The following is a 144,179-nucleotide window of genomic DNA, read 5'->3' as shown; positions in this document are numbered from 1 at the left end:
CCAGCCACGTTTCATCTTCAATGCCCTTGCTGATGGAAGGAGGTTTGCACTCAAAATCTCACGACACATGGCCCCATTCATTCTTTCATGTACCCGGATCAGTCATCCTGGCCCCTTTGCAGAGAAACAGCCCCAAGGCATGATGTTTCCACCACCATGCTTTACAGTAGGTATGGTGTTTGATGGATGCAACTCAGTATTCTTTTTCCTCCAAACACGACAAGTTGTGTTTCTACCAAACAGTTCCAGTTTGGTTTCATCAGACCATAGGACATTCTCCCAAAACTCCTCTGGATCATCCAAATGCTCTCTAGCAAACTTCAGACTGGCCCGGACATGTACTGGCTTAAGCAGTGGGACACGTCTAGCACTGCAGGATCTGAGTCCATGGTGGCGTAGTGTGTTACTTATAGTAGGCCTTGTTACATTGGTCCCAGCTCTCTGCAGTTCATTCACTAGGTCCCCCCGCGTGGTTCTGGGATTTTTGCTCACCGTTCTTGTGATCATTCTGACCCCACAGGGTGGGATTTTGCGTGGAGCCCCAGATCGAGGGAGATTATCAGTGGTCTTGAATGTCTTCCATTTTCTAATTATTGCTCCCACTGTTGATTTCTTCACTCCAAGCTGGTTGGCTATTGCAGATTCAGTCTTCCCAGCCTGGTGCAGGGCTACAATTTTGTTTCTGGTGTCCTTTGACAGCTCTTTGGTCTTCACCATAGTGGAGTTTGGAGTCAGACTGTTTGAGGGTGTGCACAGGTGTCTTTTTATACTGATAACAAGTTTAAACAGGTGCCATTACTACAGGTAATGAGTGGAGGAAAGAGGAGACTCTTACAGAAGAAGTTACAGGTCTGTGAGAGCCAGAAATCTTGATTGTTTGTTTCTGACCAAATACTTATTTTCCACCATAATATGCAAATAAAATGATAAAAAAACAGACAATGTGATTTTCTGGATTTTTTTTTCTCAGTTTGTCTCCCATAGTTGAGGTCTACCTATGATGTAAATTACAGACGCCTCTCATCTTTTTAAGTGGTGGAACTTGCACTATTGCTGACTGACTACTTTTTTGCCCCACTGTAGTTTTCTTCACGCCTATGCAGGACTTTTGAACACCATTATATATATATATATATATATATATATATATATATATATATATATATATATATATATATATATATATATATAAGCTGCAGACCTCATCAAAACTCACTGCCTAATTCTAATTGAACTCCTTTTGAGACCTTTAAAGTGCAGAGAAGCAGTGAGCTTGTAAAAGCAAAAGGTGCAAAATGTTTAAACAGATCCAATAGCAAAAATAACTCTGAGCCCCAAGTACATGCAATCATGTAACACAACCCCCATCATTTGCCATTGGTCACAGTGTAGACATTAAGTACATTTCTTCACCTCACCAAACATTTGATATTTTTGGTGTAAAACATAATTATATTCTCGACTTTGATTTATTATTATATTATTAAATTAAAGACTTAGTCCTGTCGCCCGCAGCCCGATGGGATTATGTTACTATGAATTTTCTCCTAGATAATATCTCTAACATCGTTTTTACCATTGAGAGTTCCCTTAAATATAATCCATATCTGGTGTTTACATCCAGTCTTGAATCTTTCATTTTCCTTTGCATCCAGTCATCTTCAGATGTCAAGATTAGAACACGAGAATGTGTTTAAAGGGAACAAAACACCAGAAAATGACTTATTGTTTTAAATTAAGTTTTTATGTGAAATGTCTTTTTTAAGTTTTGATATTTTTTTGTTTTTCATATCATATGAAAAGAAAATGTTACAAACCTATCAATTTTCAAACTGGACAATAGGCATAATATTAGACTCCTACTAATCAATTATTGTGAATGGTGGATCCTGTGTTATCTACTGTATATAGAGGTGTTATCAGTCATTGTACAGGAGGGGGAGGTGAGCTGTGACATCACCTATTGTGAATGGTGGATCCTGTGTTATCTACTGTATATAGAGGTGTTATCAGTCATTGTACCGGAGGAGGAGGTGAGCTGTGACATCACGTATTGTGAATGGTGGATCCTGTGTTATCTACTGTATATAGAGGTGTTATCTGTCATTGTACAGGAGGAGGAGGTGAGCTGTGACATCACCTATTGTGAATGGTGGATCCTGTGTTATCTACTGTATATAGAGGTGTTATCTGTCATTGTACAGGAGGAGGAGGTGAGCTGTGATTACCTTTTGTGAATGGTGGATCCTGTGTTATCTACTGTATATAGAGGTGTTATCAGTAGTGTTGAGCGATACCGTCCGATACTTGAAAGTATCGGTATCGGAAAGTATCGGCCGATACCGGCAAAGTATCGGATCTAATCCGATACCGATACCCGATACCAATACAAGTCAATGGTACTCATGTATCGGACGGTATTCCTGATGGTTCCCAGGGTCTGAAGGAGAGGAAACTCTCCTTCAGGCCCTGGGAACCATATTAATGTGTAAAATAAAGAATTAAAATAAAAAATATTGCTATACTCACCTCTCCGACGCAGCCTGGACCTCACCGAGGGAACCGGCAGCGTTCTGTGCTTAAAATGCGCGCGTTTCCTTCCTTCCGTGACGTCACGGCTTGTGATTGGTTGCGTGCCGCCCATGTGGCCGCGACGCGACCAATCACAGCAAGCCGTGACGTAATTTCAGGTCCTGAATGCCTATTTCTGCATTCAGGACCTGAAATTACGTCACGGCTTGCTGTGATTGGTCGCGTCGCGGCCACATGGGCGGCACGCAACCAATCACAAGCCGTGATGTAATTTTAAAATGCGCGCGTGTCCTGCCTCCCGTGACGTCACGGCTTGTTATTGGTCGCGTCGCCCATGTGACCGCAACGCGACCAATCACAAGCCGGAACGTAATTTTAAAATCCTGAATGCCTAGAATTAGGCTTCCAGGACCTCAAAATTACGTCACGGCTTGCTGTTATTGGTCGCGTCGCGGCCACATGGGCAGCACGCGACCAATCAGAAGCCGTGACGTCGCGGGAGGCAGGAAACGCGCGCATTTTAAGCAAACAACGCTGCCGGTTCCCTCGGTGAGGTCCAGGCTGCGTCAGAGAGATGAGTATAGCAATATTTTTTATTTTAATTCTTTATTTTACACATTAATGTTGTATTTTACACATTAATGTTGTTTCGATACCGATACCCGATACCACAAAAGTATCGGATCTCGGTATCGGAATTCCGATACCCGCAAGTATCGGCCGATACCCGATACTTGCGGTATCGGAATGCTCAACACTAGTTATCAGTCATTGTACAGGAGTAGGTGAGCTGTGACATCACCTATTGTGAATGGTGTCTCCTGTGTTAGCTACTGTATATAGAGGGGTTATCAGTCATTGTACAGGAGGAGGAGGAGGTGAGCTGTGATTACCTTTTGTGAATGGTGGATCCTGTGTTATCTACTGTATATAGAGGTGTTATCAGTCATTGTACAGGAGGAGGAGGTGAGCTGTGACATCACCTATTGTGAATGGTGGATCCTGCATTTCTACTGTATATAGAGGTGTTATCAGTCATTGTACAGGAGGAAGAGGTGTGTTGTATTATCACCTATTATACATGGTGGATTCTGTGTTATCTACTGTATATAGAGGTGTGATATGCTATGTGGGTATCATTTTTGTGTATATTTATATTTTACTTATTTTCATGGTGTTCTCTATTAGGTTACGCTCTGTTGATCCCTCTGCTTGCCACCAGTTGTCACGGGTTCCTTCTCCGGTATCACACAATCAACAGAGCTGGAGAATAGTGAACAATCCCAAGACCTTTATTTAGGCAAAAGTACGAAAGGTCCATATACGATCCACCACACAAAGGATAAAATATTTCAGAACACGAATGCAGTTCAGTAACAGGATAAAAGTCCAACAATCCAGCACAGAGGATAACAGTCCATATCCCCTTCTTTCTCTCTCTCTGATATGCTCTTCACAATCATGGTTTCACACCGGATCTGATCTCTGTCTCACCTCCCTGATATTTACAATTCCCTCTCCTCATTCACAGGTTAGGGGGTGGGTCACAGGGGCTCATTGTTTCAACAACCTAGGTCAACATGTCATTAGCATATTAGCAAACAACATTATTCACTGACCCTGTGGAGAGATACAGAACTGTGGGGAGAATATCAGATGGCAAATAACAACTCATCTTACAAGAGAACACCATGAAAATAAGTAAAATATAAATATACACAAAAATGATATCCACATAGCATATCACACCATCACAAGAGGTGTTATCAGTCATTGTACAGGAGGAGGAGGTGAGCTGTGATATCACCTATTGTGAATGGTGTATCCTGTGTTATCTACTGTATATAGAGCTGTTATCATTCATTGTACAGGAGGAGGAGGTGAGCTTTGACATCACCTATTGTGAATGGTGGATCCTGTGTTATCTACTGTATATAGAGGTGTTATCAGTCATTGTACAGGAGGAGGAGGGGAGCTGTGATATCACCTATTGTGAATGGTGAATCCTGTGTTATCTACTGTATATAGAGGTGTTATCAGTCATTGTACAGGAGGAGGTGAGCTGTGACATCACCTATTGTGAATGGTGGATCCTGTGTTATCTGCTGTATATAGAGGTTTTATCAGTCATTGTACAGGAGGAGGAGGTGAGCTGTGACATCACCTATTGTGAATGGTGGATCATGTATTATCTACTGTATATAGAGGTGTTATCAGTCATTGTACAGGAGGAGGAGGTGAGCTTTGACATCACCTATTGTGAATGGTGGATCCTGTGTTATCTACTGTATATAGAGGTGTTATCAGTCATTGTACAGGAGGAGGAGGTGAGCTGTGACATCACCTATTGTGAATGGTGGATCCTGTATTATCTACTGTATATAGAGGTGTTATCAGTCATTGTACAGGAGGAGGAGGTGAGCTTTGACATCACCTATTGTGAATGGTGGATCCTGTGTTATCTACTGTATATAGAGGTGTTATCAGCCATTTTAGAGGTGAGCTGTGATATCACTTATTGTGAATGGCGATCTTGCGTTATCTCCTGTACATAGAGGTATTATTAGTCATTGTACAGGAGGAGGAGGTGTGAGCCATGAAATCCTCTATTAAGAATAATGAACCTCTTGAATTCCATATGTCCACTCGTTGCTTATAGTGAATGCATGAGAGGTCATATCGCTCTCCACTCTGGGGTCCCAAGAACTGAAAGACCTCTATGAAATGTATAAATCCTAACGTGGCATTAGGAGAGGGGTTATTCAGTGTCTTGTAACTGCTTTGATTGCTGTACTTAGAAGCCTCTCCTGATAGAACAGGGCTGTTCTCAGTATCTGGAGCGCTTTATGTGTTCCTGCTTGTGATATTTGCCTTGATTTTGGTATTTTTCTAAGATATCTGCATTAGCCCCCGGCATTGTTGTACCTGCTTTTTTCCATACACCTCTCTCTTCTGGCCTTTGAATCAAATGTTTTTCGCAACCTCTAAACGAGATTATTAAACGTGCTCCCCAGGTCTCGAGCAAAATCAATTCTTATTGATCCACTTCCTGAGTTTCCAGATGCCTCTGAACAGCAGCTGAAAGAATCCTCAGAAACCGTCCACACCAACCAATAAAAATATATCTGTACAACAAGAGAGAAGCCGGATGTGTGTGTGATCCGCGGTCCACAGAGGAACGCCGCACTGCACTCTGCAACTCAAGAACATCTGCAAAAGGGGCAAAACACAATGAAATGATTTTCCATTTGTTCTATTATGTCGGGTGCATGAGGCTGAAACCCAATCCGGTGATGTTCATGGAGTAGAATTGTCCAATTGCCCCAACTGCATTAAGACTTCAGTCCTGCCTGTGGATAAACCTTGTTGCGATATCAGCATTTGGGGAAAAAAAAGTTGCAAATGGCCTTGACATGGACGGATTTCATGAAAATTGTAATATGGCTTGAGATTTTTTTTCCCATAAAGGAACAAAGTTGTAGCATGATCATGGTAATCCTATGATTTGGGCATACAAATACTGATGTGAAATACTAACCAAATACTGAACTTGTGAACGTGGCCTTAACATGAATTGGTGTAACATGTCTCTTACTTGCCAATTTTTCCAAGACATTCCAAGAGGAAAAATTGAAGATCTCCCGGAAGAGTTGATAAACTGTTTGGGCAGGCCAGACGCCTTCTGCAACCTCTTAATAACAGGAACCCTGTCTGAGGCTTCCTTTGTGCCCAGACTCATACCCAAAGGCAGGAAATGGGTGTGTGGATAGAAGGAACGAGGTGGATACACAAAAAAATAAAATAAATTGGAGAATACCACAAGGCCAATTTAAAAAGTCACTAAGTAGTTAAGGAGTAGTTAAGGTTGAAATGTTTCTCCTATATTCAGACTATTATTCTGAATATTTTGCAATCTAGTTTTGTTAAAAGAGTTGCCTCATTTTATCAAACAGGCAAAATTGAAAAATGCTTGTAAAAAATTAGCAACTTTAAAAATGACCTTGTATTAAAAATCCTTTCCGTTCTCAATAACTTAGGAATTTTTAATTGTATTCCTTACAGCTTGTTGCTTATCGGCCACCACTTAGGTGGTCAGTTTCCTTGGCAAGGAGCGTGTGTTTTTAAGCCGTTTTCTATACAGCTGCTCTTAAGTTCTCTTGTGCTCCTCCGATGCTACAAAGAAAAAGCTGCCTCTGCTTGCAGCATCAGAAAGCACACAGGTCAAATCAGCGGCACCGACTATGCCGCTGACCTGACCTGTCAGTCTTCAGGAGCACACTGCCCCCCGACAAGCAGGAAGCAGGGAGGAAGAGGAGTAGTGCGCTCCTGAAGATAGGATCGTGGGAAAATCCCTTTATCCCAATAAAATTGTATTAATGAAGCTTTACTGTAAACAGACAGCAGAGGGCTTAAATTTTGGGACAAAAAGAGTGGTGTAATTATAGGGGTGCCAAGGTAGCACCAACCTGAGAAGCTTAGAGACGAAGGGCACTTAGGAAGATGCCAGGATTATAGATGGCACATGATAGGGACCTTTTTTTTTGCATTTGAGCCCCAAGTAACACCTCCGAGACCAACATATTGCAAATGTTTGTTTCTACGTTTTATCTTGCATGGTGCACAAAAGCATACGGCGCGGCCTGGCTATAACCGGAGCATTGCTGTAATGATGCCATACAGGTCACATTAGCGCTAAGTAGTTGATGCATTCAGCGGGAGAGCGGTGACAGGACTCAGGGGATCGCAGCTAATAAATATTCCCCCATTATTATTTCATGACTTCCGGGAACGTTCCGGCAGTGAATGCTATTGACAGCGGCTCTCCGGGGGCTGACACTCATGTTTGTAGTACATGCCGCCTTTTCATCCTCTGCTATCTTGTGATTATATTAAAGTGATTAATAAAATTATCATCACTAATAGTCACGATCTGACAACTATTTACCTATCGTGTGGCGGTATACAGACATTGAATACAGTATGGAGAGTGTATCCAGGCAATATGGACACTTATCGCACAAGTTATTAAGCCGGGTTATTCTAAGGCCATGTTCACATGGAGGTGTGTTTCAGGATCACTCTTGTTGTCACTGTTATTGGGCTCCTTTGTCTGACACTGTATATAAGGGGGCTCTTGTAGTCAGATAGTGGGCTCCTGTGCTTGGCAGTGTATATAAGGGGGCTCTTGTAGTCAGATATTGGGCTCTTGTGCCTGGCAGTGTATATAAGGGGGGCTCATGTAGTCAGATATTGGGCTCCTGTGCCTGGCAGTGTATATAAGGGGGGCTCATGTAGTCAGATATTGGGCTCCTGTGCCTGGCAGTGTATATAAGGGGGCTCTTGTAGTCAGATATTGGGCTCCTGTGCCTGGCAATGTATATAAGGGGGCTCATGTAGTCAGATATTGGGCTCCTGTGCCTGGCAGTGTATATAAGGGGGCTCTTGTAGTCAGATATTGGGCTCCTGTGTCTGACACTGTATATAAGGGGGCTCTTGTAGTCAGATATTGGGCTCCTGTGCCTGGCAGTGTATATAAGGGGGCTCTTGTAGTCAGATACTGGGCTCCTGTGCCTGGCAGTGTATATAAGGGGGCTCATGTAGTCAGATATTGGGCTCCTGTGCCTGGCAGTGTATATAAGGGGGCTCTTGTAGTCAGATATTGGGCTCCTGTGCCAGGCAATGTATATAACGGGGCTCATGTAGTCAGATACTGGGCTCCTGTGCCAGGCAGTGTATATAACGGGGCTCATGTAGTCAGATATTGGGCTCCTGTGCCTGGCAGTGTATATAAAGGGGCTCATGTAGTCAGATATTGGGCTCCTGTGCCAGGCAGTGTATATAAGGGGGGTTCATGTAGTCAGATATTGGGCTCCTGTGCCTGGCAGTGTATATAAGGGGGCTCTTGTAGTCAGATATTGGGCTCCTGTGCCAGGCAATGTATATAACGGGGCTCATGTAGTCAGATACTGGGCTCCTGTGCCAGGCAGTGTATATAACGGGGCTCATGTAGTCAGATATTGGGCTCCTGTGCCTGGCAGTGTATATAAAGGGGCTCATGTAGTCAGATATTGGGCTCCTGTGCCAGGCAGTGTATATAACGGGGCTCATGTAGTCAGATACTGGGCTCCTGTGCCTGGCAGTGTATATAAGGGGGCTCTTGTAGTCAGCAGATATTGGGCTCCTGTGCCTGGCAGTGTATATAAGGGGGCTCTTGTAGTCAGATATTGGGCTCCTGTGCCTGGCAGTGTATATAACGGGGCTCATGTAGTCAGATACTGGGCTCCTGTGCCTGGCAGTGTATATAAGGGGGCTCTTGTAGTCAGCAGATATTGGGCTCCTGTGCCTGGCAGTGTATATAAGGGGGCTCTTGTAGTCAGATATTGGGCTCCTGTGCCTGGCAGTGTATATAAGGGGGGCTCATGTAGTCAGATATTGGGCTCCTGTGCCTGGCAGTGTATATAAGGGGGGCTCATGTAGTCAGATATTGGGCTCCTGTGCCTGGCAGTGTATATAAGGGGGGCTCATGTAGTCAGATATTGGGCTCCTGTGCCTGGCAGTGTATATAAGGGGGGCTCATGTAGTCAGATATTGGGCTCCTGTGCCTGGCAGTGTATATAAGGGGGCTCTTGTAGTCAGATATTGGGCTCCTGTGCCTGGCAGTGTATATAACGGGGCTCATGTAGTTAGATATTGGGCTCCTGTGCCTGGCAGTGTATATAAGGGGGGCTCATGTAGTCAGATATTGGGCTCCTGTGCCTGGCAGTGTATATAAGGGGGCTCTTGTAGTTAGATATTGGGCTCCTGTGCCTGGCAGTGTATATAACGGGGCTCATGTAGTCAGATACTGGGCTCCTGTGCCTGGCAGTGTATATAAGGGGGCTCATGTAGTCAGATATTGGGCTCCTGTGCCTGGCAGTGTATATAAGGGGGCTCTTGTAGTTAGATATTGGGCTCCTGTGCCTGGCAGTGTATGTATGAGGTGCTCTTGCTGTCATTGTTATTGGGCTCCTGTGATTGACGCTACTTAAGGGATGCTGTTGTAGTCAATAATACGGAGTCTGTGTCTGGCACTGTATATGAGGAGCTCTTGCTGCCACTTTTATTGGCTTATGGATGGCACTGTATAAAGGGGCTCTCTAGTCACGTATTGGGCTTCTTTGCCTGATACTGTATGAGGGATGCTCCTGTAGTCACGGCTATGAAGCTTTTGTCTGGCACTGTATATATGGGCTGTTCTTGCTTTCACTGTTATGGTTTCCTGTTGCGCCCCCCAGCGACCTGCATGTATTTTTTCTCCTACAGCTAGACAATACATGTAGACTGTGGGAACCCCTTTATATACAAATATACAGCATAAGCAAAAACACAGCGCCACTCCTAGGATATATATGGCATTGCATCTTATCCCTATTTACTTTTGTTGAGAAGGAAGCATCAAATACAAGAGGGGACAATTAAAGGAATAAATGCAGCAGGGGGGCAAGGTTTCATCTAGATTAGTGCAAAGATGTTTTGCAAATAAACTCGATAAAGCCATTATGAGACCTTTGTGGCCTTTCTCCGTCAGCGCAGTTTCCATTTTTACCTTTATGACCCTTTCTTCTAAAGTTCAGGCCTCCCATTGCCGTTTTATTAGACATTCACATTTATTCGTTGCACGTAGTCGGCCGATTAACAGAGCACTGACTTCGCCCCCTCCCCAGGCCGGGCAGGCTTAAACATTGTGTGAACAGGTTCTTCCTAGACGGCAGCTACAGTCCGAGTGGATGATCCATTCCTTCCAGTTAACTGGCGTGAGCCCTCGCTATCAGCACTACATTAAAGGCGGTTTGCCACAATGGATTATTACCAGCCGTGTGAGCTTGGGTACTGCCTGAGCGCGGAGCGGTTCCAGCTTTGTCACAAGTAATTCATGCTTGCAGTTGTTAATCAGATTGGTGTTCATGGGACAGTAATTCCTTTCTCAAGAGATTATCCGTCTGATCGGCTGCAGCTTGCAGGGGGGGAGGCTCGGAGCGGAGAAAAGAGATTTGCTGTTTTCTAATTTCTTCTAACGTGTTGTTTACAGGGATGAGGATGCTCAAGAAGACAAGATAGACCCCCAAGAAATCCTCCCTTTCCAGACTATTTCCCAAAGGATGAAGGAGCTGCTAATATGTATGGCGGCTGGAATATAACGAATTACCTTACACAGAGCATTAGGGAGAGTGACATTTACTTAGCCATCATTTATCACAGGGAAATACAGTTTATCGCCTTTTCCCTCTCGGGAAGTTCTCGGTGGTATCTTTGCCATGTGCCAATGTGCGATTCAGTAACAAAAAAAAAGAAAGTGCTCATTGTTTGGGTATATAAATTAATGCCACTAAATTCTGGAGTAGATATTTACAAACATTGCATTGTGATGCTCCTCTGTTATTCCTCCTGGAAAGGTGTGAAGAAATTAAAGGGAAATTCATCTATTTCGCTCTCTCTGCATCAAAGACAGACTTTTTCGTTATAGAAACCGCTGACAAAACAGCTCGGAAAGAGTTCGGGCGCGGAGAGAAGCAAGTTGTTGGCTTCCTCCCCACCCAGTTCCGCTTGATTGACAGGTCTGCCTCTAAGCAAATAGGGAGAGCTGTAATTCATGCAGAAGCCGGTGGGAAGAAGCTGCACATTGATCTCTTCACCCCCTGTCAGGGCTTGCCTTTTATAAGGAGGAAGTATTTTTTCCTTTCCCCCATGACAGCACACCTGAGATGGGATCCGCCCAGTCAGGACAGGAACCCTACTTAAAATAAAAGGGTGGTACCTCTTCCTCGCTTCATTTGGGTTTCCTGTCCTGACAAGGACCCTTGTGCTGAAGATGGCGGTTCACTTTTTGTTTTCTGTTTTACTCACCCGGAACTGGAAGAACAGGCAGGGCACCTGTATGCCGGCCTTCAGGTGGTGCAAGCGCCATCCGCAGGTCCTGGGGGCTTGTTGTACGTGCAGGCGTGGGGCAGCACAGACAGGTGTCCAGCAACTCTCCCTCCTCTGGCGGCAGTCCATCGCTCCAGGTGGGAGCTCCACTTCCAGGTGGCGCAAGGCACGCTGGGAAAGGGCATGCCCGTGTGACCTGCCGGATCCAAGATGGCGACGCCCATGGTGAAAACACCAGCCGGTGGCGCAAAGTTTTTTCAAGCATCCCGGTGGGGTGGCGGAGTTGGGAGGGGCATGGAGCGGTACCGGAGGAGGCGGAGAGCGCAGTGGATCCCTCTTAAAAGGAAAGATGACCACAGAAGAGGCGCTCACATCTAGTACTCAATATGGAAGAGTGTATGGAGCAGCAGCAGCAGGAGCTCTTATCAAGTTCCAAGCCTGGTCGACAGAGAGGTTCAGGCACTGGGAGAAGCACCAGCTCAAGTGTCAGGAGTGGCGGTCGTCCTGACAAGAGGTCACAGGACTCCTCAATATCCAGGAGGGATATGGTTCATACCCCTGATTAGTCTCCAAATTCGGTACCCTTGATTGACAGCGGTGGTGAGTGATCTATGAGAATGTCACCCTGGTGTTAATGGGGGTCATTTTTCTCTGCTTAAATCAGGGGCTGAGGAAAGCTAGAGCCAAAACAAAGAATAAGGAGTGTGCCCTTTGTAAAAACCCCGCTGGCAGTTTAGTGGCAGAAGGATCTCTGCACTGACTGTATTCATAAAACAATAAGGGATGAGTCCCCTGACTTCACCACAAGCCTTAGGGCCATAATCAGGGCAGAGGTAAAAGGCTTCTTAAAGTCAGCCCTAAAAAAAGGGAACAAGAAGAGCCATAAAATGCTCACAGACTCTGAAGCCTCTCCTTCTGGTGGGGATTGTCTTAGAGATCCCCATCTCCCACATCCTCCTCTTCCCAATGCTCGGACTCCTCCTCGGACAGTGATATAGGAGGCCATCCATGTTTCCCAACCGAGGATATGGACAGATTGATTAAAGAAGGTCAGATCCACAATGGGCTTTAAAGAGGACAAAACACCTAGGTCCTTGGAGGATATTATGTTTGGGGTCTGGAGGAAAAGATGAAGCGTACCTTCCCCGTTAATACGAGAGTGAAGACACTTATAAAGAATGGAAGAGGCCAGAGAGGTCGGGTAGCTTACCTTCCTCGTCCAAAAGGAGGTACCCATTGGACAAAAAAAATTTCAAGAGCTGGGAAAAAAATCCCTAAAATTGATGGGGCCGTGGCTATGGTCCTCTAAAAAAAAAATGTCCCTGCCCTTAGAGGATTCTGGCATACTAAGAGACCCACTGGACAAAAAGGCAGATGGGTTCTTGGGGCACACCTGGGAGACAGTGGCAGGGGGCTTGAAACCAGAAATAGCTGGGACGTGCACTGCTCTCTCTCTCATGATCTGGCTGTAACAAATTAACAAACAACTGAGGGATAAATTTCCAGGGGAGGAGATCTTAGCCAACATGACTACGGTGCAGGGCGCAGCAGCCTTCTTAGCGGACTCCTCAGCGGACTCAGTAAGATTGGCAGCAGGCCCGTCGAACGCAGCAAGACGCACACTATGGCTAAAAGGGTGTCCGGTTGATTTGCCTTCAAAAAACGGACTCTGTTCCATCCCGTGTGATGGTCAATTCTTCTTTGGGCAGAAGTTAGAGGATATTTTGGAAAAAGCAGGGGATAGAAAGAAGGGGTTTCCCCATTTCCCAGCTAAAACCAGTAAACCTTTTCGGAGAAGGAAATTTAATAGAGGTCTTCCCCCAGGAGAAAGGAAGAGCTGGGACTTTAAGGACAGAAAGGGGTCTGGTTACATGTTCAGAGGGCCCTCCACGTCTTCACAAAAATCCCCCCAATGACGTGGTCAGAGGTAGGGGGAAGGCTCTATCTCCCCCAGAAATAGCTTAAGAATACATTTCATCCTTCCTCCCCGACAGACCTTTGTGTTAAGACCTCGCAGGAAGACTTAGGAGGAACAACTAACCTTGGAAACAGAGGTCTTGGGACTTGTACAGACACAGGTTCTACAGGAAGTCCCGAGGCAAGAGGGAGGTGATTTTATTCTCCCCTCTTTTTGAAACAAAAGCCGGATGGTTCTTGGAGAACCATTGTCAATCTGAGGAACCAAAACCAATGGGTAGAGAATTACTCCTTCAAGATGGAGTCGATAAACACAATGGTAAAAATGCTATTCCAGCACTGCTTCATGGTGGTGATAGACTTAAAGGATGTTTATTACCATATCCCAATCCATCGGGATCATCAAAAGTAACTGAGGGTAGTTCTATGTATCCAGAGACAGATCAGGCACTACCAATATGCAGCCCTTCCGTTCTGTCTGTCAAAAGGTCCAAGGGTTTTAGCAAAGGTAATGGGAGAGGTGATGTCTTACCTTCGTTCTCAGGACGTAGTTATCATCCCATACCTGGATGACTTCATCATAGTAGGGAAAACCACAGCTTCATGAGAAGCATGCCCATATAACAGTTATGAATAAATAACATGTAATCCAATAATATTAAAGGGCCATAACGGACAAATCTATGGGATAATCGCTACCTCAAGATAAATTACCATAGAAAAAATACGATCAAAAACACCCAACACAATTTATGATAAAAAATTATGCAAATACTTTATTAGATATAAATATGACACGATATACAATAAGGCCAGGGAGGGAAGTATGAAAAAACTCAGGTCACAATGTGCACCAGGAAACGGCCAGGGGTACATGCATGTGGACCATGTGAATAGAAATAATTAATATCTAGGTTCCAAAAAAGGACTCCTAAAAATAGCCATGGCAGGAAAAGAATACCCAATTAGGGAATACATCTAAACAATACAACAACACTGGCTGCTATTTAGGATTGAACATAATTACCTGCACAGGCACAAAATAAACCACGGTCCACCGCGTGTACCCACCCCAACGCGCGTTTCGGCGTGATGAGCCTTTCTCAAGGGGTAACAAGTAAGGGGAAGTGACGGACATAAAATAGAGAACAACCACCAATCGCTGCTCGGTGCATCAGCTGAATAGTGTAATGACAATCAATGTATATTGGAAAAGTGATGTCATAGGTGCGCACATGAGTCATGTAACCATAGCAATGGATCACGCTAGGCCGCGCCAACATGTGATCTTAACAAGGCAACGCCGCCCTTCACATAACTCCTCACATGGCCGCCAATGCTGAATCCCGTCCACCAATGATGACGCGTACATCACCGAGGCAACACAGGACGCTGAGCGGCGCCGGCGTCTGACACAATGGTACGAGTTGATACCGGCGGCAAAGTATACAAAATATATATATATATTGAATAGTAGTGTGGGCGCGATAAATTACATCTGAACTAGACTCATACAGATGGAACCATAGAACAACACATATAGGTACTGGAATGTCCTAATAACTATCACCATATAATCAATATGTATACATAATTAGAAATATACAACATTCATGTACAGTGTCATAATACAATAGACATATGGCGACAGCGTATGAATGGACACAATATTCGGAAATTATTCCAGATGTTCTGGCAGCCATATACACTCACCGGCCACTTTATTAGGTACACCTGTCCAACTTCTTGTTAACACTTAATTTCTAATCAGCCAATCACATGGCGGCAACTCAGTGCATTTAGGCATGTAGACATGGTCAAGACAATCTCCTGCAGTTCAAACCGAGCATCAGTATGGGGAAGAAAGGTGATTTGAGTGCCTTTGAACGTGGCATGGTTGTTGGTGCCAGAAGGGCTGGTCTGAGTATTTCAGAAACTGCTGATCTACTGGGATTTTCACACACAACCATCTCTAGGGTTTACAGAGAATGGTCCGAAAAAGAAAAAAAATCCAGTGAGCGGCAGTTCTGTGGGCGGAAATGCCTTGTTGATGCCAGAGGTCAGAGGAGAATGGGCAGACTGGTTCGAGCTGATAGAAAGGCAACAGTGACTCAAATCGCCACCCGTTACAACCAAGGTAGGCCTAAGAGCATCTCTGAACGCACAGTGCATCGAACTTTGAGGCAGATGGGCTACAGCAGCAGAAGACCACACCGGGTACCACTCCTTTCAGCTAAGAACAGGAAACTGAGGCTACAATTTGTACAGCTTGTGCAGCCGACAAATCTGCGGCAACTGTGTGATGCCATCATGTCAATATGGACCAAAATCTCTGAGGAATGCTTCCAGCACCTTGTTGAATCTATGCCACGAAGAATTGAGGCAGTTCTGAAGGCAAAAGGGGGTCCAACCCGTTACTAGCATGGTGTACCTAATAAAGTGGCCGGTGAGTGTATATATAGAAACGATCACCAATCCTTCCAGTAATGCACGGAGTGTCCAAAGAAATAGTTGCCGTGCAAAAACCGAGCAGAAGAGAGGTAGATGGTTACTAAATAAAATGAATAAAAAAGTTAAAAACAAAGAACACGCCTACATGTGCACATAGCCAGTGGAAACCATATAGAACATAATACAGTATAGGCCCGAAGAAAGAGGACTATCTCATAAAAACGGAACAAAGCTGATTGTTTCATTTAACCCTTTGGGCTGGACAGTGTCCAAAGCCCAGATCCACCTTGTCTCACAGCGTGCCAATTTCTGACTAAGGTTCCCCCCACGGATCCCAGGAATGATCATGTCAATTCCCCTGACCTTAAGGAGGGAATCGTCACAATCATGATAAAGTTTAAAATGACGTGGCAGAGTCCTGAGCGTGGCTACGTCATCATGGCCGGCCGCCACCTGAATCCCCAAAACATGTTCGCGCACCCGCACCTTCAGTTGGCGAGTGGTCATACCAACATAAAATTAATTGCAAGGACAGACAGCAAAATAAACCACATAACGTGAATTACACGAAATGTGTTTCCTAATATCATATGTCTTAGTACCTGCAGAATTGAAAAAGGTGCGAGTGCGCTCGACATTGGGGCAGGCGACGCACCGGCCACAAGGAGTGCAGCCACACACAGGACGACCCATATCCAAAAAAGTGGATTTAATTTCACCTTGGTAGTGGCTGTGTACAAGGTGGTCTCTCAAATTTCGTGAACGTCTAATCGTAATACTAGGAGTAGCGGGCAACAATTGATTTAAGACCGGATCGGTCTGAAGAATCGGCCATGCTTTTTGAAGACAACTCCTCATTCGTGAGAACTGAGCGTGATAGTTCGTGATAAATCTTATCTTTTGATTATACTTAGGGGTTTTATTCTTATAGAGCAAGGATTGCCTAGTGGTATGTCTCGCTCTATTATATGCTCTCTTGATGGAGCGTCCACTATAACCCCTTTCACGAAATGTCACGCTCAAATCCTGTGCTTTAGTTTTAAAATCATCATCATCGGAACAAAGTCTGTGAAGACGCAGGAATTGTCCGATCGGAATGGAGTTAATGAGGGGCTTTGGATGGGCAGAGGAGGCATGCAGCAACATGTTAGATGCAGTCTCTTTCCTAAAGATAGTAGTCTGTAGGGTGTCCCCAAGGTACCTCCATATCTTGACATCGAGGAAATCAATACTATCAGCATCATAATGATAAGTGATGTGGATATTCTTATCATTCAAATTGATCAGCTCCATGAATGTAGAAAGTTGTAGATGATTCCCCTGCCAGATCAGGAAAATGTCATCGATGTACCGTACCCAAAACGGGACACGGTCCATCGAAAGACCCCGATCTGACAGGGGGAGGTCAGATCATCTCGGGTTCAGGTAACTATCTCGAAAAAGTAAATCTATGGTTGGATTCCAAACTACAACCGTTTGTTGAAAGTCTCCCTTCATTTATGTTGGATACTGGGGAGTTCCTTAAGAGGGTGGATGGTCTGCATATTGGGCCAGAAACCATACTTGTAACAGGTGATGTTGAATCCCTGTATACAAACATCAAACATGAGGATGGTCTGGCCGCAACCAAATTTTTCTTGGATATGTCGAATCTACCTATGGGGATCGTCCACCTAATTATGGAACTCCTTCATTTTTCCCTCACACATAACTTTTTTATTTTCAAGGGGTCCTTCTTCCTGCAGCTCCAGGGCACTGCCATGGGTGCGGCGTTCGCCCCGGCCTATGCCAATTTGTTCCTGGGGCTGTGGGAGAGGGACCTCCCCCTGTCAGATCGGGGTCTTTCGATGGACCGTATCCCGTTTTGGGTACGGTACATCGATGACATTTTCCTGATCTGGCAGGGGAATCATCTACAACTTTCTACATTCATGGAGCTGATCAATTTGAATGATAAGAATATCCACATCACTTATCATTATGATGCTGATAGTATTGATTTCCTCGATGTCAAGATATGGAGGGACCTTGGGGACACCCTACAGACTACTATCTTTAGGAAAGAGACTGCATCTAACATGTTGCTGCATGCCTCCTCTGCCCATCCAAAGCCCCTCATTAACTCCATTCCGATCGGACAATTCCTGCGTCTTCGCAGACTTTGTTCCGATGATGATGATTTTAAAACTAAAGCACAGGATTTGAGCATGAGATTTCGTGAAAGGGGTTATAGTGGACGCTCCATCAAGAGAGCATATAATAGAGCGAGACATACCACTAGGCAATCCTTGCTCTATAAGAATAAAACCCCTAAGTATAATCAAAAGATAAGATTTATCACGAACTATCACGCTCAGTTCTCACGAATGAGGAGTTGTCTTCAAAAAGCATGGCCGATTCTTCAGACCGATCCGGTCTTAAATCAATTGTTGCCCGCTACTCCTAGTATTACGATTAGACGTTCACGAAATTTGAGAGACCACCTTGTACACAGCCACTACCAAGGTGAAATTAAATCCACTTTTTTGGATATGGGTCGTCCTGTGTGTGGCTGCACTCCTTGTGGCCGGTGCGTCGCCTGCCCCAATGTCGAGCGCACTCGCACCTTTTTCAATTCTGCAGGTACTAAGACATATGATATTAGGAAACACATTTCGTGTAATTCACGTTATGTGGTTTATTTTGCTGTCTGTCCTTGCAATTTAATTTATGTTGGTATGACCACTCGCCAACTGAAGGTGCGGGTGCGCGAACATGTTTTGGGGATTCAGGCGGCGGCCGGTCATGATGACGTAGCCACGCTCAGGACTCTACCACGTCATTTTAAACTTTATCATGATTGTGACGATTCCCTCCTTAAGGTCAGGGGAATTGACAGGATCATTCCTGGGATGCGTGGGGGGAACCTTAGTCAGAAATTGGCACGCTGTGAGACAAGGTGGATCTGGGCTTTGGACACTGTCCAGCCCAAAGGGTTAAATGAAACAATCAGCTTTGTCCCGTTTTTATGAGATAGTCCTCTTTCTTCGGGCCTATACTGTATTATGTTCTATATGGTTTCCACTGGCTATGTGCACATGTAGGCGTTTTCTTTGTTTTTAACTTTTTTATTCATTTTATTTAGTAACCATCTACCTCTCTTCTGTTCGGTTTTTGCACGGCAACTATTTCTTTGGACACTCCGTGCATTACTGGAAGGATTGGTCATCGTTTCTATATATATATGGCTGCCAGAACATCTGGATTCATTTCCGAATATTGTGTCCATTCATACGCTGTCGCCATATGTCTATTGTATTATGACACTGTACATGAATGTTGTATATTTCTAATTATGTATACATATTGATTATATGGTGATAGTTATTAGGACATTCCAGTACCTATATGTGTTGTTCTATGGTTCCATCTGTATGAGTCTAGTTCAGATGTAATTTATCGCGCCCACACTACTATTCAATATATACATATTTTTTGTATACTTTGCCGCCGGTATCAACTCTTACCATTGTGCCCTTCACCTAGACGCGTGCGCACCGCGGTGCTCGGTCCGCTGTCCGGCTTCCGGCGTCTTCCTTCGCTGAGGAGTGAGGGATTTTCCCTCCCTCCCGGCGTCAGACGCCGGCGCCGCTCAGCGTCCTGTGTTGCCTCGGTGATGTACGCGTCATCATTGGTGGACGGGATTCAGCATTGGCGGCCATGTGAGGAGTTATGTGAAGGGCGGCGTTGCCTTGTTAAGATCACATGTTGGCGCGGCCTAGCGTGATCCATTGCTATGGTTACATGACTCATGTGCGCACCTATGACATCACTTTTCCAATATACATTGATTGTCATTACACTATTCAGCTGATGCACCGAGCAGCGATTGGTGGTTGTTCTCTATTTTATGTCCGTCACTTCCCCTTACTTGTTACCCCTTGAGAAAGGCTCATCACGCCGAAACGCGCGTTGGGGTGGGTACACGCGGTGGACCGTGGTTTATTTTGTGCCTGTGCAGGTAATTATGTTCAATCCTAAATAGCAGCCAGTGTTGTTGTATTGTTTAGATGTATTCCCTAATTGGGTATTCTTTTCCTGCCATGGCTATTTTTCGGAGTCCTTTTTTGGAACCTAGATATTAATTATTTCTATTCACATGGTCCACATGCATGTACCCCTGGCCGTTTCCTGGTACACATTGTGACCTGAGTTTTTTCATACTTCCCTCCCTGGCCTTATTGTATATCGTGTCATATTTATATCTAATAAAGTATTTGCATAATTTTTTATCATAAATTGTGTTGGGTGTTTTTGATCGTATTTTTTCTATGGTAATTTATCATAGTAGGGAAGTCGGAAGGTCACTGTATAGATCAGGTGAAAGAAGTGACTAACTAACAGAGCTGGGATGGGTGGTGAACACTCTCAAATCAAAGTTAGTAGTGAAAAAAGTACAATTCTTCCTCGGGTTGGTACTGGACTCCGAACGCCAACTTTGCCTTCTGCCAGAGAGCAAAATTGTCAAGATAAGGGGTTTGGTTCTGTCAGCAAAACAGCAGCCCATAATGACAATGAGAAAGGCAATGTCACTGCTAGGCTCTCTAACATCTTTTATACCAGCAGTAAGCTGGGCCCAGTTTCACCTAAGGCAGCTACAGTGGGAGGTCCTGTCAGCGCAGAGGTCATTGAAAGGACATTTGGAAGGAAAAGTACATCTTTCCTTGATCATGTAAGAGATTCCCTAACCTAGTGGACTGTAAGAGAGCATTTGGCATTGGGAGTCCAGTGGCAAGACCAGTGGAAGATATGATCACGACCGATGCAACTGGTACAGGATGGGGAGCACATCGAAGGTCTCACGCAGTGCAGGGAACATAGTCTTCTCTAGAAAGAGATCAGGGTTCAAATATAAAGGAACTGTGGGCTGTGGAAAAAGCCTTGAGACATTTTCTTCCCATGCTTCGTGGCCGCCATACTCGAGTTATGTCGGACAATCGAGCAGTGGTGGCGTATGTCAACCGCCGGGGGGAAGGGGGGGGGGGCAAGATCCCGTACTCTTATTGAGGTAGCATCCGGTTTCAGCTAGCAGAACAACACCTGTTATCTCTCACGGCACTTCACATAAGGGACATCAAAAATACAAAGGCAGACTTCCTGAGTCACAGGAAATTGAGACAGGGGGAATGGTCCCTGAATCCACAAGTGTTCCAGCAGATAGTACGGGCCTGGGGCAAACCAAATATAGACCTATTTGCCACCTTACACAACAGAAAGGTCAGGAATTTCTGCTCTCTAAATCCATCAGAAAATCCGTTTAAGGTAGATGCCCTGCACATACCCTGTAAATTTACTCTGGCCTACGTGTTTCCCCCTATAGCAATGATTCCAACAGTAGTGAGGAAGATCAGACAGGATCAAGCAGGGTGATCCTCATTGCTCCATTTTGGCCGAGGAGGCCGTGGTTCTCCCTTCTAAGGCGGATGTCGGTTTCAGATCCATGGATTTTGCCAGAGATTCCAGACCTACTTACCCAGGGACCAGTATGAAAGGCTTCCATCTGACAGCATGGAATTTGAGAGGGTGTTACTGAGTCACTGGGGGCCTATTTTAGAATTTCTACAGAAAGGATTACAACTTGGGTTAACAACTGGTACACTCAAGGATTAGGTTTTGGCCTTGGGGCCTTATATAATTGCAACCTAGCATCCAATAGGTGGGTGTCCCGCTTCCTAAAATCCTGTAGTAGATCTAGACCAGTTATAGTACTGAAAGTTCCTCCATGGGATATAAATCTAGTCTTAGAGGCTCTAACCAAATACCTATTTGAGCCCTTACAGCAGTTATCATCAAAATTCCGCACACTTACAATGGTGCTGCTAGTGGCCCTAACATCAGCCCGTAGGGTGAGCGACTTACAGGCCCGTCTATATGCCCGCCATACACTCAGGTTTTTGAGGACAGGGTAGTTCTAAGACCAGATCCGGCCTATCTCCCCCAGGTAGTTCTTAAGTTCCATTGGAGCCAGGAGATCACCTTGCCATCATTTTGTAATAACCCTAGAAATCCAGGGGAGGAAAAGTTCCATACTTTAGACATAAAGTCCATGTTACATTACATGTCTATGACTAGTCAGTGGAGGAAAGATCAGTCCCTATTTGTAATCTTCCAGGGTAGCAGAAAGGGGTACAGTGTATTTAAATGTACCATTGCCAGATGGATCAGGGAGGCCATTAGTTTATCCTATTCTGCGAGTGGCACTACGGTTCCAGAAGGCATCGAGTCTCACTCCACCAGAGCTGTGGCTTCCTCCTGGGCAGAAAAGGCAGAGGTATCGATTGATCAGATATGTAAGGCCGCTATCTGGTCCTCACCTTCTACTTTAAGCATTACCGACTAGATCTGTCCTCCTCTGCTGATCTAACCTTTGGTAGAAGGGTGTTGCAAGCGGTGGTCCCTCCCTAATGATTTTCATTCTCCAAAAGTCTCTCAGGTGTGCTGTCATGGGGAAGGGAAAACACCAAGGTTACTTACCGGTAGCCGTTTTTTCCAGAACCCATGACAGCACCTGTGTATCCCCACCCTATTCACTCCTTTGGTGTGCACTATAGTTTGGGGTGTTTTTTGTTAATATAATGTGGTGATAGTTTGCCAAGTGAACTAACCAGGGGGGCCTCTCATGCTCTGCAAACCAACTGAATCAAGGGAGAGGTACCGCCCTTTTATTTTCAGTAGGGTTCCTGTCCTGACTGGGCGGATCCCCTCTCAGGTGTGCGGTCATGGGTTTCAGAAAAACTGGCTACCGGTAAGTAACCTTGGTGTTTTATTTTCATGCAATCAGTAGGGGTTGCCCTGAATTGGCACGTTATCACCTATCTACAGAATAGATAACATGCTGATTGAAGGGGGATAATAACTACTGGGACCCTCACCAATTCTGAAAACAGCACTCTGAACTCCACTGCAAGGGTTAATTCCAGCATTCCTCCTCGTGAGTATTAACATTCCCTTTGTCAAAGGTGTGCATTCTTGTCCTCACGGTCATTGCTGATTATATATCTCCATATGTTTGAGGGTAACAGTACTTCCTGCACTGGGGTCCAAAAGTGTGGAGGGGGCTCAGGAGGGCAGCTCGCTCCGCATACAGTAGATGCAGATGATATTGCCGAGCCTTCATCTGTCTCGAACTGTAGCAGCATGAGGTAGGCTGGCAACCTTTTACATGACACTGTCAACCGCTGACTGCAGCTTATAAATCACACCATCGCCAGTGTGCATCACCTCCCGTTCAACACCCACAACACAATCGTGGGGCACCGATAGATTACCTTTTAAGTCCAGGGTGGACATTCACATAAGCCAAGCTTCATATTGCTTAATAAAATACGGTCATTGCAGTGGTTAGAATCGAGGAACAGTCCGTTTTTACAAAATTGTCTACTAAAGCATATGCTCTTTTATATAAAGCCTTTATCTAGCTGCACTCATCCCTCCACAAGGTAAAACTGCTTATGGTGCGCTTAACCGACTAATATGTGCAAGAACTATATCGAATCTCATGCTGTGGAGCTTGACATGTCCTCTTTTGAGTGGATCTTCCTTCTCAGCATTTTGCCAGCATGCTAGGAGCTGGAACTTCTATTTCCAGACTTACCAAGCTCTGCTATTCCCATACCCAATGGCTTGCTTTCCCTTAACTAAAAGCTCACCTTTCTGTTACGGCTGTAGGCCGTTTGATAGAAAGGAGAGCTGGAGGAGAGTCAAAGACCCTCCCTAGCACCTGAGGGAAAGCAAATCCCTGCCCACACTTCCTGCGGAGAATTTAAGATCCTCCCCACTTCCTGTGGAGAAGCAAAGCCCTTCCCCACTTCCTGTGGAGAAGCAAAGCCCTTCCCCACTTCCTGTGGAGAAGCAAAGCCCTTCCCCACTTCCTGTGGAGAAGCAAAGCCCTTCCCCACTTCCTGTGGAGAAGCAAAGCCCTTCCCCACCTTCTGTGGAGAAGCAAAGCCCTTCCCCACCTTCTGTGGAGAAGCAAAGCCCTTCCCCACCTTCTGTGGAGAAGCAAAGCCCTTCCCCACCTTCTGTGGAGAAGCAAAGCCCTTCCCCACCTTCTGTGGAGAAGCAAAGCCCTTCCCCACTTTCTGTGGAGAAGCAAAGCCCTTCCCCACTTTCTGTGGAGAAGCAAAGCCCTTCCCCACTTCCTGTGGAGAAGCAAAGAACCGTCCACACTTCCTGTGGAGAAACAAAGCCCCCACCCACTTTCTTTGAAGAAACAAAGATCTGACCCAACTTCCTGTAATCAGTCTCGGTGTGTCTGCTGCTAGAGATGGATTATACCTGACAACAGGCAGTGGACAGCAACTTACACAAAGGTTAGTCCCAGTGGCCTTCACTTTGGAGAGATTTTTTTTATGGATGAGACATCATTTTTAAACTAAGTGATTTGCAGATTGTCAATTTATCTATAAAATGGGATCAAGTTGTCTGAAAGTCCAGGGACCATTCTGTGAAATACTCCAACATCAAATTCCTCTGAAAACACACATTTCCTGAATGAACCTTGATTGGGTTCACATATTAATATGCAATCCCACAACCAGTCAGTGATGGTAAATTACCCAAGAATTTTGAGTGCTCAGATTATTGTGCGCATTACTGACAAAACTCATAAAGCTTTAATCTCTACCTTCCTTCATTATGAAACTTCATTTAAATCCATCAGTTAATGCGTTTGAGGAGAAAAAAAAAAATAAGAGTGCAGCAGTGGGGAGTAATATTGCTTATCTTTAACCGTACGAACGCGAAAGAAAAAGCCTGTGTTTGATTCGTCTCTCGAGCATTAGATTAGGTTAGAAGCAGCACAAAAGGGGAGAGGAAAAAGGCGCACTGCAGTCTATCATATTTCTGGAATTAGTGTGATAAAAGCTTTCAAAAATAATTTTAGGTTATAAAGCACATTCTAAAAATGGAACCTGCGGTGTCAGATCGAGGACCTTAATGAAAATCAAATAAACTCCATGAAGCAAGGCAACTTCTTAAAGGTACGGAAATTAACACGAGATGTAACAGCGTGGCCACAAGACGCTCGGTGTAATTATTTCTGCAATCTAGAATATTGTACAGGGAGTAATGTCACTGGAAGAGTCCACATACGCCGACAAGTACGAGCTACAAGGTGGAATGGTTTCCCACTGAATGGTCCCATATGTGTCCTTTATGTACCCATAGACTCAAAACTTGTGAAGATTTGTTAATTTTTCAGTACGGAGATTGACCTGTGGTAACTTCCATATCTGAATCATATAAATTTTTGCTGTGAATATCCACCTATTTCTTGAATAAGGTCTTTCCTCAACTTTGGCTAAAAAATGCTGGTCCTTGCCCTAATCACCTCCCACCTAGACTACTGTAACATTTTGCTCTATGGCTTCCCATCCAACAGTCTTGTGCCTCTCCACCCTCAACTCTACTGTCCAGGTAATCCACCTCTCCCTACATTACTACTCTTCCTTCTCACAAACATTATCTCCAGTCCTCACAAGATCACCTTTTTTATGCTACTTGCACAACCATTTCAAGATTTCTTCTGTGCACCCAACATATTCTGGAACTCTCCACTCCAACCAGTTACTCTCCATGTAGTTGAGGCAGTAGCCACAGGCAGGATTTGTGTAAATGTACGGTGAGCACCGTTTCATGAATCTCTTACAGTTGGTATATTCTCGTCTTCTGCACCCAACGAGCTCCAATGACGTCATGTCGTCAACTCATGTAACCTGGCTCAGGTCGCAGGACGCTGCCTGAGTATTCAGGTAGTTATTACTTTTGTTACACTGCAGGTTGGCTGTTCCAGCTCGGTTACAAATGGACTCCACTACAACATGGTTGATCCGACCATGCTACATACCAATAAATATAGTGATTCTTGGCACTGTAGCTCAGCTTGTCAATATTCCCTTTGCAGACTGGGACTAGGGGTCCGATTCATTATTGTAGTTGCACCTTTCTAAGTGTTTTTCATTTGTACCTCATTTTTCAATTACCTTGTGTCTTTTTTTTAAAGACTTACATAGGTTTTCCCGATTATTTTTTTTTTTTTATTAACCATTGTGGACAGGGTTTGGGATTTTTAGATGTTTGGGGCCAAATTAATAAATTTTGACTTTTTAAAATGTAGCACTTTTTTTTGCATGAATGTACTCCAGTCGCATTCGTGGAGTGAGTTTATGTACCGTACATCTGAAACTTCTGCACAAATTTATTGATGTTTTAGCAGAACATGCTTTTTTTGGTAAAAAATTAACGAAACGCCTGAAAGAAAAAAAAATAAACATTTCTGATTTTGTGCATAACATATGTGCCAAGTGCACCATTTTAAAGAATTTGGTGCAAAAAAAAAAACAACAAATGATAAAAAAATATATATATTTCTTAAAAAATAAAACACACATGAATTGTTGCCGTTACTTCTATCCTGGGGTTCTGCATTAGGAAAAGGAGCGTTTACTGATATAAAAGAAATATTGAGATTAATCAGCAAGAGATGGACATATTTTAAGTGACATTCTTTCAACTGGTTCACTGTAATTTTGCAGAAAGACAGAAAATTTTATATTTTAATATCTTAAATTTTTTTTTGTAAGCTGCAATCAATATAGCGCTCTACACTATGAAATAAAAGGAAAAAAAAAAAAAATAAGCAGCAATGTGAACACCAGCTGCACATTGTACAACAGTGTGACTCATTACCGCCCTCTAGAGGGAAACTAAAGCAGCGCGCAGAGCTTGAAATGAAGACGACTCTCGAGTCCGGGTTATTTTTGTCCATTTTAATGCTTTTAATTACCGCATTATAATATTCTCAACTACAGGTTATCAAACGTGTCTCCCACAAAGAAGCATTCTTGAACGTAAAAAATATAAATTCTGCATATTAAAAGTGCATACACCTGGCATAATAAAACATAAAAATAAATAAAAAGGCATTGTTACACCGTCATGCACCAGGCCCGACATTATTAGAACCAGTGTTCCCAAAGAGCAGAGTAGGAGAGGTATGGGAAGGCGAGCGATATGTGTCCATCAATCACCCTCTCCCAAACTGGCAGGTAGCAATTTTTTCTAATATTTACAACCCAAAGTAAAACAAACATAAAAAAACACAAATTATAATATACTGCATCAATGAAAAGGCAAATTGGTAATGACACTGTGGTAAAAAGATAATACAGGAATGAAGCCGGTCACAGCCGTATATGAATCCAGTGTCACCAGAAGGGTCGTAGATACAAGTTGTCCTAAAAGAAGGTGGAAAGGCTGAGAAAAGTCCAAGAAACCCATAATTGCTCTCGACAGGAGGTATAAGAACTCACATCATTCCAAGACCTGTGCTCCTCACCATGGACTACAGCACCATAGAAGGGGCTATTATGTAGTGTGTTGTAAAGGTTGCAACCTCCATTTTCAGGGGGGGGGGAAACCATTGAGAAGCATTATTCTCGTCATCAGTGCCTTGTGCATGACAGTTTTTCATGGCGGAGAACTAGACCAAAAGGTTGCCCTCCGTAGCCGCCATGAGACCAGACTGTGGATGGCCAGCAAAATGGCGTCATTGCCCTCAAAGCGGTCAGCGACACACCAATGCTTGAGACGATTAAACGGAGGCGGCAAACCATTTCACACATTGGAAGGGAACGTTGATCCGTTTTTTTAAGCAGCAAAAAAAATAGGACTAAAAAAAAAAGTAATCAAGAAACATCCTATATAAATGTATCCTAGTATTTGGCAGCCAGATAATAGAGGAATAAAGATGACACTACAGACTGCACGACTTCACTTTCGTTACATTTTCATTATTCTTTTTTTTTTTTTTCTCGTGTGCACGAAACAGCGCCACTCTTGTCCAACAGTGGTGTCTGGTATTGCAACTCAGCTTCATTTCAGGGGACTGAGCTGGAACGCCGCACACAGCTTTGTGGTTAAGAGTGGCACAAGAATAGCCACGGTAGGTATATACAGCCCGGGTCTAACGCTCGTTCTTAATGTATTACTGGCATGCAAAGCGAAAAGCAAATGTATGGTCAGACAAGATTTGGGAAACAAAAATGTCCCGTGAACAGGTATTGAATCAAACTTGGTATCACTAAATGGGGAGACGTTAGATGGTCAGCCAGCCCCCTCTAAAAACCCATCTAAGGTGTATGGCCAGTGTAGCAGTAGTAATGATGCCACTGCCAATGGGTGCAACAGCCTCTCCAGAGAAATAAGCAATTTGAGTCGAGCTGTCTTGTGGTGGGGTTGAGTCCGGTGCTCAGCATCCTCGGTGCACCTGCCACTTACTAGGCCCGGCGGCGTTTGCCATGGTGGCGATACCCACATCACACTGTTGGGTGAGGTCTAGTGACGAGGCCACTGCATTTTAGGTAGATTTGGAAATAAATTTGCGTAACCCGGTATTAATCTGTGGTCCTTGACGGGAGTCCTGAGAACCACCTCGTACTGGACGGCATCCCTGACGCCTCTTTTGGTTAGCGGATGTGGCGTAATGTCATCACTGCGGCGTTGCACCTGACCGGCTAATCAAAAGAAGAGCCCTGACTGCCAGGAAGCGTTTCTCAGCACTCCCGTCCGATGGCCACGTATTATAGATGAGGCCGATTGACCAGGGTTTGCAAATTGATTTGCACAAACTCTATTCTCAGGGACTAGTAAGCACAAGAAGGACCCATGATTCCAGCAGCAGAAGTGAGGTCCAGGCTACCATGAAAGCCTGGACAAAGTTGGCCCCGAACAGCGCAAATCAAATTGCTCATCTCCACCTCTTCTTTGAACATCACATGTTCTGAAAAACTTCGTATTCTGGGCCCTTAAAAACATAAAAAAGGGTCTAAAAGATAATTCTATAAAATGCACGTCACCAAATTATTTGCAAGCAGCATACAAGGTCAACATGCTCTAAAAGTATACGAAAACAGAAAAAAAAACCTTTATAAAAGGTTTTAGGCCTAAAGTGAATGTCCATTCTTCAATACCATCATGTTCAGGGCACCAAATCCCATGCATAGACGTAAGAGGGATAGATAAAAGGCTTTAAGTTATTTTTATGGTGTAGAAAAGTCCAAAAGTATGGTGTATACCATATATATGAACCTTTTAGAGGAAAAAAAAAAAGATTTTAGGCCTTTAAAAAAGTTGCAATCATGTAATTCCCCTCCTGCACAGATAGAGAAATTCTGGCTGCCTGCATCTGCCACTAGAGGGCGCTCACTGCACATTGTTTTATTATGGGGTTCTAAGTAAACAGTATCCAGCAAGTTCATAAGCTCCCTCTAGTGGTGGCTACAGGTAGCTACAATTGTTTTTTTTTTCTGCATGGAATTTGGAGCGCTGTATGAGAATGATTAACTTTTGGCGGCTGTAAATATAGATTAAAGAAATCAGTACAAGATTTTGGACCTAGAAAAAAAACACGATGATGAAAAGTGGAGATTCACTTTAAAAGTATCACTAAAAAAAGGGGACAATTGTCAGATATTCATCCAATGTGAAGTGTGTGGTATAAAACAGCTGGACAATAAAATGACCCAAGAATGCAATAATCGCTACAAACCTAAACAGTAATGAGAATTTCACATTCTGCTTCTCATCCCAAGTTTCTGCCGCCAGTTATTAGAACGATAAGGTCTTGGAAAAAGCGACCTTGTACAGCTGGCACGACACGCTGACTTTGAAAGCCTGGGGCAGAGCAATGATCGCTAGGCAGAAAAAAAAGAAGTCCGACATTACGCTGCCAAACGTCAAAGGACGATGAAAATGAGACCGCGCTATGCAAAGGAGACTGCGTAACATTTAGAGGAGCCTATTAAAACGTGACATTCGCTTTAACCTTTTGGGTCCGGTCTATAGTGTGGCGGATTTTAGTTTTTTTTTTTATTAATTCACAGATTTGCATAATATTTGCAGCTTGGAGCTCCTCCAGCCTTACAAGCGGGCACTAATGCATATGCTGAAGAAACGGATTTCACCGCTGTGGAGCAGCATGGAGAAAATGGAAAAGGGCGACATATTGAGTGAGACCATAAAGTTTCCAAAAAGAGTCTTGTTTTTTTATTAAAATTGCTATTTTCCTTAGCATCTTGGTGTCTCTGCTTGCTTTCAGTGAAAAAAAAATATATTATTTTTAGTTAATATACTGCCACCTGGAGGCCGATACTAAGAATGCACTAATGCAATTACTGAACGCATCCAAGGTTAAGACAGGTCTGAAACTCAGACACATGTCTGCCTCCGAATGACACTAAGCTAAAATGCGTAACAGTGTCGGCTGCCCCAGGTCTACCTTGGTGGTGAGGAGTCAGCTTGATGTATTCTTAGTGCCATGATACTAACCCATTGATCTTGTGTCCCCCAACAAAACAACCAAGAAACATTCTTATTACGGCTGAAAGCCTTCCTTTCAACTAAAAAGCAGATGCATGGCTCGTTACATTGCATCAGAACTCTCGGAGTACAGACAGACTCCCGGAAAGTAAGCCAAGATCTTGCCCATATAGCCAGTATGGCAGAGCATGGAGGCCATCTGGCTTTCCAGTTCTGCCACACGGGCTACCAGGTGCCATTTGTACAAAGCTATTCTCTGTAGTTGTGGATCCGAATCTAAAAGAGGAGAACCAGAAAGCCACAGTAAGGAAGAGTTATACCGACATTTGCCCCCACGGGCATAGAACTCAAGAAATCACTGCTGGATAGAAATTGGGCAGAATTTATGAGCCCAGTAATGCTTCGTCCTGAAAGATGGGCCAACCAACATGCCAAGCAAGGAGCCAGGCGTTACTAACCAGTCGGAGTGATTGAAGGGAACTTTCCTGTGTATTTTGCACTGCTTAGGTCATGGAAATATAGAAAATTGCATATTTGCACTACAATTTACAATTTTTTTGTGGCACTTTTGAAAACTGGTAGGAAAGAGTGGGCCTGGATATGACCACAGATATGTAAGAAGCCAAAAAATGGTACAAAAAAAATTGTGCAAATTGATGCCCGCTGATCGAAAGAGTAGATTTCATTCCCTGGCTTAAAGACAAGCCCAATTCACAAGCAGTGTGCACCTTTTAATAAACGAGACCCATTTTATTACAATGCAAATTGACTTAAAGCTGTGGAGCAGAAACTCCGAGTCGTTGAGATATGGAAAGTTTCTGCACGCCTCAAAAAAAAAAAAAAAAAAAACCGCCATGTGTCCATAGCCCAAGACCAGAATAAACAAAAAACTGCCCCGTTATTAGAAACGACGACCTTGGGAGTCTTCAGCCTCAAAAATGGCTGCGGTAACGTAACTATGCAAAAACAAACAACAATAACCAATGATGCTAAGTGATAAAACGTAAAAGCTACCACTCTGCGGCCATAACGACCCCCAAACACACGAGAAGAGATACTGGGACACTTGCAAAGAGGTGAGAGCAGTGAGAAAATTGCCACTATTTGTTTGCATAGGTTACAAGTGCGTGCACATTCAAACTCTGCCATGCAAAAAATAAGAAAAAGTGCCTGAGCAAAAAGGGACAGAAGATTAAGGAGAGGTCCGGCCGAGCGTCCAGTAGTGTGCCAGCCTGTGCTATAAAAATGAGAAAAACAAAAAGTACACAAGTACTATTTCACTAATTCTTTTTTTTTTTCGCCCTCGAGCAGCACTGAAAAGATACAACAAATGAATAAAAAACAAACATAAAACAAAAAACTATTCACTTTTGTGTCCAGCAGCAATTTGTAGTGTTCTACTATATCGTACTCGGCACGTTCGTCACTAAACTAATGGAGGGGGAGCACCATGTGATTGGCAAATCAGAAATGGCAGACATGGTGGTCTGCGCTAAAAAGCCAACCTTTTAGGAATGTCAGTTGCTGTACACGAAAAGTATCATAAAGTCTTCCTCTGTGACGAATGATCGTGGAATATCCAATACTGCTACAAAGGCTGCCTTGGGATAATATCACAATTCCTTCCTGAGGTCAAACATGTGGTTAAAAAAAAAAACAAAAACGGATGGTGCAAGATAGAAGAAGAAATATGGAATCAACCCGTCGTTAATAGGTTACGATAAGCCCCCACACAGTAAGCAATAAAACCGTATGCTATACATTACCGTAGGCCCAAAGCGTGTTTTGCAGAGAGAGCACCAGCCATCAGTCTTGCAGGTCGGCATTTATTAGAGCAGCTTCAGAGCTCGTTATTATCGGGTGTATATGGAGCGTGGATTGGCGGTGAGGATTTACAGTCCGACCCTCCCTGTGCTTACCGACGCTTTATATTAAGTAGCATTATACAGTGCAATGGTACTGCATAGGCCGGAGGCATGACTATAACATGAGAGGGCGCAAAGCGGTACGTTATCATACGGGGCAAAAACTACCGCTACAACGGGAGAAAGGTAATACCCGGGAGGTCTAACAGCTGACCGGGCATTGGTTAGTTTACAGAATTAGCCTCTATATGTAGACGTAGAGTAACACCACTAATATGATATTAAGAGCGGGATATGAGAAGTCAACATGGCGGCAGATTACCTATATGCAGGTGATATAATGGGATAATGGAGAAGAGCCTAATGGGGAGAGAGAAAGTGCTCTGCTGACTTCCAAAAAGGGTAAGCAGTGCGGAACGTCAGGGAAAGATGGAAAGGAACGTTTCCTCTGTAGGCAGAGAAGTCGCCCAACCTTCGCCTCTCTCTGTGCCAAGAGTCACAGTTGGGCTTTGGTAAGGAAGATAAGAGAGAGAGATAAAGAGCAGCATTCTGTTGGCAGAAGAGAAATCAAAGTGTTTCCTCCTCTTCCCTTGAGAATTAGGACAAGCGGGCAATGTTCAGCAGGACTGGCGGAGTAATACAGTTCAGCTGCTGGTAAGGGGCATGGCTCACTCCAGCAGGATCGACGCAACAAAAGTCAACTTCCATGCGCAAGCGATGCTGGGAGAATACAAGGACGAGACCCTTATCCCACAAAAGATTAAAAAGAAAAAGTGCATACATTCCCATACAACAGCGTAGGCAGGGACAGCGTCTCCTGCAGGTACCTGCAGTCAGGACTTGTGCGGCTGCCCCTGCACCCTGGGTCACTGGGCTTTAGGCAATGGCTTTGTTGAAGAAGGGAGTTTTTTAAGGTACTTATCACAAGTCTTTTTCCCACCAGGCGATGACTGGGCTTGTCTTTCATCAGGGGAAGACTTGGCTTTGTTTTGAGGTAAGGCAGAATGCTTTTTTGGACTTGGGGTGACCTCAGCAGTTGGTGACAACGGCGCAGCTTCTGGTTTCTCTTGACCTACACCCTTGGTTCCTGACGTTTTTTTAGATAAAAGGCTCGTCTTCCCCAAGTCTGCGGATCGCCTGTTTTCCTTCTGCCTTAGAGCAGACTTAAAGAAGCTCAGTCCCTTTTCCTCTGACTTGCTGTCCCGCTTGAGACTAGACCGTGCTGCGGCCTGAGGTGTGCGGAGGCTAGCCATGGAGGAACTTCGTACAGTCCGACTATCTGCTGGAGTATCGTTGCTTTTGGGATTTGCAACACGGGTGGTGTTGCTGGGTTTGGTGATGGAGCCTTTGTCTGAACCCAGGCTTACTTTAGATGTCTCCCTGCTGAGAGTCTTTTCGGGTGCTCTATGCTTACTGGAGGAGCTGGATATAGAAGAGGTTCTAGAAGAAGGAGCAGGTTTTTTCGGTGCTGGAGAAGAAGTATTTACATGTGCAGAAGTTGAGGATTTTGGCCTCGGCTGAGACACAGGGGTGGAGGCTTCCTGTGGTTTCCCGGGGTCTTTCTTCTGCTGTGTGGATGAACGACGTGTAGGAGTTTTGACCTCACTCCTCTTGGTTTTGGAGACCGGCTTCCCACTGCTGTTAGGTGCAGAAGATGTTGTCTTATTACTTTCTTTTTCTGGGGTCCGTGTTGTCTTCTCCTGCCCCGTTGACACTTTACTGGTCACGGGTTTCTTCGTCTGTATTTCCTCGCTCTGTGGCGACTCGCGGACGGGGGATGAACTCACAGAATCACTTTGATCAACAAAGGCGATGTGGTTATTGTTATCTATAGGATCCAGTGGGTTACTGCTTACCAGCTCTGCCGCAGTCTTTACTGTGGGCTCTGCAGGCACAGTTTTCTTAACCACTGGATCTTTCTGAGCTGCGCATTCAGCTACTGCCAATGGTGCCCGGCATGATGCACGATGCTCACGCCGAACCCCTTCAAGGTGATCATGGAGGCTGCCGGACAGATTGCGAAGGCTTCCGAAACAGGATGTTGACACGTGGTCATCGGCCTCACCGATCTTGCCGAGGGAAGACCCGTGTATGGGCGAGTCTGAAGGGTGACGGCAGGAAGTGGCTGCACGCAGGTGGAGTTTTGCTGCTAAAGACCAAGATGGCCTAAAACCATTCTCATTGGAGACAAGAGGACTGGTGACAGAAGCTCGGCCAGAGCTTTGACGCTGGACACTGCGGACAAACGGCCGGGAAGAGAAGCCACCTAAGGAAGGAGAAATATATTACAAGTCCATGTATGCAAAATACAAGATCGACAAATACTTTCATTATACAAACACCAATGAAAACTAAGCTACTAAAGCTCACACGGAGCGGTCAACATGTCTGCAGTTTTCTGAATGACAAACTGACCCGTCAGTCACCACAAAATGGGGACGGATGCGCGTTCTCCTGGACATCTAGACTGCGTCTGCTTACTGGTAATGACCATCGGTGTTGTGATTATACTCCTGCATACATGTTTTAGGGAGGATGAATTTTGATGAGGGATTATGATGGTCTCTACCACTTATGACCTAGCAGTAGATTATTTTTATGTGTATTCTTGCCTATTTTCTTATACATTGATATTTCTGTATTTTGATATATCGTATAGGGGCAAGGGACTATACTATGCTTATTACTAGATGTTCCCTTTTGCACAGCATGCATGTGGGTTATGGTTTAGCATATTTCACTTCCCTTTACCAGGGTCTGTGGATTTTAATAATAAAGTTTGGTTATTTTTTGAGTAATTTTAACCAAAATATTTGTGTGTGTGTCTGTTATAGTCACCACAAAATGTGGTAGATTAGGAGCAAAAAAACCCCGAAAACTATCAACTCTCGGAGCTTTAGGTCGCAATTGGATTATGGCTTCAATACTTGGATCTTCCCATGCTTTTACTAGGTCAAACTAAAATCATAATAAGATTCTATGGTGATCTAAGTTTAAGTAAAGTGGTTTTCTGATCTTCTTTTAAAGGGTTTGTCTCAAAATAATTAATGGGTAAAATTGCACACCGATTGCAAAACCAAGCCACTTAGGATTTTTAATAACAAATTGCTATCGGTTCTCAAGAAAGAAAGGTTTGTTAATTCCAAAGTTTACTGTAGCTCATTGCCTTGGATACTGGTCAGAGGTGGCCAGTTGCCTAGGCAGGAAACACAGTGGTTGCAGGCTCTTTGCTATAGAACTTGCAAGCGCTGATTTGAATATCACCGAATCCAGCCCCCGAGCTTTTCTGATGGTGCAAAGCTGCAAACAGTTTGGAGCAGAGGAGAGACCATGGACAGGCCTCCATACACATTTGAGGAAAGTTGGCTGAATACATTGATTTCGGTAAGACTGGGACAATCTGATGTGAACGTGGGCCTCCCGAGAAGCATTGGGCAGCTGGAATTCCAGTTCCCGATATTTGTTTTAAGGGGAAGCAATCAGTCGCCAGCAGCTTTCTCCTCCACACAAACACTTGGTTGCACTGTGTGCCCATGTGTATGGGGAAGTCAAAAGAGATTGCTGATCGTTATCTAATTTGTATTGTAGGAGCAGCATCGCAAACACTTGAAAGCCGCCATCACAAATTCTCAGATGAGAGCAAAATATTTAATTCTCACCATCGTCCTCACTCCTCTCTCCCGTCAGTTCCACAGACTCCGCTAGTGATGCCAAAGAGGTTCGCCTGGAAGAGGCAGCAGATGCAATACTGGGTTGTCGGCTGCCGGGTAGTCTTGAGATCCAGTGATCACATAAGGAGGAGCTCGTGGATCCTGCATAGCACAAGAATGCAGATCATCAAGCACTAACCTGAACACACTGTCTGGCATATAACTTTTACTTTACTGCCAACAGAAGAGAAACACTGTGCATACATAACAGCAGAAACAGAACTAGTGATGAGCAAACGTGCTCGGATAAGGCATCATCTGAGGATGCTCGGTTGCTAACCGCGTGTCTTCGGTATGCTCGAAAAATATGTTTGAGTCCCCACAGCTGTTTATCAGCCGCAACACATGCAGGGATTGCCTGTCTGTTAGGCAATCCATGCATTTGTTGTGGCTGTCAAACAGCCCCGAGACATGCAGCCACCAGGACTTAAACCAATTTTTCGAGAACACCGAAGATACTCTGCACACACGCATGCTCAGATAACACCTATACGAGCATGTTCGCTCATGACTAAGCAGAACGTACCTGCCACAGAACTGTTTGCAGACCAGGACGGCACAGCCGCTCTGCGCTGGTAGAAGAGGATGTAGGCCGTCGGTTTACACACTTCATCCTCTGCGAGGGCCTGAACGTCGCTGTCGTCAAAGCAGTACCACAAACCGTCCACAGAGTTCTTACAGTAGGCTGAGACAGAAACACGCTGGTTACACCAAGAGTCGGCATCGGTGACAGTTCTCACGCTGGGGAACATGGGTGGAGGGGTTGTCTGTATTCCCAGATACAACTATCTACACTTAACTCAGTAAGTGATGGCAAATCGCTAGGATATGCCACCATGAAGGGGGGTATTCCACCTCCAATCACGAGCACATTGAGGGGAGTGCGGGGTAGGTAATGTTACATCTACTGATATGTAGCAATGTACCTTTTTAATGATCCCCCACAAATCCTGGGAATTCACAGGGGCGTTGCCAGCCACCCACTGAAGCAAATCTCCATTCAAGTGGATGGGGCTGGCTTCAGTTCCCTGCATGGCTCAGTGGCCAAGAGCACCGCTGTGCAGGGAAAAAAAAAAATCTGAAGTTGGTAGCACCAAAGCAGTGCTGTACTCACTTCATTCTCTGGATTTGTGGGTATTTGAAAGATCCTTAAAGGGTTAATCGCATTTTCACAAATGGGTATCGTCGGATAGTGCTTTCAATTTTTCTATTTACTGCTTATTAAAATTTTTAGCTGTTCTTCAGATAACACTTTTGTTTAACCCCTTCACCCCCAAGGGTGGTTTGCACGTTAATGACCGGGCCAATTTTTACAATTCTGACCACTGTCCCTTTATGAGGTTATAACTCTGGAACGCTTCAACGGATCTTGGCGATTCTGACATTGTTTTCTCGTGACATATTGTACTTCATGATAGTGGTAAAATTTCTTCGCTATAACTTGCGTTTATTTGTGAAAAAAACGTATATTTGGCGAAAATTTTGAAAATTTTGCAATTTTCCAACTTTGAATTTTTATGCCCTTAAATCACAGAGATAGGTCACGCAAAATACTTCATAAGTAACATTTCCCACATGTCTACTTTACATCAGCACAATTTTGGCACCAAAATTTTTTTTTGTTAGCGAGTTATAAGGGTTAAAAGTTGACCAGAAATTTCTCATTTTTACAACACCATTTTTATTTTTAGGGACAACATCTCATTTGAAGTCATTTTGAGGGGTATATATCATAGAAAATACCCAAGTGTGACACCATTCTAAAAACTGTACCCCTCAAGGTGCTCAAAACCACATTCAAGAAGTTTATTAACCCTTCAGGTGTTTCACAGGAATTTTTGGAATGTTTAAATAAAAATGAACATTTAACTTTTTTTCACACAAAATTTATTTCAGCTCCAGTTTGTTTTATTTTACCAAGGGTAACAGGAGAAAATGGACCCCAAAAGTTGTTGTACAATTTGTCCTGAGTACGCTGATACCCCATATGTGGGGGTAAACCACTGTTTGGGCGCATGGCAGAGCTCGGAAGGGAAGGAGCGCCATTTGACTTTTCAATGCAAAATTGACTGGAATTGAGATGGGACGCCATGTTGCATTTGGAGAGCCCCTGATGTGCCTAAACATTGAAACCCCCCACAAGTGACACCATTTTGGAAAGTAGACCCCCTAAGGAACTTATCTAGATGTGTTTTGAGAGCTTTGAACCCCCAAGTGTTTCACTACAGTTTATAACGCAGAGCCGTGAAAATAAAAATTATCTTTTTTTTTCACAAAAATGATTTTTTAGCCCCCAGTTTTGTATTTTCACAAGGGTAACAGGATAAATTGGACCCCAAAAGTTGTTGTCCAATTTGTCCTGAGTACGCGGATACCCCATATGTGGGGGGGGGGGACCACTGTTTGGGCGCATGACAGAGCTCGGAAGGGAAGGAGCGCCATTTGGAATGCAGACTTAAGTGGATTGGTCTGCAGGCGTCACATTGCATTTGCAGAGCCCCTGATGTACCCAAACAGTACAAACCCCCCACAAGTGACCCCATATTGGAAACTAGACCTCCGAAGGAACTTATCTAGATGTGTTGTGAAAACTTTGAACCCCCAAGTGTTTCACTACAGTTTACAACGCAGCCGTGAAAATAAAATATAAAATATTTTTTTTTCCCACAAAAATGATTTTTAGCCCCCCAAATTTTTATTTTCCCAAGGATAACAAGAGAACTTGGACCCCAAAAGTTGTTGTCCAATTTGTTCCGAGTACGCTGATACCCCATATGTTGGGGTAAACCCGTTTGGGCGCACGGGAGAGCTCGGAAGGGAAGGAGCACTGTTTTACTTTTTCAACGCAGAATTGGCTGGAATTGAGATCGGACGCCATGTCGCGTTTGGAGAGCCTCTGATGTGCCTAAACAGTGGAAACCCCCCAATTCTACCTGAAACCCTAATCCAAACACACCCCTAACCCTAATCCCAACGGTAACCCTAACCACACCCCTAACCCTGACACACCCCTAACTCTAATCTAAACCCTAATCCCAACCGTAAATGTAATCCAAACCCGAACCCTAACTTTAGCCCCAACCCTAACTCCATCTTTGGCCCCAACCCAAACCCTAACTTTACCTCCAACCCTAGCCCCAACCCTAACCCTAGCCCTAACCCTAGCCCTAACCCAAGCCCTAACCCTAGCCCTAACCCTAGCCCTAATGGGAAAATGGAAAATACATTTTTTTTAATTTATTATTCTTCCCTAACTAAGGGGGTGATGAAGGGGGGTTTGATTTACTTTTATAGCGTTTTTTTATATCGGATTTTTATGGATTGACAGCTGTCACACACTAAAAGACGCTTTTTATAGCAAAAAAGTTTTTGCGTCTCCACATTTTGAGACCTATAATTTTTCCATATTTTGGTCCACAGAGTCATGTGAGGTCTTGTTTTTTGCGGGACGAGTTGACATTTTTATTGGTAACATTTTCGGACACGTGACAGTTTTTGATCGCTTTTTATTCCTATTTTTGTGAGGCAGAATGACCAAAAACTAGCTATTCATGAATTTCTTTTGGGGGAGGCGTTTATACCGTTCCGCGTTTGTTAAAATTGATAAAGCAGTTTTATTCTTCGGGTCAGTACGATTACAGCGATACCTCATTTATATCTTTTTTTTAATGTTTTGGCGCTTTTATACGATAAAAGCTATTTTATAGAAAAAATAATTATTTTGGCATCGCTTTATTCTGAGGACTATAACTTTTTTATTTTTTTGCTTATGATGCTGTATGGCGGCTCGTTTTTTTGCGGGACAAGATGTCGTTTTCAGCGGTACCATGGTTGTTTATATCCGTCTTTTTGATCGCGTGTTATTCCACTTTTTGTTTGGCGGTATGATAATAAAGCGTTGTTTTTTGGCTCGTTTTTTTTTTTTTTCTTACGGTGTTCGCTGAAGGGGTTAACTAGTGGGACAGTTTTATAGGTTGGGTCGTTACGGACGCGGCAATACTAAATATGTGCACTTTTATTGTTTTTCTTTTTTTTTTAGATAAAGAAATGTATTTATGGGAATAATATTTTTTTTTTCTTTATTTAGTATTTTTTATTTTTTTTTTTACACGTGGAAATTTTTTTTTTAACTTTTTTTACTTTGTCCCAGGGGGGGACATCACAGATCGCCGATCTCACAATTTGCATAGCACTCTGTGAGATCGGCGATCTCATTCATCGCTGCAGGCTTACAGAGCTGCAGCTGCAGCCTGCTCCTGACCCGGAAGTCCTCCCTGCAGGACCCGGATGCAGCCCCGCGGCCATTTTGAATCCGGGGACTGCAGGGAGAAGACGCTCGGTACAAGGTGAGTACATTCCCTTGTACCGATCGTCTCAGGGAAGCCCGCAGCTGACACCCGGCCGCGATAGGCAGCTGACACCCAGCCGCGATTGGCCGCGCTCCTCCCGTGAGCGCGGCCGATCGCATATGACGTACTATCCCGTCGGTGGTCATACGGGCCCACCCCACCTCGACGGGATAGTACGTCAGATATCAGAAAGGGGTTACATTTTTTTTTTACTTTGGAAACCGACCACTACTACTCGACAATAGACCATAGAGCTTACAAGCTCTTATCTATTGAGCTTCTGAGAAGTATTGTGAAGCTGCCCGCTATCGCTGGAGTGCGCTATTACCTTCAAATCCCAGCCAGCTTCAGTGCAGTACTTACAAGCTAAACAGCAGCAGTGGTCGGTCTCCTAGGCAACGAGTTGTAAACAAAAGAAGTGTTGTATCTCTAGAATGGCTGAAAATTTTAATAAGCAGAAATTTGCAAATGTGATTGTTCTTACAAACACTATCTGACAATATGCATCTATGAAGAAGGAAATAGCCCTATAAGTGACATATTGTAGCAATAGGCCATCACTTACTTTACCTATTTCCTTCCTATTGGGCTTCCATTACCTACTGATGGCCACAGCCGTGCAGGATGCTGTGATGGAGGCTATGACATGGTACAACATGGCTCCTGTGACCCCTAAAGCATCTGCTCCATAATTGCTTCCATACTATGTACCTGTATAGTGCCCCCCCTGCATGGTCCCATGGTGGTTGCACACTGCATAAAGGTCATATATGAAGTCCTCGGGGTCGCGACCCAAGCCATAGGGTCGTCTCCATGGTGACCAATGTGATGGGAGGCTCCAGGAACTTTGACTGCGCTTGACCACATGGGGCGTCATATCCAACCCTACTAACGGGAAGCGGACCATGTTCTGCAACTTCAGCCTCCGATCTCCATCCTGTGCAGAGAGAAGACGGTTATAGACACCAGCGACCACATCCCTCCATGTCAGTCACACATTCATGGGGTATCCTTCCGCCGAAACCACAGAAACGAGCTGTAATCTGTAGATTAACCTGCAAGAAAGTCTTCAATTTTCCAACAGCGCCACATGGGGAAAAAAAGCAGTATTACACATGGTGACCACTGAAGTCAACTACTGTCCATGTAACGTGTCAGTCCTTCAATGCAGATAACTGACGGAGGTCCCAAATCTGGACCGTGTTACCCCGATCAATTCAGAAAAAAAAATTGATTTTCTAAACAAGATGAACCCTTTAAGTGAGCAGGAGCCAGCGGTTAGTACGTGTACATCGGATTTACAGTCAGTAGTTGCACCAGCGGAGGATCGGGAGGTGAGTAAAGCTTTCTGAGCCTTATCCAGAAGAACCACAAAGGAAGCGAATGGTTCTATGGTGATCCATTAGTTTTGCGGAGCGGACGCCATCTTACCTGCCGGAATCGTTTCAGATGTAGTATAAGCACATCGGGCAGGGTCCACAGGCTGAGTTTAATGCTGCCCTGTTGAAGCTGTTTACAGTGAGGACAGCGCCAGGCATTGCCGGGAGCCAGCTGCAAATAGGCGGCACAAGCGGGTCAGGCAGATGCATAAAATACACAGCACGGGCAGCAAAAACTGTACAAATGCAATGCCACTTTACAAATTAAACCCCCAAAAAACAAAACAAACAAACTTATAGCAATCTGGCGCTAATGGTGCCATAATGACCACTAACCTGCTCCTCTTTGGTATACAGCTGGAAACACTGGGACAGGCTGCAGCACTGCGGCTGATGATGGAGCTCCCGCTGCAGGCGAACGCTCTCCGAATCGGGGACGTATTCTTCTTCTGTGTTCCCAAAAAGGCTGCAAGAACAAGCAGAGAGCGGCGGCTGAGACCATCGTGTAAGGGATTCTCCAAAGAATCATAAAACAGGAGAACAGAAGAGGAGTCTACGGCTCACACCCTTCATATTATCAGACCAAAGCAGATCAGGTCCTGAACCAGTTTTTGCGCTTTTGTTTTGCTTTTTCCCCTCACTGAATAGATGGAACAAGGCAAAGGGGAAGACCTGCAACCCGATGGTTTCATACTAGCAAGATAGCAGGGGAGAAGAACCTTGGTGGCCTAAGAAATGGCTGCGGTCTAAGCTTTCCCGCCACAGTGACACGTGACGGCTTAAAAAGCAAATGCCTGAAGATTGTCATTGCCGTGCCTGTGAACATCAAAATTGGTTCTTAGGGGAAGGGGATTAGAGCTGCTGATGAGATGCGATTTCCCGCAAGCATGTCATTACTCTGGGTAATGCTGTAAATGAGGAGGGAGAGGTAGGAAGTGGTGGGCTGATTCTTGCTGCGAGCTGCTGTCAAGCCGCACTTGCGTGAAGTCTAAATGTTTTCTCCCAACGTCTCCTCGTGTGCCGCCAAATCATTCTGCCGCTCGCAGCAACGTGCGACTGGAACGTGACACATCGTTCGTGTGAATACTCAGCACTTGCGGCATGGAGCAGGCGTGGGGGATGCATTTAGAAAGAGGCAACAAATATATTGAAGAAAGAGCTGTTTAATAATGGATCAGTACTTATTGGTGGCGACTCAGGGTCTACATCCAGATTCACAGATATCGCAGCAAAGAAAGTGTTCGGATGGAAAACTAAACAACCCGAGCGCCCGTCCGAGGCTGTAAACTCTCCTTAAACAGTAGCTATGCTCGCCGAATACTGACAACCCCCAGTGGTAACTTTTACTGACTCTGCTTGAAAAGTTATGTAACTCTGTAACACTGCTTTCTTATATTCAGGAGCTGAATTCACAATTTTTCAAGCTTCAGAGCTGAACTCAGCCACCATTCCTTGTTGGATGACTTAAAAGGGGTTGTCCGGCTCAGCTCATTTCCACAAAGTTTAATTTTAACGGCGTTCATTATGCGCTAAAAATGACCTGACAACATTATTCTCCAGGTCGGTAGAATTACGCCAACACCAAACTTGTATTTATTTTATTATTTCAGTGGTAGAAAAAAATTCAGTACTTTGTAAAATAAAATTGGTTGGTCATTTTTGGAGATACGGAACTTTTTTTTTTTTTTTCACTCTTCTGTCTTTGGAGCTTTGTTTTTTAGTGCGGCAAGCTATCAATTTCTTTGATACCATTTTAGGGTAGACGACATTTTCACTGCATTTTTGGGGAAGCTATGGCAACAGAAAAATGGCAATTCTTCGTTTTCAATTTTTTCTTTTATTTTTTTGTGGCGGATTAATTTTATATTTGCAGAGATCACAGTTTTAGGGACGCTGCAATATTGAAATGCAATTTCAAATCTCTTAAAAAAAATGATTATTTTTCTAAAATCACAAAAATTTAAGTAAAAAATAGACGTAAAATACAATTTTAAACTTAAGTAAAAAAAATGTTTTATATATTTATTTTGTTTTACTAAAAAATATATTTTTTTTACTTACTTTTTTTTAAACTTATATTCTACGTCTATTTTTAACTGAAATTTTTGTGACAAAAAAAAAAATTAAAGGATTTTTTTCCATAATAAAGCAGAATATAGAAGAATTGACAACCTCCTTTAAAGCCCAGCCTGCGATTGCTCCACTTAAATGCCGTTGTCAGAGATTGACAGTGGCAATTAAGTGGTTAATCAGAAGTGATCAGGGAGTTGCTATAACACAGCTGTCACCTGAACCCGCTCCATACACCCGCAGAGCCTATTCTGGGAAGGGGATAATTGGGCACAGCTTTATTTACTGATGACGGAGCACCTTGGTTTTGACGCGCAGAGCGGCGCGGAGTGCTGTGCACGCTCAAAACACGTCTGTCTAATTCCAGACAGCAGCAGATGAGCGCCTCGTGGTGCCTCACAAGGAAGAGCGGAAAGTCGATCCTGCCTCGACAGTGTTCAGACAAGCATGTCACGGAGGCAATTACAGAGCGGTGCTGAACATCGCAGGATGGTAGACGTCCTTCAGACGCAGCGTGATAAAACCAGACAGGTGTAACCGGCAACAGCTGAGCTAGCAAACATGACAAGGCGGCGTAAGGACCCTGGGTGCAAACGGTTAATCACGATTCTGCTCAATTCTCCTCTGTTCTATTACTGCCCATGAGGGCTTGAGCTTTGGGATATCGCAGCCATGCAAAAAACAAACAAACAAAAAAGTGCGCTCTCCTGTTTTCTGTTATCAACCACTGACAAAAGACCGAATGACGCGTTCTACGATGTAATGGAGATCATAGATTATTCTTTTTCTCCTTTCATCAAGCACGTTCAGCCCTTAGGCGAGGCGCAAACTGGCGTGCTCCTCGCCGCACTTACTCCAGTCATCATGGACTGGAGTAGGACCTGTGGCATAAACAGCATTGCTGTTCCTCATGAATTTGGCAAGTGGCAGTCTCACTCCTGCTCCGTCCACTGAAAAGTCACAACATTATTACTCAGCCTCGCAATGCATAAATATGTCGTGATTTCAAATTTTTATACGCCAATATTTTTTCATAAAAGCTTTGGTGAAACCATAATTTATTATATATTTTAAATTTCATACCCTCAAAATCCTGCAATATCAGCAAGCTAAAATACTTAAAGGGAACCTGTCAGCAGGATTGTGCACAATAACTTACAGACAGGGTCAGGTCGGCGCTGTTATACTGATTACAGTGATACCTGGTGATGAAATCCGTCTTGTGGTTGTGGTGTAATCTTTATTTTCAGTTCTGAGTTAATGATAAGCTCGTGCCCCGGGGTGGCCTGTGTGGGGGTCTTCATGTGGTGCTCGGATTAGATATTCATAATGCAGACTCCTGCCTGATCCCTCACTGACCTCCCCCCTAGTTTACATACTGATTATTACAGGTTTTGGGAAAAAAAATTCACATTCAGCCGGCGTTAGGTTACTGCGCACAATCCTGCTAACAGGTTCCCTTTAAAATAACAACAATAATCATAAATACCAGTGGCATGGGTCACGGTTACCAGTGGCATGGGTCACGGTTACCAGTGGCATGGGTCACGGTTACCAGTGGCATGGGTCACGGTTACCAGTGGCATGGGTCACGGTTACCAGTGTCACCAGTGTGATCAGTGGTGTGGAGTGTGACTGGACCAAGTGGCGCAAGACACCTAGTCCTGTAGTGATAATCTCATGCTGATCAAATACTGGTTGCATGGAAACAACAGCACACAGCCCAGTAAGTGACACATTGCTGCAATTAGTGTGTCTGCAACTACATCATGCTGCTCTCGGATTACATAAACATCTGTCAACTGTTGACAGATCCCGTTTAATGCCTATCCATTGGATATGAGAAACCATTACCTGTTGGGAGTAACCCTTTAATTCAACTAAAAAAACAAAACTCAAAGTGAATTTATGAACTCACTATTCTTTAGTTTCTCGGTCCCATTCCACCACCAGCTTTACATGGGCTGCTCCACCAATGCCACACGATTTGAGAGCCCTTTAAAAAAAAAAAAAAAAAAATGACATTGTATATAGCAACACAGAACATTTTCTTAGAAAAGAATGTGGGAGAAAGGCGCAAATTCTCCACTTACTGAATATGTTTAGGGCAGATATATTATTTAGGGGGTTTTGTTTGTTTTTCCCAGTTTTTTTTTTTTTGTATCTGGTATCATTTGTTGACCATTTTTACATTTTTAGCGGCAAAAAAAAAAATATTGTTCTGTTAACAATGACAAAAAGTTTCGCTCTGAAAGTTCAGAAGTAATAAGGTAATTTTGGAATGGGGGACGCTAGAGTATATATGATGAATCAACTGGAAATCCCAAATTCCCCCTGCAACAAGAACAAACATACCGTATATATACTTGAGTATAAGCCTACCCGAGTATAAGCCGAGACCCCTAATTTTGCCACAAAAAACTAGGAAAACTTAATGACGAGTATAAGCCTAGGGTGGAAAATGCAGCAGCTACCGGTAAATGTCAAAAATACAAATAGATACCAATAAAAGTAAAATTAATTGAGACATCAGTAGGTTAAGTGTTTTTGAATATCCATATTGAATCAGGAGACCCATATAATGCTCCATACAGTTCATGATGGGTCCCATAAGATGCTCCATATTAAAATATGCCCCATATAATGCTGCACAAATGCTGATTATGGCCCCATAAGATGCTCCATACAGACATTTTCCCCATATAATGCTGTGCAAATGCTCATCGCGTCACCGCGCCCTCTGACCTGAGCGTCAGTGCAGAGGACGGGGAAGACGCAGCGGCGGCGGTGGAATGGGGAGCAGGTGAATATCGCACACTGCGTTATACTCCCCTGCTCCTGGCGCGGTCCCTGGTTCCCCGACGCCAGCAGCTTCTTCCTGTAGTGAGCGGCGGTCACATGGTACCGCTCATTACAGTAATGAATATGCGGCTCCACCCCTATGGGAGTGGAGTGGGGTCCATATTCATTACTGTAATGTGCGGTACCATGTGACCGCTCACTTCAGGAAGAAGCTGCCGGCGCCGGGGAACCAGGGACCGTGCCAGGAGCAGGGGAGTATGATTACACAGCTGCTGCTCCGCCTCCCCTGCCGACCCCTGGGTATGACTCGAGTATAAGCCAAGAGGGGCAATTTCAGCCTAAAAAAATGGGCTGAAATTCTCGGCTTATACTGGAGTATATAAGGTACAACCGGAGAGAAAATCGTTATGGAACTAAACAAAACAATTTTCATTTTTGTGATTTATTTTTTTCTTTTTAGTCCCAGGGCAATCACATATCTGAGCAAGTCTTGCAGACACTCGCCCCATGCATTCCAGGCTGCCGTAAAACACCGTACTCCTCTGTATCTCAGGGGCAAATAAGGTCAGGATTTACCTTTCGACTGTGGGGTGGCACAGAGGTTTTTCTTCCTGAGGTAAGAGGTAAGTGATTCCGACAGCCGTAACCACCCGGAGGCTGAATGGACACACCTAGCATTCAAAGCAGACATAAAACATCAGCGAGGCGTGAACGCCGGCATAACAAGGACATCAGACATTTTATAGGACACTATGCATATATTTATAACTGCACCCCTCATAAAGGCCCGTAATGGCCTGTAATGCATCTCCCTACACAGATGGCTCCAAAAACAAACCTATGGGAACCCAAAACCAATGTCAGTAATGGGAGGCGACTACCTGCTGCACTGGGATGGGTGCTACCTGATTAGCCCATAAGGCTATGCTGCACAAGGACTAGATTGCATTTCCAAAATTAGAGAGAAAAAAACAAACAACAAAAAAAAAACTGCTCCACTCCTGTCCACAGGTCGTGTCTGGTACTGCAACCCAGATACATTTCAATAAATAGGTCTTAGCGCAGTACGGCAGATAGACTGACTCGATTCCTGGGGCAAAAATAGACTTTTTTCATTTTTAATAATTTACCCCCTTTTATAAAGGCACTGCTCACCTGAACACAGACTGAGGGCCGCAAGGAATACTGCATTTTCTCCAAGATCTCTTTTTGCAGGATGTCCCATGTGATGTTTCTCTCTAACTGTAGAACAAATGGTTGGCCGAACCTACGCAGATGACAAAATAAATAGTAAGGACGTTATCCTATAGAAGGAGCTGCAATAGGTCCGGCCTGCCCGGCATGCTTACCTCTTGCCATGCTGCCCGCTGTAGGACCTGTTACACACCAGGATTACAATGCGATCTCCTATTCCGAACCTGTTCATAGAAAGCCGCGCGGAGCTAGAAGAGTAGTGGGACGACCGATGCTGATCAATCCCATTCCTTATATAATTCTGGTTATTGTTCACACAGACTCCTGTAATAGAGGAAAAAGGACTGAACAGCTGCTCCAAGACATTGGAAGCTAGCCAGAATATTATTTTTCTAAATGTCTGCAGTCACCACTAGAGATTGCTCATGCGCTTAATGTATACTGTTATCCACAGAGCACAATAACAAATGTATACAAAAAGCTCCCTCTAGTGGTGGCTGCAAGTACCAGAATGTTGTCATCTCACAATGTACATGCAGCGGATTTTGGAGTTCTGTATCACAAAGATCCAAATAACATTAAAAAAAATTACCCAAAAAGGAAAATTTTTCATTTGCGCACTTTTGTTTTACCTCCCATATTCAAAGAGTCATAACATTATATCACTGACGATACCACATTTGTTTATACTATTGAGTGGGAAAAGAAGGGCGATTCAGATTTTTTGGTATATTTTTTCCTTATTTTTATTACTTTTTTTTTTTTTCTTAAGTTCCATAAGGGACTGTCTTTCGATTTTATTTTACCACCACCAATTGTGCAATGAATATGGCCAGACAAAATGATTCTCCAGGTTAGTATGATTACGGTGATACCCAAACACATTGTTTTGTACTATTTTAGTGGCTTACAATTGTTTGCTTGTTTCACCATTTTTCCGAGAGCCATAACTTTTTGATTTTTAAATCAATGGAGCTGTGTGAGGTCTTGTATTTTTTCTTGTGTGGCAAGCTGATGTTTTTATTTATACCCCAATGGGGTAGATACAATGTTTTGATCACTTCTTATTGTTTTTTTTTTAGTTGTGGCAGCAACAGAAAAAAAATCAATCGTGTTTAGATTTTTTTTTATTAATCGATGAATTATAAGAAGCACCACCATTTTATTACAAAAAAAAAATCCTATTTTTCTTTTCTCCTCAAAATTTGGGGTGCGTCTTAAAATCCGAAAAATATGATATTTATTTATTTATTTTTTCACAATTCATTTAGGCCATTCAGACAATACACACCTGTGATGATTTGTTTGCTTGCACTGTTTATTGCAATACCACAGTATTGCTGAATATAGTAAAAATCACGGATTCTGACAGCTTATGGCTGGACGCCACAGGAGAATTAGCAGGCTGTCACGACTCTGAAGGGGCCCATGGAACCCGAATGAATGCCCAGGCCAGATAGCGATTGTCAGTGGCATTTAATACGCTAACACTAGCAAACGGTGGTAGCGCTGATCGCTGCTGTTAAAGCCAAATACCAGCTATTCAATATAACTGGAATCTGCCCTGTGTGGAGGCATGTACCACGGAGAGGTATGGCAGTGCGGCATGCGTGTTTTTGCCACAGCAGTCCTATAATATGAGAAGAAAAAACTGCATTGGCTGCAATTTCTTTTAAAAAAGGCTGCAAATCTGCATCGTTTTCTTTCTGCAAATTTTCAAAGATGCTGCATCTGTCGAAGATATAACTCTGTTGGCTGCAAGTGTACAAGCATGCAGTGGCAAATGTCTCACACACACGCACTCTATGTAAAATATACATACACTCTGCTGTGCTTTTTTTTCCCCTTCTTTCTGCACGTCTCTGTACAGAAAGTGCAACATTTTGCAGAGACCAGGTGAACAGAGGCCTGTAGATACAGTTGATGTATTGATGCAGGCGCTTGCTATACACGTGTGGCCATAGGATGCTGCAAAATGCAGTGTGAATTCAGCCGAAATAAGCAAAGAAATTAACCCAGTGCAAACATCATCTACACCCAGAACAGAGCAGCGATGATATACAGTGCTGTGGTGCAAAAGTTTTAGACGGCTGTAGAAATATTTCTGCAAAATAAGAATCCTTTGAAAAATAGACATAATTGTTTATTTGTAGCAATTGACAAGATGCAAAGTGATTGAACAACAGAGAAATGTAAATCTCAACAATCATTTGGTGATCGCCCTGTGTCGTCATAACATGATTAGTGGGAAGATTAGGCCAGGGAAAGCAATGCCCCCTCGACTAGTCACCAACTAATTATCATATTGTGACTGCAGTTATAAAACTGATTTATGGAGATTCAGAAATCTGTAAATCACAAAAAGAGGATTGTTAGGACGTACATAAAGATATCAATAAATACATAGTGACTTTCGGGGGCCTGGGGAAGTCGACATTGGCTGTGTGTTTGGGGTCGTTGTTCTGCTGCAGAAGACATTTGGAGCTAATCAGGTACCTCCTTGATGGTGTTACATGATGGATAAGTATCTGCCTGTATCTCTGAGCACTGAGTATACCATTAATCCTGACCAAACCCACAAATCCATTTGCTGAAATGAAGTCCCAAGCTTGCAGGACCCTTTGTCGTGCTTCACTGTCCCTGCAGACGCTCATTATAGCCCTTCGGCATCCAAAATGCCTTCAGTTACAGCCAAGTATTTTACATTTTGTCACATCAGTCCAATGCACTTGCTATTTTTCTTCACCCATTCCTACATCTTCATGCAATACTGAGTCGCTTGCTCTTGTTTTCATGTCAAAAGTATGTCTTTTGGCTGCAATTTTTCCATGTAGACCACGTATGGTCTGATTTTTTCAAACAGTAGATGAGTGTAGCTGGGCCCCCACTGGTTCCTCCAGGTCTGAGTTGATGGCACTGCTGGACATCTTCCGATTTGAAAGGAAGTTAAACATGATGTGTCTCATCTGTTACCCAATGCTTCCTTGACCAACCACGGTGTCTTCCTTGGTGCTTTTTCAAAGAACTCTGAACAGCACATCTGGAAACCACAGTCTGCTGTGAAATCTATGCTTGGGAGAGACCTGGCTGATGCAATATAACTACCTTGTGTCTTGTTGCTGCACTCAGTCTTGTCATAGTCTATTGACATATCTTCCACAACCTCACCTTTGTAGCAGAGTATGGCTATTCCTCACCCAGTTTTAAGCCTCCTACATAGTTCTTTCAGTTACTGTGTTTCCATTTACATATGCAACTATTAGTCATTACCAACTGTTTGTTATAATTGGTTACGCATACACCTGATTATAAATCCTACAAAATCCCGGACTTTATGCACACGAGCCTAAAAGAATTGATGAAGCTTTGAAGATATAGCACCAGAAATAATTTTGATTTCGATTTTTTGTCCTGTCTTTTGTCCTTTCACTTTGCATTTTGTTAATGAATAAAAAATAAACTATTAAACACTACCATTTTTTAAAGCATTCTTACTTTGCAGCAATTTTCCTTACTTTCTAAAATTGCTATTGCAGCACTGTGGGTAGTCCTGCCCAAGTCTACAGAACCGTTACCTCTCGGCCCTATGATTCCATCAGAAGTGAAGATCTCTGGGGTCTCGAATGCAAATATACAGTCGCTCTCCTGGATAGTATCCAAATCATCAGTGTCCGAGAAGGAGCGATGGAAACCATCAAAATACATTTCAGTTATTACTATCTGGAGTAAGAAAAAAAAAAAGAAAGAGGAGAAACAAAGATGTAAAATGGAAACAGGTAACACACAGTAAAGAGACCCGGTGCCGCCATTACTGCAACACATTACACACAAGAACATTTAATCATTTCTAAGTTTCTAGCTTTTAAAGTTCTGACATTTGTTTTTGCGCACTCGTTACTTCCTCCAAGAGCTATAACCTATGAGGAATTATTTTGGGGGCAGAGTTGTAGTTTTGAGATTGCGCCATTGATTTTACCATCTGAAAAACTGTGCGAGAGGAAGGTTGAAAAAAAAAAATAAAAATCTGAATAAAAATATGTTTGGCGTGGCGGCCATTTTTTTTACTGATACGGTTTTTGGATACTTTTTTTTTTTTTACTGCATTTTTGGAGGCAATGTGGTGATGGACAAAACAGCAGTGTTGGCATTTTGTTTATTTATTTTTTAGATTTTGACAGATGGGACTTATTTGTAGGTTATATTACCAGATACCAAAACACACTTTTTTCCCCAAAATTTGGAAGGAAAGTGAAGGTGCTTCTTATAATCCAAATGTAGATTGCTGGGTGGAAGGCCGATGGTGGTGGAGTGGAGTCACAGGAGGCAGGGTAATTTCTGCAGGAAGCCAGTGGCGGAGAAGGAGTGGGGCGTTGCTGGGGACCCCGGTCTGGGAGGAGGGAATGTCCCAGCAGTGTGAGGCTACAGGACCTGGGCTTCAAGAAAATGTCTGAGGCAGGAGCGCAGTCCATTGACTTGCCGGCGGCGAATGCGCAGATTGAGATCTAGGCTCAATGGCGAGCAGAGATCTCAATCTGAACACGCGCCACCTCGGGTTCCCATTCTCCTAAAGCCCAGCGCCCCTCAGACAGTGCCGGCAACCTAACACTGCCAGGATGCCCCTTCCTCCTAGCCTGGGCCCACAGCATCGCCCCACTCCTGCTGCAGCGAACCTGCTTCCTGTGACCCCGCCCCACTGGCCCCCAAGTAAGTTACCGTAAATTCGGACTATAAGACTGACCACCATATCTTTTTTTTTCCTATTTACACCCCCAAAATTTGGAGTGTGTCTTATAGTCTGCCAAATACATTTTTGAGCCTGATCCAAACACCTGCTCCTTGCAAATAATGTACATGGTTACTGAACAAAGGGTAATGTACTAGTATGGGAGTAGTGTATTGACATGTAAAAGAAGGGGACCCAAAATACGACGTAGTAGTATGTCATGTGTCGGGAAAGGGTTGATCATGCCATAAACAATTTACCTGATCTGTTGGAATCTTTGTCTCCATTGATATGGCTTCCCGTAAACGCACCACATTTCCGGATAAGGGAACGGCTACACCGATGCGCATGCAGTGCGAGCACTTCCCCTGATAAACCACAGTCACATAGAGAGGCCTATGATGAGCAGAAATAGAGGGTAGGGAGGGGGGAAAAGTCAAAATTTACTAAACTTGGAAAACACAATACTAACAGAATGGCATCGGTCATTTGTATACTTTTGCAGGAGGAGTAACAGAGGAACAGGACAATGCAAAGAAAAGGTGCGAGAATTTACTAAAACAGAGAATCTGCACAATTAGTTGGATCACGTTCAATACTGGGGACAGGATAAGTGGCTGAACCACAAGTGGAAACAGCCTGCAAAAGAATTAGAAAAAAAAAGTGCTGCTGAATATATCAGATCATAGATCAGTGCCTAATGTAGGGCAGCCTGCCTTATGGTGCCAACATCAGGCACCGAATCCTGTGCAGAGCTCAATACTAAAGACATGTGGAAGCGGCACACAGAGGGGAGCGCAGCCACTACATCCACACCAGATGAAACAGCTGCAGAAGCCGGAAGAATAGATGTAATCCGCTTAAATATCAGATCAGCGATGTATCAGGAAAATACAATGTCTCGGCCTCATTCATTAGGTTAATACCTGAATTATCGACGTCTTTAACGCTGATCTAATCTTTGAATCTAGCGAGTGATTCGGGGAATTATTCCAGAACTGATCCAATAACAAGAACCCCAGAGGAATTTACACTTGTACGCGCTTTTCAATATCGCAGGGTGCAGCATATATGGGGTTTTATGTAAGTACTTACGTGCACACCAGTAGTTAAAAAGAAGATGCCAGGTCTCCCCGAACCTCCAACACCACAACTATAGCCCTCTGTCTGCAATCTAGTGATGTCCTTTGTACCCTGGCCAACCTCTAATATTTATGTCAAAACCATTTCAACCTTGCCAATCCCCAAGGACCAATCTGGCTTCAGTAGCTGCAATGGATTTACCCCCCAGGTGTGACCTCCCTCCCTGCTGTCAAAGTCATTCTGTGTGGGGCTATAAATAAGGGAGCAGAGAGGAGTGATACACTGCAGGATGGGGCTTGTATATAGGTGGGGGTGAGAGGAGTGATATACTGCAGGAAGGGGCTATAAATAAGGGAGCAGAGAGGAGTGATATACTGCAGGATGGGGCTTGTATATAGGTGGGGTGAGAGGAGTGATATACTGCAGGATGGGGCTATAAATAAGGGAGCAGAGAGGAGTGATACACTGCAGGATGGGGCTTGTATATAGGTGGGGCTGAGAAGAGTGATATACTGCAGGAAGGGGCTATAAATAAGGGAGCAGAGAGGAGTGATATACTGCAGGATGGGGCTTGTATATAGGTGGGGGCTGAGTGTACTGATATACTGCAGGATGGGGCTGTATATTGAGGGGCTGAGAGAAGTGATATACTGCAAGACAGGGCTGTATAATGAGGGGCTTAGAGGAGTGATATTGCAGGATGGGGCTTGTATATAGGTGGGGACTGAGTACTGATATACTGCAAGATGGGGTTGTATATTGAGGGGCTGAGGAGTGATATACTACAGGATGAGGTGGTATAATGAGTGGCTAAGAGGAGTGATATACCGCAGGATGGGGCTGTACAACAAGGAGCTGAGAGAAGTGATATACTGCAGTAGAGGGCAGTATAATGAGGGGCTGAGAGGAGTGATATACTGCAGGATGGGGTGGTAAATTGAGGGGCTGAGAGGAGTGATATATCGCAGGATGTGTCTGTATATGGAAGGGTTGAGAGGAGTGATATAAGGAATCGGGCTGTATATGGAGGGACTGAAAGAATTATACATTGCAGGATGGGGTTGTATATACAGGGGCTAAGCAGTGATATTCTGCTTGATGGGTCTGTATATAGTGGAGCTAGGATGAGTAGCGCTTACTGCCGCTGAGAGACCGGTGATGTGGAATTGCAAATGCCGCATTAGGCAGAGGATTATTCTCCATCATATCCTTCAAAGGGGCAGCATTTGTAGTTTAACGAATCTGATCTGTCAGCAGCAGGTAGCAAACACAGCTCTGCGCTACCTAGCTATTAGATGCTCCATTGTGAAGGAGTGCAGGAGAGTTGATCTCAGCTAGAACCAGCTTCATGATATAAAAGCACCATGCTGCTTAACTGATGTAGATAGCAAAGTGGACAATGCACATGAGTATAAGGTGAATGCTACACTTGGATAGTTTTACAGAATACTCAGAGAAATGGGGCTATTCAGGAGCACATAGGAGATGGGTGAGGGGTCTGCAGGACTGAGGAGAAGCAAGTGCTGCTGGGAAACCTACTATTGTTAGATAACAATAGGACTGCCTGTTCAGCAATGTTTATTTATTTTACTAAAGGTACCGTCACATTAAGCGACGCTGCAGCGATAGCGACAGCGATGCCGATCGCTGCAGCGATAGCGACAGCGATGCCGATCGCTGCAGCGTCGCTGTTTGGTCGCTGGAGAGCTGTCACACAGACCGCTCTCCAGCGACCAACGATGCCGAGGTCCCCGGGTAACCAGGGTAAACATCGGGTTACTAAGCGCAGGGCCGCGCTTAGTAACCCGATGTTTACCCTGGTTACCAGCGTAAAAGTTAAAAAAACAAACAGCACATACTCACCAGCGCGTCCCCCAGCCTCTGCTTCCTGACACTGACTGAGCTCCGGCCCTAACAGCACAGCGGTGACGTCACCGCTGTGCTTTCACTTTCAGTTTAGGGCCGGCGCTCAGTCAGTGTCAGGAAGCAGAGGCTGGGGGACGCGCTGGTGAGTATGTGCTGTTTGTTTTTTTAACTTTTACGCTGGTAACCAGGGTAAACATCGGGTTACTAAGCGCGGCCCTGCGCTTAGTAACCCGATGTTTACCCTGGTTACCAGTGTAAAATATCGCTGGTATCCTTGCTTTTGCTGTCAAACACGGCGATACACGGCGACCTAGCGACCAAATAAAGTGCAGACCTTCTAGCAGCGACCAGCAATTTCACAGCGGGGTCCAGATCGCTGCTGCGTGTCAAATACAGCGATATCGCTATCCAGGTCGCTGCAACGTCACGGATCGCTGGCGATATCGCCTAGTGTGACGATACCTTTACTTACACAGTGCCTTTAATTCCACAGCGCTTTAAGGTACCGTTACACTAAGCGACTTACCAACGATCACGACCAGCGATCGTTGGTAAGTCGTTGTGTGGTCGCTGGGGAGCTGTCACACAGACAGCTCTCTCCAGCGACCAACGATCAGGGGAACGACTTCGGCATCGTTGAAACTGTCTTCAACGATGCCGAAGTCCCCCTGCAGCACCCGGGTAACCAGGGTAAACATCGGATTACTAAGTGCAGGGCCGCGCTTAGTAACCCGATATTTACCCTGGTTACCATTGTAAAAGTAAAAAAAAAAAACACTACATACTCACCTTCTGATGTCTGTCATGTCCCCCGGCCTCCACGCGCTGCTGCAGAGAGCTTTCCCTGCATTGAATGTGTCAGCGGCGCCGGCAGTAACAGCGGTGACGTCACCGCTGTGCTCTGCTTTACGGCCGGCCGGCGCTCACACAGTCAGTGCAGGGAAAGCTCCCTGCAGCAGCGCGTGGACGCCGGGGGACGTGACAGACATCAGAAGGTGAGTATGTACTGTTTTTTTTTTTACTTTTACAATGGTAACCAGGGTAAATATCGGGTTACTAAGCGCGGCCCTGCGCTTAGTAACCCGATGTTTATCCTGGTTACAAGTGAACACATCGCTGGATCGTTGTCACACACGCCGATCCAGCGATGACAGCGGGTGAGCAGCGACGAAATAAAGTTCTGGACTTCTAGCTCTGACCAGCGATATCACAGCGGGATCCAGATCGCTGCTGCGTGTCAAACACAACGAGATCGCTATCCAGGACGCTGCAACGTCACTGCAACGTCACGGATCGTTGTCGTTCTCGTTGAGTGTGACGGTACCTTTACAAATATTATCGGCACTGTCCCCAATGGGGCTCACAATCTAAATTCCCTATCAGTATGTCTTTGGAGTGTGGGAGGAAACCGGAGAAAACCCACACAAACACGGGGAGAATGTACAAACTCCTTGCAGATGTTTGCCTTTTGTGGAACCCAGGAACTCATCGCTGCAAGGCTACACTGTGCCAAATTCTAATACGTGTTGGTGGATGACACCACTGAAAGCAATACCTCTGTAATAAAACATTTACTATGCCATGATGAAGGCACAAAGTGGTGCAGTATGGATCCCTATGGCCCATCCAACAGATGTATATCCCGGCAATATAGGATAACCACAATACAGATCCCAGATGTCAAGGAGGGCAAATGAGGACCAGTGCTGCACCTAGCGATGTAATGCCAGCACCCGGTCACACATTATATGCTTATTCTTACCGTGTATGAGGCAAGGGGATGGGTAGAGAGATGCAGAGGAAAGGGTCAAAAGTGTTACTCTGTTTCTGACAATGTGGGCACGTCAAGGAGGACCTACGAGGAAAGAGTTAACAGTGAAAGCAATAGACGATGCATTAAAGGAGGAGATACGAGTAGAACATATTACACACAGAGGTTATAACATATAGGTTATCGGGAAACAAGGAGGAAACAGGAGATACTCTGCGCTGTACAATACCTATACTGTGCCTGGAAGAGCTCCTGGACAAAGGTCCCGCTGGTTGGAAAAGGTGGCCCCTCTCCGGTCAGATCTTCTTCCAGGGGTGGCTGCAAAATTAAATGAATTTTATTCAGATGCTCCACCATGAAAAAGCTGCGATCAATGCAGGCAGAGGCTCATATAATCCATACGGACATGCTGCCCATCAAGTCAATGAATGATCGCATTTGGTTGACTGGGGAGGTCCTTGCAGTAAAAACTTTAATGCTATTAAACACTGTGCAGCTAGAAGTGGAGAGCAGACCCCTGCCAGCATTAAGACCTACTTTTATGATTCTAGTCGGGCATCATCCCAATCTCTAAAATGGTACAATCCCATGCATACACTGGAGCCGTGTGTGCAGAGACTATATGGCTTTTATTTTCTCAGCAGCAGGTGGATGAAAACCATTAACCACTTCCTAACATAGAAATACTGGCTCATCCTATGAGGGGTGCATGGATGGGCCATTACACATCTCCTGTTGTTCTAGACCCTCAAAGCTGACGATTTTCTATTTTCATATCTTGCAGCAGAAATTTTGGTGATGGTCACACACGCTCTGTAGATATAATTATTATATACAGCACATTTGTTAAAGATGGAAGTAATTACACACCCGGGGCTTGTGCTTGACGAGGATATTGAGGTCTTCGTGCACCCTATCCAGAAGCCACAGCAGAAACTCCTGGGCATCATGCTGGGAGGTGCCCCGATACTGTAGTGCATTCCTGGAGACCACCGTCTGAGGGCAAAGAAGAAAAAAAGGAAATTGTCAATGAATGAAGCATAGGAGGTTGTAGTTATAGAAAGGGAAGGGTGAGAACTAACAATTAAAGTCTGCGGGCCAATAGAGAGATGGACACACAAGTGCAATAACGTGAGCAAGAAATGAAGAGCACACAAAATTTCATTAAACCCATTTTGTTAAACTGGAGATCTACAGTCTATCTGGTGCAAAGAAAAGGGCAAAAGAATGAAAAAGAGGGATAACGGTAGTGAGGGGGGCACAAGAGAGGGGGCGCACGTGCACGAGCCAGAAAGGGAAGGCAAGCACAAGCCAGAAAGAGCGAGCAAGCCAGAAAGAGCAAGCAAGCCAGAAAGAGAGAGAAGGCGTGAGCAAGCCATAAAAAGCGAGCAAGCCAGAAAGAGCGAGAGGGCGCGCGCAAGCCAGAAAGAGCGAGAGGGCGCGCGCAAGCCAGAAAGAGCGAGAGGGCGCGCGCAAGCCAGAAAGAGCGAGAGGGCGCGCGCAAGCCAGAAAGAGTGAGAGGGCGCGAGCAAGCCAGAAAGAGAGGGCACGAGCAAGACAGAAAGAGCAAGCCAGGAAGCGCGAGCAAGCCAGGAAGCGCGAGCAAGCCAGGAAGCGCGAGCAAGCCAGGAAGCGCGAGCAAGCCAGGAAGCGCGAGCAAGCCAGGAAGCGCGAGCAAGCCAGGAAGCGCGAGCAAGCCAGGAAGCGCGAGCAAGCCAGGAAGCGCGAGCAAGCCAGAAAGAGCGAGCATGCCAGGAAGAGCGAGCATGCCAGAAAGAGCGAGCATGCCAGAAAGAGCGAGCATGCCAGAAAGAGCGAGCATGCCAGAAAGAGCGAGCATGCCAGAAAGAGCGAGCATGCCAGAAAGAGCGAAGGTGCACGCAAACCAAAAAGAACGAGAGGGCGCACGCAAGCCAGAAAGAGCGAGGGCGAACGCAAGCCAGAAAGAGCGAGAGGGTGAACACAAGCCAGAAAGAGTGAGAGGGCGCGAGCAAGACAGAAAGAGAGAGGGCGAGCACAAGCCTGAAAGAGTGAGAGGGCGCAAGTAAGCCAGGAAGAGCGAGAGGGCGCAAGTAAGCCAGGAAGAGCGAGAGGGCGCAAGCAAGCCAGGAAGAGCGAGAGGGCGCAAGTAAGCCAGGAAGAGCGAGAGGGCGCAAGCAAGCCAGGAAGAGCGAGAGGGCGCAAGTAAGCCAGGAAGAGCGAGAGGGCGCAAGTAAGCCAGGAAGAGCGAGAGGGCGCAAGTAAGCCAGGAAGAGCGAGAGGGCGCAAGCAAGCCAGGAAGAGCGAGAGGGCGCAAGCAAGCCAGGAAAAGCGAGTGGGCGCAAGCAAGCCAGGAAGAGCGAGAGGGCGCAAGCAAGCCGGAAATAAAAAAGGAAAAAAGCAAGAGAGCAACAAACAAGGAGGATTGCCAGACATCAGAGATCCCCGCTTTATCTTAAGGTAACTGTAGCTGGAAACCATCTTTTGTTATACATTAATATTCTGGGCACTCAGCTTTTACACTTCTTTCCTATTTAATACCAGTCTAATAGCGCACCTCGGTCTCACATGGAGAACACTTTACACTTGAGGACTGTGGATACTGAAGGCTTCAAGCCTGACGATTAGGGCACACAAAGCTCAGCCTGGCACACAAGCAAAGTAGCAAAACCACATTAAATAAACATAAATAAATGACAAACATACAAAGTGTCTGCATCACTCTCCAAGAGCGTTGGAATGGGAATCATTAGCTGGAGATAGAAGTATATAGGACCCAGGAGAATCTTAAATGAGTCTAATCACCGTTTCCATGGCAGCGAAGCTCTGCCCGGCAGAGTTCACACTGGCATCAGAAAGGAAGGGCCCTTCTGAGATAGTAATTGTGGGTTGTCAGTGTGGTGTCCGACAGCCATGTTCTTTGCAGCCAAATGCTTTTAACAGCAAACATCCCACGGCCTGTTCTGCCGGCGGCACTTAACGGCTCAACTGCTGCACGATCACAGATTCCCGCATCAGGGGCAATCTCTGTGGTTAAGTTTTGTATTTCCCTTTGCAGATAAAAGACCCAGTGATTACAGGCATTACATACAAGAGGTGGCATTATGTAGCAGAACAGAAAAGCGCACTTCTTTTAACTAGAAATACAAAGTCTAAGACCTTGATGAGTGCGTGTGTAAGACACCACCGCAGACATTACAGAAGTGACATACACAACACCGCTGACAAACGCTCAGCCCATACCACACTAACTTAACGTTTACGGCTTTGTTCCAATATACGCATTTCCATAAACAAATATTTGAAGGAATCAATAGAAATATCTCTGCTGCCTGAGCCATCAGCAGCTGGCTAAACCTATGGAAACTTCTCCGCCCCTCTGACAACTCCTTGGGGCACTATTGATATTAAATACTGCATTCAACTGGAAAGGACTTTGGGCGGGGCGGTCATGAAAAGTAAAGACTTGTCTGTGCGCTGCTCTCAGCCAGTCAGCATTAGTGACAACGTCCCCAAAGATGCTGATTGGCTAAGAATATCTAAGCGACATCTCTCTCCTTACCAAGCTCCTTCCAACCCTCAAGTGCTTTTCAGCTGGATGCAGGCGCTGTACACTATTGATGCTTTAACTCCTTCTAATCTATGGCTTTTTAAGGTAGTTGTACAAAAGTTTTATTGGGTTATCTAGAAATCGTCTCTTCCGTGTCAGGAGGCGAAATGCTCAACTGACTTTGCATCGATGGCCGTCTATAAAGTATATCAACAGGTCTACGTGGCCAGCAGGATAACCCCTTTAAAGGGAACCTGTCATCCCCAAAATGGAAGGTGAGCTGGTGAGCGAAGCTCACCGGCATCAGGGGCTTATCTACAGCATTCTGTAATGCTGTAGATAAGCCCCCGATGTATCCTAAAAGATGAGAAAAAGAGGTTAGATTATACTCACCTGGGCGGTCGGTCCGATCGGCATCGCGGTCCGGGGCCTACCATCTTCATACTATCACGTCCTCTTTTTGTCTTCACGCTGCGGCTCCTGCGCAGGCGTACTTTGTCTGTCCTGTTGAGGGCAGAGCAAAGTACTGCAGTGCGCAGGCGCCAGGAAAGGTCAGAGAGGCCCGGCGCCTGCGCACTGCAGTACTTTGCTCTGCCCTCAACAGGACAGACAAAGTACGCCTGCGCCGGAGAAGATGGGAGGCCCCGGACCGGACCGTGACACCCATCGGACCCGGACCGCAGCGGGACCGCCCCTGAGTGAGTATAATCTAACCTCTTTTTCTCATCTTTCAGGATACATCGGGGGCTTATCTACAGCATTACAGAATGCTGTAAATAAGCCCCTGATGGCGGTGGGCTTAGCTCAACTTTCATTTTGGGGGTGACAGGTTCCCTTTAAGAAATTAAACAAGCTGCAGAAATAAAAAGGGTTGTAAAATAAAAACAAAATGTGACCTGAAAATCCCCGTACAGCTCCAGAGCCAATCCAATACAGCGATGGACTCCACGACTGAGGTCAGCGATCGTCTGCAGCAGCCACGAGAAAGTCATTTAATGACCTCTACATACAGGAGTGTCACTGCTTTATGTGCAAAGATCTCCATGCTCGGGTATGTTCGCACAACTTGGCAGAAATACGGCAGATTACAATACAGGCTTTGTTTTCCTTTCAAAAGATGTATATGCCATTCAAGTTGTAAGAAGTGGTGGTGGGTGCAGGCGGGAGAGCTCACCTTCCCGTAGACATCGCTGCTTGCTCCTGCAGAACATATGGAAAGCTGATCTTTATCCTCTGAGGCCACTGCTTTAATTACAGCAATCAGAGGTGATCACCGGACAATCAGTTTCTGAACAATGTGTCGAAATGTAATCAGGTAAAGTCAAGAGCCCGACCTCTACTGTAGGAATATTCTCAAGATGTCACATGAAGCGTGCAGATGAGGGGCAAAGATAAAAGTGGTCCAATTCCACAGACATGGTAATAGTACAGTGGTAGAGAAACAGGAAAAAGCATCTCTAGGCCCTCCTGACATCCCCATTTTAATAAATAGCTGTGGAAATAACAATATTGGAGCATCTTTAGTTATAAATCTACTTTGCGATATACACTGGCATGTAAAAGTTTGGGCACCCCTGGTCAAAATTACTGTTATTGTGAACAGTTAAGCAATTTGAAGATGAAGTGATCTCTAAAGGCCTAAACTTAAAGATGACATTTCTTCTGTATTTTAGAAACAAAAAAAAAAAAATTCTTGTACATTTTAAAAATTACAAAACAAAAAAGGAAAGCGGGTTGATACAAAAGTTTAGGTACCCTTGGAGATTTGTGTGCTCAAATAACTTTGACCAAGGTTTCAAACCTTAATTAGGTTAGGGTTATGACTTGTTCATCATCATAGATAAGAAAGGCCAGGTGATGCACATTTCCCAGGCTTATAAAAACCCAGACTCCTCTGACCTTCTGCCAAAAAACAGCGGCCATGGGTTCTTCTAAGCAGCTGCCAAGCACTCTGAAAATGAAAATTGTGGAGGCCCACAAAGCAGGAGAAGGCTATAAGAAGATAGCAAAGCGTTTTCAAGTTGCCCTGTAACTAAGAAATGGCCGTTAACAGGAAACGTGGAGGTCAACATAAGGTTTGGAAGACCAAGCAAAATTTCAGTGAGAGCTGCTTGTGAGATTGCTAGCCAGACATTCCTCTGGTACATAAAATAATGGATATCCTTTGTTGAATCACGTACTAGTGAGAGCGACACCTCATTAAAAGGAATCTGTCAGCAGGTTTTTGTTATGTAATCTGAAGATAGCACGCTGTGGGGGTTAAAACACAGATTTTCAGGGATGCCTCTCTTATCAAGCTCTGTGCTGTTGTTTACTTGCAATGACTGTTTTAGCACCAGGAGCTTATCATTGCTGGACTAGTGCCTGACAGTCCAGCTCCTCCCCATCCTATAATAAGCAGCTCACCATCTATGGGCATTGCATATACAGAGCCTGGTGCGGGCGGAGGAAGCTTTCTCGGCTTTGCTTCATTGCTAAATCTAAAAACTCGGTCAGAATGGCTGCCAGTAATCTAAGTGATACATTGTTGGATTCAGGGTCTATATGCATTGATGAGCTAGCAAAAACCTGCTGACAGATTCCCTTTAACCTCTTTATAAAGCCAGTCCTGACGAGGAAACCCCTCCCCGTGTGTAACGTATCCATAAGGCTACGTTCACATTTGCGTTCGGCGCCGCAGCGTCGCCGCATGCGTCATGCACCCCTATATTTAACATGGGGGCGCATGGACATGCGTTGCATTTGCGTTTTGTGACGCATGCGTCGCTGTGGTGCATGCGTCGGGGCGCAGAGAACGCAGCAAGTTGCAGTTTTTTTCTGCGCCCAAAACCATGCAAAAGTGGACGCATGTGTCAAAAAACGCTGCGTTGTGCATGCGTTCACATTTGCGTTGTGCGTTGCGTCGCCGACGCTGCGGCGCACAACGCAAATGTGAACGTAGTCATAGACATGCATTTGGTCAGTCTTTGTAAAGGTGGAGGTGTCCATACCCAAATCTTCTTTAGCCATAATGGTTCTTATTCATATTTCCCAGAGCAGGAAAAACAAAGAAACACCAGTTCTTCCACCATGTGTTCACAATAACGTCTACGCAGCAGACTTCCACCACGAGGCTGCGGTTTACAGTCTCCGTCGGCCATAGACCATCCGGATCCCTAAAGATGTACCTAAATACCTGCAAGTTATGTTTGTTTTATCTATTTTTGCGTGGAACCTACTGAATTATTACAGCTCTCTTTTTTGTTTTAGAAGACTAAAAGGACTCCCTTTTGGCCTCCATTTAACAAAAGAGCCCTATGGAAATGTAAAGCGCTTTCATGAGGAGCTTCCCCGGCATATGTGCCATACGTAAGCCACGCTCATGGCACATTTAAGGCCACGTGCACACGTGCGGATTTTTCCGGACTGATTTTGGTAAATCCGCAGGTAAACCGCAAATTTTTTTTGAGGATTTTGTGCGGATCCCACCTGCGGACTCCTATTATGGAGGTGTAAACCGCTGCAGAATCCGCACAAATAATTGACATGCTGCGGAATAAACAACGCTACGTTTCCGCGCGTTTTTTTCCGCAGCATGTGCACTGCGGATTTTGGTTTCCATAGGTTTACATTGTACTGTAAACTCATGGAAAACTGCTGCGGATTCGCAACGTGTGCACATACCCTTACAGAGAAAGGCTCCCGAAACAAGCTCTGAACGAGTCCAATTAAGACATACACTAGAAATGACCTTTTGCTTTCTCTCACCAGTATACCGTATGTCATTATTCTAGATAAATCAGTGAAGAATAGGGTGGTACACTACTTTACATCTTCCCACAGTTAAGGAAAAAAAATGATCATGGGCTTCCCAATAGCTTTTTTATGTTGCCATTAAAAGGATGTCATTATAGGCTGTGTGTGCTGGACGCCTGACAGTGGCTATAAAGGATATGTCATGTAGGTAACTTAATCTGATGGGACGAGGAAGCAGAACCGGATTCTGGCAGACACGCACCTACATTTTCAGGTGTATCGTGTGGATGATAATACAAACATCTACTGCCCCACCCGGCACCGCAGTACCTTGTATTCAACCCTCACCCAGGGGATTATTAATGGGGTCTGTACCGATGAGATGACAGCAGAACAATGAAAAGAAATTGAACAGGTGCTGAGCAAACAATGTATCACTGCAGGGAAAGTCTGACAAACCAGTAACAAGGTCTCACCCGGCAGCCGACACGTCACAATCATTGCTTCATCATCTAATGACTTTCCAGGAATGGAATAAATGCATAACAAGACGGTTCCCCAGTGTAATAATTCACTGGAGTAGTAGTCTCCAACCTGTCACTAAACTACAACACCCAGCATCCTCTTAGCATCATGCGGATTTCTGAAAAATTGGTTTAATAATGAATTACGGTAATCCTCTTGATCCCAACAAAACAGCTCTGACCCATTGAGGCCCGGACTCCACAAGACCCGGGAAGGAGTCCTGTGCTATCTGCAGCAGATCATAAAGCTTGTAAGTTGCAGGATAACGTCTCCATGGATCGAACTCGTTTTTTCCAGCACATCCCAGATGATCAGGAGATGTGGAATTTGTTGTTTTTTTTTTAAGAAATCCCACTTTCATGTTCCTAAACAGTTTATGCAGTGTGAAAAGGCCAATAATCAGCTGAAAAAGCTGCTACCATTAGCCTAGATGAAGGGATGTGCTAGGTCTGTACCATGACGAGGCAGGTAGCACTGGCCATATCTACATGTACACCAGGACACAGGGTACCCAGCAGAACACTGCACCATCACTCGGCCTCCGCTGGCTTGGCATCCTGGTGCTGTGTATTTCTCCAGAAAGTGATGACAACGAGATCAGACAAGGCCACATTTTCCATTGCTTCGTTATATAACTCTGATACTCACGTGCCCATTGTATGCATCTTCAATGGTGAACATGAGTCAGCATGGGCAATCTGTCTGTAACTACACAGCACAATGTGGTTCTAGGCATGCTGACATCTTTCTGTCACAGCCATAAGAAATTTGTGATATAGTCGCTCTTGTGGAATCAGACCAAATGGGATAGCCTTCACTCTCCATGCACATAAATGAACTGTGGACATCCATGATCCTGTCACCGATTCACCAATTACCCTTTCTTGGACCACTTCTGGCAGGCACTAAGCATTCTATGCCAGGGAGAAGCGCCCAAGAGCTGCCAGATGCTGGGGAGCGGCGCCCAAGAGCCCCCAGATGATGGGGAACGGTGCCCAAGAGCTGCCAGATGCCGAGGAGCGGCGCCCAAGAGCCGCCAGATGCCGGGGAGCGGCGCCCAAGAGCCGCCAGATGCCTGGGAGCGGAGCCCAAGAGTCGCCAGATGCCTGGGAGTGGAGACAAAACCGCCAGATGCCTGGGAGCGGAGACCAAGAAACGCCAGATGCCTAAGAGCCACCAGATGCCGGTAACAGAGCACAAGAGCCGCCAGATGCCTGGGAGCGGCAGACAACCAGATGCCAGGGAGCGGCGTCCAAGAGCCATCATATGCCTGGAAACAGTGCACAAGAGCCGCCAGATGCCGGGAACCGCGCCCAAGAGCCGTATGCCGGGAATGGAACACAAGAATAGCTCAGTGGTTAACACTGTTGCTTTGCAGCACTGGGGTCCCGAATTCAAATACCACCCAAGACAGCATCCGCACGGAGTTTGAATGTTTTCCCCCATGTTTGCGTGAATTTCCTCCAAGTTCTTTGGATCCCTCTTCCACTCCAAACTCATAAAGATAGGGAGTTTAGATTGTTATGATAAAATCAATAAAGCTCTGTGGAATATGCTGGCGCTATATAAGCATGATAAATAAAAATAGAAGCTACGACCCAGTAATCACAATTTGGTCCTTGTCAAAGTTACTCAAATTCTTACCCTTGACTGTTCACTTGCTGCTTAATATATCTCCACCTTTTTACATGTGCAATTATTATTACAAAATAATAATTTTGGTACTTCACCCATCAGCGGTTGTAATGTTACGGCAGAACAACATTTGTTAAATCCATGCTGCAGAGAAACAGTGACCGGCATCCATCGCAGGAACGTTTTCCTTACAAAAATGAACGTGACATTCAGTGCCATCCTATAACCCGACCTTACAGAGCCTGGACGGACATTGCACTCGTCAGCGGATACAATGCAAACAATACACAAAACCACCATCTATGAATATGTATGTGATCTGTATCAGGCGGCCACATTCCTGCTGCCCCACAGATTATCCAGCGGCCTCCATCACACAAGAACTTCTCGGTAATAAATAATCACATGCTGGGTCACACCCTTATACAAGTAGCCCGAGGTGACAGTCAGCAAGCTGGAGCATGAGTCTCGTTGGCTCACAGACTCGCTACACTGAACTATTATGGCTTATGCAGGAAGCGGCAGCAGGCTGGGCGCAGGTTTTGCTTCTTCCTCCGCACAGAGCACATTCCTCATTAATTCACAGGAGTCGACATCAGGTCAGGACAAATCCCCAGAACGTCACCTTGAGCGGGATGGGCACAGCACAGTGCCAGCCATATACAGGGGATGAGGCGCATGCATTTTGGGAGTAGAGTTAGCTGATACTGCATCTGCAGAATTCTTTGAGATTCCTAAATTTCCCCAAAAGAATTTGGCCATAACTGAAAATCAAACTAAGGGGGCAACGGTACCCAGCACAGCGATCTCCACAAGTGCTGCAGTGCCCAGTACTGAAGCACAGGGCGAGCCACACATGCAAGGCTAAGAGGTACTGCCCTGAACAGCACCTACTGCCAATCAGGGCAGTACCTGTTAGCCTTGCATGTGTGGCTTACCCTGAAGATTACGCCAAAATTTTCACTGAAATTTTTCTTATAAATTTACTTCCAAAATACGCTTTTTAGGACATGAGCATACGGTGGTACAGCACTCAAACGTTAAAAATAAATTAACATTTACACAGCAACGTCAAAACAACTTGTGCATTTGTTCAGTCTTTTCAAACAGCCCGAAGAATGAATGTTACTTCTCTTAACCACTCTGTGGTTTCCGAACCCTTAAAACAAGTAACCAAAAAACTGAACACATGCACAGTAGTGTATTTTGTAGACTGCTGTGTATTAGGGTCACTTTTAGTGGCCCTTTATCAGGCAGAATATGTATGCACGTATCCTAAGGGTCACCTGGCATTCTGCCCTGCTGCTCCAACATAGATCCGATAGACCACTGCTCCGGGTTTCTGTCTGCCCTTTCGACTTTCCCCCTTTTGGTTCTCTCAGCGTCAGACTATATTCACATAAGAATTTTTTAAGGCATTCAGAAAGGATGAGGTTTTCAAGCAAAAACTACTTCAAGAAATTCATATTTCGAGAAGTTTTTTTGCTTTCTTTTCTGCAGCCTTTTGATTGGACAGTGCCTTGTTTGGAGTGGATTCCGTCAGGATCCGCTTCAAACAAATGATATGCACTTTTTTTTTTCTTCCACTAGGTAGTTTTCTAAATATTTTCATGAAAAAAAACACACTAGAAAAAAAACAAAAACAAACAAAAACTCAGAAGAACAGCACAGCGGATTTCTCAAATAAATTACCAGTAATAGGAAGAGTTCTCCAATCCGTTTTGGAAATTAATTTGGAAAGGATTTGGGAGCAGATCCACCCACAAAACAATCCTAAAAAAAAACCTCTTGAGTGCAAATAGCCTCAGAGATACCAGAGGGGAGCAGGAGAGGTTGTACATGGAACATCGGAGAGTGGGAGAAACAGTCAATTGTCCAGAGAAGGCTAAAGATAGGAAGAATGGATCACACAGGGTTAATGTCAGTGAACAGAAAGAGGGGAGGACTTGCTGAAGACTTCAGGGAGGAGGAACCACACAAACCTCACCATCACTGTGTCGGCACAATGGAGAGGAGATCTCTCAATGGCTGTAGAGCTGGGGAAAATCAGTGCAGACATGAAGCTGTGCTGACAGATGAGAGCTAGTGAAGGCAACAGCACCCAGGGCACACATACCTCATATCCAGCATGTATTACTGACATGGAGCAAGTTACAATCTGCAAATCAGGAAGGGCTGAAAACGAATGAAGTTATTGAGACTGTAGCCAGATGTAAAAGAAACTACTTACATTATCTAAACATAATTTCTCCCTTTTATAAGGCATCCATAGCCTTTACCAGGTCCCAAACTACATCCATTGATATGTGCAGTAATGGGGCTTACAGACAAGTGTTGGGAGAACCCAGTTATATTCGCAAACATCCTCAAAACCACAGAAAAAAATGGATTCACTAGTGGTATTATAATGCTGATCTGAAGTGGATGATAACAGAGCAACAAATTTGATTTAACAGGATAACTAAAGATGACAGATTCAGAGTACCAGATCACCCCATAAGCAATGTGACACCTCCAAGGAACCAGAAGTCCAAGCACAGATTGAGAGATATGGGAGGTGCTGGAAACTGTAGTACCATAGGGGTTGGGGAATACGATTCATAGTTCTTCCAAGAAGGGACAATACAACTAAAGAAACGTAGGTTGGTGATGTTGGGGCTCGCAGTGGTCCAGGCTGGAGACGTTGGGGCTCTAATGATGATGCCGGGGTTCGCAGTGGCAGGTCGGTGACGTCGGGGACCGCAGTGGCAGGTCGGTGACGTCAAGGACCGCAGTGGCAGGTCGGTGACGTCAAGGACCGCAGTGGCAGGTCGGTGACGTCAAGGACCGCAGTGGCAGGTCGGTGACGTCAAGGACCGCAGTGGCAGGTCGGTGACGTCAAGGACCGCAGTGGCAGGTCGGTGACGTCAAGGACCGCAGTGGCAGGTCGGTGACGTCAAGGACCGCAGTGGCAGGTCGGTGACGTCAAGGACCGCAGTGGCAGGTCGGTGACGTCAAGGACCGCAGTGGCAGGTCGGTGACGTCAAGGACCGCAGTGGCAGGTCGGTGACGTCAAGGACCGCAGTGGCAGGTCGGTGACGTCAAGGACCGCAGTGGCAGGTCGGTGACGTCAAGGACCGCAGTGGCAGGTCGGTGACGTCAAGGACCGCAGTGGCAGGTCGGTGACGTCAAGGACCGCAGTGGCAGGTCGGTGACGTCAAGGACCGCAGTGGCAGGTCGGTGACGTCGGGGCTATAGTTATGATGTTGGGAATCGCAGTGGCTGGATTGGTGATGTCGGGGCTGTAGTGTTGATGTTGGGGATCGCAGTGGCAGGTCGGTGACCGCAGTGGAAGGTCGGTGACGTCGGGGCTGTAGTGATGATGTTGGGGATCGCAGTGGCAGGTCAGTGATGTTGGGGCTGTAGTGATGATGTTGGGGATCGCAGTGGTAGGTCGGTGATGTTGGGGCTGTAGTGATGATGTTGGGATCGCAATGACAGGTCGGTGATATCGGGGATCGCAGTGGCAGGTCGGTGACGTCGGGGATCGCAGTGGCAGGTCGGTGACGTCGGGGCTGTAGTGATGATGTTGGGATCGCAATGACAGGTCGGTGATATCGGGGATCGCAGTGGCAGGTCGGTGACGTTGGGGCGTAGTGATGATGTTGGGGATCGCAGTGGCAGGTCGGTGACGTTGGGGCTGTAGTAATGATGTTGGGGCTCGCAGTGGCAGGTCGGTGACGTCGGGGATCGCAGTGGCAGGTCGGTGACGTCGGGGCCGTAGTGTTGATGTTGGGGATCGCAGTGGCAGGTCGGTGACGTCGAGGCTGTATTGATGATGTTGGGGATCGCAGTGGCAGGTCTGTGACGTCGGGGATCGCAGTGGCAGGTCGGTGACGTCGGGGCTATAGTTATGATGTTGGGAATCGCAGTGGCTGGATTGGTGATGTCGGGGCTGTAGTGTTGATGTTGGGGATCGCAGTGGCAGGTCGGTGACCGCAGTGGAAGGTCGGTGACGTCGGGGCTGTAGTGATGATGTTGGGGATCGCAGTGGCAGGACGGGGATCGCAGTGGCAGGTCAGTGATGTTGGGGCTGTAGTGATGATGTTGGGGATCGCAGTGGCAGGTCGGTGACGTCGGGGACCGCAGTGGCAGGTCGGTGACGTCGGGGACCGCAGTGGCAGGTCGGTGACGTCGGGGACCGCAGTGGCAGGTCGGTGACGTCGGGGACCGCAGTGGCAGGTCGGTGACGTCGGGGACCGCAGTGGCAGGTCGGTGACGTCGGGGACCGCAGTGGCAGGTCGGTGACGTCGGGGACCGCAGTGGCAGGTCGGTGACGTCGGGGACCGCAGTGGCAGGTCGGTGACGTCGGGGACCGCAGTGGCAGGTCGGTGACGTCGGGGACCGCAGTGGCAGGTCGGTGACGTCGGGGACCGCAGTGGCAGGTCGGTGACGTCGGGGACCGCAGTGGCAGGTCGGTGACGTCGGGGACCGCAGTGGCAGGTCGGTGACCGCAGTGGCAGGTCGGTGACCGCAGTGGCAGGTCGGGGACCGCAGTGGCAGGTCGGTGACGTCGGGGACCGCAGTGGCAGGTCGGTGACGTCGGGGACCGCAGTGGCAGGTCGGTGACGTCGGGGACCGCAGTGGCAGGTCGGTGACGTCGGGGACCGCAGTGGCAGGTCGGTGACGTCGGGGACCGCAGTGGCAGGTCGGTGACGTCGGGGACCGCAGTGGCAGGTCGGTGACGTCGGGGACCGCAGTGGCAGGTCGGTGACGTCGGGGACCGCAGTGGCAGGTCGGTGACGTCGGGGACCGCAGTGGCAGGTCGGTGACGTCGGGGACCGCAGTGGCAGTTCGGTGACGTCGGGGACCGCAGTGGCAGGTCGGTGACGTCGGGGACCGCAGTGGCAGGTCGGGGACCGCAGTGGCAGGTCGGTGACCGCAGTGGCAGGTCGGTGACGTCGGGGACCGCAGTGGCAGGTCGGTGACGTCGGGGACCGCAGTGGCAGGTCGGGGACCGCAGTGGCAGGTCGGTGACGTCGGGGACCGCAGGGGCAGGTCGGTGACGTCGGGGACCGCAGCGGCAGGTCGGTGACGTCGGGGACCGCAGCGGCAGGTCGGTGACGTCAAGGACCGCAGCGGCAGGTCGGTGACGTCAAGGACCGCAGCGGCAGGTCGGTGACGTCAAGGACCGCAGCGGCAGGTCGGTGACGTCAAGGACCGCAGCGGCAGGTCGGTGACGTCAAGGACCGCAGCGGCAGGTCGGTGACGTCAAGGACCGCAGCGGCAGGTCGGTGACGTCAAGGACCGCAGCGGCAGGTCGGTGACGTCAAGGACCGCAGCGGCAGGTCGGTGACGTCAAGGACCGCAGCGGCAGGTCGGTGACGTCAAGGACCGCAGCGGCAGGTCGGTGACGTCAAGGACCGCAGCGGCAGGTCGGTGACGTCAAGGACCGCAGCGGCAGGTCGGTGACGTCAAGGACCGCAGCGGCAGGTCGGTGACGTCAAGGACCGCAGTGGCAGGTCGGTGACGTCAAGGACCGCAGTGGCAGGTCGGTGACGTCGGGGCTATAGTTATGATGTTGGGGATCGCAGTGGCAGGTCGGGGATCGCAGTGGCCGGATTGGTGATGTCGGGGCTGTAGTGTTGATGTTGGGGATCGCAGTGGCAGGTCGGTGACGTCGGGGATCGCAGTGGCAGGTCGGTGACGTCGGGGCTGTAGTGATGATGCTGGGGATCGCAGTGGCAGGTCGGGGATCGCAGTGGCAGGTCGGTGACGTCGAGGCTGTAGTGTTGATATTGGGGATTGCAGTGGCAGGTCAGTGATGTTGGGGTTGTAGTGATGATGTTGGGGATCGCAGTGGCAGGTCGGTGATGTTGGGGCTGTAGTGATGATGTTGGGGATCGCAGTGGCAGGTCGGTGATGTTGGGGCTGTAGTGATGATGTTGGGATCGCAATGACAGGTCGGTGATATCGGGGATCGCAGTGGCAGGTCGGTGACGTCGGGGATCGCAGTGGCAGGTCGGTGACGTCGGGGCTGTAGTGATGATGTTGGAATCGCAATGACAGGTCGGTGATATCGGGGATCGCAGTGGCAGGTCAGTGACGTTGGGGCGTAGTGATGATGTTGGGGATCGCAGTGGCAGGTCGGTGACGTCGGGGATCACAGTGGCAGGTCGGTGACGTTGGGGCTGTAGTAATGATGTTGGGGCTCGCAGTGGCAGGTCGTTAAAGGGGCTGTAGTGATGTTGGGGATCGCAGTGACAGGTTTGTGACGTCGGGGATCGCAGTGGCAGGTCGGTGACGTCGAGGCTGTAGTGATGATGCTGGGGATCACAGTGGCAGGTCGGTGACGTCGGGGATCGCAGTGGCAGGTCGGTGACATCAGGGCTGTAGTGTTGATGTTGGGGCTCGCAGTGGCAGGTCGGTGACGTTGGGGCCGTAATGTTGATGTTGGGGATCGCAGTGTCAGGACGGTGACGTCGGGGATCGCAGTGGCAGGTCGGTGACGTCGGGGATCGCAGTGGCAGGTCGGTGACGTCGGGGATCGCAGTGGCAGGTCGGTGACGTCGGGGATCGCAGTGGCAGGTCGGTGACGTCGGGGATCGCAGTGGCAGGTCGGTGACGTCGGGGATCGCAGTGGCAGGTCGGTGACGTCGGGGATCGCAGTGGCAGGTCGGTGACGTCAGGGATCGCAGTGCAGGTCGGTGACATTGGGGCTGTAGTGTTGATGTTGGGGCTCGCAGTGGCAGGTCGGTGACGTTGGGGCTGTAGTGATGATGTCGGAGATCGCAGTGGTAGGTCGGTGATGTTGGGGCTGTAGTGTTGATGTTGGGGCTCGCAGTGGCAGGTCGGTGACGTTGGGGCTGTAGTGTTGATGTTGGGGCTCGCAGTGGCAGGTCGGTGACGTTGGGGCTGTAGTGATGATGTCGGAGATCGCTGTGGTAGGTCGGTGACGTTGGGGCTGTAGTGTTGATGTTGGGGCTCGCAGTGGCAGGTCGGTGACGTTGGGGCTGTAGTGATGATGTCGGAGATCGCAGTGGTAGGTCGGTGACGTTGGGGCTGTAGTGTTGATGTTGGGGCTCGCAGTGGCAGGTAGGTGATGTCGGGGATCGCAATGGCAGGTCGGTGACGTTGGGGATCGCAGTGGCAGGTTGGTGACATTGGGGCTGCAGTGTTGATGTTGGGGCTCGCAGTGGCAGGTCGGTGACGTCAGGGCTGTAGTGATGATGTCGGGGATCGCAATGGCAGGTCGGTAACATCGGGGATCGCAGTGGCAGGTCGGTGACGTCGGGGATCGCAGTGGCAGGTCGGTGACATTGGGGATCGCAGTGGCAGGTTGGTGACATTGGGGCTGTAGTGATGATGTCGGGGATCGCAGTGGCAGGTCGGTGTAGTGATGATGTTGGGGCTCGCAGTGGCAGGTCGGTGACATCGGGGATCGCAGTGGCAGGTCGGTGACGTCGGGGATCGCAGTGGCAGGTCGGTGACATTGGGGATCGCAGTGGCAGGTTGGTGACATTGGGGCTGTAGTGATGATGTCGGGGATCGCAGTGGCAGGTCGGTGACGTCGGGGCTGTAGTGATGATGTTGGGGCTCGCAGTGGCAGGTCGGTGACATTGGGGCTGTAGTGATGATGTCGGAGATCGCAGTGGTAGGTCGGTGACGTTGGGGCTGTAGTGTTGATGTTGGGGCTCGCAGTGGCAGGTCGGTGACATTGGGGCTGTAGTGTTGATGTTGGGGCTCGCAGTGGCAGGTAGGTGACGTTGGGGCTGTAGTGTTGATGTTGGGGCTCGCAGTGGCAGGAAGGTGATGTTGGGGCTGTAGTGTTGATGTTGGGGCTCGCAGTGGCAGGTCGGTGACATTGGGGCTGTAGTGTTGATGTTGGGGCTCGCAGTGGCAGGTAGGTGACGTTGGGGCTGTAGTGTTGATGTTGGGGCTCGCAGTGGCAGGAAGGTGATGTTGGGGCTGTAGTGTTGATGTTGGGGCTCGCAGTGGCAGGTCGGTGACATTGGGGCTGTAGTGTTGATGTTGGGGCTCGCGGTGGCAGGTAGGTGACGTTGGGGCTGTAGTGTTGATGTTGGGGCTTGCAGTGGCAGGTTGGTGATGTCGGGGATCGCAATGGCAGGTCGGTGACGTCGGGGATCGCAGTGGCAGGTCGGTGACATTGGGGATCGCAGTGGCAGGTTGGTGACATTGGGGCTGTAGTGATGATGTTGGGGCTCGCGGTGGCAGGTCGGTGACGTTGGGGCTGTAGTGATGATGTTGGGGCTCGCAGTGGCAGGTTGGTGACATTGGGGCTGTAGTGATGATGTTGGGGCTCGCGGTGGCAGGTCGGTGACGTCGGGGCTGTAGTGATGATGTCGGGGATCGCAGTGGCAGGTCGGTGACGTCGGGGATCGCAGTGGCAGGTCGGTGACGTCGGGGCTGTAGTGATGACGTTGGGGCTCGCAGTAGCAGGGGTGGTCTCGCTGGGAGCAGTAGTCCCCACAGTCCCTGTAGCCCCTCTCACCTTGAACTCCCGGCTGTGCTGCGGGGTGTACTCCATGGTCCACAGGGAGCGCAGCAGTTTGGCCAGCTGCTCGGTCACCTCCCCCCGGTCCGGGGTCCCCGGGCTGGGTAGGGGGCTCCCCGAGGCCTCGCTCTCCTTGTACTGCTCCAGCCCCAGGAACTCGGCGAACAGGTCGGTGTTGCTGAGGCACTGCAGCACGGCGTTCATGAAGCAGGTGTTCCCGTGGTTCTTGAGGCCGGACAGGCCGGGCAGGTGGCTGGGGCTCGGGCAGGGGAGCGGCGGCGGCTGCAGGTGCGGGGACTCCGGGGCCTGCGGCTGGGGGCGGGCGGGGGAGCCGCTCTTGTCCCTGGCGGCGGCTGTGGTGTTGGTGGCGGCATCCTCCTGCTCATTACTGAGGTGGGACAAGGCGCTGAGCGTCCGCAGGAAGCGGCTCACTAACCCGCCGCGCCGCCAGAACAGCTTCTTCCCCAAGGAGACCTTCTTCTCCTTCCCGCCACCGGCCGCCGCCGGGGCAGCACCCGCCACCTGCGACATGAGAGCATTCCCCTCCGGGCCCCGGGGCTGCCAGTCACAGGGAGGCGCAGCGCTCACTTCCGGTCGGGGGGCACCCTGCTAAACTGTCCCCCCAGCGTGGACGGGACCAGATCTCAGACGCTCCTGGAACGGCTGGTGACGTAGGTGTCACGTGGACACAGACCGGTCACATGACCTGTGTGTTTTCTTCCTCCTCAGTGGAACGCATGGAGCATGTGCAGCTGTAGGGGCTGAGCTGTGGTGGTCGCGGGGGTCAGAGCGGGGGCATTGGGCCCTTCTCTTCTCTTTCCAAGAGCTGTCACTTTTTTTTTTCTCAGAACTTATTTTTTTTTAGCTCCGAGTTGTAGTTTATTTTTAGCACTTTGGGACTTTCTGATCCTTTTCATCCATTTTTTTTTCCAAAGCGACCAAAAAAATGCATTTTTTCCTACATTTTTTCCTAATAAGATTCTGATAAAAATGATTTCTCTATTAGTTTGACGTAAGAAATAACTGGAATATGTGGAGTTTTTCACGGTCCACCATGTCCGGAAAAAAAGAAACGAAGATTGGATGAATGAGAAAAAGGGTCTTTATTGACGACGCGATTCAAGGGTCTTCTTCTAATAGGGAGACGCACGGACACATAACATGGTGAACAGGAACGACGATCGTCAGATATCCCCCCGCAATCACTGGATGGGGCATTAGTATTCAGAAATAATAAAACATGGGATAATATCATTATAGAAAATAATCTACTAAATGGTAGAATGTAAACTATTTACTAATATATTCCCAATCCTTCCACAACTCCATTATCCAACCAACGGCTTTCCAAACTGGAAGGAGAGGGATGAACGATCACAGGCGGGATATTAGAAATAGTATATATTACATTATACAGGATATATATATATATATATATATATATATATATATATATATATATATATATATATATATATATATATATATTGTAAAATGGTTTGTCTAAACCTTTTTTTACAGAACATTCAACGGATCCTGGGGGTCTTCTCTTGTCTGATAACATTGGAACAAATACCAGCAACAGTCACCAAAAACTAATTAACCATGCATCCTATTAATGATTAAACTTTGCGCACTGACCCCTGAAGGGTTAAATGAAACCATTGAGAACACTTGTTAAATTTTATTTTATGATACATATAGTTTCCTTAAAAAAAAATAAATATATATATATATATATATATATATATATATATATATATATATATATATATATATATATATATTTATATATCATATTACTACTTTTTCTGTATGTTTATCTCATATGTTTTAGTTGCAAAAAAGTTTTACTATTTCTGATTACTGTACTTAAGCCACGGGCACACGTTCAGTATTTGGTCAGTATTTTACATCAGTATTTGTAAGCCAAAACCAGAAGTGGGTGAGAATACAGAAGTGGAGCATATGTTTCTATTATACTTTTCCTCTGATTGTTCCACTCTTGATTTTGGCTTACAAATACTGATGGAAAATACTGACCGTGTGAACGTGGCCTAATGCTCCATCCAATTATCCATGTCCGCTATTTGCTGGTGGACATCCAATCATTTTGTTATTCCTGTTCACCATATCATATGATCGTGCGTCTCCCTATTAGAACAACTCCGAAACGCGTTGTCAGTATAGACCCTTATTTTTCTCATTCATACCACATATTCCAAATCCCTCTTCTGTCTCTTGCTTTTTCTATGTAATACAACTGTGCGTTTCCTTTTTTTTTGCACCTGACAAAATAGAACAACTCTGAAACGCATTGTCAATAAAGACCCCCTTTTCCCATTCATCTGGTCACCTTGTTTCTTCTGAACTTGGCAGCGCCGAAAAATCACCACATCTCCAGCTTCTCTTCTATCAAGGCTTGTGTCTCACCTGGTCAGGTTCCGCGGGTGGAGCAGCGGCCACGTTCATGCCAGTTTTCAAGCCTTGTGCAGGGTTGTACTTGCCTTTGCACAATCTTACAGCTGAGCGGGTCCTTCCAGTCCCATTTCCTCAGTCTTACCCCACCGATTTCACACATGGGGCGGCCCTGCTTCTTTTTTTAGTCTTACTTGGACAGTGATTCATGCTGCCACAAGTGTTATTTTTTTACTTAGAATTTAACAACATTCCTGTCAAATGTTTTTTAAATATTTGTCATTGTTTTTTACATTTTTATAGGTGTTAAGTAGAGTTAAACCTGTGATTGCTTATAGAGCAGATCTCCTAGGTGTAAAAACACAGCAGTCAGGTAGCCATTAGTAGGCGTCCGGCTGTCATGACGGCATTATTGGCATCCCATTTTCACCCTCTGAAATGCTCCTTTCTACCTTTCCTCCATGTGTAGTGTGGGGTCTGTCGCTCTCTACCTGTCCTCCATGTGTAGTGTGGGGTCTGTCGCTCTCTACCTGTCCTCCATGTGTAGTGTGGGGTCTGTCGCTCTCTACCTGTCCTCCATGTGTAGTGCGGGGTCTGTCACTCTCTACCTGTCCTCCATGTGTAGTGTGGGGTCTGTCACTCTCTACCTGTCCTCCATGTGTAGTGTGGGGTCTGTCACTCTCTACCTGTCCTCCATGTGTAGTGTGGGGTCTGTCTCTACCTGTCCTCCATGTGTAGTGCAGGGTCTGTCGCTCTCTACCTGTCCTCCATGTGTAGTGCGGGGTCTGTCTCTACCTGTCCTCCATGTGTAGTGTGGGGTCTGTCTCTACCGGTCCTCCATGTGTAGTGTGGGGTCTGTCGCTTTCTACCTGTCCTCCATGTGTAGAGGGGTCTGTCGCTCTCTACCTGTCCTCCATGTGTAGTGTGTTGTCTGTCGCTCTCTACCTGTCCTCCATGTGTAGTGTGGGGTCTGTCGCTCTCTACCTGTCCTCCATGTGTAGTGCGGGGTCTGTCGCTCTCTACCTGTCCTCCATGTGTAGTGCGGGGTCTGTCACTCTCTACCTGTCCTCCATGTGTAGTGCGGGGTCTGTCACTCTCTACCTGTCCTCCATGTGTAGTATGGGGTCTGTCTCTACCTGTCCTCCATGTGTAGTGCAGGGTCTGTCGCTCTCTACCTGTCCTCCATGTGTAGTGCGGGGTCTGTCTCTCTCTACCTGTCCTCTATGTGTAGTGTGGGGTCTGTCTCTACCTGTCCTCCATGTGATATTAAAGAGGCCGAAAACATAATAAGTCAAACCCGGGAAAAAGCAACACAAGTGTGATAAGTAATAATAACCCGGGCACTTAAATCATTGCTCCAACAACACTATATAAAAGGAGAAACAGGAGCCTAGAGTACAAATGTACAAAAATACTTTATTATAGAATACAATATAGGACATGAGACTAAGCAAAAAAGTGAGGATATCACGACAATAAAATTGGAGGGGAACAACAAAAAAAGGACAACTCTACCTGTCCACCCCCCAGCCCTAGATGTAACCAATAATGATGAATATAAATAGAAGTTGACAAATACTGGGTGCCAATACGTCACATGGTACTGGGAGGATGGAAAGCACAAAATGCAAATTGTAAAAAAGTTGCTGGGTGGCTGAACATAGCGCACACAGTCTCAGGGCCAGTGCCCAGTATATTTATATGTATAGATAAGCTAACCAGAAACAATGTAAAGAAGCACTATGCTTACCACGATGAGGGGAGGAGGACAAGAGAGGGTCCCAGCGGTGGAAACGCCCCAATTTTATTGTCGTGATATCCTCACTTTTTTGCTTAGTCTCATGTCCTATATTGTATTCTATAATAAAGTATTTTTGTACATTTGTACTCTAGGCTCCTGTTTCTCCTTTTATATACTGTCCTCCATGTGTAGTGTGGGGTCTGTCACTCTCTACCAGTCCTCCATATGTAGTGCGGGGTCTGTGTTGCTCTCTACCTGTCCTCTATGTGTAGTGTGGGGTCTGTCTCTACCTGTCCTCCATGTGTAGTGTGGGGTCTGTCACTCTCTACCAGTCCTCCATATGTAGTGCGGGGTCTGTGTCGCTCTCTGCCTGTCCTCCATGTGTAGTGCGGGGTCTGTCGCTCTCTACCTGTCCTCCATGTATAGTGCGGAGTCTGTCTCTCTCTACCTGTCCTCCATGTGTAGTGTGGGGTCTGTCTCTACCTGTCCTCTATGTGTAGTGCAGAGTCTGTCACTCTCTACCTGTCCTCCATGTGTAGAGCAGGGTCTGTCTCTCTCTACCTGTCCTCCATGTGTAGTGTGGGGTCTGTCTCTCTCTACCTGTCCTCCATGTGCAGTGTGGGGTCTGTCGCCCTCTACCTGTGCTCCATGTGTAGTACGGGGTCTGTCACTCTCTACCTGTCCTCCATGTGTAGTACGGGGTCTGTCACTCTCTACCTGTCCTCCATGTGTAGTGCGGGGTCTGTCACTCTCTACCTGTCCTCCATGTGTAGTGCGGGGTCTGTCGCTCTCTACCTGTCCTCCATGTGTAGTGCGGAGTCTGTCTCTCTCTACCTGTCCTCCTTGTGTAGTGTGGGGTCTGTCACTCTCTACCTGTCCTCAATGTGTAGTGCGGGGTCTGTCGCCCTCTACCTGTCCTCCATGTGTAGTGTGGGGTCTGTTGCTCTCTACCTGTCCTCCATGTGTAGTGCGGGGTCTGTCACTCTCTACCTGTCCTCTATGTGTAGTGCTGGGTCTGTCCCTCTGTACCTGTCCTCCATGTGTAGTGTGGGGTCTGTCAATCTCTACCTGTCCTCCATGTGTAGTGTGTTGTCTGTCACTCTCTACCTGTCCTCCATGTGTAGTGCGGGGTCTGTCGCTCTCTACCTGTCCTCCATGTGTAGTGCGGGGTCTGTCGCTCTCTACCTGTCCTCCATGTGTAGTGCGGGGTCTGTCGCTCTCTACCTGTCCTCCATGTGTAGTGTGGGGTCTGTCTCTACCTGTCCTCCATGTGTAGTGCGGGGTCTGTCGCTCTCTACCTGTCCTCCATGTGTAGTGCGGGGTCTGTCACTCTCTACCTGTCCTCCATGTTTAGTGCGGGGTCTGTCACTCTCTACCTGTCCTCCATGTGTAGTGCGGGGTCTGTCGCCCTCTACCTGTCCTCCATGTGTAGTACGGGGTCTGTCCCTCTCTACCTGCCCCCATGTGACATGCTGTCACTTGTAGTACCACTTCTAGAGCAGAAGATATTTAGCAGTGCTGTCCTGAACATTGGGTGCCTAAATGATTGAATGTGACTTGTATTGCAATCTAACAGAGGCGAGTGGTAAAGTCACGTGTCTCCTCTTCTGTCTACTGCGTGTCGGCAAGTGCAATCTAATTCTAGCATCAGAGATGTTGAGAGTGACTGGGAGAGAGAGCTGGTATTTGACTATAGACAGGATTTGGACGAGAGGAAATGCGTGCTGGAAAGTGAAGAAATGGAAGTTCTAGCACCTATAATGCTGACAGAATGCAGATGAAGAGGAACCACTGAATAAAAGGGGACAGCAAGTTACAGAACTACATGTAATATTCTCGTGTTTGTAAAAGTCCAATCTCCTAAAATAGAAAATGATTTAATTCATGTGTTAAGAAATGTGAGAGAACTGCAATGTATTGTACAGGTGATCAGGAAACTGCAGGTTCAATACTCCTAAAAAAAACATGTAATAGCATTAAAAATATTTTAAAAAATCTATTAAAAAACAACAAATATTAAAGTTTAAATCAACCCTTTTCGCAAAAATAGCAAAATCTAAAAAAAAAAATGAAAGAGTAACATGTTTTGGTACATATTTGTATGAATTACAAAAAAAATATATAAAAATATTTATCAGATAAGGTGAACGTTGAGAAAGACAAAAACATCAATATGGCAGAATATTGCTGTATTTATGGTCATGTCATACAATAAAAAAAAAAATGATTTTTTTTTTTAAGCAGTAAAATAACAACAAAAAACATATATGTTTGATATCAGCATAGTTATACCGTCTCATGGCACAAAAATTTACCAGATCATTTTTACCGCAATGTGAAGATTGCAAAAATAAAATAATGGCAGAATTGCTGTTTTTTGCTTTTCAATGCACCTGGAATTCTTTTTCACCTTTTTTAGTAGATTATATGGTTAAATGAATGTTGCTCTTTAAAAAACACAATTTATTGAGTCAAAAAATAAGCCCCATACAGCTGAGTCTATGGTGAAAAAAAGTTATTGTATTTGGTAGAAAAGAAGAAAAAGTTAATGGGGGAAAAAAAAAAAAAATTGATGTGGCTCCAAGGTGATAATTGGGAAAAACATGCACATGTTAAGTATCCCCCGAATATGTATGTATATAGTTATTTTGTTAGTGACGGTAATAGTTCTACTTTTTATAATTCTGGATGATCCCTTTAAGGAACTCATGGATGGCCAGGGCTGATGGGGACCCAATAATAGGGGAGACCTCGGGGCACGCACTTGCTGTATATTATAGTGCCGTTGATAGCAGAGAGACACGTCAATCCTCGTTCTGAGAGATTAAACCATTTCTTATTTGTTGGCGCTGTCGTCTCTTCTCTCTGGGTGTCCTTAGTTTTGCAATGAAGCAGATTTTCCACCACTAAAATAAAAAATGTCAATTCCATATTTCTGCCATTAGGAGGCGCTGCAGGGCTGCCACCAGCTGGCTCCTGTGTCTGAGTGATGTGGGAGATCCTGTACTGAGGGATACAAGAGGCAGTGATCCCAGAGATGGAGTCAGCAGGGAGGCAGCACTAGTACCTGGAGCTGCCGAGGAAGAAGCCAGCGATGCACAGCCTGCGCCTGCACATGGAAAACCCCCAGCACTGAAGGATTAAGTTATCCAGGCAGCGACATCTTCCCTGTGCAACTCCACATCACCAGTGCCTTCCACTAATACCGAGACCCCCGGACTATATAGGTGAGATACATCATGTATACACTATATACCTCTAATACCGAGACCCCGGATTATAGAGATCATGTATACACTATATACCTCTAATACCGAGACCCCGGATTATAGAGATCATGTATACACTATATACCTCTAATACCGAGACCCCCAGATTACACAGATCATGTATACACTATATACCTCTAATACCGAGACCCCGGACTATACTAATCATGTATATACTATATACCTCTAATACCGAGACCCCGGATTATAGAGATCATGTATACACTATATACCTCTAATACCGAGACCCCCAGATTACACAGATCATGTATACACTATATACCTCTAATACCGAGACCCCGGACTATACTAATCATGTATATACTATATACCTCTAATACCGAGACCCCGGATTATACAGATCATGTATACACTATATACCTCTAATACCGAGACCCCGGATTATAGAGATCATGTATACACTATATACCTCTAATACCGAGACCCCCAGATTACACAGATCATGTATACACTATATACCTCTAATACCGAGACCCCGGACTATACTAATCATGTATATACTATATACCTCTAATACCGAGACCCCGGATTATACAGATCATGTATATACTATATACCCCTAATACCGAGACCCCCAGATTACACAGATCATGTATACACTATATACCTCTAATACCGAGACCCCGGACTATACTAATCATGTATATACTATATACCTCTAATACCGAGACCCCGGATTATACAGATCATGTATATACTATATACCCCTAATACCGAGACCCCGGATTATACAGATCATGTATATACTATATACCACTAATACCGAGACCCCGGATTATACAGATCATGTATATACTATATACCACTAATACCGAGACCCCGGATTATACAGATCATGTATATACTATATACCACTAATACCGAGACCCCGGATTATACAGATCATGTATATACTATATACCACTAATACCGAGACCCCGGATTATACAGATCATGTATATACTATATACCACTAATACCGAGACCCCGGATTATACAGATCATGTATATACTATATACAGGGCCGGACTGGCCATAGGGCAGTTCTGGCAAATGCCAGAAGGGCCGGTGGCAGTAGTGGGCCGCTCGAATGTGCCGCTGTCGGCACACTCCCCACGCTGTCGCAGCACACTCCTGGTCCCGCATTCAACTATACCGGCGTCATAGACGCCGGTACAGTTGAATGCAATGATGGAGGAGAGAGCGTCCACTGACGCCCCCTCTCCCATCATTCCCCGCTCTGCCTGCCGCTGACACTGCGGGTGCGCGATGACGTCATATCATCGCGCACCTGCTGTGTGACCGGGCGGGCAGACTGCGACTGCTGAGACCGGAGCAGCGCGGGGCACGAGGAGAGAGGTGAGTAGTGTGTTTGTTTTTTTTTTATCAATGAGTGATGACTGGATTGTGGAGCTATTGGGGGGGCTGCCTGCCTGCATTACTTTCTATGGGGGCTGCCTGCCTGCATTACTTTCTATGGGGGCTGTCTGCCTGCATTACTTTGTATGGGGGCTGCCTGCCTGCATTACTTTCTATGGGGGCTGCCTGCCTGCATTACATTCTATGGGGGCTGCCTGCCTGCATTACATTCTATGGGGGCTGCCTGCCTGCATTACTTTCTATGGGGGCTGCCTGCCTGCATTACATTCTATGGGGGCTGCCTGCCTGCATTACTTTCTATGGGGGCTGCCTGCCTGCATTACTTTCTATGGGGGCTGCCTGCCTGCATTACTTTCTATGGGGGCTGCCTGCCTGCATTACTTTCTATGGGGGCTGCCTGCCTGCATTACATTCTATGGGGGCTGCCTGCCTGCATTACATTCTATGGGGGCTGCCTGCCTGCATTACTTTCTATGGGGGCTGCCTGCCTGCATTACTTTCTATGGGGGCTGCCTGCCTGCATTACATTCTATGGGGGCTGCCTGCCTGCATTACATTCTATGGGGGCTGCCTGCCTGCATTACATTCTATGGGGGCTGCCTGCCTGCATTACATTCTATGGGGGCTGCCTGCCTGCATTACATTCTATGGGGGCTGCCTGCCTGCATTACATTCTATGGGGGCTGCCTGCCTGCATTACTTTCTATGGGGGCTGCCTGCCTGCATTACTTTCTATGGGGGCTGCCTGCCTGCATTACTTTCTATGGGGGCTGCCTGCCTGCATTACTTTCTATGGGGGCTGCCTGCCTGCATTACATTCTATGGGGGCTGCCTGCCTGCATTACATTCTATGGGGGCTGCCTGCCTGCATTACTTTCTATGGGGGCTGCCTGCCTGCATTACTTTCTATGGGGGCTGCCTGCCTGCATTACTTTCTATGGGGGCTGCCTGCCTGCATTACATTCTATGGGGGCTGCCTGCCTGCATTACATTCTATGGGGGCTGCCTGCCTGCATTACATTCTATGGGGGCTGCCTGCCTGCATTACATTCTATGGGGGCTGCCTGCCTGCATTACATTCTATGGGGGCTGCCTGCCTGCATTACATTCTATGGGGGCTGCCTGCCTGCATTACTTTCTATGGGGGCTGCCTGCCTGCATTACATTCTATGGGGGGCTGCCTGCCTGCATTACATTCTATGGGGGGCTGCCTGCCTGCATTACATTCTATGGGGGCTGCCTGCCTGCATTACATTCTATGTTGGCTGCCTGCCTGCATTACATTCTATGGGGGCTGCCTGCCTGCATTACATTCTATGGGGGGCTGCCTGCCTGCATTACATTCTATGGGGGGCTGCCTGCCTGCATTACATTCTATGGGGGGCTGCCTGCCTGCATTACATTCTATGGGGGCTGCCTGCCTGCATTACATTCTATGGGGGCTGCCTGCCTGCATTACATTCTATGGGGGCTGCCTGCCTGCATTACAATCTATGGGGGGCTGCCTGCCTGCATTACATTCTATGGGGGCTGCCTGCCTGCATTACAATCTATGGGGGGCTGCCTGCCTGCATTACATTCTATGGGGGCTGCCTGCCTGCATTACATTCTATGGGGGCTGTGCTGCATTATATCGTATGGTATCTGCCTGCATTACATTCTATGGGGCCTGGCTGCATTACATTCCATGGGCCTGTGCTGCATTATATTCTATGGGGCTGGCTGCATTCCATTCTATGGGCCTGTGCTGCATTATATTCTATGGGGCTGGCTGCATTACATTATATGGTGGCTGTGCTGCATTATATTGTATGGGGCTGTGCTGCATTATATTCTATGGGGCTGTGCTGCATTATATTCTATGGGGCTGTGCTGCATTACATTCTATGGGGCTGTGCTGCATTTAATTCTATGGGGCTGGCTGCATTACATTCTATGGTGGCTGTGCTGCATTACATTCTATGGGGCTGGCTGCATTACATTCTATGGGGGCTGTGCTGCATTACATTCTATGGGGACTGTGCTGCATTAAATTCTATGGGGCTGTTCTGTATTACATTCTATGGGGCTGGCTGCATTACATTCTATGGGGGCTGTGCTGTATTACATTCTATGGGGGCTGTGCTGTATTACATTCTATGGGGGCTGTGCTGTATTACATTCTATGGGGGCTGTGCTGTATTACATTCTATGGGGGCTGTGCTGTATTACATTCTATGGGGCTGTGCTGTATTATAGTCTATGGGGGCTGTGCTGTATTATAGTCTATGGGGACTGAGCTGTAATGCTGGATACAGCTGTAATTATATGTTATATAGTCGTGTTACGCTCCCCTCACTTCTTGTAGCCTACAAGTGTACAAAGATATTATACAGTCACCATGCGACAAGTGGGCCTGTGTGACTTCAAATGCCAGGGCTGAATTTTAGTCCCAGTCCGGCCCTGACTATATACCACTAATACCGAGACCCCGGATTATAGAGATCATGTATATACTATATACCACTAATACCGAGACCCCGGACTATACCGATCATGTATTCACTATATACCACTAATACTGAGACCCCGGACTATACAGCTCATGTATACACTATATACCTCTAATACCGAGACCCCGGACTATACAGCTCATGTATAAACTGTATGCCACTAATACCGAGACCCCCGGACTATATAGGTGAGATACATCATGTATACACTATATACCTCTAATACCGAGACCCCGGATTATACAGATCATGTATACACTATATACCTCTAATACCGAGACCCCGGACTATACAGATCATGTATACACTATATACCTCTAATACCGAGACCCCGGACTATACCGATCATGTATATACTATATACCACTAATACCGAGACCCCGGATTATACAGATCATGTGTACACTATATACCTCTAATACCGAGACCCCGGATTATACAGATCATGTATATACTATATACCTCTAATACCGAGACCCCGGACAATACAGATCAGGTATAAACTGTATGCCACTAATACCGAGACCCCCAGACGATACAGGTGAGATACATCATGTATACACTATATACCACTAATACCGAGACCCCGGATTATACAGATCATGTATACCCTATATACCTCTAATACCGAGACCCCAGACTATACAGGTGAGATACATCATGTATATACTATATACCACTAATACGGAGACCCCGGACTATACAGATCATGTATGCATCATATACCACTAGTACCGAGACCCCAGATTATACAGATCATGTCTGCACCGTTTACCACTAGTACCGAGACCCCGGAATATACAGATCATGTATATACTGTATACCACTAATACCGAGACCCCGGAATATACAGATCATGTATATACTGTATACCACTAATACCGAGACCCCGGATTATACAGATCATGTATATACTATATACCACTAATTCCGAGACCCCGGATTATACAGCTCATGTATACACTGTATACCACTAGTACCCAGACCCCGGATTATACAGCTCATGTATATACTGTATACCACTAATACCGAGACCCCGGATTATACAGATCATGTATATACTGTATACCTCTAATACCGAGACCCCAGATTATACAGGTGAGATACATCATGTATATACTATATACCACTAATACGGAGACCCCGGACTATACAGATCATGTATGCATCATATACCACTAGTACCGAGACCCCAGATTATACAGATCATGTCTGCACCGTTTACCACTAGTACCGAGACCCCGGAATATACAGATCATGTATATACTGTATACCACTAATACTGAGACCCCGGAATATACAGATCATGTATATACTGTATACCACTAATACCGAGACCCCGGATTATACAGATCATGTATATACTATATACCACTAATTCCGAGACCCCGGATTATACAGCTCATGTATACACTGTATACCACTAGTACCCAGACCCCGGATTATACAGCTCATGTATATACTGTATACCACTAATACCGAGACCCCGGATTATACAGATCATGTATATACTATATACCACTAATACCGAGACCCCGGATTATACAGCTCATGTATACACTGTATACCACTAGTACCCAGACCCCGGATTATACAGCTCATGTATATACTGTATACCACTAATACCAAGACCCCGGACTATACAGATCATATATACCCTCTTTGTCTACAGTAGGGTAAGAAGCAGCACCAGTGCAATAGGGTATAGTCCAATTCATCAGATATGGTGTCGGCAGCCAGATCACAACCAAGGAAATAAGGCAGTACTGCAAAATAATGTAAAAATCTAGTGGTTTATTCAATTTATGCACAGTAATGTTTTAGTCTCCGGCAGTGGGAAGGTCCTAGTGCCAAGAGCTCAAACAATGCTTTTATATTTTTGCAGATAGTTTTTGGATTGGAGCTTCATGTCCTGATTTCTATCTATTCTCTATCCTACAATATCTATCTATCTATCTATCTATCTATCTATCTATCTATCTATCTATCTATCTATCTATCTATCTATCTATCTATCCTCTATCCTACAATATCTATCTATCTATCTATCTATCTATCTATCTATCTATCTATCTATCTATCTATCTATCTATCTATCTATCTATCCTCTATCCTACAATATCTATCTATCTATCTATCTATCTATCTATCTATCTATCTATCTATCTATCTATCTATCTATCTATCTATCTATCTATCTATCTATATATCTATCTATCCTACAATATCTATCTATCTATCTATCTATCTATCTATCCTACAATATCTATCTATCTATCTATCTATCTATCTATCTATCTATCTATCTATCTATCTATCTATCTATCCTACAATATCTATCTATCTATCTATCTATCTATCTATCTATCTATCTATCTATCTATCTATCTGTCTATTCTCTATTCTACAATATCTATCTATCTATCTATCTATCTATCTATCTATCTATCTATCTATCTATCTATCTATCCTCTATTCTACATCTATCTATCTATCTATCTATCTATCTATCTATCTATCTATCTATCTATCTATCTATCTATCTATCTATCTATCTATCCTATCCATCATCTATCTATCTATCTATCATCTATCTCTCTCTCTATATATATCTATCTCTTATCTCTCTATCCTGTATACTGAATACTTTGTGGATATAATGCATATACTTGTGTTCTTGGATAGATTCCCATGGTCAGTGATGGAGGTCCCCTTTACAAGAACTGTATCTGGGGCTGCTCTTATAGTTCCTTGTAAAGCCTGTATTATTTCCCAGTTATTGTGATCTATAAAGTGTATTTTCTTCTGTGCAAGCGAAGGACCCTGCCCTTAGGATCACAGTGGTCCCCTAACCTCTCGGACCCCTGAGCAGCGGCACCAGTGCATGTGGTGTGACATGGCCCCTGGCACCAGTCCCATGATGGCTGTGTCCTTGGCACATGTGCTGCACCCGCTCGTACTATAATGATTGCCACCAGGAGAATAGTGAGGACATCACAGGTCCTCCCCAATGTTCCCTCCTGCCGCATCTCATCACCGCCCTGGAATCCGGAGTCTCATGCTACCGGGATATGAATAGCTCAGGTGACTTTATGGAGTTCACATCTGTATAACTCCCATCGGCCAGACTGGCTCTACCTGTCAGGGGATCTAGTCTTTTCTGCTTCAGACCAGACCCGGCCAGGTGTATAGACAAGAACATTCAGTTCAGAGCGGCAGGATCTTTATGAGAGCAGAGGGTGAGATAGAGGTCCTGCTCACAGTCAGCATCCAGATCCCTCCAGGTGAGGACTGTCTATCGGCTTGGTGGCCGCACATATCCCCCTCCTCTGTACCCTAATAATGAAGGTCTGAGGGGCGCTACATGATTGCATGTTACAGAATTGGTGATTTATTACATATTTTCTGTAGGTTTATTCTTTATGTATCTTATGCACTTATTTAGCCTAGTTTTTTATGTTGCAATTTTGCCTGTGCGGGATGAGGTTTAGGAAGCTGAGATATGTGCTGCTATTCGGCAAGGCTTCCACATTGGTGGCCCCTTGTCTTCATGGTCAGCAAAATCGATTGTCAATTTATTCTGTAGTTTCATTTGTCAATGATTTCCATTGTGAGGACTGTCATACAGCTCCGCAAACCTCAGCTTACAGGACCCTTGTTTACGAATACTGGGGGTTTCTACAGCAAGTTGCTTTATTATGTGGTGCAAGGAATTAATGTGCAACTAGTGAATGGATGGATAAAATAGATATATACCGGTAGATAGATATGAGATAGATAATAAATAGATACATGGAAGTATAGATAGATAAATAATAGATAGATAGTAGATAGATAGATAAATAATAAATAGATACATGGAAGTATAGATAGATAATAGGATAGCTAGATAATAGATATAATAGATGATAGATAGATAGATAAATAATAGATAGATAGATAATAGATAGATAGATAGATAGATAGATAGATGCTAGACAGATAACAGATAGATGATAGATAGATAGATAGATAGATAGATAGATAGATAGATTATAGATAATAGATAGATATAGATAGATTATAGATAGCTAATAGATAGATTGAAAGATAGATAGATAGATAGATAGATAGATAGATAGATAGATAGATAGATAGATAGATAGATAGATAGATGATAGCAGGTATATCAGACTTAAATCCTAAACCAGGCATAGACCGGAGCTCCTGACTTCTAGGACTGAGCCTCGTGCGTCTGCTTTCTTCAGATTGGATTGAATGATTTTCTGATCTTATTAGATAGAATTGTACTTTTTTTCACCTTTTTATTGGGAATCTATACAAACCTTTGCACAATACAGATTGTTCTACCATTTTATTTTACTATCGTCTCGCCCTTTACATCATATTATCCGGCATCTCCTTCCATAATTCACAATGCGGAACGTTCCTCGGACACATGGAACTATCTAACTTCAGATCTGCTTACAATTAGATGGTTGTTTGTATCGAGCAAGAATATAGGACAATAATGTTCTACGTGAAAAGTCCTAAACGCTGGAAGTTTGTAATGATTCAGCCTCTTTTTACCTGCAGTCCTATGTAAGATAACATCCCTCTATTATTTATTGACCCACTGGTACATTTTGCTCTGCTTCATCGGTCATCATTGCTGCCAGACTTGATGATTGAAAGGGATCTATGTGTGTCTAAGTGGGCACTTATACAAGTGAAACTAAGATCTGCCAGGTCTCATATAGTAGGAGTCCTGCCTGCCAAGAAGGGTTCTCTCTGCACGGCTCTGCACTGTATTGAAGTATCTTGTGTCTTGCATGTTCCAGATTCATCATGTCTAACGGTCCTAAGAAGAAACTTACCCATAAGCTGAAGAAGACCCTACCTGTGACAGGTCCCCAAGCTCCAACTTTGTATGAGTTGATGCAATGGTACTGCCTGACCACCAACACTCACGGCTGCCGGAGGATAGTGGTGTCCAAGGGTCGCCTACGGAGATGGATCTGGATTGTCCTCACCCTGATAGCGGTGGCTTTGATTTTTTGGCAGTGCTCCTTATTGCTTATGTCCTATTACACCGTGAGTGTGTCCATCACTGCGAACTTCCAGAAATTGACATTTCCAGCCGTCACCATCTGCAACATGAACCCATACAAGTAAGAAAATTGGGGTCACCTTCACTGTAGGGGTGGGTAGATTTTAAAGAGTAGCTAAACTTTTCTTTTTTATCATTTAATTATCTTCCGGGGTTTGGAAAGTAATGAATATTTATAATATACATCATCACCTTATTCTTCTTTCCTCTCTCCAAACACTATGTTGTTTCATTGCTCACTTCATGGTCCTTTAGAAGCTTCTTTTAACTGCTGCTCAGAAAAAAATCTGTCCACTATATTCCAATTAACAGAGTAAAGGAATGACTCTGTTTCATCATCTCTTCTGCTCCTAGCCAAATCTTTGATGAGCAGCGGTTAAAAGCAGCTTCTAAAGGAGAAATGGACACAAAACAAGGTAATAAAATGTTACAAAAAGGTATACCTTTGCAATGTCTTTAGAATAATTAAATAAAAAATAGTTTCTACTAGTAGTGATAATCTTGAAAATTTAGTGGCGACCATTGTTGACCTAATGGCCCAATCAGTGGCATACATAGGACTGAGGACCCCATGCAAAAAAAGCCTTCAGGGTTTGTTGCAAGGGACCCGTGACCACTACATGGTTTGCTTCTGTGATAAGTGGACCCTTTGTTGCACCCTTACAATAGTCCAGGAAGCTAAGATATGAGGAGCTGTTTGATGGAGCCCTCGGTGTAAAGCTGATTTGGCTGTCACTCTGTCTAAGACATAAAAATGGCATTTTCCAGAGAAAACATTCTTTAACGATGAACATACTTCTTTGAAAACCTTAAAGGGGTCTACCGTTTATTCTTCTAATTTTTTACCCAGAACCGAGAGTGACTACAAGAGGCATTTCTCACTCTGGAGGACATGGTGTGTGTGTGTATTATACAAACAATCCATAGATCCTAAGTAGAAATCTGTAGTACTGCATTTCCCCTGCGGGAGCGCTGCAGTAGAGGATAACACTTGCTAATAGTTTTTTAGCTGATTACAGTTAATCACTTGTGGGGTCTCCGCAGTATGACACCTTGTGATTAGCTTCTTTTCAGGAAATCTTTCTAAAAAGAAGGGAACATTCAATTTGGACAACCCTTTTAAGTGTTTAAGTGACTACTTTTGGCTCAAGACACTATATATATATACAAGCGCTATCCTATTTATTATGTTATACATAATTGTTATATGCTTACTTATAGCAAGCAGTCATTTTATGCAGAGGGTGCAGTTTTATATGTAGGGCGGTGCGAGCTGTCACCCATGATAATACACTATTTATCCTGTACGTGGATTTGGGGATTTTTCAGATCATCTGGAACATAAATTCACATTAATTAATTCTGTATTCTCTGTACTGCCGGGCTTACAATAGTGACCGAAACAGAAGGAGGTGATTTCGGCTGAGAAAGGTCACAAGGATGTGAGCGTGGGCAGGACCCCAAACTCCAGCAAAGTCCTGAGTGTCTGCGCCCCCCCAACTGCTCCCACCATAGTGGGATTATCAGGAGTTCTTATAGGGTTAATTTATTTATGTCCCTATAAAAGCACAAACTTTACAATTTAGTTATTAATATAAATCCTCACTGCACTCAAGGACAGAAGGATTTGTGACTCTATAGTTTTGCTGTCTGGTTTGCTGGATCTGACCAGCTTTAATCCCCCTGTGCTCCCACATTTCCCACCAGCAGTGCAAGCATGCCAAGCTGTCAATCATCATGCAGCATGCCAAGCTGTCAATCATAATGCAAGCATGCCAAGCTGTCAATCATCATGCAAGCATGCCAAGCTGTCAGTTGTCATGCAAGCATGCCCAGGCTGTCAATCATCATACAAGCATGCCAAGCTGTCAATCATCATGCAAGCATGCCAAGCTGTCAATCATCATGCAGCATGCCCAGGCTGTCAATCATCATACAAGCATGCCAAGCTGTCAATCATCATGCAAGCATGCCAAGCTGTCAATCATCATGCAAGCATGCCCAGGCTGTCAATCATCATACAAGCATGCCAAACTGTCAATCATCATGCAGGCATGCCAAGCTATCGATCATTCAAGCATGCCAGGCTATCAATCATCATACAAGGATGCCAAACTGTCAATCATCATGCAAGCATGCCAAGCTATCAATCATCATGCAAGCATGCCAAGCTATCAATCATCATGCAAGCATGCCAAGCTATCAATCATCATGCAAGCATGCCAAGCTATCAATCATCATGCAAGCATGCCAAGCTATCAATCATCAGATTGATCTTAAGAAACTCATTAGGATTTGTGCACATGTTTACTATTTGCAGCATATTTTTTTGCTGCAAAAGTCATAGTCTTTTTCCAACATTTTCTTGCATTTTTTGCTGGCAGTTTTAATGAGTTTTTAATTTTGTTTTTTTCCCTTTCATTTGAATGGGTGAAATATGTAGCAAAAGTGCTGAAAGATATGACACACTGCAGATCTGAAAAAACATGATGAAGGTTCAAATTTCTAAGGAAGAATGAATCAGCATGTGCATTGGGATGTCAGAAATTTCATTCACTTTTCTGGGACTGTAAAACTTCTTGGCAAAAATCCAATGTGTGAATGAGCGCTTACTGTCATGTTTTTGCTCCCCTTTTTTTATGGAGCCCTTGTAGAGAGCCCAGTTTGCCCACTACTACATTTGGAGGGTGAACTTGTCCTGGCCATTTTCTCCTTAGTACTAAGTAGCCACCGGATTAGGGGAACCTTGCCACTATGCACGGCCATCTATAGATTTGGAGTCAGGTGGAACTATGGTGGATGCAGAGGTTGCAGTCGGGACTAGGATGATCCTAAAGGTCTCCTTGACCTATATGGTGATGAATCTATGATAATTGGTGGATTTCTTGTAGATTTTGGCATTGGGGGCTTCGAGTTCTGCCACTGTCCAGCTTCCTTTCTTCTTTGTGAAATATGTGAAATATATGTTTATCCTTTCCACACAATGTAACACATTCTTCAACCAGACACTTAAGAAATACAAGTGAGCAGGTTTTATGGTATGTTACATAAACATGTGCACATAGAAGGCCAGCACTCGTAGGCGGAAGACAACCAATCAGCCATGTCTGCACCCTGGATGCCAACCTGGTGCGAAACGAGCGTAGTGGGTAGATGCAAATTGGGAATCGCCTTTAAGAGGTGCGTCTTAGACCTTTGGGCACTGCTAGATATATTTTGACCCCAATTATTAATATCAGATGTCAGACTAAACCATAGATATATTCGCACCCCAAATCCCTTATATTGGTATTTTTTTCTGTGCTCTCTATTTTTCTTGCAACTGAATTAAAACAAAATTAAAGGGGTTATCTCAAATTCTTAAATGGTTAAAACTGCAAAGTTTTTATTAAAAAAAATTGCAATTTTACCTTTTGTTAAATCTTGTCTCTGCTCTCAAAATCGAAGGGATTTTTAATTCTATAGTTTACTGCTTGTTGCCTAGGTTACCCGCCACCGTTGAAGTTTGATTAGCAGATTACCTAGGTAAGGAGTGGTGCAAGCGGCGATTTAAAACCGTCCGGATGTCACAGTTCGGACTTGCAGTGCAGCCATGCCGCTGGTCTAAACTGACATTTTTCAGGAGCGCACCGCCACCATCCAGGATGTCGGGAGGAAGAGGAGCAGTGCGCTCTTAAAGAATGATCATGAGCAAACTCCTTTAATCATCAGGGCTAAAAAAATGTGACTACTCGTGGTAAAATCATTTAATTTGACACGTCATCAGCACAGTGAGAGGAGGAGAGAGGGCATGGTCACTCTCACTATGAGAAAGCTGTAAAGAAATGTTTAGTGACCCTGTGACAGTAAAATTAGTCCTTGATGCGCTAATATGGCTGAGAGGAAGTAAAAAGCTACTTTCTGTTTCAGGAAATGAAGGCTGGAGGAGTCAGCTGAGTTTACAAGGCTGCAGACAGTGACTACCTTCTTGGCTGGTCTCATGTTTGGCTTCTGATGCACTTGGACAATTTTTATAGTATAAATATAGAGGGGAAAAAAAGAAAAAAATAATCTGCTTTAAATAAATAATTGTTATCTAGTGCAGCGATTATGACTTCGGAGTATAATTGTTCGCTTGTGAAAGCAATGAATCATCACCATATTGTGATCTCACATGGTATCCAGACACGTTTACTGATCGCACTTCTCCAGAAGCAACTTCAGCAATTACAGAGACATCACATACATGTTAGAGACCTGCCCGGAAACTGGAATTAGCACCATAGTAATTGAAAGTGGGTAAAGCATCAATGTCAACAAGGACATACATAATATGCAGATTAAGAATATAGCTGCTCTGGGACTCATGAGAGCAGGGGACTTCATTCTAGACTCCCATCGACATCAGGGAAGAGTCTCAAGCAGCAGAATAGTGAGTGCAGCTCCGGAGTGTAAAACAGGATGTAACTCAGGATCAGTAATGTAATGTATGTACACAGTGACTGCACCAGCAGAATAGTGAGTGCAGCTCTGGGGTATAATACAGGATGTAACTCAGGATCAGTAATGTAATGTATGTACACAGTGACTGCACCAGCAGAATAGTGAGTGCAGCTCTGGAGTTTAATACAGGATGTAACTCAGGATCAATAATGTAATGTATGTACACAGTGACTGCACCAGCAGAATAGTGAGTACAGCTCTGGAGTATAATACAGGAGGTAACTCAGGATCAGTAATGTAATGTATGTACACAGTGACTGCACCAGCAGAATAGTGAGCGCAGCTCTGGAGTATAATACAGGAGGTAACTCAGGATCAGTAATGCAATGTATGTACACAGTGACTGCACCAGCAGAATAGTGAGCGCAGCTCTGGAGTATAATACAGGATGTAACGCAGGATCAGTAATGTAATGTATGTACACAATGACTGCACCAGCAGAATAGTGAGTGCAGCTCTGGGGTATAATACAGGAGGTAACTCAGCATCAGTAATGTAATGTATGTACACAGTGATTGCACCATCAGAATAGTGATTGCAGCTCTGGATAAATGTAATATCATTACTGCACACATACTGGACATTACATGACTGCTAGTGGCTCTATGTTTTGCTCCCAGCCGAGCACACATAAGAGTTTGCAGTTCATCATCTGTTGTTGCCGTCTGTTCCTTGCTGACATGCTAGAAACACATCAGATTATTGTAAGTGCTGTATGTAATCCGCAGCTATAGAGGAGAAGAAGTAATGCATTGTTCATGTTTCTATGGCCTCGGGCTATTGTATGACATAATACCCTGGAACAACTTCTTCTGTCCTTTAACCTATGAGGAGTTTTACCCAATGATCATATGAAGTTAAAGACATAAATCCTATACAATGATTTTTTTTTTTTGTAATTTTAACCTTAGAGGAATCTTAAAGGGGATCTCTGTGAAATCTAGAACTTGCAATGTAGAGATGAAAAACGGCATGTGTGCAAAGTGTGGTCCATTACATAGAGAAACTAAAGCAATTGTGATTGGGGTTGATTGTGACTTGTAGGATCGCTACTTCCAACAGGGGGCACTATAGAGTTCAAGTCTCTTTTTCTCTGAAGAGGCAATTTGCATAGTAAACAATTGTGGTTTCTGTATTTGCTGGTTCTGAAGACCTGGAAGGGATCATGAGTCTGTATGACACGGTTCAGGTCGCCATCAGTCAGCACGTTAGATGATGGCATGTCGTGAACGGATCAATATATGTTGCGTTCACCACTGTCCTGTTAAGTGATGCAAACAACAACATCCCCAGGCAGCGCAAAATCCAGTGCTTGTGTGACAGATCTGAAAACTGGCGCATGCGCAGAGTGTCCGGCAATCAATATTCGTTTGCGGATGCGCCAGTTCCGGAGGTTAATTTAAGATCAGCAAATGCATGCCATTGCCAACACTTTTTGCACGTGTCAGTTGTCAGGTCTGTGACAAAGAGAAGGACGTATCATGTCCGGGTCAATTAATGCCAAGTCCGCCACTCGACTATAATTTGACATGAATGGTGCAACAGCATCTTCCACGGGCTACATCAAAGCCAGCACTTATGTGGGAGAGCTGAAACTGGCGCATGTGCAATGTGTTTACCGAGAAATCAATTTTAAGTCTGCGCATGCGCCAGGATTAGGACATGTGTACTAACACTTTGCCTAGATGATGATTTTCAGCTCTTCGTCAATCAACAAACCAGAAAAGGACATATCGTGTCAAGGTCAATTAACGACAAGTCCAGCACTGGCCTGTAGATTGACATGAATGGTGCAGACAGTGTAATCCAAAGGAAACACCAAATCAAGTACTTGCGTTTGAGAGCTGAAAACTGGCGAATGTGTTTGAAGATAAAGCAATTTTTGGTCTGCACATGCGCCAATGACGATAAGTTCAAGATTAGGACTTGCATACTAGTACTTTGTCTAGATGATGGCTTTCAGCAGACCAGAGAAGGATATGTTGTGTTCAGGTCAATTAATGTCAAGTCTGTCACTGGCCAGTTGATTTATATACCAAAAAATACCGCACACTCAGACTTGATGTGATGCAAAAGTGTTCAACAAATTTATTGTCATAACAAAAAATGTTGCCATAGGATAATAAGAGCAATACGTGGCCAGTTGATTGACATGAATGTTGCAATCCATGGGCTCCACCAAATCAAGCACTGTTCATGCACAATGTGTTTGCAGAGAAATCAATTCTTGGTCTGTGCATGCGCCAATCCCAATAGGTTCTTGATAAGGACATGCATACCAACACTCTGCCTAGATGATAATTTCCAGCTGTCTGTCATTCAATGGACCAATAGTGGTCCACATGTAGATTAATAAGGACACTTGGATGATCCAGACACTTTAGCATTTATTTGTTTATGGCTCCGGACTGGTTTTTTTTTTGTAAGGTATCAGGTAATGGATATAACTTACACAACAGTAGATTGAAGAATCTTGCGGTTGACAGGTCGTGCTCGGAGCTGTAGTTTCACAACATCTGGAGAACATTGCCGAAGGCTGATTGCACTAGAGTTGAATGCAATATCTGTCTTATTTTGCAGGTATAGTACAATCAAACCTTATGTGGCCGGTTTGGAAGCGGACACCATCAAAGCGCTCAAGGACATCTATGGATATTCAGAACCTACAAGTCGCCGGCGTAGAGATGTAGAAACACAACAAGAAGTCCCTGAAGAGGAGAATAGTTATCTCAAAAAGATTCAGTTGTTTGAAGTGAAAAGTGTAAATGGCAACGAGATCGAAGCCGAGGAGATTCCCACACGGAAAAGGAGCAGAATGGCCGCCAGAATGGTGGAAAGGAACACGGACATTGCTACTGATAACATTGTGGGCTACAAGTTGGTAAGTAACCCAGACCCTCTTGGCTTCTTCTTAGGCTACAGTATATGCACACAAGAGTTTTTCAAGTTTTTGGACTAGAAACTGAGGTTTGTGTTTAGAGAAGGATCTGGAGAAGTTCCTACTTCTTAAAAAAAACTCTATACATACCCTCACGCTATCTAAGACCAGTTTCAAACACATGAAATTTGTGGCCTGAAGATGGACTTGTATAAGTCTACGAGGCTGTTCAGTTCGCTTGCAGTGACCCATATCCAGCCTGTACTCCAACCTTGAATGACATATTAATGACACCTGCCTAAGGCTGTGTGCACATTGAGCTTTTTAAGCGTCTTTTGGAGCAAATTCCTTTCCATTATTCTCCTCAAAAACACTTCCATTTCATTTCTACCCATTTTGATGTCAATATGAGGAGGGGTTCTTTTACTTTCTTTTTTACTGTTTTTGGAGTGGAAACTCTTTCAAAACTCCTCAAAAGCGTTGAGCTTCTGATCTGAAAACTGAGTAAAAAGACTTTGAGCACACATAGCCTTTGGAAGCTCTACAATAAAATTTTGCCCTGTGCACTTATTGTGTATTCCTGAGTGACTGCGGCGTGGTGTATATTTTCCGTTATCCTTGTCTGTGCTAACTGTGGGTATTGGTGTATAATCTTTTCACTCGGTGGCGGGCGGTGGTTTCAGCCTAGGGTTGAAACAGGAGACAGGGTGAGGTTCGAGGCCTAGACATGCACACCATCAGTGTAAACTCTAGGTAGAGGGTCAGTCAGGATTTCCCTAGTCTGAGAGAAATTGCAGGGGCCCGGGTTATTTGCTCTTGCCCACCTAGTCTTCCCGTGACAGCTCTAGACCTCTGTCATTGCTTACCCGGATTTGTAACTGCTGATATTGGGGACTTCTAATAAGAAGAGTCATCAGTAGTAAAGTCTCCTAACCTAATTAAGGCCATACCGAAATCCTTACAGTACTACGTTAACTTTTTGCCAATTTTCATTTTCCTTTGGTACAATGGTAGGTGTTAAGCATACAAATCGGAAAAATATGAACCAGCAAGGGGTGCTAAAAATGTGAACTGACAATTCAAAGTTTTTGAATGAAATTGATCACCTAGAATAATTGATAACATAGATATAGGTAATAAATAAAGTTAATGAGATCGAGGTTCTCAGAGGCAATGGTTTCACCTTACTCTAGTCTTGACAAGTTTTCTTCAAATTTTCGGTTCTTGGTTTCCGATATATTGTTATCTGACATTTTCACCTTTTTTTCTAACAGTGCGACCCCAACAACAGCACCGACTGCACCATATTTACTTTTAGTTCTGCCATCAGCGCCATCCAGGAGTGGTACCGGCTACACTATATGAACATCCTGGCGACAATACCCATGGACAAGAAGATTAAGATGAGTTACTCCGCCAATGAGCTACTGATCAACTGCTTTTTTGATGGCAAACCATGTGACGCACGGTTAGTTCTGGTTTATCATACTGTTATAGTACAGTCCTAACTTCCTTAGGGCATGTGGGCTGTCTCCAGCTTGATCACATTATTTCCTTGTCTTCTACTCCATGTATGCAAAGAACCCAAAGATTCTAAGTTGGAAATAGTGGAATGTCCTTTATTAACCTTAATATTTGATGCTGGTTCCTCCAGAGGGAGAGATGCTCCTTGTATAGCCATTCTCCAATCTGATTGATCTGACAGTTTGAGAAAGCTTCAGCCCATTAATGATGGCTTTTAGCCCCTTTAGGATGATATGGACCATCTACATAGTGTAGAGCATCCGTGATGAAAGGAAAAACAATCTTTTTTGCCGTCTGCCCAGACATTAATCACTCACCAGCTCAGCGTTAAGATATTTCATATAACAACATTATGTAAATTTTCTGATAATTCCATGTATTGTCATGTAGACAATGCCGGATGATTTCTCTGTAGGCATGAGCCAATTAATCTAACCTTACTCGTGATAGTTGATGGACGGACAGAAGTGAAGGCATCTTTGAAATGTCAATATGTTATATAATGAGTATACGGCGATAGCGGACATCTCCTGGTGTCCATAAAGGTCTAAAGTTATGTTCTGTTCACACAAAGTTATTCCAGGCATTGAAAAGCTACAAGCTTCAGGAAAATCTCCTTCTTGGGTGGAGTTTTTGGAGGAGTTTTTCTTTTTCCAAACAGTTTTTTCTCCTTGAGCATTGCTTTACAGGCTTTTGATTGGACAGTGACTAATGTGGAAAGCTTTCTACTAGACATTTTTTAAAACCTCATTAACAAAAACTTAAAAAATGCTAAAAAAAACTCCTCATATGTGCCACAAAGTGGATCTGTCTTTAAAAATTAACAGATTTTTCAAGCATTTTTGAGTAGGATTTTGGAACGATACCGATCCAATTATCTCCCTGTGAACATAGCTTAACTCTAAGGTTGGAGAACGTTTTTCCATACTGGCAATGCTAATATAAGGGGTAACTCTAATGTATAGTAAAGGGGCATCTAAGTTCAAGAATGAAGCATGTGAGAGGGTGATCGCACCAGGAATGCACACTACTAGGATTAAAACTCAAAAAATTACAAAAATTAAAGGACTTGTCTTGTTTGGAAAACCCATTTCCATGTACCCTACACGAAAATAGAGGGGGTCCTCCTTTCAGGATCAATGGCGACAGTCTAGAGGTCCTGTGCTGCATTACACACTCCCATACCATTGAGTTGAATAGCCATGGTGTGATGCTTCATTTTACCTGTGGTGGCGCTGCAGGAAAATTGAACACTTATTGCGTCATTTACAAAAAAAATTACAGCGTATCGCCTGAGGTTCTAGTAGAGGAACATTCTGTGATCAGCTTATTGTAAAAGCACCCTTCTAACATGGAGGGATTTCCAAAGTGGATGAGACCTCTAACTTTCCTTGATAGTCAAATGATATCCAATGTCTTAAAATACATTAGCCTTATTGCAAGATGTGGGTCTCTGCTTTGTTTACATGGAAGGCGTCCATATACTTTCAATAGCTGTCATTTCAATGACAGTGTTCCTCCTCACCCCTCCATACACATGTATGCTCAGGGTGACCGAGCATGCATGTATTTTCAAAAGGTTGAGGGGAGAAAGCTTTTGCCAGACTCTTCTGATGGCGTCATAACTCTTCTTTAGTATTGAAATTCAACATGTCTGTTCCTTCTTTCCTCCAACTGTTGGGGAAGAGTCAGGAGGCCCCCATACAGATCAGATACGGTTTGGTCAATATATGTTCAATGTCTCCATAAGACCATATTCTTTCCCATTGCAGGAACTTCACCCTATTCCACCATTCTCTATATGGCAACTGCTACACCTTCAATGATGCCAAGCAGGAGCCGTTGTTGGAGTCCTCCATGGGTGGTGCTGAGGCTGGTAAGATGTCTTTAGTTGATGCATATGTTTTCTACCTTACAGTCATGGCCAAAAGATTTGAGACTGACAACATTTTGTTTTTTGACAAAGCATTCTTGCCTAATGTGTCTGAAAGACTGAAAAACAGATGCAGGAAAGTTTTTTTTAAATCAAAGTGTATGCCGATCTCCAAACTTTTGGCCTGGACTGTATCTACAATTTGTTATATATTTGTATATAATAACATTTTTGGCACTCTGTGTCCTTAGGGCTGAAGTTGATCATCTACATTGATGAAGAGGAGTACAACCCATTCTTGGTCACCGCAGCCGGTGCTAAGATATTAGTGCATGATCAAAACGACTTTCCATTTATCGAAGAATCGGGGACGGAACTCGAGACGGCGATGGAAACTTCTATTGGGATGCAACTCGTAAGTGATGAAAGAATGATAGAGTGTTTTTTGTCATCATGGAATTCAAGAAAGGAGTTATGGTAGTGAAATGGAGGAGAATAACCAAATGCCCAAATAGCACGTCCTCTGCCACACTTGCCAACAGTCCCAAATTTGCCATAATATCTCAGACAAATTTAGTATTGTCTCAGACAAAAAGGGAAAGGTTTTCACAAACTCTGCTCACAGGTGGTTAGTTCTGAGTGGGTCGATTCACAGGACCCAGTCTGTCGGCCACGTCAGTAATTTGTGGCCATTGGATGAGAGCCCCGAGAACCTCCTCTTCCCTGTCGTCATCTCTGGCTCTTGTAATAAGCCGGCCTGGTGCGATGTCGTCACCCCAGACGGCTAATCAAGAAGAGGAGCCACGGATTCTGTCAGGTACGGGATGGTTCACGGGGCTCTCATCAAGTGGCCACAAATTGCTGATGTGGCCAATGGACCAGTGAATAAATTTGCACCAACTCTAGCTGGAGGTTTTCTTGGCTAGGGTGGGGATAAAACGTCCTGAAATTGCCATCATCAATGTTGGTAACAATGCTGTTACTTATGCCCACATCACAGAAAGTTACCCGGCCTGCCCTCAGCGACATTGGTTGGGGGGTTGACATAGAGGAAAGATATTGAAATATTCCAAGGTTACTGGTCACAGGTTGGGCATAAGAGATATTTTCCCCCTGGGAATTCCTTTTCCCAAGATATTCCCTTTTTGAAGGGGTTGTCTCACCCCACTTGTTGTGGTCTCCTCAACCTCATGATGCAGCAACTTCCGTTCTCTCTACGGGAAGTAAACAACTAAACAGATATGACCAGTGTCTAATTCTAAGCCCTGACATTACTGTCTGTATCTCCATGTTCTTCCTCCCTAATGGTAGATTGAAGGCAATGCACACCCAATGTCATTCACCCCTCATACCCCTGAGGGGAAATAACTTTAAATTTAGCATAAATTACGGATGAGTCCGGTCAGTGATGTGAGTCCGGTCTGTCAGGAAGTTCTGGATTATATAGGCAAGAAGATTAGAAATAATTTCGAGAAAATATCGATGAGTAATTAATGAGTGTAATGTGATATTTTATTGTTATCCCAGACAAATTCTTCAAAGTTATCCAGTCCATACAGTGACTGCACCATCGATGGAAGCGATGTCCCTGTTGACAACTTGTACGACAAGAAGTATACCTTCCAGGTAAAATATGGATGGATAGCTAGACATAATTTATATATCTGTATTCAATATACATCACTGTCTGTGTCCAAGATTTAACTTTGCCTTTGTTCATCCTTTTTGCAGATCTGCCTGTATTCGTGTTTTCAAAAAGAGATGGTGAAGACCTGCGGATGTGCCTACTATGACCAGCCACTGCCCGAGGGAGCAAAATACTGCAATTATGATGAATTCCCAAGTTGGAGTAAGTTCCACTTTTAACATTTAATGTATTTTTTTTTTTATTATTTCTGACATCTCTCTGAGACGCTGGGTATGCGTCTACCAGTTAGTTCTGTCTTTCTATACAGTAAACCAGGAGGCTCACGATGACGCAAGCTAAAGTTCTGACACTGTTAGAAACTGAATATATATAATTTTAGTTTTTTGTAAATCATTATTCTCTTTTTCTAAAACCGACTGATTTATTGATCATTTATTTATCTTTGTATTCTTATCGTGTTTTTCCAGTTTATTGTTATTTCAAACTGCATAAACAGTTTGTCCAGGAAGATCTGGGATGTCAGAATACTTGTCGAGAGTCATGCAGGTGAGATTAAAGGAAAAGTTTGCCGTGTTTCAGTTCTATCTATTTCATCACAGTGACATTTCTGACTGCCATTCCCATAGAAGTGGCTAACAAGCTTTCATAAGTTTCTGTTTTTTTTAAAGGAAAACTTTAGGAAAAAACTGGTGCACTATGTTATAAATATATTGGAACCTAAGGGGCGGAACATGGAACAGAGATTCACCAATGAGAGACTCCTTGTGTCATGCTCCACCCCTCAGGATCTCATTGAGGCACAACACAGTGTTTTAATTGTTTTCACAGGGAACCTTTAATCAGTCATAAGTTTAAATTGGTATCAGGAACTACATTTTGACTCTGAGGTGCCTTAACTCTCAGCAATTATTGAGAACAATCGCAAGGCTCCATCTGACCTTGCCAGTTTGCTTCTTGATCCCTTTCACCTCCCCCAGTACTTCTCTAGTTACTGTTCCTCTTTTGTTCTTCTAAAGCCATATTTTGTGTGGGACTTTTGTAAATTGTGTGTTATATGTGATACAAGCAGCACATATATTTTTCTTTTCTTTTCAGTTTTAAAGAATGGACATTTACAAGAAGTGTGGCTAAGTGGCCCTCATTAAGTTCTGAGGTAAGACGATCGTGGCTCCTTGAGAATCAATGATATTCCTCTGAGAGCTAAATGTACTGTAGATACTCACCATTATTTTACCTTAAAAGACTGGTCAACTCTCCTAAAATATTTGTTTTAGTAAATACTTTTGCATTCCTCATGAAATATCATTTTTGGAACATCTTCTATTACAGCTCCATAATACAGTCAGCTATAAAATAAGTAGGGAAGTCAGGATTTACATAATTGGTTCTTTGTCTATAAATAAGTAATAGTAGTCTTAATGTAGACAAATCACCCTTACAATTCTCACTACTTTATTATTTTTGTCTTTTCCATCAGGAGTGGACACTGCGAGTTCTGTCCTGGGAACTTGGGAAAAAAATAAATAAAAACCTGACTAAGTAAGTAGTTCCAGGTACCTGACAAACCGGAAAATGCAAAAAGTTCAATAGATCATCTCTTTTTTTTGGAGTGCCCAACCTGAAAAAACTTAGTTTCCCCTGCAGTGGTGCTGTAGAGAAATTGAACATTTGCTGTCACATTGTTGGATTCATATATAATAACTGTTCTAATGCTGTGGTTGCAATAATTACTCATTAAATTGCCCAGAGATAAAATTATTGAATTTTATAATCCATCTTTATTCAGAAGGCTAGAAAAAAAAACTATTGACATAAACAGTGAAGTACCTAATATATGTATGTGATAGAAATAGATATGTGTAACCTTCTTACTTTTCATTTGGCACATTAATTCCCAATGATCAGCTACGATCTCTGTTAATATCTAGATATAAGCATTCAATTTTACTACAGCACCACCCCTGGAAAATGAAGTATTACACATTGGACATTCAAATCAATAGGCTGTAGGACAAAGCTGGTCCTCCAGAGTGATTCCCTAAACCCAGAATTCCCATTTGTAGTTATATAAAATAGATTACAATAGAGCAAAAATATTTGCAGGACCCTAGCCCAAAGGCCACATCGGTAATCCACGGCCTCCAAAACGTAGCTTTGCAAAATTCCTTCTACCTGTCAGCATGCCTGGCACCTCCTCTGATTAATAGGCTGATCTAATTACTTGGGCCAAGATCCTGCAAAAGTTTTTGCTCAACTATAGGACCAGTATTTAATAAGATTCAATTGATAGTTCTTGGCACTAAATGTTCACATACTAATCATTCCTCTTCTGTTCTTCCCATTCTAGGAACGATCTAGCAAATCTGGATGTTTTCTACCAAGACTTAAACCTCAGAACCATTGCTGAAAGTCCTGCCTCCAGCGTAAGTCTTCTCTGTTCTCTTACCCTTGGCCAAAGATGTAACCTGAAGCTTTTAGGCCTCAATGCAAAATCAATAACAGGTTCCTCGTGCACCTTGTGTCACTCTTAATAGTTGAGTATTCTCAAGTGGTAGAGAAACTTTTGGGCCTCTTAGACACCAATTGTTTCTTCTGTTACTTTGGAAATATGACATATAACTAGCAATCGCAAGATCCTCAGTTTTAAAAGGGAATGTACTAACTGTCCTTCCTTTTCATGTATAGATTCCAAATCTTCTTGCAAACTTTGGAGGTCAACTGGGCCTTTGGATGAGTTGCTCTATGGTCTGCGTGCTTGAGATCGTAGAGATATTCTTCATTGACTCTTTTTGGGTGGTCTTGCGTCAGAAGGGCCAGAAGTTAGTGAAATGGTGGAAAAAACGCAACGAAGAAGAAGACATGGAAGAGCAACCTGACACGATGGTTGGCCGTGACAATCCTTGCCTATCGGATGAAGATCCGCCAACATTTAACACTGCTCTACAGCTACCTCATGCGGACCACTGCCAAGTGCCAAGAACACCGCCTCCCTTGTACAAATCTCTACACATACAGTCTGATTTCACAGAGCATCCCACAGACTTAGGCGATGAAATAGAAATACAATTGTGAAGCCAATGTCCTTGTAGACTCATCCAGACTTTTGTTGAGAAGCCATAGTTCAAAAGAGAAAAATAAAGAAAAAACTCTCAAAAAGTTGATTGTTTTGGAAACCAAGCCAGTGACATTGAACGCCTTCAAAGACTCCAGACCTGTTTAAATCAATTCCCAGTAGCTAAAGTTTTATATATGGTGCTAGATTGGTATTTACTATGTTCTCTTAGAAGGTCTTCTATCCCTTCACAATGTGCCAGCACTGTGTTGACGGGAAAGTCAACGTTTGTTACTGTAGCTTGGTCAACTGACCACATGTTCTCAAATGATTGTACATTACTATGATTTTCTTTGCACATCTTGGTCCTCGGAAGTGATTCCAGTCAATAATCATTGACTGTAAGGTATAAAGTAAGCTATTACTAAATCCTGCCTTGGCCAACTGGAGCCAATATCAAAATTTTGAAAATAGTTGTAGCATTGTAAATTGTAAAAAAATGATATGTATGGTATATATATATATATTTAAAAACCTCTATGGTAGACATTATTATTGGACATGTTAGAATTTTTTAAGCATTGTCTATGTTGTAAATTGAAGCGTTTTCTATTATAGCTTCACTTACATCCTGACAAAAGCTTTTTTTCCAAAAAAGATCATTTGAAAAAACTCTGTATGGATCAGCCGTGTTGCTAGTGCGGAGAATCAAGGTCTTAGGAACGGCATTTACGATCTTCCAATTTGATTGAATCTGTGTTTTCCCAGTGTGACATGGCGGCCCGATGCTTTTTGTACAGTCCAAGATCATCCTCGGTATGGATGGTGGAAAAAAACTGAAAGTTTACTGCCAATTTGAGAAGGAAAATCATGTTGATTTCATGAATGTATGAAGTTTCTCCAGGCTTCAAATGGGAATCCAAAGTCAACGCCTCCTCGCCTGGTTTTCATGTTGATCCACCTACCTGTAGAATTGACTAAAACATGTTATATCAATGAAGAAAAAAAAAAACTTGTGTTTTTTTTTTACAATCAATTACTATGAAATGGTAACTGAAGATCACCTTACACCTCTTTCACTTTTTTCTATCTACCTGCTAGAGTTTCAAATAATCCTGACAACTTTTAGCGACTGCCGAATAATTATTGTTTTATATTTTACGGTTGTCGATATTCTATAGGACAATTGTGCTGTGCACATAATGCTGCTATGTACTAAAATTATTGGCCTGTTCTATGGCCGCAGAAGAAGGGGTCAATCAATATGTTCTGTAATTATGTATTTACCTTTCAGGGTAATGAAAAATGAATGTACTCCACGTTTCAATCAATGCGTGGTTCAACTTGGGCATGAGAGTTTATGTACGCACAGAGTTACGGTAGAGCTCACATACATGTATGGGGTCTATATGTTTATGATGCTGTATTTAACATGGATTGATGTGAATATTTTTTTAAATAAAATATTGTGAAGAAACACGAGTGCTTTATTAAGAATTAACCATTTCGGAAATTGGATAAATGGAAAACCGTCTTGATTGAGTTTTGTGGAAACATGGTAGCTAATGGCAAATTAACTGAATGTGTCCTGTGTTAATGATGTCTAAGCTTTTGGCATTGAGCCCGGTTAAGGACCAAATTTGAGTCCCTCAAAACATTGCAAGTTGACCACCAAAGACAAAGGCTTTGGGTACATCAAGGTCATCATCAAAATATGACCAGTTGGGGTTATCATCAGACAGGAAGCGACTGATATAAAACAATAGAGGAGAGTTTCACCTTATATTACTCACTTTCAATCCTAAGGGAATCTCAGTTGGTCACATTTTGATGATGTCCTCACATCGAATGTATTTGATGGTCAACTTACCACCACCTCTTGAAGGCATTTAATGTGGTCCGTAACTCTGACTCCAGCACATCATGTTCAGCCAAAGCAATGGCTATCCATTTTCTTTTGCCAATATATGAAAAATAAAAAAAAGATTCCACGTTTTTAGGCGACAAATTACCTTTGTAAGTTGCTTCCACAGTGCCATTTTTGCTTTCTAGCTATGGAAGCTTGGCCACATCACTCGGACTCGAAATGCAAACGCACAAGTGTTTAATTTTAACTCCATGCTACGAGATGGACATCAATGACTACTGCCTTCATGTAACTAAAGCAAAATATTGGGCATAGAAGGTACAAAATAAAAAACAACAGATGGCTATCTCTCACTATGAGAAGTCAAAATGTAAAGCATTCAATGTCAATCATCAGGGTGGTTTCTATTAAAATGGTATTTTCGTCATAGGCATGTGTGCCATATCTACCTATCTCAAGAAAGAAGGAGCCCTGACCTTTGTCCCACCAACCAAGGTTGCTACTTGTGGGAAGTTAATGGAGAGGCTTCTACACATCTTCATGGTCGTCTCTTCCCATTTCTATGGCAGTTATGGAAGCAGCCATACAAGTACCTATTAGACATTGATGGGTATGACTGCTATGGGAATGTAAGTCATCCAAAAACATGCCACAAGGAGTATTTGTTGTGGAGTTTGCATTGGTGTACTGAAGTTTTCAATTCATAATACAGTTCTATTTTGTTTAAAATGGAGTTATGGCTAAAAAACTGCATAAAGCCGAAGTGTGCCTCAATCCTCCAAATCATCCCCTGTAGCTATGGTGGTGGAGTAGACTAATGGAGATGTAGCAAGAGGAAAAATATTTTGTTTTCTACATAGCCCTTCAAAATACAAGGGTCAAAGGGGAATGGATGGTTGGTTCCCCACCTGCCATCCAACACCACAGGCAAATGACTGATCAACCCTTCTCCCCACTTACACCCCTGAATAATGGATGAGGTGTCTGGGACCCATCAATGCTGCTGTAGTAGTGATCCCGGAGATCAGCACTTAGGAGGATCCCCACCCAACAACAAGAGATGACACATCCAAGTAATCAGATATCCTTGTGACATGCAATATTCCAGAATGAGTCTGTACTCCTTTCTAAGAAAGTATAATCTCCGGCAATTTTTCTATAAAAAAAGGACACCAAAGAAAAGATTTAGTTAACAATTGCCCCCTGTATATCACAGCCTTCATTCGGATGGAAAATCTTATGCGTGCCTCCAATAAAAGGAAACAATGACATATGAACAAAGTTCTATATATATATATCATATGGTGGGACAGATTGTCCTACAAGTCCTGTATACAGCCTGGTCTAAAAATACCGCAACTAACCAGAGACAGAATGGGGTCAGGGAGAAGTGCTGAGAGATTTCAGCCCTAAAGCTTGCACAATTGTGAATGTATTACCGAAGATATAACTAAATATCAGAACAAAATAAATAATGTAATGTATGTACACAGTGACTGCACCAGCAGAATAGTGAGTGCAGCTCTGGGGTATAATACAGGAGGTAACTCAGGATCAGTAATGTAATGTATGTACACAGTGATTCCACCAGTAGAATAGTGAGTGCAGCTCTGGAGTATAATACAGGAGGTAACTCAGGATCAGTAATGTAATGTATGTACACAGTGATTCCACCAGTAGAATAGTGAGTGCAGCTCTGGGGTATAATACAGGATATAACTCAGGATCAGTAATGTAATGTATGTACACAGTGATTCCACCAGCAGAATAGTGAGTGCAGCTCTGGGGTATAATACAGGATGTAACTCAGGATCAGTAATGTAATGTATGTACACAGTGACTGCACCAGCAGAATAGTGAGTGCAGCTCTGGAGTATAATACAGGATGTAACTCAGGATCAGTAATGTAATGTATGTACACAGTGACTGCACCAGCAGAATAGTGAGTGCAGCTCTGGAGTATAATACAGGATGTAACTCAGGATCAGTAATGTAATGTATATACACAGTGACTGCACCAGCAGAATAGTGAGTGCAGCTCTGGGGTATAATACAGGATGTAACTCAGGATCAGTAATGTAATGTATGTACACAGTGACTGCACCAGCAGAATAGTGAGTGCCGCTATGGAGTATAATACAGGATGTAACTCAGGATCAGCAATGTATATACACAGTAACTGCACCAGCAGAATAGTGAGTGCAGCTCTGGGGTATAATACAGGATGTAACTCAGGATCAGTAATGTAATGTATATACACAGTGACTGCACCAGCAGAATAGTGAGTGCAGCTCTGGGGTATAATACAGGAGGTAACTCAGGATCAGTAATGTAGTGTATGTACACAGTGACTGCACCAGCAGAATAGTGAGCGCAGCTCTGGAGTATAATACAGGATGTAACTCAGGATCAGTAATGTAATGTATGTACACAGTGACTGCACCAGCAGAATAGTGAGTGCAGCTATGGGGTATAATACAGGATGTAACTCAGGATCAGTAATGTAATGTATGTACACAGTGACTGCACCAGCAGAATAGTGAGTGCAGCTCTGGGGTATAATACAGGATGTAACTCAGGATCAGTACAGGATCAGTAATGTATGTACACAGTGACTGCACCAGCAGAATAGTGAGCGCAGCTCTGGAGTATAATACAGGATGTAACTCAGGATCAGTACAGGATCAGTAATGTAATGTATGTACACAGTGATTGCACCAGCAGAATAGTGACTGCAGCTCTGCTCATCTGTTGCTTGCTCACTGTTGTTATTTAAACAGTAGAAATACAGAGTATTATGTTTAACCCCTTAATGACAGCCAATACGTCTTTTAACTGACCAGAGATATAAGAGAATAGCTTCCCCATACAGGGGACAATCCAGCAGCTGTTGGCTGTCCACTATAGCTGAGAACTTGCTGCATTAGCCACGATAAGTGTTGTCACCGTACATATCTGTTTAACCCCTTAGATGCTGCTGTCAATAGTGACTACATCATTATAAACGGTTAACAGAGTGTAGGGGCTTCCTCTTTATCCAAACTGGTGCCTTCAGATCAGGATTTTGTGCTCCTGATGTTTGTGATGGCAATTTACGACCAAATAGCGTCCTTAGAGTCTGACAGCTCTAGTAATCTGTTCAGAAGTTAGAGACATTTAGGTGGTAAAATACGCATTTTCATTTCTGTCATACCACTTTGCATTAATTCCTGTAAAGCACCTGAAGGGTTAATCAACTACCTGACTGCAGTTTTCAATATGTCAGGGGGTGCTGTTTTTAAAATGGTATCACGTTTGGGGGTTTCCCAATATATAGGACCCCTAAAGTCACTTCAAACATGGATAAGTCCCTAAAAAAATAAATTTTGTAAATTTCCTTGGAAAAATGAAAAATTGCTGCTACATTTTTAAACCTCCTAAAATGCTAACAAAGTAAAATAACATTTTACAAATGGTGCTGATGTAAAGCCGTCATGAGGGAAATGTTATTTATTAATGGTTTGCTGTGGTATGACCATCTGGATTAAAGAAATAATCATTCAAATTTAGAAAATTGATAATTTTTTAACTTTTTTCTCAAATTTTTTATATTTTTTATAAATAAACACAAAACATATTGACCTAAATTTACCATTATCATAAAGTATAATGTGTCACGAAAAAACAGTCTCAAAATCAGTGGGAATTGTTGAAGCGTTGCAAAGTTATTACCACATAAAGTGACACTGGTCAGAAATTTGGCTCCGTCACTAAGGGGTTAAAATACTAACTTTTATTAAAGGACAAAATAGTCAAAAATTATCAAACTATAAACAAAACAGACAGGTGTGACAATGAAAAATCATCTCCAATTCATAATATTCACACACCATAGAAAAAGGGTAAAGTTATTGGTCAGAGGTAGTGTTGAGCATTCCGATATCGCAAGTATCGGGTATCGGCTGATATTTGCAGTATCGTAATTCCGATACCGAGTTCCGATACTTTCAGTATATCGGATACAGGAATCGGAAGTTCCTATAATTCAAAGAGCCAGAATTCAGCCAATGAGGAATGATTAGAAGTGTGGGCACATCCTGTTCTGCATGGTGGGCATGTAACTACTGGCAAGGCTGTGATTGGCTGCTGAAATGATGTCATGATGCACTATAAAATTTGCCGCCGCCATTTTGGGCTCACTATGCTGTGAATTCAGTTAGGGACAGGACGCTGTGTTCTGACTGAGGGCCAGTTTAGAGATAGCGATTTGCTTCATTGTCCTTTACCCAGGCTAATTTAGCAACCGCTGTGTGAGATCCTTACTTTTGCCTTGCAGCGCTGTTTACAGCTGTCTGCAAGGTCTCTGTGTGTGTGAGTGCAGCTCACTCTGTAGTCTGTCCGCAGCCACAGCCGGTTGTAGTCAGCTCAGGGTGCGTCACTGCCTCATACTGTTCCATTGTCCGTTTTTCAATTAGTGCAGCCTGATGCACATTTTTTCAAATTTATCCTATTAGTGGCTTTCCATCCGTATCCTGCTAGATTGTGGAAAAACACTATATAGGATTACATAGAGGAGTTTTTTTGGCCTTGCAGCGCCGTTCACGGCTGTCTGCACGGTCTCTGTATGCTTTTAATGTCTCCGCCACCTCCCCCAATACATCCTACATTATTCTTAGTTGTTTTCCTTCATGTAGAATTAACCTACAAGGAAAGAAAGGGTTTATTTTAATTCCGATATTTTTGTCCCATTGACTTGCATTGGTATCGGGTATCGGTGATATCCGATATTTTTTGAACATCGGCCGATCCAATCCGATACCGATACTTCTGGATATCGGAAGGTATCGCTCAACACTAGTCAGAGGGCAAGTTTAAATGTACTGACCAGTGGAGAATCACACAAAGGATAGCTGAGTAAATTCATGTAACCAACATTTAAATAACATAATAATGTGATATCACAACTGGTCAGGACAGATATGCATGGTATCAGGACATCTTACCCTGTAACTGTAGAGGACACAGTGTTCAAAAATTGAGTGATTGATTCCATCCCCAATGCCCATTAAAGGACCTTTTTGTAGTCAAGGTAAGCGATCACAATGAAGCTCTACTGTGGGTAAAATCCTGGAGGGCATTCTAAGGGATGCTATACTGGAGTATCTGAAGAGGAATAACCTCATGACCCAGTATCAGCACGGGTTTACTAGGGACCGTTCATGTCAGACTAATCTGATCAGCTTCTATGAAGAGGTAAGTTCCGGACTGGACCAAGGGAGCCCAGTGGATGTAGTGTATATGGACTTTTCAAAAGCTTTTGATACGGTGCCACACAAAAGGTTGATACATAAAATGAGAATAATGGGGATAGGGGAAAATATGTGCAAGTGGGTTGAGAGCTGGCTCAGGGATAGGAAACAAAGGGTGGTTATTAATGGAGCACACTTGGACTGGGTCGCGGTTAGTAGTGGGGTACCACAGGGGTCAGTATTGGGCCCTCTTCTTTTTAACATATTTATTAATGACCTTGTAGGGGGCATTCAGAGTAGAATTTCAATATTTGCAGATGACACTAAACTCTGCAGGGTAATCAATACAGGGGAGGACAATTTTATATTACAGGATGATTTATGTAAACTAGAAGCTTGGGCTGATAAATGGCAAATGAGCTTTAATGGGGATAAATGTAAGGTCATGCACTTGGGTAGAAGTAATAAGATGTATAACTATGTGCTTAATTCTAAAACTCTGGGTAAAACCGTCAATGAAAAAGACCTGGGTGTATGGGAGGATGACAAACTCATATTCAGTGGCCAGTGTCAGGCAGCTGCTACAAAAGCAAATAAAATAATGGGATGCATTAAAAGAGGCATAGATGCTCATGAGGAGAACATAATTTTACCTCTATACAAGTCACTAGTTCGACCACACTTAGAATACTGTGCACAGTTCTGGTCTCCGGTGTATAAGAAAGACATAGCTGAACTAGAGCGGGTGCAGAGAAGAGCGACCAAGGTTATTAGAGGACTGGGGGGTCTGCAATACCAAGATAGGTTATTACACTTGGGGCTATTTAGTTTGGAAAAAAGAAGACTAAGGGGTGATCTTATGTTAATGTATAAATATATGAGGGGACAGTACAAAGACCTTTCTGATGATCTTTTTAATCATAGACCGGTGACAGGGACAAGGGGGCATCCTCTACGTCTGGAGGAAAAAAGGTTTAAGCATAATAACAGACGCGGATTCTTTACTGTAAGAGCAGTGAGACTATGGAACTCTCTGCCGTATGATGTTGTAATGAGTGATTCAGTACTTAAATTTAAGAGGGGACTGGATGCCTTTCTGGAAAAGTATAATGTTACAGGGTATATACACTAGATTCCTTGATAGGGCGTTGATCCAGGGAACTAGTCTGACTGCGTATGTGGAGTCAGGAAGGAATTTTTTTCTCCAATGTGGAGCTTACTCTTTGCCACATGTTTTTTTTTGCCTTCCTCTGGATCAACATGTTAGGGCATGTTAGGTTAGGATATGGGTTGAACTAGATGGACATAAAGTCTTCCTTCAACCTTTATAACTATGTAACTATGTAACTGTCCAGCTCCCAATTATGCAGCTGTTGTGGCTCATCCATGCCACGCCACCCGCATCACGCTAGCACAGCCCAGCCATCAAGTCCCGACCGCTCATGTTGGGGGTTTCTTTAAAGAAGCTCAATGAGGAAGTTGATTTGAAGGTCCATCGGTGGGCCACTAAAATACAGGCAGTCAGGTCCAAAAAATTCCAGAGAGATATTAATGATAAAAAAACACCAGAGTCTACAAATTGAGGATCCCATATAATCGGTCACGTTCTGTATGTAGAGGGAATCCACCGTCTGATCTAGATTAGCCTCAATTAAATCTGCCACCCCGTGTCAACTACTGAGGACCAGCTGACGTTACTGGAACCCGGTTACTAAGCAGGAGGTACCCGTGCCTGAAAGCACTACCAAGGACCACCTGACGTTGGTGGAACTCGGATACCCAGAGGGAGGCACCTAAGCCAAAGGCTCTGCCCGGAACCAGCTGACGGTACTGGAACCAGGATGGGGAGCAGAAGGTACAAGAGCAAAAGACACTGCCGAGAACCAGCTGACGGTACTGGAACCCGGATGGGTAGCCGAAGGTCCAAGAGCCAATGGAACTACCGAGGACCAGCTAACGTTACTGGAACCCGGTTACTAAGCAGGAGGTACCCGTGCCTGAAAGCACTACCAAGGACCACCTGACGTTGGTGGAACTCGGATACCCAGAATAAGGCACCTAAGCCAAAGGCTCTGCCCAGAACCAGCTGACGGTACTGGAACCAGGATGGGGAGCAGAAGGTACAAGAGCAAAAGACACTGCCGAGAACCAGCTGACGGTACTGGAACCCGGATGGGTAGCCGAAGGTCCAAGAGCCAATGGAACTATCGAGGACCAGCTGACGTTACTGGAACCCGGTTACTAAGCAGGAGGTACCCGTGCCTGAAAGCACTACCAAGGACCACCTGACGTTGGTGGAACTCGGATACCCAGAAGGAGGCACCTAAGCCAAAGGCTCTGCCCGGAACCAGCTGACGGTGCTGGAACCAGGATGGGGACCTATTCAAGCTTATCTTCCTAGAGCCCCAACTAGCGGTGTTGGAGCAAAGGGTCAGCAGGGGGAGCAGAGTGTAGGCCGAAGCCTGCACTGGATGCATTTGTAGGTCTGTTGTGTCTGCGTGGCGTTTGCAGGACACGTTGCCGGCTACACAGCAGGGGAACAGCTGGCGGTGCTGAACCCCACTGACACATTGGCGAGGTGTTTTTCTCTGTGCAGCCAGCACTTCGGGGCACCAACTGGTGGTGTTGGAGCCCAGGCTCTGCAGGGGGAGCAGAGTGTAGGCCAAAGCCTAATTGAACCAATTTTAAAGGTAACCTTTAACCCCCCCTCAGGTGTTACAAACTAGAAGAGCCACGCCTTATGCAGCAGTAGTGCTGCACAAGTCAAAGGTTGCTCTTTTAATTTTGTTCCTTGCACAAGCTGAATGAAACACGTACAACATTTTGGCCCTTATGCAGTCAATCTGTCTTGGAGGCGGGAGTTCCCTTCGTAATGAGACGCAGCACAGCTGGCAAAAATACCACCTTGGTGCTTGGTGCGGCCTCCTGAGCATCGCATTTTGATGTACAGGAGTCTGCGTTGTTGCGTTATCCCTTGGCCATGCGCTGCCCGTCTTCTGACATCATTTCATGTCGGCTGGTGCGGTTCGCGATGCCCATGAATCCCAGCCCCGCAGTGTCTTTACAGTGTTTGACACTGCGGGGCTGGGATTCATGGCCTGGCGCAGTACATATGTTTGCCTCTCGCTCGTGTCCTTACACCTGCTACAGACTGTGCAGCGTCAGCTGATCCCTTATCGCATGCCACGGCCATGAAGCCGCACAGTCTGAAGAAGGCGGAAGGAGCTGAGTGACAGCCTGGCGAAGATATGCACTGCTCATACCCGTCAATCACACCCTCGCAGTCAAAATAAATAAGACACCGAGGGGCGTTGTGTCGGGCAGGGCGGCCGCAGAGGCGCAGCCAGCCAAAGAATGATGTCAGAAGAAGGGCTGTGCTACCAAGGGGGTCGTTGCGCGTCATTACAAAGGAAAGTCACACCTCAGGGACGTTTTAATGGTCTCAGGGGACACATTGTAGACGTGTTCTGTTCCACGTGTGCAAGGAGAATAAGTTTATGAGCCACCTTGCACACATGCAGCATTACTGCTGTACAAGGTGGCAGTAAAACATACAAACACCTGGGGGTGGGGCGACAGGATCCCTTCAATTTCAGTTCTTGTGTCTGCGTGGCTTTTGCAGGACACGATGCCGGCTACACAGCAGGGGAACAGCTGGCGGTGCTGAACCCCACTGACACATTGGCTGGTGTTTTTCTCTGTGCAGCTAGCAGTACCGGGCACCAAGTGGAGGTGTTAGAGCCCAGGGTCAGCAGGAGGAGAGGGAGCAGAGTGTAGGCCGAAGCCTGCACTGGCGGCAGCTTTGTGTCTGCGTTGCTGTTGCAGGACACGTTGCCGGCTACACAGCAGGGGAACAGCTGGCGGTGCTGAACCCCACTGACACATTGGCGAGGTGTTTTTCTCTGTGCAGCCAGCACTTCGAGGCACCAACTGGCGGTGTTGGAGCCCAGGCTCTGCAGGGGGAGCAGAGTGTAGGCTGAAGCCTAATTGAACCAATTTTAAAGGTAACCTTTAACCCCCCCCTCAGGTGTTACAAACTAGAAGAGCCACGCCTTATGCAGCAGTAGTGCTGCACAAGTCAAAGGTTGCTCTTTTAATTTTGTTCCTTGCACATGCAGAAAGAAACACGTACAACATTTTGGCCCTTATACAGTCAATCTGTCTTGGAGGCGGGAGTTCCCTTCGTAATGAGATGCAGCACAGCTGGCAAAAATACAACCTTGGTGCTTGGTGCGGCCTCCTGAGCATCGCATTTTGATGTACAGGAGTCTGCGTTGTTGCGTTATCCCTTGGCCATGCGCTGCCCGTCTTCTGACATCATTTCATGTCGGCTGGTGTGGTTCGCGATGACCATGAATCCCAGCCCCGCAGTGTCTTTATATTGTTAAAACTGTTGTGAATTGATCTTTTTGGCTCCCTCTTGTGGTCACTAGCGACATGACACTTTGATTTTCTTTCCCCAGCTTGGTACCCACCTGGTTCGTTAGTCCAGGGGTGTTGCTATTTAAACTCCCTGGATTCTCAGTCTGGTGCCTGGCATCGTTGTAATCAGTTCCTTTCTGTTTGCTCCTGTCTGCTGGTCCTGGTTCTTTGCAGAATAAGCTAAGTCCTGCTTCCTTATTTTTTGGTTATTTGCATTGCTCTTATTTTTGTCCAGCTTGTACTAAATGTGATTCCTGATATTGCTGGAAGCTCTAGGGGGCTGATATTCTCCCCCCGTGCCGTTAGACGGTTCGGGGGTTCTTGAATATTCAGCGTGGAAATTTTGATAGGGTTTTTGCTGACCGTATAAGTCATCTTCCTATATTCTGCTATTAGTCAGTGGGCCTCTCTTTGCTAAAACCTAGTTCATTCTTACGTTTGTCTTTTCTTCTTACCTCACCGTTATTATTTGTTGGGGGCTTGTATCCAACTTTTGGGGTCTTTTCTCTGGAGGCAAGAAAGGTCTATTGTTTCCCTTTAGGGTTAGTTAGTTCTCCGGCTGGCGCGAGACGTCTAGAACCAACGTAGGTACGTTCCCCGGCTACTGCTATTTGTTGTGCTGGGATCAGTTATACGGTCAGCCTGGTTGCCACTGCCCTATGAGCTGGTTTTTTGTGTGTGCAGACTTGGTAATAACCTCTGAGACCCTCTGCCATTGGGGTCATAACAGTATGCCAGGCCAAAAGTAATACTTAATGCATTGCAGAAGTGGGATTATAAGAAAGGAAATTCTGAGTTTTTTTTTTTTTTTTCTTTCTTCCTCCCCTTTATCTCTGAGTGGCTTGAGCTTGCTGCAGACATGAATGTCCAGACTTTGATTACTAGTGTGGATCAGCTTGCTGCTCGTGTGCAGGGCATTCAAGATTTTGTTACTTGTAGTCCTATGTCAGAACCTAAAATACCTATTCCTGAACTGTTCTCTGGAGACCGATTTAAGTTTAGGAATTTCAGGAATAATTGTAAATTGTTTCTATCTCTGAGACCTCGTTCGTCTGGAGACTCAGCTCAGCAAGTAAAAATTGTTATCTCTTTCTTGCGGGGCGACCCTCAGGATTGGGCCTTCTCGTTAGCGCCAGGAGATCCGGCATTGGCAAATATTGATGCATTTTTTCTGGCGCTCGGGTTGCTTTACGAGGAGCCCAATCTTGAAGTTCAGGCAGAAAAAGCTTTGCTGGCTATCTCTCAGGGCCAGGATGAAGCTGAAGTGTATTGCCAAAAATTTCGGAAATGGTCCGTGCTTACTCAGTGGAATGAGTGTGCTCTGGCCGCAAATTTCAGAAATGGCCTTTCTGAAGCCATTAAGAATGTGATGGTGGGTTTCTCCATTCCTACAAGTCTGAATGATTCCATGGCGCTGGCTATTCAAATTGACCGGCGTTTGCGGGAGCGCAAAGCCGCTAATCCTCTGGTGGTGTTGTCTGAACAAACACCTGATTTAATGCAATGTGGTAGAATTCAGACTAGAAATGAACGGAAAAATCATAGACGTCAGAATGGGTTGTGTTTTTACTGTGGTGATCCTACACATGTTATATCAGCATGCTCTAAACGCTTAACAAAGGTGGTTAGTCCTGTCGCCATTGGTAATTTGCAACCTAAATTTATTTTGTCTGTGACTTTAATTTGCTCATTGTCTTCCTACCCTGTTATGGCGTTTGTGGATTCAGGTGCTGCCCTGAGTCTTATGGATTTTTCATTTGCCAAACTCTGTGGTTTTGTTCTTGAGCCGTTGGTAAATCCTATCCCTCTTAGAGGTATTGATGCTACGCCATTGGCGGAAAATAAGCCGCAGTTTTGGACACAGGTAACCATGTGTATGACTCCTGAACATCGGGAGGTGATTCGTTTTCTGGTTCTGCATAAAATGCATGATTTGGTCGTTTTGGGTCTACCATGGTTACAGACCCATAATCCAGTTTTGGATTGGAAGGCAATGTCTGTGTCAAGTTGGGGCTGTCAGGGAATTCATGGCGATTCCCCGCCGGTGTCTATTGCTTCCTCTACTCCTTCAGAAGTTCCTGAGTATTTGTCTGATTATCAGGATGTATTCAGCGAGTCCAGATCCAGTGCTCTTCCTCCTCATAGGGACTGTGACTGCGCTATAGATTTGATTCCGGGTAGTAAATTTCCCAAGGGAAGATTATTTAATCTGTCTGTACCTGAGCATACCGCAATGCGTTCGTATATCAAGGAGTCTCTGGAGAAGGGGCATATTCGTCCATCCTCTTCCCCTCTTGGTGCGGGATTCTTTTTTGTGGCCAAGAAGGACGGATCTTTGAGACCTTGTATAGACTATCGGCTTCTGAATAAAATCACTGTTAAATTTCAGTATCCTTTGCCTCTGTTGTCGGACTTGTTTGCCCGGATTAAGGGTGCCAAGTGGTTCACCAAGATAGATCTTCATGGTGCGTACAACCTTGTGCGCATTAAGCAGGGAGATGAATGGAAAACTGCATTTAATATGCCCGAAGGTCATTTTGAGTACTTGGTGATGCCTTTTGGGCTCTCTAATGCCCCTTCAGTGTTTCAGTCCTTTATGCATGATATTTTCCGGAAGTACCTGGATAAATTTATGATCGTTTATCTGGATGATATTCTGTTTTTTTCTGATGATTGGGACTCCCATGTAAAGCAGGTCAGGATGGTGTTTCAGGTTTTGCGTGAGAATGCTTTGTTTGTCACGGGCTCAAAGTGTCTCTTTGGAGTGCAGAAGGTTCCCTTTTTGGGTTTTATTTTCTCCCCTTCTGCGGTGGAGATGGACCCAGTCAAGGTCCGAGCTATTCATGATTGGACTCAACCCACGTCAGTTAAGAGTCTTCAGAAGTTCTTGGGTTTTGCTAACTTCTACCGTCGTTTTATCGCTAACTTTTCTAGCGTTGTTAAACCTTTGACGGATATGACCAAGAAAGGTTCTGATGTTGCTAACTGGGCTCCTGCAGCCGTGGAAGCTTTCCAAGAGCTGAAGCGCCGGTTTACTTTGGCGCCTGTTTTGTGTCAGCCTGATGTCTCACTTCCCTTTCAGGTTGAAGTGGATGCTTCTGAGATCGGTGCAGGGGCCGTTTTGTCGCAGAGAGACCCTGGTTGCTCTATAATGAGACCATGTGCTTTTTTTTCTAGGAAGTTTTCGCCTGCTGAGCGGAACTATGATGTTGGCAATCGGGAGTTGTTGGCCATGAAGTGGGCATTTGAGGAGTGGCGTCATTGGCTCGAGGGTGCTAAGCATCGTGTGGTGGTCTTGACTGATCACAAAAATCTGATGTATCTCGAGTCTGCTAAACGCCTGAATCCTAGACAGGCCCGTTGGTCATTGTTTTTCTCCCGTTTTGACTTTGTGGTCTCGTACCTACCGGGTTCAAAGAATGTGAAGGCTGATGCTCTTTCTAGGAGCTTTGTGCCTGACTCTCCTGGAGTCTCAGAGCCAGCTGGTATTCTTAAAGAGGAAGTTATCTTGTCGTCCATTTCTCCGGATTTGCGACGTGTGTTGCAGAGATTTCAGGCTGGTAGACCTGACTCTTGTCCACCTGACAGACTGTTTGTTCCTGATAAATGGACCAGCAGAGTCATTTCCGAGGTTCATTGCTCGGTGTTGGCAGGGCATCCGGGGATTTTTGGCACCAGAGATTTGGTGGCTAGGTCCTTTTGGTGGCCTTCCTTGTCACGGGATGTGCGGTCGTTTGTGCAGTCCTGTGGGACTTGTGCTCGAGCTAAGCCTTGCTGTTCTCGTGCCAGCGGGTTGCTCTTGCCCTTGCCTGTCCCGAAGAGGCCTCGGACACACATTTCCATGGATTTCATTTCAGATCTTCCGGTGTCTCAGGGCATGTCTGTCATCTGGGTGGTATGTGATCGTTTTTCCAAGATGGTCCATTTGGTGTCCTTGCCTAAGCTGCCTTCCTCTTCCGATCTGGTTCCTCTATTCTTTCAGAATGTGGTTCGTTTGCACGGCATTCCTGAGAAAATCGTGTCTGACAGAGGATCCCAGTTTGTTTCCAGGTTCTGGCAATCCTTTTGTGCTAAGATGGGCATTGATTTGTCGTTTTCATCTGCCTTTCATCCTCAGACTAATGGCCAAACTGAGCGAACAAATCAGACTCTAGAGGCTTATTTGAGGTGTTTTGTTTCTGCAGATCAGGATGATTGGGTGACCTTCTTGCCATTGGCTGAGTTTGCCCTTAATAATCGGGCTAGTTCCGCTACTTTGGTTTCGCCATTTTTCTGCAACTCTGGTTTTCATCCTCGTTTTTCCTCGGGACATGTTGAGCCCTCTGACTGTCCTGGGGTAGATTCTGTGGTGGATAGGTTGCAGCGGATTTGGAATCATGTGGTGGACAACTTAAAGTTGTCACAGGAGAAGGCTCAGCGTTTTGCCAACCGCCGCCGCGGTGTGGGTCCCCGACATCGCGTTGGGGATTTGGTGTGGCTGTCTTCTCGGTTTGTTCCTATGAAGGTCTCCTCTCCTAAATTTAAGCCTCGCTTCATCGGTCCTTATAAGATTTTGGAAATCCTTAATCCAGTGTCCTTTCGCTTGGATCTTCCGGTGTCGTTTGCCATTCACAACGTGTTCCATAGGTCTTTGTTGCGGCGGTACGTTGTGCCGGTGGTTCCTTCTGTTGAGCCTCCTGCTCCGGTGTTGGTTGAGGGCGAGTTGGAGTACGTGGTGGAGAAGATCTTGGATTCTCGTCTCTCCAGACGGAGGCTTCAGTATCTGGTCAAGTGGAAGGGCTATGGTCAGGAGGATAATTCCTGGGTGGTCGCCTCTGATGTTCATGCGGCCGATTTGGTTCGTGCCTTTCACGCTGCTCATCCTGATCGCCCTGGTGGTCTTGGTGAGGGTTCGGTGACCCCTACTTAAGGGGGGGGTACTGTTGTGAATTGAACTTTTTGGCTCCCTCTTGTGGTCACTAGCGACATGACAATTTGATTTTCTTTCCCCAGCTTGGTACCCACCTGGTTCGTTAGTCCAGGGGTGTTGCTATTTAAACTCCCTGGATTCTCAGTCTGGTGCCTGGCATCGTTGTAATCAGTTCCTTTCTGTTTGCTCCTGTCTGCTGGTCCTGGTTCTTTGCAGAATAAGCTAAGTCCTGCTTCCTTATTTTTTGGTTATTTGCATTGCTCTTATTTTTGTCCAGCTTGTACTAAATGTGATTCCTGATATTGCTGGGAGCTCTAGGGGGCTGATATTCTCCCCCCGTGCCGTTAGACGGTTCGGGGGTTCTTGAATATTCAGCGTGGAAATTTTGATAGGGTTTTTGCTGACCGTATAAGTCATCTTCCTATATTCTGCTATTAGTCAGTGGGCCTCTCTTTGCTAAAACCTAGTTCATTCTTACGTTTGTCTTTTCTTCTTACCTCACCGTTATTATTTGTTGGGGGCTTGTATCCAACTTTTGGGGTCTTTTCTCTGGAGGCAAGAAAGGTCTATTGTTTCCCTTTAGGGTTAGTTAGTTCTCCGGCTGGCGTGAGACGTCTAGAACCAACGTAGGTACGTTCCCCGGCTACTGCTATTTGTTGTGCTGGGATCAGTTATACGGTCAGCCTGGTTGCCACTGCCCTATGAGCTGTTTTTTTGTGTGTGCAGACTTGGTAATAACCTCTGAGACCCTCTGCCATTGGGGTCATAACATAAAACACTGCGGGGCTGGGATTCATGGCCTGGCGCAGTACATATGTTCGCATCTCACACTCGGGTCCTTACACCTGCTTCAGACTGTGCGGCGTCAGCTGATCTCTTGTCGCATGCCACGGCCATGAAGCCGCACAGTCTGAAGAAGGCCGAAGGAGATGAGGGACAGGCGAACATATGCACTGCTCATGCCCGTCAATCACACCCTCGCAGTCAAAATAAATAAGACACCGAGGGGCGTTGTGTGGGCAGGGCGGCCGCAGAGGCGCAGCCAGCCAAACAATGATGCCAGAAGACGGGCAGCGCTACCAAGGGGGTTGCAGCGTGTCATTACAAAGGAAAGTCACACCTCAGGGACGGTTTAATGGTCACAGAGGACACATTTTAGACGTGTTCAGTTCCACGTGTGCAAGGGGAATAAGTTTCTGAGCCACCTTGCACACATGCAGCATTACTGCTGTACAAGGTGGCTGTGAAACATACAAACGCCTGGGGGAGGGGGGACAGGTTCCCTTCAATTTCAGTTCTTGTGTCTGCGTGGCTGTTGCAGGACACAATGCCGGCTACACAGCAGGGGAACAGCTGGCGGTGCTGAACCCCACTGACACATTGGCGAGGTGTTTGGCTCTGTGCAGCCAGCACTTCTGGGCCCCAACTGGCGTTGCTAGAGCCCAGGGTCAGCAGGAGGAGGAGAGGGAGCGGAGTGTAGGCCGAAGCCTACACTGGTGGCAGCTTTGTGTCTGCGTGGCTGTTGCAGGACACGATGCCGGCTACACAGCAGGGTAACAGCTGGCGGTGCTGAACCCCACTGACAGAGTGGCGTGTGTTTTGCTCTGTGCAGCCAGCACTTCCGGACAGCAACTAGCGGTGTTGGAGCCCGGGCTCTGCAGGTGGAGCAGAGTGTAGGCCGAAGCCTAATTGAACCGATTTTAAAGGTAACCTTTAACCCCCCCTCAGGGGTTACAAACTACAAGAGCCACAGCTTGGGCAGCAGTAATGCTGCACAAGTCAAAGGTTGCTCTTTTAATTTTGCTCCTTGCACACGCAGAAAGAAACACGTATAACATTTATGCCCTTAAGCAGTCAAACTGTTTTGGAGGCGTGAGTTCCCTTCGTAATGAGACGAAGCACAGCTGTCAAAAATCCCACCTTGGTGCTGGGCGCGGCCTCTTGAGCGTCGTTATTTGCTGCACAGGAGTCTGCGCTGTCGTGTTATCCCTTGGCCTTGCGCTGTTAGCGCTGCCCATCTTCTGACATCATTTATTGTTGGCCGGTGCGGTTCGCGATGACCATGAATCCCAGCCACGCAGTGTCTTTACATTGTTAAAACACTGTGGGGCTGGGATTCATGGCCTAGCGCAGTACAAATGTTCGCCTCTCACACTCGGGTCCTTACACCTGCTTCAGACTGTGCGGCGTCAGCTGATCCCTTGTCGCATGCCACGGCCATGAAGCCGCACAGTCTGAAGAAGGCCGAATGAGATGAGGGACAGGCGAACATATGCACTGCTCATACCCGTCAATCACACCCTCGCAGTCAAAATAAATAAGACATCGAGGGGCGTTGTGTCGGGCAGGGCGGCCGCAGAGGCGCAGCCAGCCAAACAATGATGTCAGAAGAAGGGCTGTGCTACCAAGGGGGTTGTTGCGTGTCATTACAAAGGAAAGTCACACCTCAGGGACGTTTTAATGGTCTCAGGGGACACATTGTAGACATGTTCTGTTCCACGTGTGCAAGGAGAATAAGTTTATGAGCCACCTTGCACACATGCAGCATTACTGCTGTACAAGGTGGCTGTAAAACATACAAACACCTGGGGGAGGGGGGACAGGTTCCCTTCAATTTCAGTTCTTGTGTCTGCGTGGCTGTTGCAGGACACGATGCCGGCTACACAGCAGGGGAACAGCTGGCGGTGCTGAACCCCACTGACAGAGTGGCGTGTGTTTGGCTCTGTGCAGCCAGCACTTCTGGGCCCCAACTGGCGGTGTTAGAGCCCAGGGTCAGCAGGAGGAGTAGAGGGAGCAGAGTGTAGGCCAAAGCCTGCACTGGCAGCAGCTTTAGGTCTGTTGTGTCTGCGTGGCTGTTGCAGGACACGTTGCCGGCTACACAGCAGGGGTACAGCTGGCGTTGCTGAACCCCACTGACACATTGGCTGGTGTTTTTCTCTGTGCAGCTAGCACATCTGGGCGCCAACTGGCGGTGTTAGAGCCCAGGGTCAGCAGGAGGATCATAGTGTAGGCCGAAGCCTGCACTGGAGCAAGTTGAAAGGGAACCTTTAACCCCCCCCCCCCCTTCCCCCAGGGGTTTGTAGCTGAAAGAGCCATATTGTACAGCACTAATGCTGGAAAAGGTAAACTTAGCTCTTTTAATTTTGGTCCTTGCAAACGCTGAACTTGACACTTATGAAATGTGTCCCCTCACACCATTAAACCGTCCGGTTGGAGGGACTTTCCTTTGTCATGTGACGCAGCACAGCTGTCATTCTTACCCCCTTGGCGCTATGCACCACCTCCTCAGCGTTGTTTGAATCTGTCCCGGAGCCTGCGCTGTTATGTTAGCCCTTGTCCATGCACACATTTTGCGCTGCCCATCTTCTGACATCATTTGGTGTCAGGCTGGCTGCGCCTGTGCGGCTGCGCTGGCCAAGATCCCGCCTCGTTGTGTCATCTAATGTAATCACTCTGCGGACCTGTGATCCATGGGCATGCGCAGTGCATATCCTTGCCTCTCACTCCCCTCCTTCCAGCTTCTTCAGACTGTGCGGCGTCACGGCCGTGGCATGCTATTAGGGATCAGCTGACGGCGCACAGTCTGAAGAAGGCTGAGGGAGATGAGAGAGAGGCGGAGGTTAAGATATGCACTGCGCATGTCCATGGATCACAGGCCCATAGTGGGATTAAATCAGAAGACACTTCGAGGCGGGATCTCGTCCAGCGCGGCCGCACAGGCGCAGCCAGCCTGACACCAAATGATGTCAGAAGATGGGCAGCGCAAAATGTGTGCATGGACAAGGGCTAACATAACAGCGCAGGCTCCGGGACAGATTCAAACAACGCTGAGGAGGCGGCGCACAGCGCCAAGGGGGTAAGAATGACAGCTGTGCTGCATCACATGACAAAGGAAAGTCCCTCCGACCGGACGGTTTACCGGTGTGAGGGGACACATTTCAGATGTGTTCGGTTCAGCGTATGCAAGGAGCACCACGAAAAGAGGCACTTTTCCCTTTTGCATCATTATTACTGCTGCACAAGGTGGCTCTTTCAGTAACAAACGCCTGGGGGGGGGTGGCTTCCAGGTTCCCTTAAATTTAAGTTGTTGTGTCTGCGTGGCTGTTGCAGGACATGTTGCCGGCTACACAGCAGGGGAGCAGCAGGCATTACTGAACCCCACTAAAACATTGGCGAGGTGTTTGGCTCTGTGCGGACAGCACTTCTGGACAACAACTAGCGGTGTTGGAGCCCAGGGACAGCAGGAGGAGGAGGAGATAGGAGGGATTAACACACACACAGCTGGGAAACAGCTGACGTTACTGAACCCCAATAACAGAGGAGCGACTGTTGACTGTGCGGACAGCACTTCCAGACAACAACTAGCAGTGTTGGAGCCCAGGGACAGCAGGATGAGGAGGAGGAGGTGGAGGAGATAGGAGGGATTGCCACACACACAGCTGGGGAACAGCTGACGTTACTGAACCCCAATAAGAGAGGAGCGACTGTTGACTGTGCGGACAGCACTTCCAGACAACAACTAGCAGTGTTGGAGCCCAGGGACAGCAGGATGAGGAGGAGGAGGTGGAGGAGATAGGAGGGATTGCCACACACACAGCTGGGGAACAGCTGACGTTACTGAACCCCAATAAGAGAGGAGCGACTGTTGACTGTGCGGACAGCACTTCCAGACAACAACTAGCAGTGTTGGAGCCCAGGGACAGCAGGATGAGGAGGAGGAGGTGGAGGAGATAGGAGGGATTGCCACACACACAGCTGGGGAACAGCTGACGTTACTGAACCCCAATAAGAGAGGAGCGACTGTTGACTGTGCGGACAGCACTTCCAGACAACAACTAGCAGTGTTGGAGCCCAGGGACAGCAGGATGAGGAGGAGGAGGTGGAGGAGATAGGAGGGATTGCCACACACACAGCTGGGGAACAGCTGATGTTACTGAACCCCAATAACAGAGGAGCGACAGTTGACTGTGCAGACAGCACTTCCGGACAACAACTAGCGGTGTTGGAGCCCAGAGACAGCAGGATGAGGAGGAGGAGGTGGAGGAGATAGGAGGGATTGCCACACACACAGCTGGGGAACAGCTGACGTTACTGAACCCCAATAACAGAGGAGCGACTGTTGACTGTGCGTACAGCACTACCAGGCAACAACTAGTGGTGTTGGAGCCCAGGGACAGCAGGATGAGGAGGAGGAGGTGGAGGAGATAGGACGGATTGCCACACACACAGCTGGGGAACAGCTGACGTTACTGAACCCCAATAACAGAGGAGCGACTGTTGACTGTGCAGACAGCACTTCCGGACAACAACTAGCGGTGTTGGAGCCCAGGGACAGCAGGATGAGGAGGAGGAGGTGGAGGAGATAGGAGGGATTGCCACACACACAGCTGGGGAACAGCTGACGTTACTGAACCCCAATAACAGAGGAGCGACTGTTGACTGTGCGTACAGCACTACCAGGCAACAACTAGTGGTGTTGGAGCCCAGGGACAGCAGGATGAGGAGGAGGAGGTGGAGGAGATAGGACGGATTGCCACACACACAGCTGGGGAACAGCTGATGTTACTGAACCCCAATAACAGAGGAGCGACTGTTGACTGTGCGGACAGCACTTCCGGACAACAACTAGCGGTGTTGGAGCCCAGGGACAGCAGGAGGAGCAGAGGAACACAGTGTAGGCTGAAGCCCGATTGGAGAAAGTCAAAAGGGAACCTTTAACCCCCCCCCCAAGGTGTTTGTAGCTGAAAGAGCCAGTTTGTGCAGCACAAAGGATGCAAAAGGAAAAGGTGGCTCTTTTCATTATGCTCCTTGCAAACACAGAACTAAACACATATTATAAAATGTGTCCCCTGATACTGTGAGACCGTCCCGGAGGTGGGACTTTCCTTCGTAATATGACGCAGCACAGCCATCATTCCTACCCCCTTGGTGCCGTGCGTCGGCTCCTCAGCGTTGTTTGATTCCGTCCCGGAGCCTGCGCTGTTATGTTATCCCTTGGCCAGGCACACTTAGTGCTGCCCATCTTCTGACATCATTTGGTGTCAGTCTGGCTGCGCCTGTGCGGACGCGCTGGCCGAGAGCCCGCCTCGCAGTGTCATCTAATGTAATCCAACCGTGGGCCTGGGATCCGTGGCCATGCGCAGTGCATATCCTCGCCTCTCACTCCCCTCCCTACGGCTTCTTCAGACTGTGCGGCGTCACAGCCGTGGCATGCTATTAGGGATCAGCTGATGGCGCACAGTCTGAAGAAGGTGTAGGGAGATGAGTGAGAGGCGGAGGTTCAATTATGCACTGCGCATGTCCATGGATCTCAGGCCTGCAGTGGGATTAAATCAGAAGACACTGCGAGGCGGGATATTGGCCAGCGCGGCCGCACAGGCGCAGCCAGCCTGACACCAAATGATGTCAGAAGACGGGCAGCGCTAAGTGTGCCTGGCCAAGGGATAACATAACAGCGCAGGCTCCGGGACAGAATCAAACAACGCTGAGGAGCCGGCGCACGGCACCAAGGGGGTAAGAATGACGGCTGTGCTGCGTCACATTACGAAGGAAAGTCCCACCTCCGGGACGGTTTTATGGTATCAGGGGACACATTTTATAAGTGTTAAGTTCTGCGCGTGCAAGGAGCAAAACAAAAATAGCTACCTTTTCCTTGTGCAGCATTACTGCTGCACAAGATGGCTCTTTCAGTAACAAACGCCTTGGGGGGGGGGACAGGTTCCCTTACATTTAAGTTGTTGTGTCAGCGTGGCGGTCGCAGGACACATTGCCGGCTACACAGCTGGGGATCAGCTGACGTTACTGAAACCCAATAACACTGGGTCGTATGTTTTGACTGTGCAGACGGCACTTCTGAGCCTCAACTGGCGGTGTTGGAGCCCAGGAATTTAAGTTCAGGTGGTAGAAAGATGAACACAACAGGAGACCTGGATACTGTAGACAGTCACCTAATTATTTAATCAGGAAGAGGAGTGGCAAATTCCTGCGAGATCCAGGCCTTGTTCATTTTCAGGAAAGTAAGCCGGTCAACGTTATCGGAGGACAGTCGCATGCGACGGTCAGTTAGTACACCACCTGCAGCACTAAAGACGCGATCCGATAATACACTAGCCGCAGGGCAAGCCAGCACCTCCAATGCATACTGGCTTAGCTCTGGCCATGTATCCAGCTTTGAGACCCAAAACTTGAAAGGGGAAGAGCCGTCTGGGAGTACAGCAAGAGGGCAAGACATGTAGTCTGTCACCATCTGACGGAACAGTTGCCTCCTGCTGACTGGAGCCGTCTGTGATGGTGTAGACTTTTGTGGCGGGCACAGAAAACTGTGCCACAGTTGGGTCATACTGGTCTTGCCTTGGGCAGAGGCACTGCTTCTGCTCCCTCTTTGTGCAGAGCCTCCTCCACTGCCTGGACGCACTGAGCTGCTTTGTAATGCACTAGCAGCACTTCTCTCAGTTGGAATGGAGAAGATGATGGAATTCACCAGTGTGTCTTGGTACTCCCGCATTTTTCGCTCCCGGTTCAACGGTTGATGAGGCTTTCTACGTTGTCCCGGTAGCGAGGATCGAGGAGGGTGAACACCCAATATTCAGACATGTTGAGAATGTGGGCGATGCGGCGGTCGTTTCTCAGGCACTGCAGCATGTAATCCACCATGTGCTGCAGACTGCCAACTGGCCAAGAAACGCTGTCCCCTGCTGGAGGCGTGATCTCTGCCTGCTCGTCATCACCCCACCCTCGCTGTACACACTGAGTACTGGACAATTGTGTAACTCCCTCCTCTGGACGGATGTCTTCCTCCTCCATTGACTCCTCCTCATCCTCCTCACAAAGTGTCCCCTGCCTACGCGTTTGTGAGGAACCACGTGGTGCTGACTGTCCAGAAGATGATGGAAATGGTGAATCCTCATCCTCCATCTCTTCCACAACATCATCCCTTAGCGCTTGCAGTGATTTTTCAAGCAGGCAGATAAGGGAGACAGTCATGCTGACTAGTGCATCATCTGCACTCGCCATCCGCGTGGAATAATCGAAGGGACGCAAAACCTGGCAGACGTCCTTCATAGTGGCCCACTCTGTGGTTGTGAAGTCTGAACGGCGCGGAGTGCGACTTCTTTGCGCCTGATGCAGCTGGTACTCCATTACAGCTTGCTGCTGCTCACACAACCGCTCCAACATATGTAACGTGGAATTCCACCTGGTAGGTAGGTCACACATGATGCGATGTTCCGGCAGGCGGTGTCGGCGCTGCAGAGCTGCAACGCGCGATTTTGCCGTGCTGGAACGCCGCAAGTGAGCATACTCTAGGCTGACCTTGTGCAGCAGTTCATCAAGATCCGGATAGTCCCTCAAAAAACTCTGCACGACCAAATTGAGCACATGTGCCAGACATGGGATGTGAGTGAGGTTGCCGAGGCCCAGAGCGGCCACCAGATTTCGGCCATTATCACACACTACCATGCCTGGCTGGAGATTTGCTGGCACAAACCACACATCGCTCTCCTGCTTGATGGCATTCCAGAGCTCCTGCGCTGTGTGGCTTCGATTCCCCAAAGAAATTAATTTCAAGACGGCCTGTTGATGTTTGGCCATGGCTGTGCTCATGTCGGTCGTAACAGGTAAACGTTCATCACGGGTCCATGTGGAGGTGGACTGTGACGGCTCCTGCAGCGATGATTCTGAGGAACTGGTGTAAGAGGAGGAGTCAATGCGTACAGAATGGATTCCTGCAATCCTTGGAGTTGGCAGGACACATCCTGCGCCACTCGCACGATCTGTACCCGGCTCAACAACATTAACCCAATGGGCAGTGAGGGAAAGGTATCGCCCCTGTCCATGTTGACTGGTCCACGCATCGGTGGTGAGGTGGACCTTGCTACTGACGGCGTTCAGTAGCGCGTGTTTTATGTGTCCCTCCACATGCTTGTGCAGGGCAGGGACGGCTTGCCTGCTGAAGTAAAAGCGGCTGGGCACATTATACTGTGGGACTGCCAATGACATCAAGTCACGGAAGCTGTCAGTCTCCACCAGCCTGAATGACAGCATTTCCAGTGACAGAAGTTTGGCAATGCCTGCAGTCAGAGCCTGTGCTCGTGGGTGGTTTGATGAGAAAGGCCGCCTTTTCTCCCATGTCTGTACTACCGATGGCTGTAGACTGGGCTGGGAGTGTGTGGATGACTGGGAACGTGGTGCTGCGGGTGGAATTACAGTGGGTCTCTGGACAACAGGGCCAGAGGTTCTTCCACGGCGATCCTGGGAGGAAGCCGAACCAGCTGCGTGTGAGCTGGAGGAAGAGGCAACACGAACTGAAGAGGTGGTAGCTGCCGCTGTTGGTTGGCCTAGCTCTTCAGTGTGTTTTTCTAACTCCGCCGCGTGCCTGGTGCGCACATGTTTCCACATGTTGGAGGTATTGAGGTTGCTGACATTTCGACCTCTTTTGACTTTGTGATGACACACCTTGCATTTGACATAGCAAATGTCATCTGCAACTGTGTCAAAAAAGGACCAGTAGTTTTAGAATTATACCGCACTCACAAGTGGAATATCATGATACAAATAGACAATTTATTGTATACAACAATAGTATAGCATCACTGTACAGAATATAAATATAAAGCGTTATAACTAAATGACGTTTCGGACCCTCCGGGTCCTTAATCATATATCGCTTTGGTAGAGTGATGTGTGGTATATGAATATACCCAAAAGGGGTCTCAAATCAACGTATTTAGTCTGTATGCTAGGTAAGTGGATAGCAGCGTTTGTGTAGGGAATATGACACATGTGCACAGCTATCCACAGCAGGGCGCGGGAGCGCTGCTTTTCCAGGCGGGCATTTAAGGTGCATCTTATGTGTCATATTCCCTACACAAACGCTGCTATCCACTTACCTAGCATACAGACTAAATACGTTGATTTGAGACCCCTTTTGGGTATATTCATATACCACACATCACTCTACCAAAGCGATATATGATTAAGGACCCGGAGGGTCCGAAACGTCATTTAGTTATAACGCTTTATATTTATATTCTGTACAGTGATGCTATACTATTGTTGTATACAATAAATTGTCTATTTGTTGCATGATATTCCACTTGTGAGTGCGGTATAATTCTAAAACTACTAGTATTTAGGACAATTGTCCACTATACCAGCACCACCATTTACGTTTACCGAAAGAGTGCAGACCAATCATACTTAAATCAAAAAAGGACCAGGCACTGCAAGTCTTGGGAGCGCCCTTTTTGCCTTTTGGAAGAGACATGCTCCTAACGGGTGCCAAAGTGGAGGCTGCAGGATCCGCAGTCTTCCCCCTCCCTCTCCCTCTTTGGCCCGTTCGGGGAATCTCTTCCTCAGAGCTGCTCCCACCACCTTCCTGTCTCTCATGCCAAGATGGATCAAGGACCTCATCATCTACACTACCCTCTGCCATCAACTGCAAAGTGGCACCTGAGTGTCATCAGCGGATGCGTCCTGCGATGTGGTGACCGGAGGCACTGGCCCACCCGCCTCTTCAGAGGAAGAGAGAAAAAGCTGTTGGGCATCACTGCACCCTGCCTCTTCTTCCATTTCTCCAATGCTGCTTGGCTGGCCCCCTGTTTCCAAGCAAAGAGATTTAGAGAACAGAAGTAGAGACGGCTCCTGTCCTGGGCTCTCTGTCTGCCTGGGCAATTTGGCAGGTGGTGAAGAGACAGATGGCTGCTCTCCAGTGCTCTGTGTCTGAGAGGATGTGGCACTAATTGAAGTCGATGCGTTAGCTGCCATCCATCCGACAACGGCTTCAATTTGTTCGTCACGCAGCAGCGGTGTACGGCGCTCTGCGACAAAGCTGCGCATGAAGGACTGTTCCCTGGTGAAACTGGGTGCTGATGAGTCACCGGTGCCCGCAGCAGGCACAGAATCCCCACGTCCTCTCCCTGCTCCGCGCCCACGCCCACGTGCCTTACTCCCTGCCTTCTTCATCTTGGTTGACTGATAAAGATAAGCAGAAAAGTACTAACGGCTTTGTGTGCTTATTCCGGAACAGCTCCGAGTCCTAACAGGTATAAGAAACACTAATTTTCTAAAGTGTGGACTAGACTTTAATATGAGCTAATGTGGCCTACACAAATGTAAAGTGGTGTGTTTGGTGAACTTTATTATTTATTTATTTTTGGGGGGCTGAACTGACAACAGAGAGAGCTGCACTCACACGGAGACCGTGCAGACAGCCGTAAACGGCGCTGCAAGGCCCAAAAACCCTCCTCTACTTTATCCTATGTAGTGTTTTTCCACATGTTAGCTGGATACGGGTGGAAAGACACTAATAGGAATTTTTTGAAAAAATGTGCAGCAGCCTGCACTACTTAAAACAAAAGGAAAATTGATTTTACGGTATGACGCAGTGAAGAACCCTGAGCTGGATACAACCAAGCTATGGCTGCTCACAGACTACAGGGCAAGCTGCAGTCACACGGAGACCGTGCAGACAGCCGTAAATGGCGCTGCAAGGCCCAAAAACCCTCCTCTACTTTATCCTATGTAGTGTTTTTCCACAAGTTAGCTGGATACGGGTGGAAAGACACTAATAGGAATTTTTTGAAAAAATGTGCAGCAGCCTGCACTACTTAAAACAAAAGGAAAATTGATTTTACGGTATGACGCAGTGAAGAACCCTGAGCAGGATACAACCAGGCTATGGCTGCTCACAGACTACAGGGCGAGCTGCAGTCACACGGAGACCGTGCAGACAGCCGTAAATGGCGCTACAAGGCCCAAAAAACCTCCTCTACTTTATCCTATGTAGTGTTTTTCCACAAGTTAGCTGGATACGGGTGGAAAGTCACTAATAGGAATTATTAGAAAAAATGAGCAGCAGACTACACTACTTAAAAAAAAAATAAAATAGAACAGTATGAGGCAATGAACTGAATACAACCAGCTATGGCCTATTGGCTGCACACAGACTAGAGAGTGGGCTGCACTCACACACACACACACACACACACACACACACACACACACACACACACACACACACAGACCTTGCAGATCGCTGTGAAAACAGCGCTGCAAGGCAAAAGCAAGGTGATTAGTAGGTGAACACAGCGGTTGCTAAATTAGCCTTGGAAAAGAACAATGAAGCAAATCGCTATCTCTAAACTGGCCCTCAGTCAGCAAACAGCGTCCTGTCACTAACTGAATTCACAGCAGAGTGAGCGCAAAATGGCGCCAGCGACTTTTAAACTGCAGCATGACAGCATTTCAGCAGCCAATCACAGCCTTGCCAGTAGTTTCATGCCCTCCATGCTGAACAGGATGTGCCCACACTTGGAATCATTCTCATTGGCTGAATTCGTGCAAATTTGTGCAGTTTGAATCCTGGGAACTTCCGATTCCGGTATCCGATACGCGGCAAGTATCGTATCTCGGTATCGGAATTCCAATACCGCTAAGTATCGGCCGATACCCGATACTTGCGGTATCGGAATGCTCAACACTAGTCACTGGTAATCACTGTGTTACCTGTACACTGACACTATATACAGAGCTCCTGTGTATAATGTCACTGGTGATCACTGTATTACCTGTGCACTATGGACTATATACAGAGCTCCTGTATATAATGTCACTTGTGATCACTGTATTACCTGTACACTGACACTACATACAGAGCTCCTGCGTATAATGTCACTGGTGAATCACTGTATTACCTGTACACTGATACTATATACAGAACTCCTGTGTATAATGTCACTGGTAATCACTGTATTACCTGTACACTGACACTATATACAGACCTCCTGTATATAATGTCACTGGTAATCACTGTATTACCTGTACACCGACACTATATACAGAGCTCCTGTGTATAATGTCACTGGTGAATCACTGTATTACCTGTACACTGACACTATATACAGACCTCCTGTGTATAATGTTGTCATGTCGGACGCTGTTCAGACCAGGTCGTTCGACAGACAGCGGTGTATTTTCCTTTGTCTTATTTACTCCTTCCTATTTTTGTATTTATTTTGCCCTGCACATTTATAGTGTATTCCTGAGTGACTGCGGCGTGGTGTATATTTTCCTTTATCCTTGTCTGTGCTAACTGTGGGTATTGGTGTATTACCTCTTCACTGGGTGGTGGGCAGAGGTTTCCGCCTAGGGTTGAAACAGGAGACAGGGTGAGGTTTGAGGCCTGGACATGCACACCATCAGTGTAAACTCCAGGTAGAGGGTCAGTCAGGATTTCCCTAGTCTGAGGGAAATTGCAGGGGCCCGGGTTATTAGCTCCCGCCCACCTAGTTTCCCCGTGACATTATAATCGGCCCAACAACAACAAAAAAAAAAGAAAAAAAAAAAGGGGTTTCTTTTTTTTTGTGTTTTGTCATGGATCCCATGACTTCCATAACCCGCCAGTTGAGGGCGCTGTTCCTACAGGTCACTGAGTTGAGGGGGGCAGTGCAGCAACAGGGACTAGCAGTATCTAATGTGCAAGCTGGAGCGACAGGAAGAGTTGCTGAGCCTAAATTTCCTTTGCCTGAAAAATTTGCTGGGGAATGCAGTAAATTTGATTCTTTTCGTGAAGCTTGCAAACTATATTTCCGCATGCGCCCGATCTCCTCGGGTAATGAGGCTCAGCGTGTGGGCCTGGTGTTGTCATTGTTAAGCGGGGATCCCCAAGCATGGGCGTTTTCTTTGCCATCTGATTCTGCTGCATTTGACTCTGTGGAGAGTTTTTTTTTCCTCTCTTGGAAAAATCTACGATGAACCTGACAGAACGGCTCTAGCAGAATCTAAGATACGCACTATTCGCCAGGGGGAGCGAGTTGCAGAGGATTACTGTTCTGAATTTCGTCGCTGGGCGATCGATACACAATGGAATGATCCAGCATTGCGGAGTCAGTTTATACATGGGATTTCTGGAAGGGTTAAAAAAGCCCTTCTGATGTACGAGACTCCTGCTTCTCTAGATTCCGCTATGAGTCTGGTTGTCCGCATTGATCGCCGTTTGCGTCAGGGGGAGCATGTGACACTGCCTATGGGAGAGGGTTTAGGTTCACGTGAGGTTGCTGCAGGTGAGCCCACGGAGCCTATGCAAATCACAGGGGTGTCACATGTGAAGCGTCGAGCCCCTGAGCTCAGGAAGCAGGGAGCCTGTTTTTACTGTGGTAAAACTGGTCATTTTATTAACATCTGTCCTCTGCTGTCTAAGAAAAATGCAACGGCGGAAAACTTCTAAGCTCAGAAGGTGTGAAGGAGACCAATCTGAGCTTATGTATATCCTCCATGGTGGTTTCTCAATGCATGCTCCCTGCTAAGGTTTTTATCGCTGGCAGTGAGCTGCCAATTACTGTTTTTGTGGATAGTGGTTCAGCCACAAATCTCATTGATGAGGAGTTTGCGCGCACAGCAGGTTTTAGGATTGAAAAACTGTCTCATCCTATCCGCGTGGTCACCATCAGTACTGCTCCTCTCTCTCGGGGAGATTACTGAATTTGTGGCTGAGGTGAAACTCCACATTGGAGTTCTACATTCCGAGCGGGTTACATGTAAGGTGCTCAGGAATCTTCCTGCTCAGGTGGTTTTGGGTTTTCCTTGGTTGTCTATGCACAACCCAGTAATTGACTGGAAAACTCAGGACATAATTCAGTGGAGCGAATTCTGTCAGGAGAATTGCCTGGCCACATGTGTGTCTGCTGTGACTTCAAGCATTCCGGAGTCACTTCTGGATTTTGTGGATGTGTTCTCTGAGAAGGGTTGTTCAGAGTTGCCGCCACATCGTCCCTATGACTGTTCTATCAGGTTTAAACCAGGGGCCAAATTGCCTAAAGCAAGGATGTTTAACATCTCCGGTCCGGAGAGACAAGCATTAAAAGATTACATTGCTGAAAGCTTGAGCAAAGGGCACATCAGGCCGTCATCCTCGCCGGTGGCAGCAGTGTTCTTCTTCGTGAAGAAGAAAGATGGCGGATTACGCCCGTGTTTGGATTTCAGGGAGTTGAACCAGATTACGGTTCGTGATCCATACCCGATGCCACTGATACCAGATTTGTTCAACCAGGTGGCGGGTGCTAAGTGGTTTACCAAGCTTGACCTCAGGGGGGCGTACAACCTCATACGAGTCCGTCAAGGTGATGAGTGGAAGACGGCTTTTAATACCCCTGAGGGTCATTTTGAAAATTTGGTGATGCCATTTGGGTTGACTAACGCACCTGCAGTGTTCCAACATTTCATCAATGATGTGTTCTCGCATGTTTTGGGGAAATTCGTTATTGTGTACCTAGATGACATTCTCATATATTTCTTGCGACCGTGATGCTCATTTAGATCATGTCAGGCAGGTGTTACAGCTTCTCAGAGAGAATAAGCTGTATGCTAAACTTGAGAAATGTGTATTTTCTGTTCAAGAGTTGCCTTTCTTGGGTTATATTGTGTCTGCTTCTGGTTTTAAAATGGACGCCGCTAAGGTGCAAGCGGTGCTGCATTGGGAACGTCCTGATAACCTGAAAGCACTTCAGCGGTTCCTTGGGTTTTCTAACTACTATAGGAAATTTATCAAGGATTTTTCCATCATTGCTAAACCGCTGACTGACATGACTAAAAAGGGTACCAATTTCTCCGTTTGGCCTGAGGCTGCTGTGCGCGCATTTGAATTTCTTAAGAACAGTTTTGTTTCAGCCCCCATTCTTGTGCAGCCAGACGTATCAAAACCCTTTGTTGTAGAAGTCGATGCGTCTGAGGTTGGAGTGGGGCGGTACTATCTCAAGGCTCATCTTTGAGTGGTTTGCGTCCGTGCGCCTATTTCTCCAAGAAACTGTCGTCCGCCAAACGTAACTACGATATCGGCAACAGGGAGTTGTTGGCAATTAAGTTGGCCTTTGAGGAATGGCGACACTTCTTGGAGGGGTCTGTACATCAGGTAACTGTTATTACCGATCATAAGAATCTGCTGTATTTGGAGTCAGCCAAGCGTCTGTCCCCCAGACAGGTTCGCTGGGCATTGTTTTTCACGCGGTTCAATTTTGTTGTCACTTACAGACCGGGGTCTAAAAACACTAAGGCGGATGGTGGTGTATTTTCCTTTGTCTTATTTACTCCTTCCTATTTTTGTATTTATTTTGCCCTGCACATTTATAGTGTATTCCTGAGTGACTGCGGCGTGGTGTATATTTCCCTTTATCCTTGTCTGTGCTAACTGTGGGTATTGGTGTATTACCTCTTCACTGGGTGGTGGGCGGATGTTTCAGCCTAGGGTTGAAACAGGAGACAGGATGAGGTTCGAAGCCTGGACATGCACACCATCAGTGTAAACTCCAGGTAGAGGGTCAGTCAGGATTTCCCTAGTCTGAGGGAAATTGCAGGGGCCCGGGTTATTAGCTCTCGCCCACCTAGTTTCCCCGTGACAAATGTCACTGGTAATCACTGTCTTACCTGTACACTGACACTATATACAGAGCTCCTGTGTATAATGTCACTGGTAAATCACTGTATAACCTGTACACTGACACTATATACAGAGCTCCTATATATAATATCACTGGTGATCACTGTATTACCTGTACACTAACACTATATACAGAGCTCCTGTGTATAATGTCACTGGTGAATCACTGTATAACCTGTACACTGACACTATATACAGACCTGCTGTGTATAATGTCACTGGTGAATCACTGTATTACCTGTTCACTGACACTATATACAGAGCTCCTGTGTATAATGTCACTGGTGAATCACTGTATAACCTGTACACTGACACTATATACAGACCTCCTGTGTATAATGTCACTGGTGAATCACTGTATTACCTGTACACTGACATTATATACAGAGCTCCTGTATATAATGTCTCTGGTAATCACTGTATTAACTATACTAACTATACACTGATATATACAGAGCTCCTGTGTATAATGTCCTACAGGATATCCCTGCATTACATGTACCTGTATTTGCCTAGCACTTGAGGGCACATGCCTAGGGTGAGACGATGAGGGGAGTGGCACCTGAGCAAATTTTTTTTTAAATTAAAGTCTGGGGTCACCTTCCGACCAAAGGGCTGACCGCCCACCTGCCCGCCGGCATGCCTCCCTGCCTCCTTGAAGACGTCATACTCACTCTACTCCAGCGATGACTGGTCTCAGCGCTGGCAGCTCATCCTGTGTGAGCGGTCACATGGTACCGCTCATTAAAGTGATGAATATGGACGCATATTCATGACCTTAATGAGTGGTACCACGTGACCGCTCACGCAGGAAGAAGGTGCTGCGCCGGGACAGAGATGGAGGGATGTTCGGCACGGTGTGGGAAAGGTGAGTATGACAGCCAGGGAGGATGTGAGGAGGAAAAAGGAGGACGGGGAGCCGAGCCATGCAAGATGCGAGTGGGGAGCCGAGCCATGCATACAGGATGGGAGGAGGGCGAGTTGAGCCATGCATACAGGATGGGAGGGGAGTGAGTTGAGCTATGCATACAGGATGGGAGGGGGGGTGAGATGAGCCATGCATACAGGATAGGATAGGGGGTGAGATGAGCCATGCATACAGAATGGGGGGATAAGCCATGCATGCAGGATGGAAGGGGGGGGGGTGGGATAAGCCATGCATACAGGATGGGAGGAGGGGTGAGATGAGCCATGCACACAGGAAGGGAGTGGGGAGATGAGCCATGCATACAGGATGGGAAGGGGGAGAGATGAGCCATGCATACAGGATGGGAGGGAGGAGAGATGAGCCATGCATTCAGGATGGGAGGGGGTGAGATGAGCCATGCATGCAGGATGGGAGGGGGGTGAGTTGAGCTATGCATACAGGATGGGAGGGGGGTGAGATGAGCCATGCACACAGGATGGGAGGAGGAGTGAGATGAGCCATGCACATAGGATGGGAGTGGGGAGATGAGCCATGCATACAGGATGGGAAGGGGGAGAGATGAGCCATGCATACAGGATGGGAGGGAGGGGAGATGAGCCATGCATTCAGGATGGGAGGGGGGTGAGATGAGCCATGCATGCAGGATGGGAGGGGGGTGAGATGAGCCATGCATACAGGATGAGAGGGGGGGAGATGAGCCATGCATACAGGATGGGAGGGGGGAGATGAGCCATGCATACAAGATGCGAGGGGGGAGATGAGCCATCCATACAAGATGGGAGGGGGGCATTATACAGTATTGAGCATCATGTGTGGCCATTATACAGTATTGAGCATCATGTGTGGCCATTATACATTATAGAGCACTGTGTGGCCATTATACAGTATGGAGCATCATGTGTGGCCATTATACAGTATTGAGCACTGTGTGGTCATTATACAGTATGGTGCACTGTGTGGCCATTATACAGTATGGAGCATCATGTGTGGCCATTATACAGTATTGATCATCATGTGTGGCCGTTATACAGTATTGAGCATGATGTGCTGCCTTTATGCAGTATAGAGCACTGTGTGGTCATTATACAGTATGGTGCACTGTGTGGCTATTATACAGTATGAAGCATCATGTGTGGCCATTATACAGTATAGAGCACTGTGTGGCCATTATACAGTATGGAGCATCATGTGTGGGCATTATACAGTATAGAGCACTGTGTGGCCATTATACAGTATGGAGCATCATGTGTGGCCATTATACAGTAGAGAGCACTATGTGGTCATTATACAGTATGGAGCATCATGTGTGGCCATTATAGAGTATGGAGCATCACGTGTGGCCATTATACAGTATAGAGCACTGTTTGGCCATTATACAGTATGGAGCATCATGTGTGGCCATTATAGTGTATGGAGCATCATGTGTGGCCATTATACAGTATAGAGCACTGTGTGGCCATTATACAGTATTGAGCATCATGTGGGGCCATAATACATTATGGAGCACTGTGTGGCCATTATACCGTATAGAGCATCATGTGTGGCCATTACATTGTACGCAGCATCATGTGGGGCCATTATACAGTATTGAGCATCATGTGGGGTCGTTATACAGTATGGAGCACTGTGTGGCCATATTTTTTTTTGTTTATAATTATTGTTTATGAAACAGTGTGATCAGCAGTACTAAATGGGTGTGGATGGGGCCTGGATATGGGTGTGACTAGTTGTGAAATGGGTGTGGTGAGAGGCATGGCCTAAAATTTGCCGCAGCACGCTACGCGCACTGCAAACTTTGTCCCTCTTTCGCTTCCCTATGATACTGCAATTGCCAGATCGTGGCAAGTGCCGCAAATGTCCATAAATCCCATAGGGAATGAATGAGGCAGAATGCAGTGTTGCCGTAAGTGATCTGTTACGTTTCAGAAGCGGAAAAACTGCCAGATCTGCTGAAAAATTCTACTTTCACATCAGCGATTTTTGACAAAGTCACTGCCGACAGTGTCATACTCACCAAAGGGGGAGGCAGCACTAAAAGTGCCTTGGGCAGCAGAAACTCTAAATGTGGCCCAGACACTGACACTATATACAGAGCTCCTGTGTATAATGTCACTGGTGATCCCTGTATTACCTGTACACTGACACTATATACAGAGCTCCTGTGTATAATGTCACTGGTGATCCCTGTATTACCTGTACACTGACACTATATACAGAGCTCCTGTGTATAATGTCACTGGTGATCCCTGTATTACCTGTACACTGACACTATATGCAGAGCTCCTGTGTATAATGTCACTGGTGAATTTCCCTATAGTGCCACCAGAAGTGAATTTATCATTATACAATGCCTGATAAAATCAATGGGATGTCCAATTGGAGTTGTACTGGCTGTCATCAAGACAGATATTTTGTTTGTATCGGACATTCTCGCGCATGTGCTTTTTATCCAAGGTCAATCCACTTTTCAAAAGTTGTTGGAGCGAGACTGGATTGATATAAAAATGCCAAAAGTCACTATATTTTCGCTCTATTTTGTGCAAAAACTTGGTGCCTTTCCAAAGTAGTTTCATGTCAGAAAACTGGTGAAAACTGCTTAGTAAATTGGTCCTTATTTGACTACAGATACCGTACTTTAAAACTGAGATTACAATCAAGTCATATGGCGAGGGAAAGAGTAGTCAGCTTTGAATGGTTAAAATAACTTTTATGAACTCTATAAACGTCAGGTATTTGACTTTTATTTGTCCTTGCTTGATAGATTTTTTTTAACAAATGTAGTAGAATTGTCCTTTATGACATTTATGACCTTACTTTTTACATTTTGAGAGCCGTAAAAATTGTAATGGTCCAGAGACATTTTAAGCAAATTAAAATATGAGCACTGTAAGAATGATATCAATAAACATTATGCTGTATTGTTAGTACATCCTAACTTCCTTTATTTTAAAGAGATTGTCCACTTTTTAAAAATACACTTTTAAAAAAAAAAAACGCTAATTCATTGATTAACTTCTACTCCATTTTCACTATTCAGAAATCCATTGATGGAGAAAAACATTAAATAATTAGATATGTGTTTTGCCCTTTACTTGTTATCAGGAATCATATATTCACAGGATATGGCTTTAGTGCATCACCTGATTACTCATGATCTTGAGCATGTCGAGATCTGTTGGATTACATAAAGAGGACTTATCACTTGCCATAAATATATACATATATTATTACCTTATTTAAATGTTGCTGTTCTTCTGAACCCGACATTGGTTTTCTTTTGTTCCTGTGCCTCTCCATTCCTGTATGTAAATCTCCTTCCTGACGAAGCCATGGAGGTGAAACGCGCGTTGAGGTGTTCTTTTCGCTTCCTACCTTGCACCACGCTTTTACAACATGTCTCAAGGTATTTAACCTAGAATATTTAGCACTATCTATGCATCCCTGTCTACCTCCCTGCATATTTGATTTTTTTATTATTATTAGCACCGTGGTCCAGACTTATCAATACGACTTTCCTGCTTTTTTATTCCTTCACGTTTACCTATGTGACATCCCAGTGTTCTTAGCATCATGAACAATTCCTAGAGCCTTCATAAATGGCATTGGGTTTTATTTTGCAGTAGAGACAGGCTTTATGCATCTGACATCTGTGCAAAAA

The 144,179-nt window shown here is 45.5% G+C and overlaps 2 protein-coding genes across 3 annotated transcripts; one reads left to right on the top strand and one right to left on the bottom strand.

Moving 5' to 3' along the window:
* Positions 1-27,638: 27,638 nt before the first annotated feature.
* USP31 (ubiquitin specific peptidase 31) lies at positions 27,639-75,551 on the bottom strand. Its single transcript, XM_077274729.1, has 16 exons — positions 74,890-75,551; positions 57,845-57,970; positions 57,204-57,292; positions 56,966-57,058; positions 52,515-52,650; positions 51,107-51,251; positions 47,687-47,855; positions 47,493-47,604; positions 46,914-47,008; positions 45,454-45,531; positions 41,802-41,931; positions 41,518-41,637; positions 40,798-41,023; positions 36,264-36,422; positions 35,687-35,839; positions 27,639-34,293 (listed from the first exon to the last, which is right to left on the bottom strand). The coding sequence occupies exons 1-16, from the start codon at positions 75,421-75,423 to the stop codon at positions 32,894-32,896; spliced, it is 3,765 nt and encodes a 1,254-aa protein (XP_077130844.1). The 5' UTR covers positions 75,424-75,551; the 3' UTR covers positions 27,639-32,893.
* A 6,493-nt stretch (positions 75,552-82,044) lies between these two features.
* On the top strand, positions 82,045-108,209 carry SCNN1G (sodium channel epithelial 1 subunit gamma). 2 transcript variants are annotated; one of them, XM_077274732.1, is made up of 13 exons: positions 82,045-82,278; positions 91,013-91,342; positions 98,344-98,644; positions 99,916-100,109; positions 101,938-102,041; positions 102,290-102,453; positions 103,566-103,664; positions 103,770-103,887; positions 104,154-104,232; positions 104,782-104,839; positions 105,164-105,225; positions 106,034-106,109; positions 106,372-108,209. In XM_077274732.1, the coding sequence occupies exons 2-13, from the start codon at positions 91,020-91,022 to the stop codon at positions 106,756-106,758; spliced, it is 1,965 nt and encodes a 654-aa protein (XP_077130847.1). In that variant the 5' UTR covers positions 82,045-82,278; positions 91,013-91,019; the 3' UTR covers positions 106,759-108,209. The 2 variants fall into 2 exon arrangements, with proteins under 2 accessions (XP_077130847.1, XP_077130846.1); XM_077274731.1 differs by lacking the exon at positions 82,045-82,278 and adding an exon at positions 89,251-89,476.
* Positions 108,210-144,179: the final 35,970 nt, after the last annotated feature.

The sequence above is a fragment of the Ranitomeya variabilis genome, chromosome 7 (genome assembly GCF_051348905.1).
Source record: "Ranitomeya variabilis isolate aRanVar5 chromosome 7, aRanVar5.hap1, whole genome shotgun sequence".
Classification (NCBI taxonomy): domain Eukaryota; kingdom Metazoa; phylum Chordata; class Amphibia; order Anura; family Dendrobatidae; genus Ranitomeya; species Ranitomeya variabilis.
The sequence above is the reverse complement of the archived record's forward strand: the minus strand, read 5'-3'. Positions and strand labels throughout refer to the sequence as shown.

Excerpts from the sequence above, each read along its gene's own strand:
- USP31 (XM_077274729.1), bottom strand. The coding sequence starts at position 75,423 with ATGTCGCAGGTGGCGGGTGCTGCCCCGGCGGCGGCCGGTGGCGGGAAG. Across the intron at positions 47,605-47,686 it reads AGCGGGCAGCATGGCAAGAG|GTTCGGCCAACCATTTGTTC; the intron begins GTAAGCATGCCG and ends TCATCTGCGTAG. Across the intron at positions 45,532-46,913 it reads TGCCACCCCACAGTCGAAAG|GGCTCTCAAATCGTGTGGCA; the intron begins GTAAATCCTGAC and ends TTTTTTTTAAAG.
- SCNN1G (XM_077274732.1), top strand. The coding sequence starts at position 91,020 with ATGTCTAACGGTCCTAAGAAGAAACTTACCCATAAGCTGAAGAAGACC. Across the intron at positions 98,645-99,915 it reads ACATTGTGGGCTACAAGTTG|TGCGACCCCAACAACAGCAC; the intron begins GTAAGTAACCCA and ends TTTTTCTAACAG. Across the intron at positions 102,042-102,289 it reads CATGGGTGGTGCTGAGGCTG|GGCTGAAGTTGATCATCTAC; the intron begins GTAAGATGTCTT and ends CTGTGTCCTTAG.